The sequence below is a fragment of the Bos indicus x Bos taurus genome, chromosome 25, assembly GCF_003369695.1.
Source record: "Bos indicus x Bos taurus breed Angus x Brahman F1 hybrid chromosome 25, Bos_hybrid_MaternalHap_v2.0, whole genome shotgun sequence".
Taxonomy (NCBI): Eukaryota; Metazoa; Chordata; class Mammalia; order Artiodactyla; family Bovidae; genus Bos; species Bos indicus x Bos taurus.
This window is the reverse complement of record NC_040100.1, coordinates 33,258,074-33,402,252: the sequence shown is the minus strand read 5'-3', so window position 1 is coordinate 33,402,252 and position 144,179 is coordinate 33,258,074. Positions and strand designations below refer to the sequence as shown.

Below are 144,179 nucleotides of genomic sequence, written 5' to 3'. Positions count from 1 at the left end.
AAGCTGAAACTCCAGTACTTTGACCACCTCATGTGAAGAGTTGACTCATTGGAAAAGACTCTGATGCTGGGAGGGATTGGGGGCAGGAGGAGAAGGGGACGACAGAGGATGAGATGGCTGGATGGCATCACTGATTCGATGGACATGAGTCTGAGTGAACTCTGGGAGTTGGTGATAAACAGGGAGGCCTGGCGTGCTGTGATTCATGGGGTCGCAAAGAGTCAGACACGATTGAGCGACTGAACTGAACTGACTGAAGGTAAGGGAACTAGAGAAGGCTTGGTTCGGAGAAAGAACACGACTGATACTGTACAGGAACAGATCAACTTTAATGAGGTGAAAAGAGGGAGCAGTCAGATCAGTGAGCTGCTGCACTAAGTCAAGAAAAGAGTAGGTATATATAGAAAACATATACATGTGGAGATTCATTGTTATTAGGGGGTCTGTTTGTGGACAGCTGGAGAAGGAAATGGCAATCCACTCCAGTATTCTTGCCTGGAGAATCCCATGGACGGAGGAGCCTGGTAGGCTACAGTCCACAGGGTCACGAAGAGTCTGACACAACTGAGCGACTTCACTTTCACTTTATGGACAGAGGTTCATGACATTGTACAGGAGATGGGGAACAAGACCATCCCCACGAAAAAGAAATGCAAAAAAGCAAAATGGCTGTCTGAGGAGGCCTTACAAATAGCTGTGAAAAGAAGAGAAGCAAAAAGCAAAGGAGAAAAGGAAAGATATACCCATTTGAATGCAGAGTTCCAAAGAATAGCAAGGAGAGATAAGAAAGCCTTCCTCAGTGATCAGGGCAAATAAATAGAGGAAAACAACAGAATGGGAAAGACTAGAGATCTCTTCAAGAAATTTAGAGATACCAAGGGAATATTTCATGCGAAGATGGGCTCAATAAGGGACAGAAATGGCATGGACCTAACAGAAGCAGAAGATATGAAGAAGAGGTGGCAAGAATACCCAGAAGAACTATACAAAAAAAGATCTTAATGACCCAGATAATCATGATGGTGTGATCACTCACCTAGAGCCAGACATCTTGGAATGTGAAGTCAAGTGGGCCTTAGAAAGCATCACTACGAACAAAGCTAGTGGAGGTGATGGAATTCCAGTGGAGCTATTTCAAATCCTGAAAGATGATGCTATGAAAGCGCTGCGCTCAATATGCCAGCAAATTTAGAAAACTCAACAGTGGCCACAGGACTGGAAAAGGTCAGTTTTCATTCCAATCCCAAAGAAAGGCAATGCCAAAGAATGCTCAAACTACTGCACAATTGCATTCATCTCACATGCTCAAAATTCTCCAAGCCAGGCTCCAGCAATATGTGAACCATGAATTTCCAGATGTTCAAGCTGGATTTAGAAAAGACAGAGGAGCCAGAGATCAAATTGCCAACATCTGCTGGATCATTGAAAAAGCAAGAGAGTTCCAGAAAAACATCTATTTCTGCTTTATTGACTATGCCAAAGCCTTTGACTGTGTGGATCACAATAAACTGTGGAAAATTCTGAAAGAGATGGGAATACCAGACCACCTGACCTGCCTCTTGAGAAACCTATATGCAGGTCAGGAAGCAACAGTTAGAACTGGACATGGAACAACAGACTGGTTCCAAATAGGAAAAGGAGTACATCGAGGCTGTGTATTGCCATCCTGCTTATTTAACTTCTATGCAGAGTACATCATGAGAAACACTGGGCTGAATGAAGCACAAGCTGGAAATAAGATTGCTGGGAGAAATATCAATAACCTCAGATATGCAGATGACACCACTCTTATTGCAGAAATTGAAGAACTAAAAAACCTCTTGATGAAAGTGAAAGAAGAGAGTGAAAAAGTTGGCTTAAAGCTCAACATTCAGAAAACTAAGATCATGGCATCTGGTCCCATCGTTCATGGCAAATAGATGGGGAAACAGTGGAAATTATGGCTGACTTTATTTTGGGGGGCTCCAAAATCACTGCAAATGGTGACTACAGCCATGAAATTAAAAGATGCTTATTCCTTGAAAGGAAAATTATGACCAACCTAGACAGCATATTCAAAAGCAGAGACATTCCTTTGCCAACAAAGGTCCATCTGGTCAAGGCTATGGCTTTTCCAGTAGTCATATATGGATGTGAGAGTTGAACTACAAAGAAAGATGAGCGCCAAAGAATTGATGCTTTTGAACTGTGGTGTTGGAGAAGACTCTTGAGAGTCCCTTGGACTGCAAGGAGTTCCAAACGGTCCATCCTGGAGGAGATCAATCCTGAGTGTTCATTGGAAGAACTTCTGTTGAAGCTGAAACTCCAATACTTTGGCCACCTGATACAAAGAACTGACTCACTGGAAAAGACCCTGATTCTAGGAAAGATTGAAGGTGGGAGGAGTAGGTTGGATGGCATCACAGACTGAATGGACATGAGTTTGGGTAAACTCCGGGAGTTGATGATGGACAGGGAGTCCTGGTGTGCTGCAGTCTCTGGGGTTGCAAAGAGTCAGACACGACTGAGCCACTGAACTGAACTGTTTTTCCTCAAGGTTATTTTGATTAGTTAGCTTCTAACAACTGGGGCAAGGAATTCCTAAGACCAGCCAGAGACTGGGACCAGCTGGGAGCTGAATGTAATCAATCTTAATGTTCATTCCTTTCTTTGGGGGAGAAAGTTCTTTATTCTTTATAGAATGCGGGGGGGGGGGGGGGGGGGGGGGTGGGGGTGGGGAATCCAGATGCGAGTTTTAACTCCAGGCTATTTTTGAGCCATGTAGCTTTTCTTCAGTCCCAATGGCCAGAAAACCGAACTCTTGATTTTAATACTCTACGGGACCTCAATAACTTCTGCTGGCGCAATGGCAAGTGGTTAGAAATCCCTTACGTTCAGGCTTTCTTTGCTCTCCACTCTCAAGCCTCCCTCTGTGAATCCTGTTCTACTTCTCAAATACTCTTAGCCCACTCTGGGCCGCATCCTCCTAACACAATGTCTCCCAATCCCTGTTCAGACTTTTCTTCTTCTTTGACCCCCTTCGGACCACAACCCATCCCTTACTGCTCCCAATCCCCTTGCAGCCGCTCCAGATCCACATCCACAACCTCCACCTTACACCCCCTCCCTCCCTCCTTCTCACGTGTGGGCAGTCACCACCACCACCACCGCCACCACCTGCAGCTCCCAACCCTCCTCCCCTGCTTGTGCCAGAGGCAAGCTCTGAGACCTCAGCTCCACCCTCTACCCCGAGGGTCCCAGGGCTTTACCCTGACCTCCCTATATCCCCTCCCTGTACCAGGTCAGGAACAACTTTAAAACAGGAAACTTCACAACAGGACCCTACTCCTTTCCCAACTCCACCCCTCCCTTTATGGGAAGTAGCCAGAGCAAAATACATTGTTCAGGTTTATGTCCCATATTCCCTCAACGATCTATGTCAGACTGAACAGCATCTTGGCTCTTTCTCCTCAGACCCAGATAATTATCTAAAAGAATTCAAGTATCTTACCCAGTCTTACGACTTAACCTGGCACGGTATTTACATCATCCTTTCCTCCACTCTTCTCCCAGAAGAGAAGGAAGAGTATGGCAAGTGTCTCAGGCGCATGCTGATGAGATACACAGGACAGAGGGCACTAAGCCTGTAGGGGTGACGGCTGTCCACCGAGATTATCCCAACCGGGATTATCAGGCAGGGAGACCTGGATGAGCAGCCTGTAATCATACGGTTGCTTGCCTTATTGTGGGCCTTCAAAAGGCAGGGCATAAAGCTGTCAATTTTGATAAGCTCCGGGAAATAACAAAGACTAGATGAAAACCCGGCACAATTTCTAGCCAGGTTAACAGAAGCACTACAAAAATATACAAAATTAGACCCCACTTCAGCAGAGGGCACCATTGTCCTTAACACTCATTTTATCTCCCAGTCGTCCTCAGATATCTGAAAGAAACTAAAAAAGGCAGAATAAGGCCCTCAAATCCCTCAACGAGACCTTTTAAATTTAGCCTTCAAGATTTTCAATAACCGGGAAAAACAGGCAAAGCTAGAGAAGGCCCAATGAGATCAGGCCAAAAGCCACCTTTTAGCCACTGCCCAACATGGCTCCAAACCTCCATCAACCAACAAAGAAAGGGAGCCGCCTGGGCCCTGCTTCAAATGTGCAAAGAAGGCCAGTGGGCCCATTCATGCCTAGAGTCAAGGCCCCTTCCAGGTCCAGGTCCCAGCTGAGTCATAAAGGGACACTGGAAGGTCAACTGCCCGAATCGCCCTCCAGGGATCTGGACATCCCCTCCTGGTCCCGAGCAGGAGTCCTCCAACCCAGCTCTGCCCAGGCTCCTTGGACTCACTGCTGAAGACTGAAGGTGCCCAGGGACCCAGGCCCCAACTCTCATCACCTCTACAGGGCCCAGGGTAACTCTTACAGTGGCAGGCAAGCCAATCTCCTGTCTCATTGACACAGGGCCACTGATTCTGCTAATGCCTGCCTACTCCAGAAAAACCAAGGTCTCCCAGGTCTGTTATGTGGGTTGACAGTTTAATATCTACACCACGAAAAACCGAACCTCTACCTTGCACACTTCAAGATACCCCATTTTCCCATTCTTTTCTCATCCCCCCAAAAGGCCCCACTCCTATTCTTGGGAGAGACATTCTCTTAAAATTCAAAGCCTCTATTACTATCCCAAGCCTACCATCTGATCTAGCCTGGTTACAGTTCCTCAACCCCACCTCCTTTCCCCCTGCCCCATTGTCTTCCTGGTCCGTAAATCCCATAGTTTGGGATACAGACAACCCATCTGTTGCCTCTCACCATGCTCCAATTCATATCCATCTCAGTTCAGTTCAGTTCAGTCGCTTAGTCGTGTCCGACTCTTCGCGACCCCATGAATCACAGCATGCCAGGCCTCCCTGTCCATCACCAACTCCCGGAGTTCACTCAGATTCACGTCCATGGAGTCAGTGATGCCATCCAGCCATCTCATCCTCTGTCATCCCCTTCTCCTCCTGCCCCCAATCCCTCCCAGCATCAGAGTCTTTTCCAATGAGTCAACTCTTCGCATGAGGTGGCCAAAGTACTGGAGTTTCAGCTTTAGCATCATTCCCTCCAAAGAAATCCCAGGGCTGATCTCCTTCAGAATGGACTGGTTGGATCTCCTTGCAGTCCAAGGGACTCTCAAGAGTCTTCTCCAACACCACAGTTCAAAAGCATCAATTCTTCGGTGCTCAGCCTTCTTCACAGTCCAACTCTCACATCCATACATGACCACTGGAAAAAACATAGCATTGACTAGACAGACCTTTGTTGGCAAAGTAATGTCTCTGCTTTTCAATATGCTATCTAGATTGGTCATAACTTTCCTTCCAAGGAGTAAGCGTCTTTTAATTTCATGACTACAGTCACCATCTGCAATGATTTTGGAGCCCAGAAAAATAAAGTCTGATACTGTTTCCCCATCTATTTCCCATGAAGTGATGGGACCAGATGCCATGATCTTCGTTTTCTGAATGTTGAGCTTTAAGCCAACTTTTTCACTCTACACTTTCACTTTCATCAAGACGCTTTTGAGTTCCTCTTCACTTTCTGCCATAAGGGTGGTGTCATCTGCATATCTGAGGTTATTGATTTTTCTCTCGGCAATCTTGATTCCAGCTTGTGTTTCTTCTAGTCCAGCATTTCTCATGATGTACTCTGCATAGAAGTTAAATAAGCAGGGTGACAATATACAGCCTTGACGTACTCCTTTTCCTATTTGGAACCAGTCTGTTGTTTCATGTCCAGTTCTAACTGTTGCTTCCTGACCTGCTTATAGATTTCTCAAGAGGCAGGTCAGGTGGTCTGGTATTCCCATTTCTTTCAGAATTTTCCACAGTTTATTGTGATCCACACAGTCAAAGGCTTTGGCATAGTCAATAAAGCAGAAATAGATGTTTTTCTGGAACTCTCTTGCTTTTTCAATGATCCAGCAGATGTTGGCAATTTGATCTCTGGTTCCTCTGCCTTTTCTAAAACCAGCTTGAACATCTGGAAGTTCACGGTTCATGTATTGCTGAAGCCTGGCTTGGAGAATTTTGAGCATTACTTTACTAGTGTGTGAGATGAGTGCAATTGTGCGGTAGTTTGAGCATTCTTTGGCATTGCCTTTCTTTGGGATTGGAATGAAAACTGACCTTTTCCAATCCTGTGGCCACTGGTGAGTTTTCCAAATTTGCTGGCATATTGAGTGTAGCACTTTCACAGCATCATCTTTCAGGATTTGAAATAGCTCCACTGGAATTCCATCACCTCCACTAGCTTTGTTCGTAGTGATGCTTTCTAAGGCCCACTTGACTTCACATTCCAGGATGTCTGGCTCTAGGTGAGTAATCACACCATCATGATTATTTGGGTCTCTTAAAGCTCTTTTTTGTACAGTTCTTCTGCGTGTTCTTGCCACCTCTTCTTAATATCTTCTGCTTCTGTTAGGTCCATACCATTTCTGTCCTTTATTGAGCCCATCTTTGCATGAATTGTTCCCTTGGTATCTCTAATTTTCTTGAAGAGATCTCTAGTCTTTCCCATTCTGTTGTTTTCTTCTATTTCTTTGCACTGATCACTGAGGAAGGCTTTCTTATCTCTTCTTGCTATTCTTTGGAACTCTGCATTCAGATGCTTATATCAGAGACCCCTCTAAATTCCCCAATCAACTACAACACCCCATCTCCCAAAAACATCAACAAGGATTAAAGCCTATCGTCACTAAACTCCTACATCAGGGTCTCTTGCACCCAACTCACTCTCCCTATTAACACCCATATCCTACCTGTCAAAGAGCCAAATGACTTCTATCACCTGGTCCAGGACCTGAGACTTATCAATGCGGCCATTATCCCCATACACTCAGTAGTTCTAAATCCTTATACTCCTCTCTCTCAGTCCCTCTTCCAGCACCCACTTCACTGTTCTAGACTTCAAAGAGGACATCTTTACTATCCCTTTACACTCACTCTCAAGACCTCTGTGTCTTTACCTAGACTGATCCAGACAATCACTGCTCCCAACAGCTGACATGGACAGTCCTCCTACAAGGCTTTCGTGATGGCTCTCATTTCTTTGGCCAAGGTCTCGCATCAGACCTAACCTCTTTTGATCTTACTCCGAGTACTGTCCTCCAATATGTGGATGATTTCCTTTTTTGTAGTCCTTCACTTACACACTCTCAACAACACACTATACAACTTCTCAATTTTCTAGGCGATCGAGGCTATTGAGTGTCTGCCACCAAGGTTCGGCTCTCTCTTCCTAGAGTCACCTATCTCAGAGTCCTTTTAACACCAACAAAAAGATATATTACTACCGATAGAAAGTCCCTTATATCCACCCTACCACTCCCTACATCAAAAACAGAGATCCTGTCCTTCTTGGGGTTAGCTGGATAGCTACACCTCTGGATTCCTAATTTTGCCCTCTTGGCATAACCCCTATATCCAGCCACCCAAGGAGATCTTTCAGAACCCCTAGAGCTAAAATCAAATGTCCCTTAGGCAAGCCATTGTCTCAGCCCCAGATCTAACACTTCCTGACCTTTCTCACCCCTTTATACTCCACACTACTAAGAGACAAAGAATTGCCCTAGGAGTTTGGGGACAAAACCAGGGCCCCTCCTTCACCCCTGTCACTTATCTATCAAAGCAATTAGATTCCACAGTTAGAGGATGGCGGGCCTGCCGACATGCTCTGGCAGCAGCTGTGCGCCTCACTCGGGAAAGTAAAAATCTGACTTTTGGAGCACCCATTGTCATTTGTTCACCACAAGACTTTAAGGACTTACTTTCTCACAAATCCATGACCCTTCCTATCTCCTTCACACATCCAACTAATTCATGTCACCCTTCTCGAATCTCCCGAGTTCTCCTTTGAACACAGTCCTACTCTCAATCCTGCCACCCTTATCCCTACTTCTGAGCCCCACATCCATACTTGCAAAGAGGCATTAGAAGACCTGATGCCCCACTTCTCCCACATTTCCTCAACTCCTTTAAATAACCCTGACTTTACTTGGTATATTGATGGCAGTTCCTCTTCAACATCATAAGGAAAAAACGTAGCTGGATAATGCAATTGTCTCTGACACTGAAATTACTGAATCCCAATCTCTACCCTTGGGAACCTCTTCGCAAAAGGCAGAACTTATTGCACTAACTAGAGCCCTTACCCTCGCAGCTAACAAGAGAGCAAACATATACATTGATTCTAAACATACTTTCCACACCATATACTCACATGCTGCCATCTGGAAGGAACAAGGGCTCCTATCTATTAAAGGCTCTCCTACAACTAATGCCCCACTTGTACTTCGACTTTTAACAGCAGCTAACCCACCAACTGAAGTAGGGATCACTCATTGCCGAGGTCACCAGGTGGCCTCAGACCCCATTTCCTGGGGCAATGATGCCGCAGACAGAGAAGCAAAACAAGACTCACTTTGATCATCAGCTCAACAACATATAATAATTGCCAACATAAAGCCCCTTTACCTCCCTGAGGGAAAAACATGATATGACAAGAGGGACCACAACCACAAGGAGACTGGTTACAAAAACAGGGCCGCTATGTCCTTCCCCAATCTCAGGCCACACAGATTCTTACAGATATTCATCAGGCCCTACAGGTCAGTTCAGTTCAGTCGCTCAGTCACGTCCAACTCTTTGTGACCCCATGAATCGCAGCACGCCAGGCCTCCCTGTCCATCACCAACTCCTGGAGTTCACCCAGACTCACGTCCATCAAGCCGGTGATGCCATCCAGCCATCTCATCCTCTGTCATCCCCTTCTCCTCCTGCCCCCAATCCCTCCCAGCATCAGAGTCTTTTCCAATGAGTCAACTCTTCACATGAGGTGGCCAAAGTATTCGGGTTTCGGCTTCAGCATCAGTCCTTCCAATGAACACCCAGGACTGATCTCCTTTAGAATGGACTGGTTGGATCTCCTTGCAGTCCAAGGGACTCTCAAGAGTCTTCTCCAACACCACAGTTCAAAAGCATCAATTCTTCGGCACTCAGCTTTCTTCACAGTCCAACTCTCACATCCATACATGACCACTGGAAAAACCATAGCCTTGACTAGATGGACCTTTGTTGGCAAAGTAATGTCTCTGCTTTTCAATATGCTATCTAGATTGGTCATAACTTTCCTTCCAAAGAACAAGTGTCTTTTAATTTCATGGCTGCAATCACCATCTGCAGTGATTTTGGAGCCCCCTAAAATAAAGCCTGACACTGTTTCCCCATCTATTTCCCATGAAGTGATGGGACCAGATGCCATGATCTTAGCTTTCTGAATGTTGAGTTTTAAGCCAACTTCTTCACTCTCCTCTTTTACTTTCATCAAGAGGCTTTTGAGTTCCTCTTCACTTTCTGCCATAAGGGTGGTGTCATCTGCATATCTGAGGTTATTGATTTTTCTCCTAGCAATCTTGATTTCAGCTTGTGCGTCTTTCAGCCCAGTGTTTCTCATGATGTACTCTGCATAGAAGTTAAATGATCAGGGTGACAATATACCGCCTTGACGTACTCTTTTTACTATTTGGAACCAGTCTGTTGTTCCATGTCCAGTTTTAACTGTTGCTTCCTGACCTGCATATAGGTTTCTCAAGAGGCAGGTCAGGTCATCTGGTATTCCCATCTCTTTCAGAATTTTCCACAGTTTATTGTCATCCACACAGTCAAAGACTTTGGCATAGTCAATAAAGCAGAAATAGATGTTTTTCTGGAACTCTCTTGCAGTTACAGAAGACTGACCTTCCCCCCTTATCCTAAATCAAAAAAGCTGGGAAGATAGGGCCCCATAGGGGCTCATTGATAAGATGGCTCATTACATTGACCTTGCAAACTAAGAATAAAATCACAGAGATCCTTGAGCCTGACCAAACTGCCCTAAATGACATTCTGTTTTCTCACTGGTGCCTACCTTCTCAAAGCTACAAGACCACCAGATTCCAGACCTCCAGCTACATGACCACAGGACTCAACTACAGGCTAAAAATTAACCACCCCTTCAGAGAATTTTTCATTGGTGGGGTGTAAGAAAGACCCTGTCAGAAAGGGAGGATGCTGGTTCTCCTTAAGGGCCAGTCACCCTCTCTTTTCCCTCTAATAAATTTCCCTTTTCTTGCCTGACCGCCTGGCTTGCTCTCTTTTTCTCTGCACTCGCCTTACTTTATTTCTACACAGCTGATGGGCCAGGGCCTTCTCACTGGCAGCTGTTCCAGGTGGTTGAGTGGCTAGGATCCAGCTCACTCACTGCCATGGCCTGAATTCAATCTTGGGCTGGGAACTGAAACTCTGCTTCAAGATGCCACAGGTGGAGGTCACCTGTGATCTTATTGGTGCCAAAACTGGGAATTCAAAGTAAACCCAGCTTATTCCATCTGTTCCTTTAGGCCTCTAACTTTTACTCTTGCCCTCTTCCCCTTGTTCGCTGCTTTACCTTCTATTGAAGTCCAACCCCGCAGGCCTTGTCCTGCCCTAGGACCCTTGCCAAAATGCCTGCACTCTTTTTTCCCAAGATGGATTCCAGCTCAGAGGACAATGGAGGTGGTGAGGGCTTCGCAGCATTTATTATGGGGTGGTGCCCCTCCTCCTTTTTGACCTCCAAGGAGCCTTTCTGCATATGTGCAATGTCTCCCTTGTCCCAAGGATGGGAAATATGTGACCTCTTGATCTCTTGATCCCTTTTGATCTCTTCCATGGCTGTTATCTTAAAGTGTCCTCAAGAGACAAAGCCTGGCTATTGACCTGTTTCTGTTGTTATTTCAAAGAATAGCAAAGAGAGATAAGAAAGCCTTCCTAAGTGATCAATGCAAAGAAATAGAGGAAAACAACAGAATGGGAAAGACTAGAGATCTCTTCAAGAATATTAGAGATACCAAGGGAACATTTCATGCAAAGATGGGCACAATAAAGGACAGAAATGGTATGGACCTAATAGAAGCGGAAGATATTAAGAAGAGGTGGCAAGAATACACAGAACTGTACAAAAAAGATCTTCATGATCCAGATAATCACGATGGTGTGATTACTCAACTAGAGCCAGACATCCGCGAATGGGAAGTCAAGGGGATCTTAAGAAGCATCTCTACAAACAAAGCTAGTGGAGGTTATGGAATTCCAGTTGAGCTATTTCAAATCCTAAAAGATGATGCTGTCAAAGAGCCATAATCAATATGCCAGCAAATCTGGAAAACTCAGTGATGGCCATAGGACTGGAAAAGGTCAGTTTTCATTCCAATCCCAAAGAAAGTCAATGCCAAAGAATGCTCAAATTACCGCACAACTGCACTCATCTCATATGCTAGCAAAGTGATGCTCAAAATTCTCCAAGCCGGGCTTCAACAGTGCGTGAACCATGAAATTCCAGATGTTCAAGCTGGATTTAGAAAAGACAGAGGAACCAGAGATCAAATTGCCAACATCTGCTGGATCGTTGAAAAAGCAAGAGAGTTCCAGAAAAACATCTACTTCTGCTTTATTGACTATGCCAAAGCCTTTGACTGTGTGGATCACAACACACTATGGGAAATTCTTAAAGTTATGGGAATACCAGACCAACTGACCTGCCTCTGGAGAAACTGGTATGCAGGTCAAGAAGCAACAGAACCGGACATGGAACAACAGACTCATTCGAAATTGGGAGTACGTCAGGGCTGTATGTTGTCACCCTGCTTATTTAACTTCTATGCAGAGTACATCATGAGAAATGCTGGACTGGATGAAGCACAAACTGGAATCAAGACTGCGCCGAAGAATTGATGCTTTTGAACTGTGGTGTTGGAGAAGACTCTTGAGAGTCCCTTGGACTTCAAGGAGATCCAACCAGTCCATTCTAAAGGAAATCAGTCCTGAATATTCATTGAAAGGAATGATGTTGAAGCTGAAACTCTAATACTTTGGCCGCCTGATGTGAAGAACTGACTCCTTGGGAAAGACGGTGATGCTGGGAAAGATTGAAGGCAGGAGAAGGGGAGGACTGAGGATGAGAGGGTTGGATGGTATCACTAGCCCCAATGAACATGAGTCTGAGTAGGCTCTGCGAGTTGGTGATGTTCAAGGAGGCCTGGCATGTTCCAGTCCATGAGGTCACAGAGTCGACACTGCAGAAGACTGAACTGAACTGAACTGTTATTATTTCTATTTTGAAGTGCAGATGAGAGGCTGATTGTAAATTCTTAGCCTGGACCCACCTTCCTCTTTCCTCAGGATATGTAAATAAATGCTATTTGTAAATGCATAGCCTGGAGCCTCAGCCAGGCTATGCTATCTATCTTGCCTCAGCCTCAGATAAGGAAGCAGCTCACAACCCCTGACCAAGTCCCAACCCACCCTACCCCCAACCCCTCAGGGAGTGACCAAGGGAAGCTTTATTTCTTTTTACTCCCTCCTGCATCAGTTGTTGTTGTTCAGTCGCCCAGTCATGTCTGACTCACTGCAACCCCATGGACTGCAGCACCCCAGGCCTCCCTGTCCCTCACCATCTCCTGGAGTTTGCCCAAGTTCATGCTCATCGAAGCTCCAATACTTTGGCCACCTGATGTGAAGAACTGGACTCATTGAAAAATTTGGCCACTTGACTCATTGGAAAAGACCCTGATGCTGGGGAAGACTGAAAGCAGGAGGAGAAGAGGGCGACAGAGGATGAGATGGTTGGATGGCATTACCGACTCGATGGACATGAGTTTGAGCAAGCTACGGTTTTGTGGAATCCAGAGTTGCAAAACACACCTCAGAGGACACTCAAGACAGAGAAGTACAGTTTATTACGCCAGCAGGTCCAAGGGGAATCGGCTCCCAATAAGGACCCTAATGACTTCGGAGGGCTCGGTTTTATATTCACGTTATGTGATTGGTTACATGTACTTAGTTTTACAACATCAAATTGCAGGGAGAATTAACAATTAAAGTTAAAAGGGACTATACATCAAGGGGACATCGCTATCGTTAATCTAATTGAGACAACCAGACCTTCACTTCCAATCTTTGTTTGCCATCTGTAAGGGGGGGGGTTTCCATGGAGACCTGGTTTTTCTTTAACAATGGTTTCCTCATTCCTGAACAAAGTTCAGGCCCAGTTCACATCGTGACTTAAGATGGTTGACAGTCTCCAAGATGGAGTCCCTCTTGTTCTCCTCCCAGTGGCACCCAACACCAGGAACTGGTGAAGGACACGGAAGCTTGGTGTGCTGCAGTCCATGGAGTCACAAAGAGTTGGGCACAACTGAGTGACTGAACTGAACTGAACGTGAAGGAGTCTTTGGCCTGGAAAAGAAAACAAGGGTCTCAAAGGCCCTTGCTGAATCATCTAACTTTGGGGAAAACAAAACTTTAAGTCCCGCCCTGATGCTCCGGGCCAGTTTCATCTACCTGGGACTTATCACGCCCCACTCAAAACCTCCCCCCCCCCCTGTTCAACTACAAACGCCATCTCAACTAAAGATTACTCAAAACGACCCGCCTGACTAACATTTCCCTCATTGCTTCCACAACTTTGCTTTAAACATGAAGCCTCCCTGGTCCCTCTCGTGCTAGGCCGACTGTTGCCCCTCCTTGCCTGAATAAAGGTAACCTACCTCCGCTGAGGTTGTTTCTCCTTTTCTGCCTCAGCCTGAGCTATACCTTTCATTCTTGGTGCCGAAACCGAGGAGAGAGGGCGAGGCAATCCTCTCTCTCTCTCTCTCCCCCCCTCTCATTGTTTTCCCTTTTCCTGGAATCTGGGAACGTGAACACCCACAGAGCTCCCTTTCTGCCAGGGCTCATAAGTCCCCCTCGGGGACGCCTAGTGCCTTTGTGAGCGATGCAAGCCTTGTCCTAAGACTTTATTGGTGCTTTACGTACCTCCAGGCCTCCAGCTCTATCCTCTTTTCTCTCTCTCTCTCTCTCTGAAGACCTCTGGAACAGGGAATTCTTGCCATTCGACTGCTCTATATGCAACACTCCACTCAAGCTGGCCCCTAGATTAAGGTAAGATCTGGATGGTGTTCTAGAGGTGCTCTAGAACCCAGTCCTCTCCAGGTCCCGGGGACTTCCGGCCTAAGGCCACTCTGTAGGCAATGGTGGGGGATGCTCCACCTCGTCACAGAGCTCTCTTTTCATAACTCATTGCGACTACGGGTGACGATTCGAACTCTCAATAGGAGCCTCTGCTTGCCTTTCAATTATAGGGTCTGGCCAATCTGTCCCAAAAGATTTCCCTCTGGCCTGTGTTCTCAAAAATCTCAAACCACTCTTACTCACTGAACTCAAAGCTAACCGCTTAAAACAACTCTGTATACAGATCTGGCCTCAATACCAATTGGACAATTAAGACTGCTGGCCTGAATTCGGCACATTTGACTTTAACATTCTTCAAAATCTCACCGACTTCCTTAAACAGAATGGCAAGTGGTGGGGGGTCCCATATACCCAAGACTTTTGGGTTCTTCAGAGCAGGCCCTCCCTATGCAAGGCCTCCTCCACCCACAAGGTCCTTCTATGCACCTGGCCTCCCAAGCAAAAGGACTCTCCTTCTTCAACTAACCGCCGATCGCAACCTTCTGCACCGCTGGAGTTCAACACCATGGATGAGGCCCCTCCCTACCAGCCACACTGCCAACCCTCTCCATCCAACTCACCTACTGACTCTGAAACCTCTCCTGACCCTCCCTCAACCCCGCTACCCCATCTCCCCAACTCCCCCTCCCCACTTCGCTCCTCCCCCCCCTCACAACAGGGTCACATACCCAACACATGTGTACCCTAAGAGAGGTGGCAGGACCAGAGGGCCCCACTCAAGTCCACGTGCCATTTTCATTGTCAGACGGAGCCAGATAGAAGAAAAGTTAGGATCATTTTCTAAAAATCCTACCAGATACAGAAAAGAATTCCTGAGACTCTCCCAGGCCTATAACCTCACATGGAATAAAATATATATATCCTAAATTCCACTCTCACCCCAGTGAAAAGCAGTGAAAGCCCATGCCAATCACTTACATAACCAAGACCAGGATAGACCAGTTGCTGATGAGGCAGTGCCTCAGTTAGATCCCCACTGGACGTACCAGCCCAGTGACCCAGGTATCAGGAGACTCAATCCTATGATTACCTGCCTTCTAGAAGGAATGCAGAAAAATACTCACATCCAGGTCAATTATGATAAAGTCAGGGAAATCATCCAAGGAGTGGATGAAAATCCAGCCTTATTCTTGGCACGCCTCAGAGAGGCAGTCCAGAAGTATACCAACCTAGATATCACTACCCCTGCTGGGTTATTCTACCTTCATGTTCAATTCATCAGCCAGTCCACCCCTGACATTAGACGCAAGCTTCAACAACTAGAGAAGGGCCCTGAGACCGCCCCCAAAGAGACTTTCTAGAAGTAGCCTTCAAGATGTTCAATAATAGAGAGGAGGAGGCTAAGAGAGAAAAAGACCATGAGAGAAAAGCTAAATATGTCTTTTTGGTGACAGCAATTAAGGGAAGAGATCAGCCCAGCCCAAGTCATCCCAAAGTGGGGCTTAAGATCCCCCAGGACCCTGCTTCCAACGCAACCAGTCAGGACATTGGGCAAAGGCATGCCCGAACTCATGGCCCCCCACAAAAGCATGCCCAATCTGTGGTCAATGGGGACACTGGAAGATGGACTGTTTCCAGGGATGTCCCCACCTCCCAAACCTGGAGAGTGGAATGTCCACAGGGATGCCCCAGCGCCCCTGGCAAGATCCCCACATCTCCCCAGAACCCCAGCCCAACCCTACGAGAGTTGTTTCAATGATGGGACCCGGGTTCCAGCACCCCTGCCCGTGTCCCAGACACGAGCTCGGAACTTTGGGTAGATGGGGTAGTGGCTGGGAAAAAGACCTCCTTTATAGTAGACACTGGAGCTGCTTTCTGGCTCTTAACTTCCTACTTTGGCCCAACTCAAGACTCAGAACTCACAATCAAGGGGGTCTCTGGAGTTCCCTTAAGACCAAAAATCAGCTCTCCATTACTCTGTCAATTTGGAAAATCGACCCTCATACACTCATTCCTCATAATGCCTCAGTGCCCAATGGCACTCCTAGGGAGAGATTTGTTATCAAAATTGGGGGTCTTTATTACCATACCCCTCCTCGATACAGTCTCTATATTCTGCATGCAGATGGCACCTGGACCATCCCTATACCTCACCCCTGACGTTCCCTTGGATCTACCTGCCTTAGACCCCCAAGTCTGGGACACTGATCACCCATCCATAGCCAAACACAATCCCCCAGTCCACATCACCCTAAAAGACCCCTTGACTATAATTACCCAACAACAGTACTTTCTCACCCCGGAGGCCCACAAGGGACTTAAGCCTATCACAGACCATCTTCTTCAAGCTTCCATCTTAATTCCTACCCATTCACTACACAACACCCCTATTCTGGCAGTAAGGAAGGGACCAAACTCTTGGAGACTGGTCCAGGATCTGGGAAAAATCAATGAGGCCATCATGCCAACATTCCCAGTAGTCCCTAACCCTTACACCCTTCTGTCCACCATACCCCCGACTGCAACCCACTTCACGGTATTAGATCTCAAAGACGCCTTTTTCACCATCCCCCTCCACCCGCTCTCCCAAGCCCTTTTCACCTTCACCTGGCAACACTTAAGACTCATGTTTCCTAACAACTAACATGGACAGTTCTCCCCTAGGGGTTCAGAGACAGCCCCCACTTTTTTTTGACAGGCTTTAGAAAAGGACCTATAGACACTCGATCTAGCCCCGAGTCATCTCCTCCAATATGTAGATGACCTCCTCCTTTGTAGCCCAACCCGAAAATTCTGCCTCCAACATACTGTCAAACTCCTTGGGGCCCTGGGATCCTAAGGTTATGAGGTGTCCCGATCCAAGGCCCAAGTAGTACAGACAAATGTCACCTACCTGGGGCTCTCCATATCCCACCAACAGAGAACTATTGCCCCAGATAAAATCCAGGCCTTAATTAACTGTCCACTTCCAAAAACGAAAAGGGACCTCCTGTCTATCCTCGGCCTCCTCAACTTTTTCCGTATCTGGATCCCTAACTTCTCCCTCATTGCAAAGCTGCTCTATGAGGCAACTAAAGGATGTCTGGGTGAGCCCCTCTTTAACCCCTCCTTGCTAGCCAATCCTCTCGCCAGCTTACCCAAAGCCTCCTCTGAGTGCCAACTCTCCACCTGCCAGATCACACCAGACCATTCTTTCTCTTTGCCCATTCCAACCAAGGACAGGCCCTGGGACTTCTATGTCAGCGGGCCAGAGACACTTGGACTCCCATAGCCTATCTATCAAAACAGCTTGACATGGTGACCAAGGGTGGCCTCCTTAGCTCTCATTCTCCCCTGCTCTCCCCTTAACCCCACCAGCTTATTACCCACGTGCTCTAATAACAGACCCTGTCCTACATAGCTGCAGCCTAACAGTAGATCTTACGCAAAACCCCTTCCAACATTTAACAGATCAGCCCATCCTAGACCCAGACACCCCACACTGGTTCACTGATGGCAGCTCTCAAAACTCCCCACCCTTTGCAGCAGGATATGCCATCATCCAGGCATGTCACATTTGTCACAATCACGGGACCCAGACAATTGAAGCTTCACCTCTGCCACCTCACACCACCTCCCAACAGGCAGAACTGATAGCTCTCACCAGAGCTTTGACTCTGGCTAAAAATCGAAGGGTTAACATCCACACAGACTCCAAATATGCCTATAACATACTTCACTCAAACATCCTAATATGGAGAGAAAGAGGTTTCCTAACCCCAAAGGGATCCCCTATTATTAATTGAGACCTGATCCACAAACTTCTAGAGGCAGCACTCTTACCAAAGAAAACCACCATCCTCCACTGTAGGGGACATCAAAAGGGAAGTCTCATATCAACTTACAAGAATGCTGCAGACCAGAAGACAAAGGAGATAGCCCTGCCCCATCCCTCTCTCCAGTCCCCTGTCATCTTAGCCCTGACTCCATCTGACCCTCCCACCACCAGAGAAATCCTGTCTTATCTACACTCACTCTTTCATCCCTCATCCAAGACACTCCAAAACTTCCTCCGTAACCACTTCCCCATATAGACTGCTGACCAACAATATTTAGATAACCTTACCGGCTCCTGTCAGACATGTCAACATACTAATCCCAATTTCAACCTTAAACTGATATCTTTTCCAACCCATCAAATGAGAGGCAACCTCCCAGCACAGGATTGGCACATAGACTTTACTCATATGCCCCTGGTTTGGAGATTCAGATACCTCCCGGTCCTTGTGGACACCTTTTCAGGATGGGTAGAAGAAGAGATAAGGAAGCCTTCCTCAGTGATCAATGCAAAGAAATAGAGGAAAACAACAGAATGGGAAAGACTAGAGATCTCTTCAAGAAAATTAGAGATACCAAGGGAACATTTCATGCAAAGATGGGCTCGATAAAGGACAGAAATGGTATGGACCTCACAGAAGCAGAAGATATTAAGAAGAGGTGGCAAGAATACACAGAAGAACTGTACAAAAAAGATCTTCACGACCCAGATAATCATAATGGTGTGATCACTCACCTAGAGCCAGACATCCTGGAATGTGAAGTTAAATGGGCCTTAGAAAGCATCACTACGAACAAAGCTAGTGGAGGTGATGGAATTCCAGTGGAGCTATTTCAAATCCTGAAAGAAGATGCTGTGAAAGTGCTGCACTCAATATGCCAGCAGATTTGGAAAACTCAGCAGTGGCCACAGGACTGGAAAAGGTCAGTTTTCATTCCAATCCCAAAGAAAGGCAATGCCAAAGAATGCTCAAACTACCGCACAATTGCACTCATCTCACACGCTAGTAAAGTAATGCTCAAAATTCTCCAAGCCAGGCTTCAGCAATACATGAACCGTGAACTTCCAGATGTTCAAGCTGCTTTTAGAAAAGGCAGAGGAACAAGAGATCAAATTGCCAACATCTGCTGGATCATTGAAAAAGCAAGAGAGTTCCAGAAAAACATCTATTTCTGCTTTATTGACTATGCCAAAGCCTTTGACTGTGTGCATCACAATAAACTGTGGAAAATTCTTCAAGAGATAGGAATATCAGACCACCTGATCTGCCTCTTGAGAAATTTGTATGCAGGTCAGGAAGCAACAGTTAGAACTGGACATGGAACAACAGACTGGTTCCAAATACGAAAAGGAGTACGTCAAGGCTGTATATTGTCACCCTGCTTATTTAACTTCTATGCAGAGTACATCATGAGAAGCACTGGGCTGGAAGAAGCACAAGCTGGAATCAAGATTGCCAGGAGAAATATCAGTAACCTCAGATATGCAGATGACACCACCCTTATGGCAGAAAGTGAAGAGGAACTAAAAAGCCTCTTGATGAAAATGAAAGAGGAGAGTGAAAAAGTTGGCTTAAAGCTCAACATTCAGAAGACGAAGATCATGGCATCTGGTCCCATCACTTCATGGGAAATAGATGGAGAAACAGTGTCCAACTTTATTTTTTTGGGCTCCAAAATCACTGCAGATGGTGACTGCAGCCATGAAATCAAAAAGATGCTTACTCCTTGGAAGAAAGTTATGACCAACCAAAATAGCATATTCAAAAGCAGAGATACTACTTTGCCAACTAAGGTCCGTCTAGTCAAGGCTATGTTTTTTCCTGTGGTCATGTATGGATGTGAGAGTTGGACTGTGAAGAAGGCTGAGCGCTGAAGAATTGATGCTTTTGAACTGTGGTGTTGGAGAAGACTCTTGAGAGTCCCTTGGACTGCAAGGAGATCCAACCAGTCCATTCTGAAGATCAGCCCTGAGATTTCTTCGGAAGGAATGATGCTAAAGCTGAAACTCCAGTACTTTGGCCACCTCATGAGAAGAGTTGACTTATTGGAAAAGACTCTGATGCTGGGAGGGATTGGGGGCAGGAGGAGAAGGGGACGACAGAGGATGAGATGGCTGGATGGCATCGCTGACTCGATGGACGTGAGTCTGAGTGAACTCTGGGAGTTGGTGATGGACAGGGAGGCCTGGCATGCTGCGATTCATGGGATCACAAAGAGTCGGACATGACTGAGTGACTGAACTGAACTGAACTGAGCTGAGAAGCATTTCCCACCATACACAAAAGAGCCTACACTGTGGCCCAAATCCTCCTCACTGAAATTAGCCCCAGGTTTGGCCTACCTTCATCCCTACAGTCTGATAATGACCTGGAATTTACATCCAAGGTCACCCAACAACTTGTCCAATCCTCACAGATACCCTGGAAATTTCACATTCCATATCGTCCCCAGTCCTCGGGAAAGGTAGAAAGGAAGAATAGAATAATCAAAGAAACTCTTACCAAACTATCCCTCGAGGTACGTCTGGATTGAACTAAACTTTTGCCGATGTTCTCAAAGTATGGGCTTTGCCCAGAAAGCCCCTGGGGCTGAGCACCTTTGGGGTGATGTAAAGGAGGCCCACGCTCCCTCCTGGACTCCCCCCGAACCTCTTCCCATACCAAGCTTCCTACACTCCCCTCTGATGGAACTCTACAATGCCCTCAGGATATATATCAACCATAACTTGCCTGCCCCTGACCCTCAAGGCCCCTTGCCTTCTTTACAAATTGGGGACATGGTCTACCTGTCTGATAATCCCCAGGGTGACCTAACCCCAAAGTGGCAGGGACCATTCAAAATCATCCTCCTTACCCCGACTGCAGCTTAACTCGAGAAGGTCACCTCCTAGGTATACCTCTCTCGCCTAAAACAGGTCACCTCTGATCCTGCACAGCCGTCCTTAACTGACGCCTTTAAGATCTCCCTCACAGGGCCCACCTCCTTAAAAATCACCTGGCAACAACCCCTGTCAACCATCCGAGAGGACACTGAATGATCTGGACACTCCTTAACCTACAACTGTTCCTGACCCAACTACTACAAGACCTCTGCCCTGACCGGAACCTCCTTTAAAGATCTGACCACACAGTTGTTTCATCCGTGGCTCCAGAGGACGTTCTACAACCTGAGTCCAGACAAAATTGATTTCTTTACTCTCATTCTCTACATAATTCTACATCCTAATGAACACTGTTCCTCCTCAGATTCAAGCAACCACCAACTTGGGGCCTTCCGCCCCTCATCCTGACTGGCCTCTCCCTGTTTCTCTAACCATAACTGCACTCTTAATCTTAGTCCTTGCTATAGGCCTAGTAACTGTTTCCCCTCGGGACTGGTCACCTAGCCTTTGTCTCTTCGTCGGTATTGCCTAGGTTGTTAGCTGTGTTCTACTCCTAGGGTGCTATTTCCTCTGCACTGCCTAACTAACAGACCCATGACTCCCCTGTTCCTTATCCTTGCTGCACTCCCCTGCCTTCTGGCTGGTCCCTGCCCCTGCTCAGACATTTATTCCTATGTTCATTCCTCATGTTATAATATGGCTCCAAGACCATGCACCATGAACCTCAGGGCGGAGGTCCAAATCCCTATTCACTGTTAAAGTACAGAAGAGAGGGAGTTTCGTGAGCACTTGCCATAAGCCAAATGGAAGAAACATATGTTTCTACCCCATTACCCACTGGGGGTACTCAGATGAGGTAGGGTACCAGATCAATATTGGGAAAAGAAAGAAGAACAAGTCATAAAGAACATAATTTCTAAGTTACAGGTGACCCTTGAGGCTTACAAACGCCTAGACCTCCTTTCCCAATTACAGCCTCTCCTAAAACCTCCCTCTGGCAACCAATACCTTACCCACCTTCTCAACTCTTCCTTCCAATTCTTCCAGTACACACAACACACATCCCAGTGTTGGACATGCATGTCACTGTCTCCCTCACCACACATAGCAATTCCCTTACCCTCAACCTGGCTATCATAGGGCAACTATACTTCCCCTCCCCAACAAAAAACTACACAACTCACTCAGCCAGTCTCTGACAATGTCCTTCTCTCAGCCTCTTCAAACCTAACTTGTATCAACTACTCTAGTCCCAACTACGCTGGTCTTACAAACTCCGCTCCCTCCTTCTGCTCCACTTGGGTTCTCTGGAACAGCACAAAAAATTGCACCAACCCAGGAATCTTCATTCTCTGCGGGACCTACGCATATACCTGTCTCCCCCTTGAGTCCCCTGGACCTTGCATCTTGGTCTTCCTGACCCCAGGTCTAACATTCCTCAAAGAAGCAGAGATAGAACAAATAGTCTACCCCCAAGAGGAACTTTCCCACAGAAAAAAAAAAAGAGCCGCTCCTGATTGGGACCAGCACAGCAGTAGCCCTAGGCACCAGGATTGGGGGCATCTCGACCTCAGCCCATTTCTACTACAAGCTGTCCCAAGAACTTAATGAGGATATGGAGCAGGTAGTGGAGTCCTTCGTTTCGGTCCAAAGACAAATTAACTCATTAGCCTCTGTGGCCCTACAAAATAGGCTAGCCCTGGACCTTCTCACCGTGGAAAAGGGAGGGTCCTGCCTTTTCCTAGGAGAGGACTGCTGCTACTTTGTTAATGGAACAGGCATAGTCCAGGGCAGAGTCAAAGAACTTAGAGACAGAATCCAATGCTGCAGAAAAGAGTTACAAAACCTTTACACTCCCCAAAACCTGTTCCAACTGGCCCTGCCTTGGTTGCTCCCTTTCTTGGGACCACTGGTACTTATCATTCTATTTCTCTTATTTGGACCCTGTCTCTTCAATCTCTTTGAAAGGTTTCTCCAAGAACAGATTCGAGCCATCTCTTGAGACCAGGTCAAGACCATTCTTCTTCTTGAGAGCTTCACCCAGGAAAAGGAGAAGGAGACCCTGGGCCCTAGGACAATCCTCTGTTCCAGACCCAGAACCATTGCCCCTATCCAGCAGGAAGTAGCCAGAGAGATACGGCGCCCTTTTTCCCATTTTTTATGATTTCAGGGTCTGGAATGAAGGAGTCCTTGGGCCTAGAAAAGAAAACAACGGTCTCAAAGGCCCTTTCTGAATCATCTAACTTCGGTGAAAACAAAACTAAAATTTAAGTCCCACCCCGATGCTCCAGGCCAGTTGCATGTACCTGGGACTTATCACCCCCTGCCCCAAACCTCCCAACCCCTGTTCAACTACAAATGCCATCTCAACTAAAGATTACCCAAAATGTCCTGCCTGACTAACGTTTCCCTTATCGCTTCCACAAACCTCCCTTTAAATATGAAGCCTCCCTGATCCCTCTCGTACTCAGCCTGATCGTTAGGCCAACTGTCACCCCTCCTTGTCTGAATAAAGGTAACCTACCTACGTTGAGATCGTCTCTCCTTCTTTTCTGCCTCGGCCTGAACTATACCTTACACAGAAAACTAAGATCATGGCATCCGGTCCCGTCACTTCATGGAAAATAGATGGGGAAACAATGAAAACAGTGACAGACTTTATTTGGGGGGGCTCCAAAATCACTGCAGATAGTGACTGTAGCCATGAAATTAAATGATGCTTGCTCCTTGGAAGAAAAGTTATGACCAACCTAGACAGCATATTATAAAGCAGAGACATTACTTTGCCGACAAAAGTCCATCTAGTCAAAGCTATGGTTTTTCCAGGAGTCATGTATGGATGTGAGAGTTGAACTATAAAGAAAGCTGAGTGCCAAAGAATTGATGCTTTTGAACTGTGGTGTTGGAGAAGACTCTTGAGAGTCCCTTGGACTGCAAGGAGATCCAACCAGTCCATTCTAAAGGAAATCAGTCCTGAACATTCAGTGGAAGGACTGATGCTGCATCTGAAACTCCGATACTTTGGCCACCTGATGCGAAGAACTGACTCACTGGAAAAGACTCTGATGCTGGGAAAGGTTGAAGGCAGGCAGAGAAGGGGACAACAGAGGATGAGAGGATTGGATGGCATCACCGACTCAATGGACATGAGTTTGAGCAAGCTCTGGGAGTTGGTGATGGACAGGGAGGCCTGGCGTGCTGCATGGGTCATAAAGAGTGATACATGACTGAGTGACTGAACTGAACTAAACTGTTGTTATTTCTATTTTGAAGTGCAGATGAGAGGCTGATTGTAAATTCTTAGCCTGGACCCCACCTTCCTCTTTCCTCAGGATATGTAAATAAATGCTATTTGTAAATGCATAGCCTGGAGCCTCAGTCAGGCTATGCTATCTATCTTGCCTCAGCCTCAGATAAGGAAGCAGCTCACAACCCCTGACCAAGTCCCAACCCACCCTACCCCCAACCCCTCAGGGAGTGACCAAGGGAAGCTTTATTTCTTTTTACTCCCTCCTGCTTCAGTTGTTGTTGTTCAGTCGCCCAGTCATGTCTGACTCACTGCAACCCCATGGACTGCAGCACCCCAGGCCTCCCTGTCCTTCACCATCTCCTGGAGTTTGCCCAAGTTCATGCTCATCAAAGCTCCAATACTTTGGCCACCTGATGTAAAGAACTGACTCATTGGAAAAGACCCTGATGCTGGGAAAGATTGAAGGCAGGAGGAGAAGGAAGTGACAGAGAATATGATGGTTGGATGACATCACCGACTCAATGGACATGAGTTTGAGCAAGCTACGGTGTTGTGGAATCCAGAGTCTCAAAACACACCTCGGAGCACACTCAAGACAGAGGAGTACAGTTTTTATGCCAGTGGGTCCAAGGGGAATCAGCTCCCAACAAGGACCCCGATGACTTAGGAGGGCTTGGTTTTATACCCCGATTATGTGACTGGTTACATGTACTTCGTTTTACAACATGAAGTTACATGGAGAATTAACAATTACATGGAGAATTAATTAAATTAAAAGGGACTTTACGTCAAAGGGACACTGCTGTCATTAATCTAACAGAGATTAACAATTAATCTAATTAATTAGAGATTAATTAATCTAAGAGATTAAGCAGAGATTAGTCTAATCAGAGATTAATCTAATCAGAGATTAATCTAACTGAGACAACCAGAGCTTTACTTCCAATCTTTGTTTGCCATCTGTGAGGAGGGGGTTTCCATGGAGACCTGGTTTTTTTTAACAATGGTTTCCTCATTCCTGAACAAGGTTCAGGCCCAGTTCACATCCTGCCTTAAGATGGCTGACAGTCTCCAAGATGGAGTCCCTCTTGCTCTCCTCCCAGTGGCCCCCAACACCAGGAATTGGTGATGGACACAGAAGCCTGGTGTGCTGCAGTCCATGGGGTTGCAAAGAGTCGGACACGACTGAGAGACTGAACTGAACAGATGTTCACTGCATCAGTGATGTCAACCAGCCATCTCATCTTCTGATGCCCTCTTCTCCTTCTACCCTCAATCTTTCCCAGCATCAGGGACCTTTCCAGTGAGTTGTCTGTTCATATCAGATAACCAAAATACTGGAACTTCAGCCCCAGCATCAGTCCTTCCAGTGAATATTCAGGGTTGATCTCCCTTAAGATTGACTGGTTTTATCTCCTTGCTGTCCAAGGGACTTTAGGGAGTCTTCTCCAGCACCAAAGTTTGAAAGCATCAATTCTTTGGTGTTTTGTCTTCTTTACAGTCCAACTCTCACAACTGTACATGAACACTGGGAATACTATAGCCTTTGACTATGTGGACCTTTGTTGGCAGAGTAGTGTCTCTGCTTTTCAACACACTATCTAGGTTTGTCATCACTTTTCTGCCAAGAAGTAATCATCTTCTGATTTCATGGCTGCAGTCACCGTCTGTAGTGATTTTAATGCCCAAGAAGAGGATATATGTCACTACATCCACCTTTTCTCCTTTTATTTGCCATGCAGTAATGCGGCCAGATGCCATGATCTTAGTTTTTTTAATATGTAGTCTTAAGCTGGCTTTCACTCTCCTCCTTCACCCTCATCAAGAGGCTCTTTAGTTCCTCTTTGCTTTCTGCCATTAGAGTGGTATCATCTGCATATCTGAGGTTGTTGATGTTTCTCCCACCTATCTTGATTCCAGTTTGTAATTCACCCAGCTGGCATTTCTCATAATGTCCTCACCATATAGGTTAAACAAATAGGGTGACAGTAGACAGCCCTGTCATACTCCTTTCTTGATCTTGAACCAACCAATTGTTCCATACAGGGTTCTAACTGTTGCTTCTTAATCCGTATACAGGTTTCTCAGGAGACAGGGAAGATGGTCTGGTACTCCCATCTCTCTAAGAGCTTTCCACAGTTTGTCGTGATGCACACTGTCAAAGGCTTTAGTGTAGTCGATGAAATAGAGATAGATGTTTTTCTGAAATTCCCTCGCTTTCTCTGTAATCCAGCGGATGCTGGCAATTTGAACTCTAGTTCCTCTTTCTTTTATAAATCCAGCTTGGACATCCAGAAGTTCTTGGTTCACATAATGCTGAAGCCTAGCATGCAAGATTTTAAGCATGAATGCTGCTGCAGTAGCAGCCCCAATATAGCCATGTCTGAATTTCATGTCTGGCCTCTTAAATTTCTATTAACTAAGGAGGCCAAGAACCTTGGTCAGTCACAGACTAGCAGTATCTTTGACATCTAGGAAGCCTAGTTGTTGTAAACCCCGTATTATCTGTTCATTACATGCACTATAACATACACGGCAATACAAATGAAAGGTAGGACCCTAAAGGGCAATAGTTAATCTTGCCTAAGAATAAACACACTTGCTTAGACAACCCTTTGTATTTATATCTCCTTTATCCTCCCCCAAACCAATGCACAAACACATACATATGCTCAAAGGAGTAGTTTGGCCAAATTAATATTTCTTATTAATCTGAACAAAAAGTAATTTACAAAATGTTATTTTACTACCTCTACTTTTAATATATATTAGGCACTTCAGAACATCTAGAAAGACTAGATATTTTTAAAAAGTACTTAGCATTGTCAACTATATATAGTGAGGAATAAAATGGACATATGGAACAGTGGTTTTACTAGGAAAATATCTTCCAAATTTGGCCAGTCTGGCAGAGAAGCTTCTTCTCTTCCTCCTCACACCTTCTGCTCCATGTCCTCTAAACTACAGAAAAAAACGTGGACATTGTGTGCACCTAACGTGGCTTCTAGAGGTCATCTTAACAACACCATTTCAAAAAGCCATTCCAGAAGACAATTTTATTATTTTTTTTAAACAAATGGCTCTGTAATGACTTTCCTTCTTTAAATTTAAAAAAAATTTTTTTATGTAGACCATGTTTAAAGTTTTTATTATATTTGTTACAACGTTGCCTCTGTTTTGGTGTTTTGGCAGTGAGTCATGTGGAATCTTAGCTCTCCATTCAGGGATTGAACCTGCACCCTCCACATTGGAAAGTGAAGTCTCAACTGCTAGACCGCCAGGGAGGGCTCCAAGTCGTGTGATTTTCTAACCCTACTTCACCATATGTTGGGCAACCACTTTACAGCTGGAAGGCCTAGATGTAGCAGAAGTCTTCCTTTGAAAGGCTGGGAGAGAAGTGAAGAGCAGCGTTTCTATAATCTATGTACAGGTCTTTCATAAATGGCCAGCAAATCTCCCTCAAGGATGGCACCTCCTACTGGCCCAATGCAGTCTGTGTGTGTGTGTGTGTGTGTGTGTGTGTGTTAGTCACTCAGTCATGTCCAACTCTTTGCAACACCATGGACTGTAGCCCTCCAGGCTCCTCTGTCCATAGGATTTCCCAGGCAAAAATACTGGAGTGGGTTGCCATTTCCTTCTCCAGAGGATCTTCCCGACCGAGGGATTAAACTCATGTCTCCTGCACTGGCAGGTGGATTCTTTACAGCTAAGCCACCTGGGAAGCCCAGCCCAACACAGTATGCTATTCTATTATCTCTAGCTTCCAGTGTCAAGACCCAAGGGCCACCAGTGCCCCAACTGTAATTGCCACAGTTCACTCCCGGGCCCTGAAAAGCTTCATCCACATTGTTTGGGACCAGTCAGTCACCCCAGGTGCTGGATAGGTGTGATAACTTGGCCTGATACTGAGATGGCCAAGCTTATGCCAGTCTAGACCAGCCTTCTCTGTCCTGGGTGTCCTTCCAGTGGTCACCTTTGTTCTTGCTCCACCAAGCATACCACCCCAAGACCTGTGTCCTCTGCAGACTGGTTGGGGTTCACCTCGGCCCAACCCAGACAGGGCAGCCTCTGCGACTTGATGCCAGGCTCACAGAGGCCTGCAGCCATCAGGGAATAGGGATGGAGGAATCCCTGCTGCCTTGGGACCCAGGGGTGGATGCAAGGGATGGGTGGGGATGGGTGTGGGAGGTGGCAGGGCTGGGGGTGGGGTGGGAGGAGCTAAAGCCCTAGGTCTTGCTGGGCTTCTTATCTTTTGTCTACCAGAAATTGGAGCAAAATTCCCCTTCCCCTTTTTAAACTGCAGCAGAGCTAACAAAGTCGGCCGAAGTTGTTATCATTAAATGATCTTATGCTTACACCTCAAAATTTCAAGTTATTCTGAATCCACAGGATCTTAGTCAGTGTACTAGGGAGATGAAAAGAAACGCTATTTTTCAATTGCTACTTTTTTTCTTAATACTTGGGCTACTTAGGGTTTTCTGTCACTTGCAAAACATCCTAACCAATAAAAGTCTAGTCCTTTCTTTCTGGAACAACTTCCCTTTTAGACCAACGTTCCTGTGAATCCAACATTTGGCAATTATTGTCAAATTTTAATACACAGTTACCATTTATTAAAGCATTTTTGCCCACTTACGGTTCCTTAATTTACAGAACAAGGGAACAAGACAGAAAGGTATTCATTGCATAATGTGTATAAAGGAAAATAGGAGGGAGCATCATACTAGGTCTAAAAGTTGGGAATTAGCTAAATAAGTTACTGTACATCTGTACAACAGAATATGATGCCCTAGTTTTTAAGAAGAATGAGCTACGTTTATGCAAACATGGAAAGAACTTCATGATATTATGTTTTTTAAAAAACCAAACAAATAGCAATTATTTATTTGGCTACGCCAGGTCTCAGTTGCCGTACATGGGATCTTTAGTTGCAGAATACAGATTCGTTTATGTGCAGCATGTGGGATCTATTTTCCTACCAGGGATTGAACCCAGGCCCCCCGGATTGGGAGTATAGAGTCCTAGCCACTGGACCAGGGAAGTCCCAGGGTATTGTGTCTTGAGTGATAAACAGAATGGTAGGATAGGCCCATTCATGTACTAATAAAAGCTCTAAATTTGTACGTGCCCTGTGAACAGATATGTGTATATATGTGTGTAAGTAGGAAAAAAGCTGTAAAGTCATGGTAGGAAGCTTAGAGTGGGATTGTAGGTAAGTTTAATTGCGAACATGCGTGAGTGCATACTAAGTTGCTTCAGCTGTGTCTGACTCTTTGCAACCCTAGAGACTGTAGCCCACCAGGCTCCTCTCCGTGGGATTCATCAGGCAAGAATACTGGAATGGGTTGCCATGCCCTCCTCCAGGGGATCTTCCCGACCCAGGGATCCAACCTGGGTCTCCTGTGGCTCCAGCACTGCAGATAGATTCTTTACCACTGAGCCATCAGGAAAGCCCTTAGATGCAAACAGGGGATTTCAAATTTTACTGTATAGAATACGCTTGTATATGGTTTGTGTTTCATAACAATGCATACAGATAGTCATTGGGTATATTTTAAAAAATCAAAATCATTTAATGGGTTTGTGGTGATGATTTTAAAGTCAGCCCACAATTTCTAGAATACTCCTCCATTTAAAAGGTAAAATTTAATTCCCCTCCCCTCGATGCTCCAGGCTAAGTTGTACTTTCCTGCTGAGAACTGGAATCAACTATTTTTCTCAGAAGCTCAAGCTTCTTGGAGTGGAAAATAACACATAGACTGAACCTTGGGGGAGTTCACTGCCATTAGATTGGTCATTATTTCTTGGATTTTTCAATGGGGAAAGTTAGAAATGCATATTTCTTTTGCTTTCAAAAGAGAAAATAGATTATGAATTCACAGTGTATAAAAAAGTTATTTGGATGACGGTGCTTTCATGGTGTGATGAATATGCAGTTTCCCATTCTTCTTTTTCTTCAGTTGCTTTTTAAAAATTTAGTTGCTAAGGACACATCATCAAATAATTTTTTTCTTTTGGTAATGAATCTTCTATTTTAGTTAGAAAGAAACAATTATCCTCTTTTTCTAATATAGTTACTTGTCTCTGAATCATTCAAATTAAATTGAGTTGTTGCATAACCAAAATTAGTATCTTTTTTTGGTCTAACTAAATATTTTTTAAATAATATTTTTGAGACAGAGAAGTAAAAAGAACAAAAATATTCTATAATCTCAGCCCTCAGAAGATTACCACTAATATTTTTAATAAAAATTATACATATACATGTTAATTGCTCATGAATTGGAAGACTTGATATTGTTAAGATGTCAATTCTCTATACTTGTCTATGTATACAATACACTCAAAATCAATATCACTGCGGTTTTCTTATGTAAAGTGACAAGTGGATTCTATAATTTATATGGAAATGAGAAGGACTTGGAATAGGCAAAACAATTCTGAAAATGAAGAACAAAGTTGGGGGATTTATACTCGCTAAATTAGAGGCCTACTATAAAGCCACAGTAATCAAAACTATGGGATATTGGCATGAGGATAATTATATAAATCAATAGAAACAAACAATGAGTCCAGAAATAGACTTGTACATGGTTAAATTGCTTTTTGGTAAATATGTCAAGCAATTCAAAGAAGGAAAAGAACAGTCTTTTCAAAAATGTTATTGAAATGAGAAAAATAGCATGAACAAAGAAGTGAACCTTGATCCTACCTTATACCATCAACAAAAAGTAACTCAACATTGATTTAGATCTATATATAAAAGCTATAGTTATAAAATGTTTAAAAGAAACATAAATGTGAATCACCGCCATGTTGTTGACTGTTGGGGTTCTGCAAACTATGGATTCCTGACCAAATCAGAGCCACTATCTGTTTTTGTAAATAAAGTTTTATTGAGACACAGACATGCTCATTCAATTAAATATTGCCTATGGTTGCTTTCACACTAGAGGAGCTGACCTGAGTAATTATAACAGAGACCTGGTAGCCCACAAAGCCTAAATTATTACTTGTGTTTTTGTAAAAACTCCTATGTATCTTGGCTCTTCCATTACCTCTTTGGAAAAGTCCCTCAGAGCTATCTGAGAGGCTGTATCCAGGCTTACATGCTCAGTAAAGCCCCAAATAAAACATACTTCTCAACTCTCAGGTTGTACATTTTTTTCAGTTGACATCTATAAGGATGTAATAATGTTACCACAATCATCCCTGATTTCAGTAATGTGACTGAAATCATTCTAAATTCCGTATCCAGTTCTAATTCACTTGTCCCATGCTTCTCTCACACCACCCTTCTCTCTCAGCAACTCTATATGTAGTCTTTAACTATATTCAAAATTGCTATTTTCTCAAGAGATCAAATTTGTGGGTGGGGTGGGGGGGCAAGAAAAGGGGTGGAGAAGCAGCAGGAATAAGATGAACCAAGTCAAAAAGTACAATCTTCCAGTTATAAGAGAAATAAGTATAGGGATGTAACATACAACATGCTAAATACAAACAACACTGCTATATGTTCCAAACCCGGAAAGGAGTACATCAAGGCTTTATACTGTCACCCTGCTTAGTTAACTTACATGCAGAGTACATCATGTGAAATGCCAGACTGCATGAAGCACAAGCTGGAATCAAAATTGCTGGGAGAAATATCAATAACCTCACATATGCAGATGACAACACTCTTATGGCAGAAAGTGAAGAAGAACTAAAGAGCCTCTTGATGAAGGTGAAAGAGAAGAGTGAAAAAGCTGGCTTAAAACTCAACATTCAGAAAGCTAAGATCATGGCATCTGGTTCCATCACTTCATGGCAAATAGATCGGGAAACAATGAAAACAGTGAGAGATTTTATTTTGGGGGGCTTCAAAATCACTGCAGATGGTGACTGCAGCCATGAAAGTAAAAGACGCTTGCCCTTGGAAGAAAAGCTATGACCAACCTGCTGCTGCTACTAAGTCACATCAGTTGAGTCTGACTCTGTGCAACCCCATAGACGGCAGCCCACCAGGCTCCGCTGTCCCTGGGATTCTCCAGGCAAGAACACTGGACAGGGTTGCCATTTCCTTCTCCAGTGCATGAAAGTGAAAAGTGAAAGTGAAGTCGCTCAGTCGTGTCTGACTCCTAGCGACCCCATGGACTTCAGCCTACCAGGCTCCTCCGTCCATGGGATTTTCCAGGCAAGAGTACTGGAGTGGGGTGCCATTGCCTTCTCCCAATGACCAACATAGATAGCGTATTAAAAAGCAAGTTCATTACTTTACTAACAGAGGTCTATCTAATCAAAGCTATGGTTTTTCCTGTAGTCATGTGTAGATGTGACAGTTGGACTATAAAGAAAGATGAACACCGAAAAATTGATGATTTTGAACTGTGGTGTGGAGAAGGCTCTTGAGAGTCCCTTGGACTGTAAGGAGATCCAACCAGTCAATCCTAAAGGAAATCAGCCCTGAATATTCATTGGAAGGACTGATGCTGAAGCTGAAATTCCAGTACTTTGGCCACCTGATCCAAAGAAGCAACTCATTGGAAAAGACCCTGATGCTGAGAAAGATTGAAGGCAGGAGGAGAAGGGGACAACAGAGGATGAGAGGGTTGGATGGCATCACCTTCATGATGGACATGAGTTTGAGTAGGCTCCAGGAGTTGGTGATGGACAGGGAAGCCTGGCGTGCGCCAGTGCATGGGGTTGCAAAGAGTTGGACAGGACTGAGTGACTGAACTGAACTAAACTAAGCTATACATGAAGTTTTTAAAAAGTAAATTCTAAGAGTTCTAATCACACACACAGATAACTTTTTCTATTTCTTTAATTTTGTATTTATATATGACGGATGTCCATTAAATTTATTGTGGTAATCATTTCTCTAGGTAAGTCAAATCGTAATGCTGTACACCTTAAATTTATACAAGGCTGTATGTCAATTATATCTCAGTAAAACGGAAGAAAAATTATTTTATGAAGCAAAAAAAAACTGTGCAAAGGATGGCAATATTTTACATTTTTTCCAGTTTCCCTAGTGTTTGACATAAAACAGCTGGATTCTTATATCCGTTTCTGCATTCAACTTGTAGCAAAAGACTTGTTAATTTTCTAGAAGCTTCTGGAAAATTCGATTTAACTTCTTGAGATTATGTGAATAAAAAAGGCCAATAACATCTTCCTATTGTTAAGAAAATAGCTTTGACCTTATAGACCTCCAGGGATCCCTGGATCACATTTTTGGGAACCAACTGGATTACAGTAGCTATTTCTATGAATAATCTATTTCTAGATCGTCCAATTTTTGCTCTTTTTTCTCGTAGCCAGTAGTTACTAGTACAAATAAGCAGCTCTGTCCTCCGTGATGAGGAGGCCTTAAACTAGATCGAGGGTGCTTAATTAGATAATTCACTTTAATCGCTAAAAACGAGGTTATCGGCAGCGGAGTAGGTCTCTTGACGTTTGACGCGGCCTAGCGTGGCAAATCCGTTTAGGCAACGCAAGAAAATATGACCACTGGCCTGTGTCACAAAATTTAAGTTGTCAAAAAAACCGAAATTGAGATCTACAGAATTTTATTTAAGTATTTTAAAACTTTAAATGCCTGCAGACGAGCCGCCTGTTTTTGTAAAAAGTAATTTTCGGAAAACTTTCAGTCACTCAAATGCAAGGCCTGGCTCAGGAGGCTAGTCGCGGGACTCGCGAGTGACGCAACACGCTGACAGAAAGTCGCTTGCCTGAAGGCGAACTCTCTGCACCCCTCAGCCGACTTCCACTTACCGGCCCCTTCCACCAGGTCGCCTCTGATTGGCTGGGCTGCCGCAAGTTCGCTCCGCCATTGGCCGGAAGTCCGTCGGAGGTGGGCGCAGACAGACTTACCTCGGCCGCTTTCCTGAAGAGCGTCATTGTGCTCGGCGGTTGCAGTCCCCGGAGGTAGAGTTTGTGCAGAAGCGGCCAGCGCGGCGCCGCTCTAGGTACGTTGGAACCGGGCGAGAGCCCCGCGCGAGCGGCGGTTGGCCGGGACGGCAGTTTCTCCGGCGCCGCGTGCCTCCCTGAGGGCCGGTCCCCGGAAGCCTCGGAGCCCCGCGCGAGCTGGGCGGTTGTGGCGGGGTTGACTCCAAGGAGTCTATGGAGTCGCTAGAGCGCCGACCTGGCTGGGTAAACGCCGGCGAAGGGCGAGAGGACGTGTCTCCTCCAGCTGTCGGAGTGGGCGGCTAGCGGAGTGGGCGGCTAGCGAAGCGGGAGTGGCGGGCGGCCGCGTGTGCAAGTCGGGGTCGCAGAGGCACGTCCCCTCAGGGTTTGGTACTCGGCGAGTAAGTACAAGCTTGGGACCTGACGGGACCACTTTTAGAAACTGACGGAGAAAATGTAGTCCCCCTCCCCATCTTTGGGATTCCGTTGCCACATTTCCAGGAGTTGTTTTAGTTATAATTTATCTGAAGAAACCAGGGGCCAGAAGTTGTGTTCTTGTCCTGGCGGCGGGGAGGCTTTCCTTGATGTATGTTGTTCGAAGGCACTAGAACATTTGATGCCCAAATGCCTTTTTAAATTAAAGCACCTGGAGCACAAACGTGTGACGTACACCTGTGGAGCTCATCCATGTAGGGATGCTGTGATTGAAGGATGAAAGCCGTGTACCAGCAGGCGTGGTTCTTTAACACAGTTTATTTTTAAGTAAATTAAAAAAAAAAAAAGACCATATCCTGCTTCTCGCCACCACCCCCCCCCCCCGCCCCCCTACTTACTTTCTCCAAACGCCCCTCTCCCACCTACTTTCTCCTTTTTGGCAAAGTTCAAGAATGTGTTCTGTACAGAGGAAGCAGTTATTTTGCTTTTTCTCTCTAAAACCTCACTGTGCTTGGAAAACTGCTATGTTGAAGATGAAATTTCCAACATTGTAAGCCAGCACGTGTTGCTTCTTTTGTGAAGAGCTAGTATTCACTGCTCTAAAGACTTGAGTATGGTCAAGACCTAGGAAAAGATGATCGTACAGAATAATTCATTAGAAACAAAATGTTAAAAAGTAGAAGAATTATGTGAAATCCATTTAAGCGGGCTGTTATACTACATTGGGATTTAATACTCTCTTCATGATGATTTTGTCATATATTTACTTATAGCCAGTAAAATGATCGACGACATAAGTATTTGCCAAACAAATGGGGAAGAACATTCAAGATAATTTATGTCACAGGAAAGCTATTGAAAAAACAAAAATGAAGCGTCTGACTGAAGGACTAATTACACTGAATTCAGCTCTCGTGAAGTATGTCTTAGTTTGTTCATCTATCAATACATTTTTGGAAATGTTGAGTCTGACCATAAGCAAATTAATCTACTTAACTCTCAGTCTTATCTGCAGATTTTTACAGACTACATCCTAAGATTGACTTCTACCTCAACAGAAATGCATGAACAGTTTGTTATTGGAAATGATTTGCATCCTTTAAGAACTGGTGTATCTAGGTACATCTTGAATTTTCTGCTCTGCTTTCCTTATTGACTCTTGTACTTCACCTCGACCTTCAATTCTACTGTATTTACTTGCTACATAGAATCTTGAATTCTGGTCTGAAAATATTGCATGATCCCTGCATTGTTGCCTGTGCATATCATGTAGTTCTGTTATAGTGGGTGTGTACAGATGTATTTCATTTGATGTAATCAAATTTAAATAACATAGTTGTTAAAAATAAAAATATACTTTGATTTTAAATGCACAAGAGTATTCTCATTAAGTTAAATGAGATTATTACATATAAAATACAAATAACCATATTCTATCTTATTCTGTCTCATATTCTTACATCATTTAAATACTTATTCTATTCTCTGAGGCTTAATTAAACCTCAACCCATACCTTTCAAATGCTTTACTATAGAGTCAAGTAACTTTGTATCCCTTTTTAGCTTTACCGATCTAAGTAGGACAGAAAGCTTGTAGTCAGGCCATATCTAGAGGGAAGTAACCATAACTCTCTCAATTGGGTAGATAATTGAATATAATGTGAAAATTTGAACTTCTCATTAAATTTCTGGAGGTATAAGGGGTTTGTCTATAGAAAACTATGTAGAGGTATTATAGTATCTGTTAAAAGTGGTGCCATTAGTGTCTGTTTGAGGTTCTACGGTGTATAGTGCTGCTTATGGTATAGTTACTGCCAAAGTTACTGAGGTCTGTTCTTGTCCTTTTTATTAAGGAAAAAGTAGCAGCATTAAATAAAGCTTCTACATGAAAAGCATCTCGCTGAGAATTTAAAAATAAGACACATCTCAGCCCACAAAGATCATGACTAAAATATATATTTCTAATGGGAAATTCAGATGAAGAAGTAGTTCTCTTAGGGAAAGATGTTTGCTGAAGAAATGATCTTTAAACATGACCTAAAAGCGAGTGGAGAATAAGGGAGAATGTTGGTATATGGCAGTTTTGATGAGTTCGAAAAAAAGTGAAGGCTAAATTTGTAGGAAATTTGGAGATAAAATTTGATAGCTTTAGGGAAAAGGAAATACAAAGAAGATAATGCAATCATGATTCTCTGGTTACTTGCTTGTAACAACTCAAGTATTGATTTAATTATATGTGATGAAAAAAGTGTATAGGTATAGAAAAGAGGTAAATTCTCATCTGTAAGTATAGGACCATGATAGTGGTCCTATACAAATAAAAATTTGTAACTCAAGTGAAATACAAGTGAGCATATTTTAAAATACTGAGATTAATTTTTAAAAAAAGTTATATTAAAAGTGATTGCCATAGGGAGTGAGTATTGACAACCAGCTGTTTCATTGTGAACATTTTATATACTGCTTAATTTTATGCTATTACATTGATAAAGAAAATTTTTAAGTAAAAGCAAAATTCTCCTAGCACCTATTAGATGTTAATGCTGCTGGTCCGTGGACCACAGTTAGAGTAGTAATAATATTCATGCTCATTGTAAGACCTGACACAAGTTGGTCATGTTTTGTCATTTTCTTGATTACTGTATATCCCTTAACAGTAACCTTGTCACATCATAGTATCTGATTTTTACTTGTGATAGGAGATTTCTTTGAATCTCAAGATCCTTGATTTAAATACTGGCTCCTGAACTGTGTGAGTATGTGTGTGTTTTTAAACTTTTTTAAAGTTATACAACCTATCTTAGATTCATTTTGATAATTTAAATATAATATGTAACAATTGTGCTTTATTTAGTATTGATAATATATTGAGGTAGAATTTCAACAAGAAGCAACCCAAGTGAGAGATATTTTGTAATGAAGAAAACCAATCCACCACCAGAAGTACAGAAAATAAATGCAATCCTTATGTACCCATACCTTTAAACTTTATAAGGTGGAGTGAGTGATTTAACTGAAAGAAATAGACAAATTGACAACAGTAGTAGACCACTCTGAAAACACTCTTAATAGCTGGAAGAATATGGACAACACAGCAAAGAAATTTGAACTGGTTGACATCGACATAGAATAACACTGCACCCAGCAATGTTGGAATACGTGTTCTACTCAGATACAGGTGGACCTTTTGGAAAAATTAGCCATGAAAATAGCCTCAACAAATTTAACAGGATTGAAATTATTCAGAAGATTCTCTAATTACAGTGGAATTAAAAGAAGCTAACCTTCAACAACAAAAATGCAACTTAGAAATCTGCAATTCCCTGGGAATTAATGTATTTCTAAATAATGGACAGATCATTATTTACCTCCACAGAAGGAATTACAATGGAAATTAGAAAGTATTTCAAATGAGAATCAAGAGGGTTTATTGGAATTTATGAGACTCAACTAAGGTAGAGCTTAGGAAATTTTGTAGCTTTAAATGCAAAAGAAAAAAATGAAAAAGGGGAATGTGACTGAAAATTAAAAGATCTAAATTTTCATCTTAATCTAGAAGAAAATCAGACCTGAAGAAAACTGAATCATTGGGCATCCCTGGTGGTCCAGTGGCTTGAAATCCTCCTGCCAGTGCAGGGTACACAGGTTCAATCCCTGGTCCAGAAGATCCACATGCCATGAGGCAACTAGGCCCATGCACCAGAACTACTAGCCTAGATCCCATGAGCTACAACTACTGAGCATACTTGCCACAAATTCTGAAACCCTTGAGCCCTAGAGCCTGTGCTCCACAACAAGACAGCCCACCACAACTAGAGAAAGCCTACGATGCACCAACAAGACTCAGCCCAGAAAAAAGAAAAACTTGAATCATAAAACTAACAGGAAATGATGAAATGTTTAGAGCACTACATGTAATAGAAAACTAGAAGTCAGTGCTATGAGATTATTGATTAAATGGATAAAAGTCTAGTGACCAAGAAAAGGAAAAAAACTCATCCCTTATATCAAGAATAAAAGAGACATCACTACAGATCTTGATTACATTACAAGTGTAATTAGAGGATATTATGAAGAACCTTATAAACCAGGAATTCTGTTAAGTTTTGAAGTATGGAGAAACAAAATTAACAGAGAAAGGCAAAATATGGATGATCCTGTATTTTAAAAAATTCATTCATAATTTAAAACCTTTATCACAAACTTAACTCCAAGCCCAGATGGCATTATGATGAATTATTTCTAAAATTTAAGGAAGGAGTAATACTACTTGCAAAGACAAACTCATCAGAATTTAAAAAAAAAAAAAGACTTTAACAGTTTTTATATGAATCCTGAATAACTTTGATTTTAAAACCTGATGACTCATCATTCTTGTAATATTGATACAAATTCCTAAACAAAATGTTACCAAGTTGAATACAGGAACATGAAGCAATTTTTTTTAAAAAAGGACTTATGACTGACTGAGATTTATTTCAGGAATAATCTAGGTTTAATATTTTGAGAGCTCAACCAATATGATACAAATTGGGAAAATGAGGTTATATGATCATCTAAACATATGAAAAGGATAAAATCAAAAATATATTAATGATAAAATCTTCTGGGAATAGAAGGATATTTTATATTTAATGGTGTTAGTGAAACCACATACCCTCTTCAGGATTGGTGATGAGAGACCGATACCCATTAACAGCATACCTATTCATAGCATACTGTTCAGTTCAGTTCACTCAGTCATGTCTGACTCCTTGCGACCCCATGAATCGCAGCACGCCAGGCCTCCCTGTCCATCACCAACTCCCAGAGTTCACTCAGACTCACGTACATCAAGTCGGTAATGCCATCCAGCCATCTCATCCTCTGTCATCCCCTTCTCCTCCTGCTCCCAATCCCTCCCAGCATCAGAGTCTTTTCCAATGAGTCAACTCTTCACATGAGGTGGCCAAAGTACTGGAGTTTCAGCTTCAGCATCATTCCTTCCAAAGAAAACCCAGGGCTGATTTCCTTCAGAATGGACTGGCAGGATCTCCTTGCAGTCAAAGGGACTCTTAAAGAGTCTTCTCCAACACCACAGTTCAAAAGCATCAATTCTTCGGCACTCAGCTTTCTTCACAGTCCAACTCACATTCATACATGACCACTGTAGGTTTTAACTAATGCAGTAAGAAAATGATAATTAGTAAAAATATAGGAAGTTCAGAGGAGAAGGCAATGGCAACCCACTCCAGTACTCTTGCCTGGAGAATCCCAGGGATGGGGGAGCCTGGTAGCCTGCCGTATATGGGGCCGCACAGAGCCGAACACGACTGGAGCAACTTGGCAGCAGCAGCAGGAAGTTCAAAAGAATTTATTAGGTTTAATAAGTGAGTTCCTTATGATTATACAGTGGAAGTGAGAAATAGATTTAAGGGACTAGATCTGATAGAGTGCCTGATGAACTATGGACGGAGGTTGTGACATTGTACAGGAGATAGGGATCAAGACCATCCCCATGGAAAAGAAATGCAAAAAAGCAAAATGGCTGTCTGGGGAGGCCTTACAAATAGCTGTGAAAAGAAGAGAAGCGAAAAGCAAAGGAGAAAAGGAAAGATATAAGCATCTGAATGCAGAGTTCCAAAGAATAGCAAGAAGAGATAAGAAAGCCTTCCTCAGCGATCAATGCAAAGAAATAGAGGAAAACAACAGAATGGGAAAGACGAGAGATCTCTTCAAGAACATTACAGATACCAAGAGAACATTTCATGCAAAGAGGGACTCGATAAAGGACAGAAATGGTATGGACCTAACAGAAGCAGAAGATATTAAGAAGAGGTGGCAAGAATACACAGAAGAACTACAAAAAAGATCTTCATGACCCAGATAATCACAATGGTGTGATCACTCACCTAGAGCCAGACATCCTGGAACGTGAAGTCAAATGGGCCTTAGAAAGCATCACTACGAACAAAGCTAGTGGAGGTGATGGAATTCCAGTGGAGCTATTTCAAATCCTGAAAGATGATGCTGTGAAAGTGCTGCACTCAATATGCCAGCAAATTTGGAAAACTCACCAGTGGCCACAGGACTGGGAAAGGTCGGTTTTCATTCCAATCCCAAAGAAAGGCAGTGCCAAAGAATGCTCAAGCTACCGCACAATTGCACTCATCTCACATGCTAGTAAAGTAATGCTCAAAATTCTCCAAGCCAGGCTTCAGCAATACGTGAACCATGAACTTCAGATGTTCAAGCTGGTTTTAGGAAAGGCAGAGGAACCAGAGATCAAATTGCCAGCGTCCACTGGATCATCGAAAAAGGAAGAGAGTTCCAGAAAAAAACATCTATTTCTGCTTTATTGACTATGCCAAAGCCTTTGACTGTGTGGATCACAATAAACTGTGGAAAATTCTGAAAGAGATGGGAATACCAGACCACCAGACCTGCCTCTTGAGAAACCTATGAGCAGGTCAGGAAGCAACAGTTAGAACTGGACATGGAACAACAAACTGGTTCCAAATAGGAAAAGGAGTATGTCAAGGCTGTATATTGTCACCCTGCTTATTTAACTTCTGCAGAGTACATCATGAGAAACACTGGGCTGGAAGAAGCACAAGCTGGAATCAAGATTGCCAGGAGAAATAACAACCTCAGATACGCAGATGACACCACCCTCATGGCAGAAAGTGAAGAGGGACTAAAAAGCCTCTTGATGAAAGTGAAAGTGGAGAGTGAAAAAGTTGGCTTAAAGCTCAACATTCAGAAAACGAAGATCATGACATCTGGTCCCATCACTTTATGGGAAATAGATGGAGAAACAGTGGAAACAGTGTCCAACTTTATTTTTTGGGCTCCAAAATCACTGCAGATGGTGATTGCAGCCATGAAATTAAAAGACGCTTACTCCTTGGGAAGTTATGACCAACCTAGATAGCATATTCAAAAGCAGAGACATTACTTTGCCAACAAAGGTCCGTCTAGTTAAGGCTGTGGTTTTTCCAGTGGTCATGTATGGATGTGAGAGTTGAACTGTGAAGACAGCTGAGTCCCGAAGAATTGATGCTTTTGAACTGTGGTGTTGGAGAAGACTCTTGAGAGTCCCTTGGACTGCAAGGAGATCCAACTAGTCCATTCTGAAGGAGATCAGCCCTGGGATTTCTTTGGAAGGAATGATGCTGAAGCTGAAACTCCAGTACTTTGGCCACCTCATGTGAAGAGTTGACTCATTGGAAAAGACTCTGATGCTGGGAGGGATTGGGGGCAGGAGGAGAAGGGGACGACAGAGGATGTGATGGCTGGATGGCATCACTGACTCAATGGACGTGAGTTTGGGTGAACTCCGGGAGTTGGTGATGGACAGGGAGGCCTGGCGTGCTGCAGTTCATGGGGTCACAAAGAGTAGGACGTGTCTGAGTGACTGAACTGAACTGAAGTGAGTTTAATGAATTAGAGATGGCAATTATATTTCTCTGTGATATGAGGCAGAAAAAAATGAAATTTAAAATGATGCCACATACAAAGCATTAAAAAATGAATATGGCAGTAAAGGAATAGAGGAACAACAGATGTGAGACATATAAAACAAAAAGTAAAATGGCAGCCATAAATCCAATTATATCAATATCAGGTGTGAATGGATTAGACAATTCAAATACCAGATTGTCAGACTGAATGAAACATAACATCCAAGTATATGCTATCTATAGGAGACACACTTAGATTGAAAGATACAATTATGTTGAAAGTAAAAGGATTTTAAAAAGCCATGTGAATAGCAATCATAAGGAATCTAGGTATACTAGTTTAAAACAAAATAGTCTTTCAAGATTAGATGTAGAAAGGGACATTTTATAATAAAAGTTGCAGTCTCATAGGTAGTTAAAACAATGAGAAAAATATGCAACTAAGAACAACACTAAAATAGGTGGAGTGAATACTGACAAGAATGGAGAAATAGAAAATTCAACAATAATGGTTAGAGACTAAAACACTTTATAAGTAACAGATCAGTTAGAAAAGACTTGAGTAATTCTGTGGACCAACTAGCCTGAAGAAGCATCTTTTGAACATTCAGCCAAATGAAAGCAGAATATATTCTTCTCAAACGTACATAGAAAAATTTCCAATGTAGATATTATGTTAAGCTGTAAAACAACTTCAGCACATTTTAAAGGACTGAAATCACAACAAAGTATGTTCTCTGATCACAGTGGAATGAAATTAGAATTGAAGAAGCAGAATAAATTTGAGAAATTCACAGCTATGAGGAAATTAAGCAACAGTTTCCTAAATATTAATAACTAGTAGGTCAAAGAAAAAATCATGAGAGAAGTTAGAAAATACTTTGACATTAAAGAGAAGACAACAAAACATTTCAGATGCAAATAGTTTCTCAGGAAATTTGTAGTGATAAATGTCCACATTTTTTTTAAGACTTCAACAAACTAACTTTTAACTTTAATACAAAAAGAAGAAACTAAACCTAAATAGAATGAATTTAGAAAGATGGTTAACAATAACCCTGTGTACGAGACTGCAAAAGAGACACCGATGTATAGATCAGTCTTATGGACTCTGTGGGAGAGGGAGAGGGTGGGGAGATTTGGGAGAATAGCATTGAAACATGTATAATATCATGTATGAAACGAGTCGCCAGTCCAGGTTCGATGCACGGTACTGGATGCTTGGGGCTGGTGCACTGGGACGACCCAGAGGGAGGGGAGGGGAGGGAGGAAGGAGGAGGGTTCAGGATGGGGAACGCGGGTATACCTGTGGCGGATTCATTTCGGTATTTGGCAAAACTAATACAATATTGTAAAGTTTAAAAAAAAAATTAGAGTGGAAATTATTAATAAAATCAAGGAAGAAACAAGTAAAATTAAGAAAATCCAAAAGTTGTTTTCAAAAACATAAACCAAATTGACAAACCTTTACCTAGAGTGACCATGAAAAAGATTCAAATTACTAAAATATGGAATGAAAGGGTGTATTACTACTGATCTTATAGAAGTTAAAAAGATTGTAAGAGACTACTATAGAATGATGCACTTATATACCAATTAATTAATAAATCGGACAAATTCTTAGGAAGACTCAAATGAACAAAACTGATGCAAGAAGAAATAGAAAATCTGAAAAGAGATTGAATTAAAACACAAAAAGCCATTATCAAATGGTTTTACTGTTGAATTCTAACAAACGTTTAAAGATACCAATTTTTTACAAATTTTTCCAACAAATAAAAGAGGAACGCAGGCCAGTATTATCCTGATAACAAAAAGAGATTACAAGAAAACTACAGAGCAATATGGTGCAAAGATTGTCAACAAAATGCTAGCAATTTGAATCCATCAGTGTCATGACCATGTGAGATTTATACCAGGAAAGCATGTTTTTCTTCGGTGCTCAGCCTTCTTTATTGTCATGGTTCAGCTCTCACATCTGTACATGACTACTGCAGAAACCATAGCTTTGACCATATGGATCTTTGTCGGCAAAGTGATGTCTCTACTTTTTAGTACGCTGTCTAGGTTTGTCATAACTTTTCTTCCAAGGAATAAGCATCTTTTAATTTTGTGACTGCAGTCACTGTCAGCAGTGATTTTGGAGCCCAGGAAAAATCTGTCACTTTCTCCTGTATCTATTTGCCATGAAGTGATGGGACCGGATGCCATGATCTTAGTTTTTTGAATGTTGAGTTTTAAACAGCTTCTTCATTCTCCTCTTTTCATCTTCATCAAGAGCCTTTTTAGTTCCTGTTCGCTTTCTGCCATTAGGATGATATCTGCATATCTGAGGTTGTTGATGTTTCTCCTGGCAATCTTGATTTCAGCTTGTGATTCATCTAGCCCTGCATTTTGCATGACATACTCTGCATATAAGTTAAATAAACAGGATGACAATATACAGCATTTTTGTTCTCTTTTGCCAATTTTGAGCTAGTCTGTTGTTCCATATCTGGTTCTAACTATTGCTTTTTGACTTGCATACAGGTTTCTCAAGAGGCAAGTAAGGTGGTCTGGTATTGCCATCTCTCAAAAAGTTTTCCACAGGTTTTGATCCATAGAGTCAAAAGCTTTAGAGTAGTCAGTGAAGCAGAATTAGATATTTTTCTGGAATTCTCTTTTTCTATGATCCAACAGATGTTGGCAATTTGATCTCTGGTTCCTCTGCCTTTTCTAAACCCAGCTTGAACATCTAGGAGTTCTCAGTTCATGTACTGTTGAAGTCTAACTTGAAGGATTTTGAGCTTAAGTATCTTACTATCCTGTGAAATGAGCAAAATTGTATGGTAGTTTGAATATTCTTTGGCATTGCCTTTCTTTAGGATTGGAATGAAAACTGACCTTTTCCAGCCCTGTGGCCGTTGCTAAGTTTTCCAAATTTGCTGGCATATTGAGTGCAGCACTGCAACAGCTTCGTCTTTTAGGGTTAGAAATATCTCAGCAGGAATTCATCACTTCCACTAGCTTTTTTTGTAGTGATGCTTCCTAAGGGCCACTTGACTTCATACTCCAGGATGCCTGGTTCTGGATGAATGAGCCCATCACATGGTTATCTGGGTCATTGTGGGAATTCTCTTCCCGGAACTTGGAAACGGCAAGCCTGAAAGAACAACACTCGGACAGTCTCTGCAAGGACTGACAATTTTATTTCTGCAGTCAAGCCTTTTTATAGGAGCAAGGAACAAAGAGCTCAGAGCATACGGCGAGCAGACCACGTACAAAGTTAAGATATAATCAGTAAAAGATATTTCAAGGACCAGCGCGTTCTTAATGACCCATGTGTTTATCCCATGACCCATTTTTCTCAAGCAACGTCTTTAGTGTATAATCATTAAATCTTGGCGCCGAGCATAGCCAAAGGCAGGAAATGTTTTTCAACTATCAGTACACAATGCCTGGGTACTTCTGGCCCCTCACCATTTTCCCAAGGATCTTCTCCTTCAAGGCTGTTTTGCACTGTGCCTCCCAACAGTCATTAAGACCTTTTTTTAATAGTTCTGTGTATTCTTGCCACTTCTGAATATGTTCTGTTTCTGTTAGTCCCTTGCCCTTTCTGTCCTTTACTGTGTCCATTTTTGCATGAAATGTTCCCTTGCTATCTCCAATTTTCTTGAAGAAATCTCTGTTCTTTCCCATTCTATTATTTTACTCTGTTTCTTTGTGTTGATAACTTAGGAAGGCTTTCTTATCTCTCCTTGCTATTCTCTGGCACTCTGCATTCATTTGAGTATATCTTTCCCTTTCTCCTTTGCTTTTTGCTTCTCTTGTTTTCTCAGCTATTTGTAAGGTCTCCTGAGACAACCGTTTTGCCTTCTTAAATTTCTTTTTTTGGGGGGATGTTTTTGATCCCTGTCTCCTGTACAGTGTTGTGAACCACTATCCATAGTTCTTCAGGCACTCTACCAGATTGAATTCCTTTAATTTATTCGTCATCTCTGCTGCATAAGCATAAGGGATTTGATTTATGTCATACATGAATCATCTTAGTGGTTTTCCCTACTTTCTTCAATTTAAGCCTGAATTTTGCAATAAGGAGTTTATGATTTGAGCCACAAGCAGCTCCGGGTCTTTTCTGCTGATTGTAAGGAGCTTCTCCATCTTCAGCTACAAAAAATATAATCAGTGTGATGTCAATATTGACCATCTGGTGATGTCCATGTGAAGAGTGCTGTCTTGTGTTGGTGGAAGAGGGGGTTTGCTCTGACCATTGTGTTCTCTTGGCAAAACTCTGTTAGCCTTTGCCCTGCTTCCTTTTGTACTCCAAGGCCAAACTTGCCTGTTACTTCAGCTATCTCTTGACTTCCTGCTTTTGCATTCCAGTCCCTTATAAAAAAGACATCTATTTTTGGTGTTACTTCTAGGTCTTGTAGGTATTCATAGAACTGTTTGACTTCCGTTTCTTTGGCATTAGTGGTTGGAGCATAGACTTGGATTACTGTTACATTGAATCGTTTGCCTTGGAAACATAGTGAGATCATTCTGTTGTTTTTGAGATTGCACCCAAGAACTGCATTTTGAAGTCTTTGGTTGACTACGAGGGCTACTTCATTTTTTTCTAAGGGATTCTTGCAGTATCTATCATCTACCACAGTAGTAGATGTAAGTCATCTGAATTGAATTTGCCCATTCCTGTCCATTTTAGTTAACTAATTCCTAAGATGTTGATATTCACTCTTGCCATTTCCTGGTTGACCCCATTTAATTTACCTTGATTCAAGATAATCACAATGGTATGATCACTCACCTAGAGCCAGACATCCTGGAATGTGAAGTCAAGTGGGCCTTAGAAAGCATCACTACAAACAAAGCTAGTGGAGGTGATAGAATTCCAGTGGAGCTATTTCAGATCCTGAAAGATGATGCTGTGAAAGTGCTGCGCTCAATATGCCAGCAAATTTGGAAAACTCACCAGTGGCCACAGGACTGGAAAAGGTCAGTTTTCATTCCAATCCCAAAGAAAGGCAATGTCAAAGAATGCTCAAACTACCGCACAATTGCACTCATCTCACATGCTAGTAAAGTAATGCTCAAAATTCTCCAAGCCAGGCTTTAGCAATACGTGAACCGTGAACTTCCAGATGTTCAAGCTGGTTTTAGAAAAGGCAGAGGAACCACAGATCAAATTGCCAACATCCACTGGATCATCGAAAAAGCAAGAGAGTTCCAGAAAAACATCTATTTCTGCTTTATTGGCTATGCCAAAGCCTTTGACTGTGTGGATCACAATAAACTGTGGAAAATTCTGAAAGAGATGGGAATACCAGACCACCTGACCTGCCTCTTGAGAAACCTATATGCAGGTCAGGAAGCAATAGTTGGAACTGGACATGGAACAACAGACTGGTTCCAAATAGGAAAAAGAGTACATCAAGGCTGTATATTGTCACCCTGCTTATTTAACTTCTATGCAGAGTACATCATGAGAAACACTGGGCTGGAAGAAGCACAAGCTGGAATCAAGATTGCTGGGAGAAATATCAATAACCTCAGACATGTAGATGACACCACCCTTATGGCAGAAAGTGAAGAGGAACTAAAAAGCCTCTTGCTGAAAGTGAAAGTGGAGAGTGAAAAAATTGGCTTAAAGCTCAACATACAGAAAACGAAGATCATGGCATCTGGTCCTATCACTGCATGGGAGATAAATGGGGAAACAGTGGAAACAGTGTCAGACTTTATTTTTCTGGCCTCCAAAATCACTGCAGATGGTGACTGCAGCCATGAAATTAAAAGACTCTTACTCCTTGGAAGGAAAGTTATGACCAACCTAGATAGCATATTCAAAAGCAGAGACATTACTTTGCCAACAAAGGTCCGTCTAGTCAAGGCTATGGTTTTTCCAGTGGTCATGTATGGATGTGAGAGTTGGACTGTGAAGAAAGTTGAGTGCCAAAGAATTGATGCTTTTGAACTGTGGTGTTGGAGAAGACTCTTGAGAGTCCCTTGGACCGCAAGGAGATCCAACCAGTCCATTCTGAAGGAGATCAGCCCTGGGATTTCTTTGGAAGGAATGATGCTAAAGCTGAAACTCCAGTACTTTGGCCACCTCATGTGAAGAGTTGACTCATTGGAAAAGACTCTGATGCTGGGAGGGATTGGGGGCAGGAGGAGAAGGGGACGACAGAGGATGAGATGGCTGGATGGCATCACTGTCTCGATGGGTGTGAGTCTGAGTGAACTCCAGGAGTTGGTGATGGACAGGGAGGCCTGGCATGCTGCGATTCATGGGGTCACAAAGAGTCGGACACGACTGAGCGACTGAACTGAACTGAACTGATGGACCTAACATTCTAGGTTCCTATTCAGTATTGTTCTTTGCAGCATCGAACTTTACTTTCACCACCCAGACCTATCCACAACTGAGCATTTTCTCCTTTGGCCCATTCTCTTAATTCTTTCTGGAGCTATTTCTCTGCTCTCCCCTAGTAGCATATTGGATACCTATTGACTTGGGGGGCTTATCTTCCCATGTCATATCTTTTTGTGTTTCCATACTGTTCATGGTGTTCTCAAGACAAGAATACTGAAGTGGTTTGCCATTGCCTTCTCCAGTGGACTGCGTTTTGTCACAACTCTCCACCATGACCTGTCCATCTTGGGTGACCCTGCACAGCATGGCTCATATCTTTATTAAGCATGTATAAACCTATGGAAAGCAAATGTAGACCTTAAAAAATAGGACGTTTTCACACTAAAATGACATGGAGATAACATAAATAAGAAAATGTAAAACATAACAGCAGCAAGTTATAAAAATCTAAGGGCATAAAACCAAATGTAAAGTATTAATGTGTGATTAATTAATATGATAAATACAAATTGGATTAAATTCTCCTATTAAAAGATTCATTTGTTTAAAATATTCTCAATAAATTTTGTAAGGAACATCTAAAACAATTTGGTGGTATGGAAAGCAATATATTCAGCTGAATTACATCGTCAGATAAAATAGAATAAAAGGGGCAATTAGGTTATGTTTTTAAAGTTTAAAATTAACAGAATATTTTCAAACAGTTATAGGCATACCTTGCTTTATTGCACTTAATCATTGCTTCACAGATACTGTGTTTTCTACAAACTGAAGGGTTGTGGCATCCTTGCTTGAGCAACTCTGTGAGCACCATTTATCTAACAGCCTTTGTCCAATGGTGTCTGTCATATTTTGGTTATTATTATATTTCAAGCCTTTTCATCATTTTATTTGTTATGGTAATCTATGATCATTGACCTTTGATATTCCTATTGGAATTGTTTTGGCATTTTTGGGGAGTAAAGTATTTTAAAATTAAGGTATGTACACTGTTCTTGTAGTCTGTCATACACTAAGCATGCGTACTAAGTTGCTTCAGTCATGTCTGACTCTTTTTGACCCTATGGACTGTAGCCTGCCAGACTCAATTGTCCAGGTGGCACTACTGGTAAAGAACGCACTTGCCAATGCAGGAGACTTAAGAGACTTGCGTTCAATCCTTGGGTTGGGAAGATCCCCTGGAGGCGGGCACAGCAACCCATTCCAGGCTTATTTTCAGCAAAGGATTCAAGGTGGTTGAAAAGTCAGCATGGTGATGTCAGTATTGCCCAATTAGACTGAGTTATGGGCTTCCCAGGTGGCACTAGTGGTAAAGAACCTGCCTGCCTATGCAGGAGACATCAGAGATGCAGATTCGATCCCTGGGTTAGAAAGATCCCCTGGAGAAGGGATGGCAACATAGTATTCTTGCCTGGAGAATACCATGGATAAAGGAACCTGGCAGTTGCAGTCCATAGTGCCACACAGAGTTGAACACAACTAAAGCAACTTAGCACACATGCATTCACGCATTGCTTTTTATGCTCCCAGTAACAAATTTCATTCTCTCAATCTCTCTACAATATGTAAGCCATTTCTTCACGTTGTGGGCAGTTACCAGTACAGATGAGCCTTGACAACTTTGGGTTTAGAGGTACTGACTCTCCACACAGTCAGAAATCACCATATAACTTTATAGTTGGCACTCCATATCCTCAGACTCAACCAACTGTGGATAAATCCAGTAGTACAGTAGTATATATTCAGTGAAAAAAATCTGAGTGTAAGTGAACCCACTTGTTTCAAACACATGTTGTCCAAGTGTCAGCTGTACTTTTCTGAGCCTTTTAAAAGTTTTGTTTGTACCCTTAAGCATTTTGATTCAGAGGTTTTCCTACGTATCTAAAGTTTTATCAACTACACATTTCAGACTGTTATGATGAAGTATTTTTTTGGTAAACTTTATAAGTAATTCACTGTGAAAAATCATACCAATTATATGTTCATTTTGAGTTCTGCATTCCTCTTATATTTTTATCATTGTGCAGCCCATAGTGTAGCTCCATGTTCTCCAATAAATTAAATCAGAAAGCTTCTCTACCACCAATAGGCCTCCCTATTTCACACATATACATGGGGTAGGGAAGAAGTTCTCAAAGAAGAGAGATTACATTTTAGCATGAAAGGAAGTAGTCGATAAATCTTTTCTCTGTTAAAATTAGGAGTAAAGACAAACCACAGAATGAGAGAATATACCCATAACTCATATCAGTTCAGTTCAGTTCAGTTCAGTGGCTCAGTTGTGTCCGACTCTTTGCAACCCCATGAATCACAGCACGTCAGGCCTCCCTGTTCATCACCAACTCCTGGAGTTCACTCAGACTCAACACCCATCGAGTCAGTAATGCCATCCAGCCATCTCGTCCTCGGTCGTCCCCTTCTCCTCCTGCCCCCAATCCCTCCCAGCATCAGAGTCTTTTCCAATGAGTCAACTCTTCGCATGAGATGGCCAAAGTACTGGAGTTTCAGCTTTAGCACTATTCCTTCCAAAGAAATCCCAGGGCTGATCTCCTTCAGAATGGACTGGTTGGATCTCCTTGCAGTCCAAGGGACTCTCAAGGGCCTTCTCCAACACCACAGTTCAAAAGCATCAATTCTTCGGCCCTCAGCCTTCTTCACAGTCCAACTCTCACATCCATACATGACCACAGGAAAAACGATAACCTTGACTAGACGGACCTTTATTGGCAAAGTAATGTGTCTGCTTTTGAATATGCAGTCTAGGTTGGTCATAACTTTCCTTCCAAGGAGTAAGCGTCTTTTAATTTCATGGCTGCAGTCACCATCTGCAGTGATTTTGGAGGCCAGAAAAATAAAGTCTGACACTGTTTCCCCATCTGTTTCCCATGAAGTGATGGGACCGGATGCCATGATCTTCATTTTCTGAATGTTGAGCTTTAAGCCAACTTTTTCACTCTCCTCTTGCACTTTCATCAAGACGCTTTTTAGTTCCTCTTCACTTTCTGCCATAAGTGTGGTGTCATCTGCATATCTGAGGTTATTGATCTTTCTCCCAGCAATCTTGATTCCAGCTTGTGCTTCTTCCAGCCCAGTGTTTCTCATGATGTACTCTGCATGGAAGTTAAATAAACAGGGTGACAATATACAGTTTGACGTACTCCTTTTCCTATTTGGAACCAGTCTGTTGTTCCATGTCCAGTTCTAACTGTTGCTTCCTGACCTGCATACAAATTTCTCAAGAGACAGGTCAGATGGTCTGGTACTCCCATCTCTTTCAGAATTTTCCGCAGTTTATTGTGATCCACACAGTCAAAGGCTTTGGCATAGTCAATAAAGCAGAAATAGATGTTTTTCTGGAACTCTCTTGCTTTTTCGATGATCCAGTGGATGTTGGCAATTTGATCTGTGGTTCCTCTGCCTTTTCTAAAACCAGCTTGAACATCAGGAAGTTCATGGTTCACATATTGCTGAAGCCTGACTTGGAGAATTTTGAGCATTGCATTACTAGTGTGTGAGATATAATGGTCATCTGAGTTAAATTCACCCATTCCAGTCCATTTTAGTTCGCTGATTCCTAGAATGTCGATATTCACTCTTGCCATCTCTTTTGACCACTTCCAATTTGCCTTGATTCATGGACCTGACATTCCAGGTTCCTATGCAATATTGCTCTTTACAGCATTGGACCTTGCTTCTATCACCAGTCACATCCACAGCTGGGTATTGTTTTTGCTTTGGCTCCATCCCTTCATTCTTTCTGGAGTTATTTCTCCACTGATCTCCAGTAGCATATTGGGCACCTACTGACCTGGGGAGTTCCTCTTTCAGTATCCTATCATTTTGCCTTTTCATACTGTTCATGAGGTTCTCAAGGCAGGAATACTGAAGTGGTTTGCCATTCCCTTCTCCAGTGGACCACATTCTGTCAGATCTCTCCACCATGACCCTCCCGTCTTGGGTGGCCCCATGGTCATGGCTCAGTTTCATTGAGTTAGACATGGCTGTGGTCCTAGTGTGATTAGATTGACTATTTTTCTGTGAGTATGGTTTCAGTGTGTCTGCCTTCTGATGCCCTCTTGAAACGCCTACCATCTTACTCGGGTTTCTCTTACATTGGGCGTGGAGTATCTCTTCACAGCTGCTCCAGCAAAGCACAGCCACCGCTCCTTACCTTGGACGAGGGGTGTCTCCTCACCGCTGCCTTCCTGACCTTCAACGTGGGATAGCTCTGCCACCGCTCCTTGGATGTGGGGTTGCTCCTCCCGGCCACCGCCCCTGGCCTCAGGCGTGGGGGTGTGGGGTAGCTCCTCCCGGCCGTCCCCGACCTCGGACGTGGGGTAGCTCCTCCCGGTCGCAGCCCCTGAACTCGGACTTGGGTAGCTCCTCTCAGCCGCCACCCCTGGCCTCGGACACAGGGTAACTCCTCTCGGCTGCTGCCCCTAACCTCGGACGTGGGGTAGCTCTGCCCAGCCGCCACCCCTGACCTCGGACTTGGGTAGCTCCTCTTGGCTGTTCCTGCGCTGTCACAGCCAGGCACTCTCGGCCACTGCCCCTGACCTCAGACGTGGGGTAACTCCTCTTGGCCGCCACCCTTCGGGCGTGGGGTCCTCCCAGCTTCTGCCCCTGACCTTGGATGTGGGGTAGCTCCTCTCATATATATAGTATATTCATAATTTATTGAGTTCTCTTTAAAAATAAGACAACCCAGTAGAAGAAAATGAGCAAAACATAACTAGGAATTTTGCAGACAGGGAAACAGGTATAACCAGTAAACATGAAAAAATACCAGTAATTAGTGAGATGCAAACTAAGGCACTGAGATACGCATCTATATCCAAGTAGATTGATAAAAATTAGGTCTAGCAATACCAGGGGCTCAAGAGGATGTGAATAATGGTTACTTGTACACATCTCCTGCAGGGATGTAAGTTGGTACAACTACTTGGGAAGGTAAGTTGGCTTTCTTGAGAACTTTAAATTTTGTGTAACTTATAGCTACCCAACAAACCCACTCAAGAAATGCTTACAGATATACACCTTGAAGCAAATATGTTCACAGCAACAGTGTTATTAAGAAAAACAAAAAAGATGGAAATGACTCAAATATCCTTCATAGGTAATTGAATAAACAAATTTTGTTTTACTGACCTAGTGCTTTATTATAATATCATGAAAATGTATGAAGTATTGCTGTATATAATCACATGCATAAATTAGGAGAATATGAGTGAAAAAACAAGTATTAGGAAACTATAGTTTGCTCAAAAACAAGTATAATCAAACTTCATTGTTTTTGCATGACATTTGTAATGAAACTATAATTCGTAAGAGACAATAGATATATAAACTCAACAGTCAGGTTACAGATTACCTCAGGATAGAGAAGAGGGAAGGGGCACGGTATGGAAAACATAGGTAAATGCAAGTTGCTAGTTGTATTTGGTTAAATGGTGGATGGATCAGAGATACTCAGTATCTTCAGAATGTTGTTATACATTATATATTACATGTATATATTTTTTTTAATTTGTTTCTTTTTTACCACGCTGGGTCTTCACTGCCGTGTGTAGTCTTTAGTTGCAGCAAGCATTGGCTTTTCATTGCGGTGACTTCTCTTGTGGAACATGGGCTCTAGGTATGTGGGCTTCAGTAACTGTGGTGTGGGCTCAATAGTTATGGCTCACTGGCTCTAGAGCACTGGCTTAGTAGTTCTGGCACAGAGGCTTATTTGCTCCACAGCATGTGGGATCTTCCTGGTGTGCGTGTATGCATGCTCAATCATGTCAGACTCTTTGGGACCTCATGGACTCTAACCTACCAGGTTGCTATGTCCATGGGATTTTTCCAGGCAAGAATATTAGGGTAGGTTGCCATTCCCTTCTCCAGGGTAACTTCCCAATCCAGGGATTGAACCTGTGTCTCCTGCATTGTCAGGTGGATTCTTTACCACTAGACCACCAGGGAAACCATACAATACATGTCTTTATGCATCAAATGTAGAAGCATTTTTATCTCAAAATTTTTCACAGCTTTTCGCTGCTGCTGCTAAGTTGCTTCAGTCGTGTCCGACTCTGTGCGACCCCATAGACGGCAGCCCACCATGTTCCCCCGTCCCTGGGATTCTCCAGGCAAGAACACTGGAGTGGGTTGCCATTTCCTTCTCCAATGCATGAAAGTGAAAAGTGAAAGTGAAGTCGCTCAATCATGTCCGACTCTTAGCGACCCCATGGACTGCAGCCCACCAGGCTCCTCCGTCCATGGGATTTTCCAGGCAAGAAGTTTGGGATTTTTCCAAAGGCCCTGAAAAGGACCACAGGAATGTGTTCCCTTAGTTGGTGTTTGCAAGGTTTACAAAAGTAAGATAGTTTAACTGTAATCATATAAGACTGTTGTCTCTCATTTTAATTTCATCTTACCCTTGCTTCACCCAGCAAAAGAATTGCTTCAGGCATTTTGTGATTGGGGATATACTTAGTGTGTCTTTAATAGGATACATTTGTGGCTCACAGTCACTTTTGAGTGTATTCAGTTACTGCTATCAGCTTTATTGTGGTGGGAATGTGCTCTGTGGTGCCTGGCACCTGGAGTATCTGAGTAATGAAGAAGCTAAAGATTGTAATTTATGAAGTCAGAAGATAAGGAAAATTTTTTCCAATTATTTGATGTTTAAAATTTTAACTAGGGAATTTAATTCTCATAGATTTCCCCTCAAAAGATAACTTTTATTAGAAATATATTCAATAACAGATTCAAGTAGAGAAATTCACTATACATATTTTTCCTTTTGATAGAACCCTACCTTTCAAATAAAAGATTTTTTTTTGTTGTTTGTTTTTAAATGACACAAAGCTGTAGCATTATCAATAAGAATTTATATTTTTAGATGAAGTTGATTGTTGTATACATCCTGATTTTTGGTTTAAAATTAATCAACCCAGAACAGATGGACAAACTGTGGCATATTCAAATGATAGACTACTGTACAGCAATGAGAAAGAATGATCTACAGTTAAACAGAGCATGCATGAATCTCACAAATATAAGCAAGAGTGAAAGAAGCCAGACACTGCTGCTGCTGCTAAGTCCCTTCAGTCGTGTCCGACTCTGTGCAACCCCATAGACCACAGCCCACCAGGCTCCCCCGTCCCTGGGATTCTCCAGGCAAGAAGAATGGCACAGGAGTGGGTTGCCATTTCCTTCTCCAATGCATGAAAGTGAAAAGTGAAAGTGAAGTTGCTCAGTTGTGTCCAACTCTTCGCAACCCCATGGACTGCAGCCCACCAGGCTCCTCCGTCCATGGGATTTTCCAGGCAAGAGTACTGGAGTGGGGTGCCATTGCCTTCTCTGAAGCCAGACACTAAAATGTGCTTATTATGTAATTTCATTTATATAAAATATAAAAAGTGGCTTAAATTCATCTATGCTGTTAGATTGCAGGCTACTGATCATCCCTGGGAGACGGGGAGCCAGTGACTAGAAGGAGAAGTATGAGGGGACTTCCAGGGGACTGGAATTATTTTTTTTATTCTTTTATTTCTATAACCTTTTTAAAGAACAGTTTTAGACTCACAGCACAGTTAAGAGGAAAATAATAGATTTCTCCTAGATGTCTTGCCCCATACATGTATAACCTCCACCATTATGAACATCCCCTACCAGAGTGTGTTGTATTTGTTGTAATTGATGAACCTATGAATCATTCTCTTTTTGATCTAGATTTTAGTTAAAGGGGTGTATTCAGTTTGTGAAAATTCTTTTAATTGTGTACACATGATATGTGCACTTTTCTGTAGTACTATACTCAGTAAAGTTTGAAAAAGAAAAAAACAACAAAAACTCAAAAGAATTAAAAATTAATCAACCTTGCCCTAGGAAAGACTTGGTTTCTCCATTTTTTCTATGGTGAATATTACAAAAACTGTATTCATAAAGAGGCAATCAAATATATAGTCAAATAGGGAAAGTAGAATTCTATCTTGTATCAGGCCCTTAATTAATGAAAGTGTGCTATTTTTCTGGATTTTCTGATTTTTAAGTATGCATGACAGGTTTTTGAAATTTGAATTTATGGGGTTTTTTTTTCCCCCCTTCTTTTAAGTAAGATTCACTTAGCCTTCAGGTCTCAAAAATCCTGGAATTGTTCCTGATCAAATGATATACTGAATGAAAAGAATATATATAGTCAATGAAAGCTTCAAGTAGGAAAATAGATAAGGATAAATCAAAAAATTATTCAGGTAGCTTTGAATGGGTTGCTAAGTTGTGTCCAAGTCTCTGCAATCCCATGGACCTTACCCCACCCCACTGGGTTATTTGTACCTTGAAAGTACAAATGCTTTCTACCTCATAGACTGTGTCTTTGAATTTAGTGTGCGCTATAGTTTGTTAGGTAACTGGTCTTCCATGTATTATATAGTTGTTTGTTTTGCTTATATTTGCCTTGTAATTTGGCAGTTTTCTTCTAAACCATCTACCTATCTATGGTTTAGATTGGACTTAATGTGAATACTTAATGTGAATAATGAGAAATACAAATAAATACTGTTTTTCTCTGCTATGTAGTAGATTTTTATTTAACAGAAATAATTCAGGATTAAGAATGTATTGAAACCTAACTTGGTTTTCTTATTTGAACTAGCATCATGTTGTGTATCTTAGTGCTCATTTCATACTGATAACTGTTGGGAATCAGCTCTTGCAATACCATTAATTTGAAAATTGGAATATTAGGAAAGCTTTAATAAAGGTGCACGTGATACAGAAAATGGAATATTCCATACAAAACATTGTTTATCTGTTTTTATGAAAAAATGTTTTAAGTATGGCCTGCTTAGATTATTTAAATTAGAACTCAATGGTTATAGTAGTGAGGTGTCATAACAAAAAGTGGCCTGATAAATGATCAGACTTAGTATCAAATAAAGGCTTACTGGCAGTATAAATTTTGACTTTATATAGTTAGAGTTATAGAACAACGTTTAATTATCAGTGACACAGATGAAAATGGATATAATTTTCAATAAAAATAATTATCTAAATCTGGCACATAGTCTCAGCATTATTTTAATATTGTAAATAAATGTTAGCTTTTGTCTGTTAGAGAAACGCATTCAAATATGGTATTTTACATTCCAGGATATGAAAGATGGCAAGTCCAGATAGAAGTAAACGAAAGATTTTAAAAGCCAAGAAAACAATGCCTGTAAGTTGCCGGAAGCAAGTAGAGATCCTGAATAAGTCAAGGAATGTTGAAGCACTAAAAACAGCAGCAATTGAGAATAATATATCAAGTGGTAATCAGAAGTCAAGTACTGATGTCATAAGTAGCAAATGTAGACATTCTGAAAACGATGCTTCCTCATTGAACTCCATCAAAAATTCAGTATGTGGACCAAAAAGTAAAGAATTTTCTCAGAATTTAATAAAACCACTAGAAATTACTGATTCGGAAACAAGATTGGAATACACAGAAGAACAAGTTGTGTACCCTTATGAAAAGCCAAGTAAAACAGAATTTCCTGGGAAACTCTTTATACACAAGGCAAAAGCTTCACAAAATACTTCTGAAAATCATTTTGAATGTCAGGCAAGTGTAACAAGATCCTTTTTTGAACATGAAGAAGATTGTAATCTGAAATCCATTTGCCATTTATCCAGTGTATTGAGTGATATAGTTCAAATTCCGAAGTCTACAAAAACAAATACCTTGGATGATAAGAGAATTGACAAGATAGTTTCCTATTTAGAAGCAAATTCCAGTGCTGAGTTATATGATAAAAAGCAAAGTGACATTTTAGTTTTCAGTTCAGATGACCCTTTTGTGCCTGGTGATAAAATACCTAAGTTGGTGAATTCAGTCATTTCAAGTAACTGTGCTGATGACATTTTGAAAAGTGAAGAATCCTATAGAACCTGTCTTTCCAGCATTTTAAGTTGTGAAAATATAGACGCAGAGTGGCTCTCCTCACGTGACACTGATAGTAATAACAGTAAGTGAATACTTATGTATCTCTTGGAGAAATTAAAATAGTTACTTTGCTTGGGGGAATTTCATTATCTCAGATATAGATACAGTAGAATCCTTACAGACAGGAAAACAGTAAATGATGACAATAATTATTTCAGAGTATCTTGTTTCTGAACCATTCTTAGCAGTGATGGGGAATGGTATCCTCTGTCTCCAACGGGAAGTAAGTTCTGGCAAAGAAGGAAACAACCACTTTCCTTTGAAAGTACAACAGGATTAAAAGGTGGTTCATAGAGATTGTTTGCTTCATTGACACCTTTTCTGTTTTGGAGTTTTATTAAGGCTATTTGAGAGAGTGGGTTTTTAAAATAGTTGATGAACCCATTTCTTTCTGTAGAATTGACCTATATATCACAGGCCAAGTATAAGCTGATAGATAATAAGCATACATATACATACAGGTTTGTGTGTGTGTAGTGTAAGAAATACGTCAAATAATTAACCAATGGAGTTTTAGGATTATAAAATTATTAAAATAGCAGAAGTTTATTAAAAGGGTGTTTTATAGTTTAATGAGATATAAGAAAAAAATTATTTCATAGGAAAAATATATTTGTTTTCTTGTCTAGGCTACAGAATAATCATTTAACAAGGTGAATTTTAAATTGCTTAGAAGTAATATAGGGTCACCTATTAAAAATATGTTGGACTGCCTAAAAACTAAAAATAATGTAAGACCACTCAACTGTAAATAGAAGATCTAATGCTATAATTTATTCAGTTACTATTATTATTAAATAAGCATTAAATGTGTATTAAATAAGATGGGAGGAAAGTATATCCCAGACCAGTACTAAGATTTTTTAATTTGTTGGAATTTTTTATACAATTACATTTTCTGAAAAATGGTCCTGTGGTCACATTTTAGTTTTTAAATTTGCTTAGGGGTCCCTAAATTAGAAAATCCCCCTGTTTCTTTCATTAGAAGGAAAATTTTTATCTCTGATCTTTTCATCTTCCCAAGGCCATAATCAAAAGAAGAGGATGTTTTCAGAAAACAAAGAAAATGTTAAGCGTATGAAAACTTCCGAGCAAATTAATGAAAATATTTCTGTAGCTCTGGAAAAGCAAACAGCTTTGCTGGAACAGGTAAAATATTGGGCTTAAATATTTGCTTCAGAAGCTTATTTTTTAAAAGATAGTAAAAGTTAATTGATCTACATGGTGAGTACACATAACTTTCATGATGAAGGACTGGTACATGAAAACTGAATTAGCAGGTGGAGGTATTAGGAAAAAATAATTGTTTACGTCACCTCTCTAGATCCTTGAAAATGGTCCTTTACAGAGAAGCCTACAGAATCATGTGAAGGGAGAGGCTGTGGTATTAATATAGAATAGGCTTTTCAGTCAGTATTTTGCTCAAATCTTTCAAGTCAGATACCACATGACCTTGAGTTTCATTCTGTCTCTTTTGTACTGGTCATGGGATTCTTTGATCTCCAGCTATAGCTGTTTGTTATCACAGTTGATACTTAATAGAGTCAGGCAGCCCAGACATTCATTGTAAAGTCTTTGGGTTCACTTGCTGTCATTTCCAAGTTTGTACAGATAATGTTGCATTATCTGACATTTTGCTTTTCTGGCATCATTAAATGTACTTTTTCTTTTCTTTTTGGCCTATTTCATCTCATTGTATTACAGTTTCTATACATGTCTGATTTACTCTGAGTTTGAGTATCAGTTCAGTTCAGTTCAGTTGCTCAGTCGTGTCCGACTCTTTTCGACCCCATGAATCACAGCACGCCAGGCCTCCCTGTCCATCACCAACTCCTGGAGTTCACCCAGACTCATGTCCATCAAGTCAGTGATGCCATCCAGCCATCTCGTCCTCTGTCATCCCCTTCTCCTCCTGCCCCCAATCCCTCCCAGCATCAGAGTCTTTTCCAATGAGTCAACCCTTCGCAAGAGGTGGCCAAAGTACTGGAGTTTCAGCTTTATCCAAAGAAATCCCAGGGCTGATCTCCTTCAGAATGGACTGGTTGGATCTCCTTGCAGTCCAAGGGACTCTCAAGGGCCTTCTCCAACACCACAGTTCAAAAGCATCAATTCTTCGGCACTCAGCCTTCTTCACAGTCCAACTCTCTCATCCATACATGACCACAGGAAAAACAGCCTTGACTAGATGAACCTTTGTTGGCGAAGTAATGTCTCTGCTTTTGAATATGCTATCTAGGTTGGTCATAACTTTCCTTCCAAGGAGTAAGCATCTTTTAATTTCATGGCTGCAGTCACCATCTGTAATGATTTTGGAGCCCAGAAAAATAAAGTCTGACACTGTTTCCACTGTTTCCCTATCTATTTCCCATGAAGTGATGGAACCGGATGCCATGATCTTTGTTTTCTGAATTTTGAGCTTTAACCCAACTTTTTCACTCTCCTCTTTCACTTTCATCAATAAGCTTTTGAGTTCCTCTTCACTTTCTGCCATAAGGGTGGTGTCATCTGCATATCTGAGGTTATTGATCTTTCCGCCGGCAATCTTGATTCCAGCTTGTGCTTCTTCCAGCCCAGCGTTTCTCATGATGTACTCTGCATAGAAGTTAAATGATCAGGGTGACAATATACAGCCTTGACGTACTCATTTTCCTATTTGGAACCAATCTCTTGTTCCATGTCCAGTTCTAACTGTTGCTTCCTAACCTGCATACAAATTTCTCAAGAGGCAGGTCTGGTGGTCTGATATTCCCATCTCTTTCAGAATTTTCCACAGTTTATTGTGATCCACACAGTCAAAGGCTTTGGCATAGTCAATAAAGCAGAAATAGATGTTTTTCTGGAACTCTCTTGCTTTTTCCATGATCCAGTGGATGTTGGCAATTTGATCTCTGGTTCCTCTGCCTTTTCTAAAACCAGCTTGAACATCAGGAAGTTCACGGTTCTCGTATTGCTGAAGCCTGGCTTGGAGAATTTTGAGCATTACTTTACTAGCATGTGAGATGAGTGCAATTGTGCGGTAGTTTGAGCATTCTTTGGCATTGCCTTTCTTTGGGATTGGAATGAAAACTGACCTTTTCCAGTCCTGTGGCCACTGCTGAGTTTTCCGAATTTGCTGGCATATTGAGTGCAGCACTTTCACAGCGTCATCTTTCAGGATTTGAAATAGCTCCACTGGAATTCCATCACTTCCACTAGCTTTGTTTGTAGTGATGCTTTCTAAGGCCCACTTGACTTCACATTCCAAGATGTCTGGCTCTAGGTGAGTGATCACACCATCATGATTACCTGGGTCATGAAGATCTTTTTTGTACAGTTCTTCTGTGTATTCTTGCCACCTCTTCTTAATATCTTCTGCTTCTGTTAGGTCCATACCATTTCTGTCCTTTATCGAGCCCATCTTTGCATGAAATGTTCCCTTGGTATCTCTGATTTTTTTGAAGAGATCTCTCATCTTTCCCATTCTGTTATTTTCCTCTATTTCTTTGCATTGATCGCTGAGGAAGGCTTTCTTATCTCTTCTTGCTATTCTTTGGAACTCTGCATTCAGATGCTTATATCTTTCCTTTTCTCCTTTGCTTTTGGCTTCTCTTCTTTTCACAGCTATTTGTAAGGCCTCCCCAGACAGCCATTTTGCTTTTTTGCACTTCTTTTCCATGGGGATGGTCTTGATCCCTGTCAGTGAGCTTCAAATTTAGTAGGTCCTGTATCAGGACTTGTATGGTCATGTTTTGCTATTTTATTACCACTGAAATGCCTCAACTAAAAGTCATTATGTGATTAATGTCTGTCATTAGCAATAATGGATCAAAATGTCTCAATCCAAACTATCCTACTGTTTCAGAAACAAAACACTACTGTTTCTAACACAGGCCATTACAATTACATAGTTATGTATTATATGAATATACATTTGCGTAATAAATGGAAACCTTTTGAAAGACTCAAATAGAATCAGCTTAAAAGATGAGGCAACACTTTCACCCTTTCTACCTCTTACTTTCTTCTGCAAGGCAAAGGAGACATTAAAAAAAAACGTAAATATTCTGTTGTTTGCAAGAATGAGGTAGCAGAATTAGGTTAAGCATGCGTGCATGTGTGTGTGCGTGTGTACATGCACATGTGCATGCATGCTCTGTCTTTCAATCGTAAGTAGCTCCATGGATTGTAGCCCACCAGGCTCCTCTGTCCATGGGATTTCCCAGGCAAGAATACTGAAATGAGTTGCCATTTCCTATTCTGGGGATCTTCCTGACCCAGGGATCCAACCCATGTCTTTTGTGTGGATATAGCTTAAGAGGTTGGGGATTGCAGATGTGTTGTTCCCAGTGAGTTAGTGGCTGAATTCAGTAATAAGTTCAGATGTGGACATATAAAGACAAAATTTATTCTTTTAACATTTTAATTTTTCTGGCATGGAAAAATCAGAGTTTCATTCACTGCTGTTATCTGCCTCACAAAATAGTTGGTCCACATTGACGCAGAATACGGTCCTTTCCCTTTGAGGTTTAGACAATGCCGTTTATTTGTTATCCTCCCGAGCCACTACCACCAGAAGTTTCTTGCATTGTCCAGAGACAAAGGTTTTTAGCTAATTCCTTTTATCTGTCTCCCAGTAACTAACTCTCACTCACTTGATATTTTAATTCCTGTCTAAACAGTTGACTCTCTAAACCACATCTTTTTTCCTTGTTTGAGTCCCAGTGGAATAGGGCTTCCCATTCTGACATTGTTCTTTCCTACTGAGAGAGTCCAAAAGCTGTTGACTCATCTTTTGAGGTTTCAAAAGGATCTTGTCCTGGTATATTCCAATTAAATTACTGAAGTAGACGGGGTTTTCTTCTGAAGTCTAAGTTATTCACCCTATGCACCATTGTAGAAAGTTGAGTCAGATACATAATTGCCAGTCTTTCTCTAATATTTAGGCCACTTTGCCTGCCATATGCAAATTGTAGCTAGAACTTCATCTGATTCCATAATTTTAGTCACATTACCATCGGTAGAAGACAGTAATGAGGTATTTGGTGGAGGTTATTGTGCCTGCCTTCTGTATGAAGAATGTCACCACTAAGTGAGAACGAATATCTCTCTACACCATAGGAATCATGCCTTAATGAGCAGTTAGTCCAAAATAACGAAGTTTTAAGGGTCTGCCTTCATCTGAATCATCAAGAGTACTTGTTTAAATTGTGTTTATTTTACACTGAGCTGACTAATAATTGTTTTAAGATTCTTTTTTCTCAAACGTACCTGATGAGAATCAGTAGTGGTGCCTATACAACTTTCCAGGCCCCTTTCCAGGAAATTGTTTGATGAATCCAGGTCAGGGCCTAAGAATTTGTGATTTTTAACAAGTATTCCATGTGATTGATGCTCCTTACCAGGAAAGTTTGATGAACACTGTTCCTTTTGTTTCTAACAAAACAGTATTTCCGTAAACAGAACTGACATGTTTTTCCAAAATTTCATTGGGGTATGAGCTTCACATATTGACCTTAGTAAGTGAACTGGCAAGCATGCAGTAATGCATAAAAACCTTACATGGGTTGATAGGTAATGGCTGTCAGTAAAAATAGTATGGGTTTTTGAGCATTTACTTACATAATTCGTTTATTTTAAGCAGTTAGTTTAATCAGATATTCAAAAATTGTAAGAGTACAAGTGATAATCATGTCTGATAATGTTGAAAAACCACTGAAGAAATGTTAATGAAGCACTACAGAAGAAATAGAGTAGACAGAAATTTTGAGGAGCAAGAACAATTGGGAATGAGAAGGGAAAACCTTGGGAATAATCAAAAGTAAATTTTTGATTAAGACTAGTCATCCAAGTGACATAAATATAAATGAGTTTAACATAGAAACTGTTCTAATTTTGAACCCCAAGTTACAAGATATTAGGGGAAGATATAAATATTGCTAATAAATACCTTAATTATATCATGACAGGTTTTGTACTAAAAGAGACTACTCTGTTGTGAGAGTTGCTTAAAGGAGCATATACATTGAGCAAACACCTGTAGTGAATATTTCTGAACGTATGGCTCAGCAGAGCTGTTCATTTCCTTGGGCATTGAGATTAACTATGCTCCCTGAAAATAGGCCAATCTATTTTCTGAAAACCAGCCAGATAATGAAATTCATTAGTGTTTCATGTGCCAACTACTATAATCTGATAGAATAGCATGCATTATGCCAGATAGCACTAGTCACATAATTGTCACTAGTATCTTACAATTTTAACAATAAGAAGTCCTCCCTACTCCGCATCCCCACCCCCAACATAAAACTATGTATGGAGATTATTTTGCATATTTATGTCCTTTTTTTAAATTCAGTGTTTTCCATTTTATAGAGCTCTTATGCATATTATCTTTTTATGTTCTTATGAAAATCCTACGAGCATCCCTTTTGCAACACTGTATGACATCTGTCCATTTGTGGACAGGGCAAATGAAGCTCAGAGGTGTTGTGACTTCCCAAAGGTGATACAGTTTGTTAATGACAGGGTCAAGGCTCAGATTTTCATAATTTGCTTTATATCTACTACAGATCGACCAGCCATTTGAAATAAATACAGTCTCTTTTCATAGAGTACTAGGTTTCAGTTATGGTCATTAAAAATATATATAAATGGGACTAAATAGGCTTTAATTTGTATTATGGAATTCAACTGAAACTGTAGGAAACTAAAATTAGTATTGGGAGGATAAACTTAATTTCTAACTTATCCATATATTTAAATGTTAGATGTGTTCTGCTGAATTTGATTTTTAACTTTTATAAAACTTACTGATACAGTAATACAAATATATAAATAAAGTACATTTTACTAGTTACAGTAAACCTAGAAAAAAGCAAAGCTGTTTTCAAGAAGTAGAAAATAAATTGCTTTTAAATTTGAAACGTGGTGGTTTGTATTTTTAAATTCTAGGTCAGACATTTGGTTCGACAGGAGATCTATAGTATAAGTTACAAACTATTTGATAACAAACTGAGAGAATTGACTGAACGCATTGGGAAGACACAGTGCAAGAATAAACATGAAGCAATAGCGGATGAACTCTTTGTAAGTTTCTAATTTCATTCGAGTACTTTTAAAAAGTAGAATTTAATGATGTTGTACATGTTAGGAAAAAAAAATAAAGGTATACTGAAATCTGATTCCTGGCCACAACCTGATATATTAATACTATATATAGAATTTATTATACCTCAGCTGTTTGGTCCTTGAAAAATACTTGTAGAGCCATCAGCCATTTGGTGTCAGTTCAAAAACATTTTGTATTAGCATTTGTATAACCCGTTTCAGACTTTCTTTAGGGTTTTTTTTGTTTTGTTTTATTTTACTCTTCTAGGGTTACTTGTGGATTGGCATTTCTATCACCATTAATTTTATGGTGAACTAATTAAAAGTTTCATTTTCTTTTTTAATCTTCCATTCTTGGACATATTATACTAGCATCAAACCTGATTTAAATGTTTGTCTTACGTAAGAATTTCTCATATATTTGATGGATGCCTAAGTCTCACAAAACTACATGGGCAAATAGTTTTCTCGCCGTCTCTATATGATATATATATTTTGGTACTCCGCTTTGTTTGTTTTTTTCCTAGGCAAAAATAGCAAAACTTCAAAGACGTGTTAAAGCGGTGTTATCTCAAAGGCATTTTGTGGAACCAAATGTGGTATCCAACAATACAGTTTGTAAGGTTGGTATAAATGTATAGGAGTTTTAATAACTTACTTGACCCACATTATAAGTAGTTGGATTATAAGAAGAGAATGTACTTCCAGATGAAGACATGGGTTTAAAAGATAATAAATTTATACTTAAGAAATTCCTATGACTCTGGAGAAGTGGCCAAAACTAATGCCACTTGTATTTCTTTTATAAAATGAGTAGAGAGGCGATTTGTGATTGCCTAGACTGCCTCCCTCTCTGTCATTTTATCAGGATGAAAAATTTCAAACATACACAGAAAAGCTAAAAGAATTTTACAGTGAATGCTTGTATAGTCAATGTCTATCTTCTACCTTTATTTTTTTAATATATTTATACTTGTCATGTATCTGTCATTCTACTCATCCCCCAAGCCATCTTTATATTTGGTCCATTCATAAGTACTAATATATTTTATATCAAAATACGCTTTGCAGTGTCCACTTCAAAATATCTTAACATGAGTGTCATTAAATAGAGTTTAGGATCTGTTTATAGTTTTTATATAAAACTTAAAATAATCTTAAGTATACATTCACTGAATTTTTTTCTTCTATCTTTGTTCCCTTCAGTATCATATATGCACTAGCCTCAGTAACTCAATTGCAAAGCATTTTCTTCCCTGTTTTCTGAAAGTTTGTGTAAGATTTTTATTACTTCTTTAAATATTTGATAAAATCCACCTCTGAAAACCATTTGGGCCAAAAGTTTTCTTATAAGAAGACGTTTTCCTGAAAATATAATTCTTTAATAGTATAAAGCAATTAAGATTTTTGGTTCATCTTGTGTATTAGTTTTGTAAGTTATCTTAGCAAGGAATTTGTCCATTTTATCTAAGTTGTTGGTTTTGTTGGCATAAAATTATTGATAAAATTCCCTTGTCATTTTAATACTTGTAAATCTGTAGTGATGTACTCTTTCATTTCTGTTACTTGTATAATCCATGTTTTCTTTTCTTTTTTTTTTTTGATCAATCTTATTTTAGATATTTCTTTTTTCAGCTTCTTAAAAGAGAAAGAGCTTTAATTTTTAACCTTCTTTTCTACTAGAAAATATTTAAAGATACAAGTTTTTTTCTAAGCATTGCTTTTTCTAAGCATCCTCTTAGCACTTATATACTTCTCAGCGTGGAGAGTATAATAATTGTATTATACTGTATTTTTGTTTTCCATTAGTTCAAAATAATTTATTTCTCTTGTGGTATCGTTCTTTGATCTGTGGATTATTTAGAAGTATGTGTTTAATTTTCAGACATTTCTAGCTATCTTAATTTTATTGATATCTGTTTTGGTCAAAGAACATACTATGTAAAATTTGAACCTTGAGTTATTGACACTTAGTTTATGCCCAAGATATGCTTTCCCCTGGTGAATGTTCCATGTACACTTGAAAAGAATATTGGGTGTAATATTCTGTAAGTTTCACATCAGTGCTAATTGTATCAAGATGGTTCATAGTGGTGAATCATGGCTCCCAAAAGATGTCCTGACCTAATTCCCAGAACCTGTGAGTATGTTATTAAAAGAAGCTTATCAATGAGAAGATTATCCTAGTGGGCTCAATATGATCACTGGGGTCCTTATAAAAAGGAGTGAAGGTTAAAGACAGAAAATAGAGATGGGACAATGAAAGCAGAGGTTGGATGATTGCACTGAAGATGGAGGCAAGGGCTACAAGCTAAGGAATGCTGACAGCTCCTAGAAGCTGGAAAAAAGGAAGTGGATTCTCTCCTGAAGCCTCCAGAAGGGGATCCAGCCCTGCTAACAACTTGATCTTAATAAAACCAGTTTCGAACCTCTGGCCTTCAGAAGTGTGATAGAATAAATTTCTGTTGTTTTAAACCACCTAGTTTGTGGTAATTTGTTATCACAGCCTCCAAAAACTAATACAGGATGTGGTACCAGGAAGTATGGTGTGCTGTTGTAACAAATACCTAAAAATGTGGAAGTGGATTTGGAATGGTAGAGGCTGGAGGAATATTGAGGAACATGATTTTTCAAAAGCTTGGATTGCCTTGAACAGACTTAGTAGAAATATAGATGTTAAAGTCTGCAAATAAGGGCTCAGGAGGAAATGAGGAACATCTTAGAGAAACTTTATATATTTTAAGAAAATACCTAAATCTTCATAAACAGACTGTTGGTAGAAATATGGACATTTAAAAGCACTGTCCGTGAACTCAAATAAGGAACATATTATTGGAAATTGGGGAGGAGGGAGTTCTTGTTACATTGTTGGAGAAAGCTTAGCTGAAATGTGACCTACAGTGATATAACATGGAAAGCCTAATTTATAAGTGATAGCTTGTATTTTTATTAGGCTGTTGAGATTTTTGAGCAAAGTGTTGAAAGTTTGGCTTGGTTTCTTGCTTCTTACAGTAAAATGTGAGAGAGAAGAGATAAATTGAAGGAGAAACTGTTTAGCAAAAAGGAACCAGTATTTGATTTGGGAAATTATTAGATATCCCAAACTCATCAATTAGAGAAGAACAAGTTGGAAAATTGATTCATTTCTGGTCTTCACTTTACTACTATAAGTATAAAAAATAAAATTTTCTTTGTTAAAGCCGAATGTTTATTAATTCCTAAAATTCAGTGTAATAGGAATAAAATATATTCTTCATTCTTCTGTGTCTAAGTACTTAGGTATTTGTTTTTCCTTCTTTTAAAGCTAAGAAGTTACTTCATGTTGTCATTATTTTTATTTCTTTTGATGTATTTTTTTAAATTTATTTTGGCAGAGTAACTGCAATCATGATCATCAGCCATTGATTACCATATGTATGCAGAAATAGTTTGAGAACAATTTCCAAGTGAAATTTTAACCTATCAATTTTGTGTAGAAGACCACAGTTGGTAACCCTCCCCTCAGCTGCTTTTTCCTCACCCAATTAACAGGTTGCAAATTCAGAAACAATGAATTTGGATAAGAATCCAGAGTCAGTTAATAGTCCACAGGAAAGGGAAACTGTGAAATCTGAAACTACTAACTATTCAGAAAAAGCAAGTGAAAAGATTAATTGGTCACGGGAACCTAATGAAGCTGTTTCTGAAAGGTAAGCATATCTATAAAAATGCATGAACTTGCTTATCTAAATGTGTTTGTAAACACATGTACTCTTTTTCTCAATGTAAAATAGCTTAAAGCTTCCTATTTATATGAAAACTATTTTTGTCCGTCATGAAAAAATTGGTTCTTCAGAAGTTTAATTGTTGTTTTAACTGTACTAAATAAAACTCTGAATTGGTTAGATGATCAGGTTTTTCACTGTGATGATTTGTACCTTTGATATGGCAACCAGAGTGATAAACTGGATCATTCTAGTAGTTTCCACTTCTACACATAGAAGAATCAAGACCCTATGAAACAGTGATTTCAAAAAAATTACACAAAAGAGTAAGATTAGGAAAATAGTACAAGGGAAAAAGTGACTAAAATTAGTTCCCTGCATGTTGGAAGTATATAGTATCACGATAATGTCAAATTAGAGTGAATAGACTAACTTATTCATCTAATTGATCACAAAGCAACTGAGACACACCTGATCTGCAGTCTAGTTTAATAAAAGATTTGGGACTGCCAGGGAAGAAGTAATTTAGTTTAACAGAGAAGCTTGATTAGTGATCTTGGCCTGGATTGATGTTCAAGGGTAGAGGGGTGGGGACATTTTAATGAATTATTTTCACTGGTGCCTCTAAACAGTTTTTGAGCTTTATAATATTATTTATTTACTTAACATTCACTCCTTAAAATATCCTATGATTTTGCTTTTATATGGTAAATTATACCACAGCTTTTAAAAAGAGGAAACTATATAACCAAAAATAAGTGAGTTAAATAATGGCCGTTGAATAGAGACTATCACTCTTCTCCCCCAAATGACTGTGCATACTCAAGGATGCTGTAAAATTGAAGAGAAGCATTTCAGATCTACGCTATTTACATGCAGTTCTGACTCTTGAGAAGAAATCCTAATGTTCCATGATATTGAGGTCTGCATTCTAGTTTGAGTCAGGAAGCTGCTGTGAAGAAGGCATGTACTTAGTTGGCAAAGAAAAGAGTCACATTTCAATGAGTCTTTATTACTGCCACTTACTGATGCCTGTGCTGAGACTCATAAAGTGACAAAAAAAGAAAAATAAAATGCTATTAATAGAAGAAAAAACGTGAAGACACCATTAAAATAACATTTTATATGCTGATATGCAAAATTTATCAATGGCTTATATCTATGATACAAACAAGTCACCTTTCCATGCTCTATAATGAAAGCAGAATGTACAATGCATGAAACTATATTAGGCAGCACTCTCAGCCCAAGGTGAGTGTGAGAATAGATGTATACAAGAAATGTGCAACTTGACCCTGTAAGTAAGTAGGTGAGGTTCAGTGGTGAGTTTTAGAAAACATTTAAGGAAGAAATAATACCAGTTTTAAACAAACCATACCAAATATAAAAATAAGAGGGACAATTCTCCAGTTCATTTCATGAGACTAGATACTAAAGTGTGTTAACTCTGACACATTGATAATGAAATCAATTGTAGAATTTTACAGAGATGGAAATTACAGTTTATTTTACCCACAGAATGATTCAAATAATCCTAAACAAGAGATCAGTAAACCAAATTCAACAATATATAAAAGTTGAGTTTGTTCCAGGAATGCTGCAATGTTGGTTTAACAATAACAAGTTAAGTAATGTGCTAGGAGAGTCATCATCAGCTCACAATAGATGTAGGATTTGATAAAATATCTGTTTTATGATTAAAAACAAATTCTTAACAAACTTGGAATAAGAGGTAACTTCCTTAATCTAATAAAGAGTATCTATGCTGCTGCTGCTAAGTCACTTCAGTCATGAAGTGCTGTGCGACTCTGTGCAACCCCATAGACTGCAGCCCACCAGGCTCCCTCATCCCTGGGATTCTCCAGGCAAGAATACTGGAGTGGGTTGCCATTTCCTTCTCCAGTGCATGAAAGTGAAGTCACTCAGTTGTGTCCAACTCTTAGTGACCCCATGGACTGCAGCCTACCAGGCTCCTCCATCCGTGGGATTTGCCAGGCAAAGAGTACTGGAGTGGGTTGCCATTGCCTTCTCTGAAAGAGTATCTATAAAAACCCTAAAACTAATCTGATAGTGAAATATGGGAAATATTCCCTTTGAGATAAAAATAGAAGGGTACCTGCTGTTACCACTTTAATGTTATACTGATATCTTGGCTAATGCAAAAAAGAAAGAAAGAAAAATATAAAATATTAAAAAAAACAGTAAATATTATTGCAGAGATGATTGGGGTATTATATATATGTAGAAAATCCAATGGAATTTACAGATAAATTATTAGAATTAATTAGGGTTTAGCACAATTGCTAAACTCAAGTATATAAGAAATCAGTTGTATTCTTATATACCAAATATGGGCTTACTGATGGCCAACACAGTAAAGAATCTGCCTGCAATGCAGGAGAGCCAGGTTCTATCCCTGTGTTGGGAAGATCCCCTGGAGAAAAGAATGGCTAATCCATTCCAGTATTCTTGCCTTGAGAATTTCATAGACAGAGGAGGCTGGTAAGCTACAGTCCGTGGAGTCGTAAAGAGCTGGACACGTGACTGAATGGCTAGCACACATACGAGATATAAAAAATTAGGAAATGAAAAAAATTTTAACATAATAGTATTAAATATATCAAGTACCTAGAAATACAATTATCAGGCATGTAATAACTCTGAAGAGAAGAGAATTTGCTCAGTCGTGTCCGACTCTTTGCAACCCCATGGACCGTAGCCCACCAGGCTCCTCAGTCCATGGGATTTTCCAGGCATGAATACTGGAGTGGGTTGCCATTTCCTTCTCCAAGGGATCTTCCAGACCCAGGGATCGAACCCGGGTCTCCCACATTGTAGGCAGACGCTTTACTGTCCAAGCTACCAGGGAAGCCAATAACTCTGAAGGAAATTACAAAACTTTGAGATATTAAAGAAGAATTCACTAAGAAATGTACCATGTTTATGCTTTGGACAATGCAGTATTTGAAATTGCTGTTACTTTCATTCAAATTAATTTATAGAGTAAAATTTCAATAAGTTTCATAGTGTGCAATTTTATGGAACTTGACAAGTTGATATAATTCTAAAATGGTAAGATAAATGCAGTAGGTTAAGAGGTCAAGATACCTTTTAAACAGAGAAACAAACTAAAAGGAGTTTGGCATCAGACATCAGAACGTTATGAAACTGCAGTAATTAGGATAATGTGATATTGGCAAGTGCTGGAATAGAGCTATGTAACAGTACCTGGAAACCTCTACATCGATATATTTGTGGTTTGTGTTGGAGATTGTACAGCAGATCATTGGGGAAATGATTAACGTTTCAGTTCAGTTCAGTCTTAGTCGTGTCCGACTCTTTGTGACCCCATGCACTGCAGCATGCCAGACTTCCATGTCCATCACCAACTCCCAGAGCTTGCTCAAACTCATGTCCATCAAGTCGGTGATGCCATCCAATCATCTCATCCTCTGTCGTCCACTTCTCCTCACGCCTTCAGTCTTTCCGAGCATCAGGGTCTTTTCCAATGAGTCAGTTCTTTGCATCAGGTGGCCAAAGTATTGTAACTTTAGCATCAGTCCTTCCAATGAATATTCAGGACTGATTTTCTTTAGGATTGACTGGTTTTATCTCCTTGCAGTTCAAAGGACTCTCGAGTCTTCTCTAATACCACAGTTTAAAAGCATCAGTTTTTCAGCACTCACCTTTCTTTATGGTCCAACTCTCACATGCATATAAGACTTCTGGAGAAACCATAGCTTTGATGAGAGCTTTGTTGGCAAAGTAATGTTTCTGCTTTTTAATATGCTGTCTAGGTTGATCATAGCTTTTCTTCCAAGGAGCAAGCATCTTTTAATTTCATGGCTGCAGTCACCATCTGCAGTGATTTTGGAGCCCAAGAAAATAAAGTCTGTCACTGTTTCCATTGTCTTTTTCCACCTATTTGCCATGAAGTGATGGGACCAGATGCCATGATCTTCGTTTTTTGAATGGTGAGGTTTAAGCCAGCTTTTTCACTCTCCTCTTTCACTTTCATCAAGAGGCTCTTCAGTTCCTCTACGCTTTGTGCCATAAGGGTGTGTCATCTGCATATCTGAGGTTATTGATATTTCTCACCCAATCTTGAATCCAGCATGTGCTTCATCCAGCCCAGCATGTCCCATGATGTACTCTGCATATAAATTAAATAAACAGGGTGACAATATATAGCCTTGATGTACTCCTTTCCCAATTTGCAACCAGTCCATTGTTCAATATCTGGTTCTAACTGTTGCTTCTTTTTTTTTTTTTTCTTTTTTTTAAATTTAATTTTATTTTTTTTTAATTTAATTTTATTTTTAAACTTTACATAATTGTATTAGTTTTGCCAAATATCAAAATGAATCCGCCACCGGTATACATGTGTTCCCCATCCTGAACCCTCCTCCCTCCTCCCTCCCCATACCATCCCTCTGGGTCGTCCCAGTGCTCTAGCCCCAAGCATCCAGTATCGTGCATCGAACCTGGACTGGCATCTCGTTTCATACATGATATTTTACATGTTTCAATGCCGTTCTCCCAGATCATCCCACCCTCTCCCTCTCCCAGAGTCCATAAGACTGTTCTATACATCAGTGTCTCTTTTGCTGTCTCGTACCCAGGGTTATTGTTACCATCTTTCTAAATTCCATATATATGCGTTAGTATACTGTATTAGTGTTTTTCCTTCTGGCTTACTTCACTCTGTATAATGGGCTCCAGTTTCATCCACCTCATTAGAACTGATTAAAAATATGGAATGCTTCACGAATTGCATGTCATCCTTGTGCAGGGGCCATGCTAATCTTCTCTGTATCGTTCCAATTTTAGTATATGTGCTGCCGAAGCAAGCACTAACTGTTGCTTCTTGACCTGCATACAGATTTCTCAGGAAGCAAGTAAGGTGGTCTGGTATTCCCATCTCTTTAAGAATTTTCCACAGTATATTATGATCCACACAGTCAAAGGCTTTGGCGTAGTCAATAAAGCAGAAATAGATGTTTTTCTGGAACTCTCTTGCCTTTTCTGTGATCCAACGGATGTTGGCAATTTGATCTATGGCTCCTCTGCCTTTTCTAAATCCAGTGTGAACATCTGGAAGTTCACGATTTATGTACTGTTGAAGCCTGACTTGGAGAATTTTGAGCATTACTTTGCTAGCATGTGAGATGAGCGCAATTGTGTGGTAGTTTGAGCATTCTTTGGCATTGCCTTTCTTTGGGATTGGAATGAAAACTGACCTTTTCCAGTCCTATGGCCACTGTTGAATTTTCCAAATGTGCTGGCATATTGAGTGCAGCACTTTCACAGCATCATCTTTTAGGATTTGAAATAGCACAACTGGAATTCCACTAGCTCTGTTCGTAGTGATGCTTCCTGATTCCCACTTGACTTCACACTCAGAGATGTCTGGCTCTAGGTGAGTGATCCCACCATCATGGTTATCTGGGTCATTAAGATCTTTTTTGTACAGTTCTTCTGAGTATTCTTGCTGCCTCTTTTTACTGTCTTCTGCTTCTGTTAGGTCCATATGATTTCTGTCCTTTATCGAGCCCATCTTTGCATGAAATGTTCCCTTGGTATCTCTAATTTTCTTGAAGAGATCTCTAGTCTTTCCCATTCTATTGTTTTCCTGTTTCTTTGCACTGTTCACTTAGTAAGGCTTTCTTATCTCTCCCTGTTATTCTTTGGAGCTTTGCATTCAGATGGGTATATTTTTCCTTTTCTCCTTTGCCTTTTGCTTCTCTTTTTTTCTCAGCTATTTGTAAGGTCTCTTCAGACAACCATTTTACCTTTTTGCATTTCTTTTTCTTGGAGATGGTTTTGATCACCACCTCCTATAAAATGTTAAGAACCACCACCCATAGTTCTTCAGGCCCTCTGTCTATCAGATCTAATCCCTTGAATCTATTTGTCACTTTCACTGTATATTTGTAAGGGAGTTGATTTAGATCATACCTGAATGACCTGGTAGTTTTCCCTACTTTCTTCACTTAAGGTCTGAATTTTGCAATAAGGAGTTTGTGATCTGAGCCAGTCAACTCCTGGTCTTGTTTTTGCTGACTGTATAGAGCTTCTCCAGTTTCGGCTGCAAAGAATATAATCAGTCTGATTTTGGTATTGACTATCTGGTGATGTCCATGTGTAGAGCTGTCTCTCATGTTGGAAGAGGGGGTCTTCTATAAATGGTCAATAAACATATGACAAGGTGCTCATCTTAACTAAGTAATCAGGGAAATGTGAATCAAAACCACATTGAGATACCATTTCATATTGGTTAAGGAAAAGCTTCCCTCATAGCTCAGTTGGTAAAGAATCCACCTGCTATGCGGGAAACCCTGGTTCGATTCCTGGGTTGGGAAGATCCACTGGAGAAGGGATAGGCTACCCACTCCAGTATTCATGGGCTTCCCTTGTGGCTCAGCTGGTAAAGAATCCACCTGCAATGCAGGAGACCTGGGTTGGAAAGATCCCCTAGAAAAGGGAAAGGCTACCCACTCCAGTGTTCTGTCCTGGAGAATTTTACAGTCTATGTATAGTCCATGGGATCGCAAAGAGTCGGACACGACTGAGTGACTTTTACTTTCAAGAAAAAGTAAAACATTTTAAATTCTGACAGTACCAGGTATTGGTGAGGGTTTGAGATAGAGAATTGGTTTTATTTAATATTTTGTTGTTGGGTGAGTAAATTGGTATGGTTCTTCAGAAAAAATTTGGCATTATCTAGAAATATTGAAGATATGAATGTCCTTTGTCCTAACAGTTTTATCCCTTGATAAATACCCTAGCTAGAAACATGTACACATGTGCAATAGGATATATATATATATATGTAGGAATGTTTATTAGCAGCATTTTCCATAGTAACTAAAAACCAGAAGGAAAAAAGTCCATCTACAGTATAACAGAAGAATAATTGCTGTAAATCTATACAGTGGAATTCTGTACATTAACAAAAATGAACTACAGTCACATGTAACCACATGAATACTTGCACAACAAACATGATTGAAAAGAGTATACAAGGAATAGTGTGATTCCAATTCAAATGAAGTTCATCCAGCAAAAACTATGTTATTTATGGATTCAGAGGTAGATAGTGAATCCAAAGAGTGGATTAGTACCACAAATGCTATTTATGGAGGAGATTTATGATTCAGGATAGAGGCATGTGGATTTCTGCAGTGCTAATAGTTTCAAATATATTTATCTGAGTAGGGGCTATATGAATACTAGCTTTATAATTATTAACCTGAGCATATATTTTTAATCCAACCTGAATATAATTATTAATTAGAAATTTTAGATTATGTTTAATGTAATATTACTGCTTTATGTTAGCTCATAACTGTAATCTTTAATACTTGTTTTCTATTTGTCCATTATTTTTGATACTTTTCCCTTATCTATGTCTTTTCTCTACTTACGTGACTCTTCTTTTAGATTTCTTTTTTTTTCCATTCCACATTTCCTCATTAATTACACATCTTTCAACCTAAAGGATAACCTTTAGAAGTTTTCCTGAAGATCATGATATGTATTCTTGACTCTAACATTAGAGTCTAATATGAATTGCTACTTTTACCATTTTATAGACAGTGCATGACCTTAGAACACATTTTAACTCCATTCACTGCTTCCTTCCCTTGTTTGTTTCATGCATTTGAATTTTACATTATTTTAAATCTCATAAGACAATATCATTACTTTGTACAGTCGTTCAGTTCAGTTCAGTCACTCAGTCGTATCCGACTCTTTACGACCCCATGAATTGCAGCACACCAGGCCTCCCGGTCCATCTCCAACTCCCGTTGTTTACCCAGACTCATGTCCATCGAGTCAGTGATGCCATCCAGCCATCTCATTCTCTGTCATCCACTTCTCCTCCTGGCCCCAATCCCTCCCAGCATCAGGGTCTTTTCCAGTGAGTCAACTCTTCCCATGAGGTGGCCAAAGTACTGGAGTTTCAGCTTTAGCATCATTCCTTCCAAAGAAATCCCAGGGCTGATCTCCTTCAGAATGGACTGGTTGGATCTCCTTGCAGTCCAAGGGACTCTCGAGTCTTCTCCAACACCACAGTTCAAAAGCATCAATTCTTTGGCACTCAACTTCCTTCACAGTCCAACTCTCACATCCATACATGACCACTGGAAAAACCATAGCCTTGACTAGATGGACCTTTGTTGGCAAAGTAATGTCTCTGCTTTTTAATATGCTGTCTAGGTTGGTCATCACTTTTCTTCCAAGGAGTAAGCGTCTTTTCATTTCATGGCTGCAATCACCATCTGCAGTGATCTTTGAGCCCCAAAACATAAAGTCTGACACTGTTTCCACTGTTTCCCCATCTATTTCCCATGAAGTTGTGGGACCAGATGCCATGATCTTCGTTTTCTGAATGTTGAGCTTTAAGCCAACTTTTTCACTCTCCTCTTTCACTTTCATCAAGAGGCTTTTGAGTTCCTCTTCACTTTCTGCCATAAGGGTGGTGTCATCTGCATATCTGAGGTTATTGATATTTCTCCCGGCAATGTTGATTCCAGCTTGTGCTTCTTCCAGCCCAGTGTTTCTCATGATGTACTCTGCATATAAGTTAAATAAGCAGGGTGACAATATACAGCCTTTTCCTATTGGGAACCAGTCTGTTGTTCCATGTCCAGTTTTAACTGTTGCTTCCTGACCTGCATATATGTTTCTCAAGAGGTAGGTCATTCACTTAAAGAGTTCCTCAAATATGACTGACTCTTGAACAATAACGGTTTGAACTGCTCAGTGTTCTTATATACATGGATATAATGGATTTTTTCCCAGTAAAAATTATACCTGTAAGCAAATATGAATCTCTCAGTTTCATTTTTGATGTCTATTGTTAATAATACATATACTATCTATGGTATTTTGTATCTTATAGGACAAATATTGATGTAGGTACTGACAGACAATTCATCTTGTAAACAGACTATGTAAATTTACAGTATCAGTAAATACAGAAGAGTACTATAACTGTATTTTCCTTATGATTTTCTTAATATTTTCTATAACTTGCTTTATTGAAAGAATACAGTATATAATATATATGTTAACTGACTATTTATGTTACCAGTAAGGCTTCTTGTCAATAGTAGTCTATTACTAGCTTTTGTTTTTGTTGTTGTTTAGTCATAAAGTCTGGAGAAGGCAATGGCACCCCACTCCAGTACTCTTGCCTGGAAAATCCCGTGGATGGAGGAGCCTGGTAGGCTGCAGTCCATGGGGTCACTAGGAGTCGGACACAACTGAGCGACTTCACACTCACTTTTCAGTTTCATGCATTAGAGAAGGAAATGGCAACCTGCTCCAGTGTTCTTGCCTGGAGAATCCCAGGGACGGGGGAGCCTGGTGAGCTGCCGTCTCTAGGGTCGCACAGAGTCCGACATGACTGAAGCAACTTAGCAGCAGCAGCAGCAGTCAAAAAGTCATGTCCATGTTTCATCATAAAGTCGAAAGTCAGGTCTTTCAACACCATGGACAGTAGCCCACCAAGCTCCTCTGTCTATGGAATTTCCCAGGCAAGAATACTGGAGTAGGTTGCCATATCCTTCCTCAGAGGATCTTTCCAACCTGGGGCTCGAACGTAGGTCTCCTGCTTGGCAGGCAGATTCTTTACTACTGAGCCACCTACGAGGCCCATTACTAGTTTTGGGGGGAGTCAGAAGTTTATACTTGGATTGCAACTGCAAGGGGGACTGGCACCCCTAACACCCTCATTGTGTAAGAGTGAACTGTATTGACCTTTTCTGTTGCTCTTCATTTCTTCCTGTATTTCCATCAAGGATACTTTTTCTTCTGCGTCAAGAATTCCATTTAATTTAAATTTTAATTTTAAATTCCATTTAAAATTTATTTTTAAAATTCTGCCCAGGACATTTTATTTGTCTGGAGAAAATTTCATATGTCTTTATTTTTAAATGTTTTAACCTGGTATTATTGAATTATAAGTTGGCAGTTATTTTTAGCACTTTCAAGATGTCATTACCTTGTTTTCAGACTTTTATAATTGCTATTGAATAGTTAGATATCCATCTTATTGTTCATTCTTTGAGGATAGTGTGTATTTCTGTAGCTGTTTTCAAGATAGTCTGTATATATCTTTGATTTTCATCAGTCATATTCTGTCATGTGGAGGGAGAATAGTTTATCCTGATTGGAGCTCAAAGTTCTTGAATCTGTAACTTCATGTCTTTTCATTATCTTTGAAAACTTCTTGGCTATTTTCCTTTTAGATACTGGTTTTGCACCATCCTGTCTCTTCTCCCCTTCTGGTATTCCAGTTATATTCTTCTCTGTACACTCCATCTTTTTTGTTCTCTGTGCTAGTTCCACTATTTTCTAATTTATTTATTCTCTCTTCAACTGTATCCAAGTGGCTGTTAAGTACTCATGTATTTAGTTCTTAGTTTCAGTTTAATTTTCCAATCTCCTCTTCCCATTGGATCCATTTTTAATAGATTCAAGTAAGTCCTGTGGTAAAATTCTTCATCTTGTCATCACATGTTGAACATTTAATTGCTATTATTTTCTGATTTATTTTTTATTACTCGTATCTGGGTCACTCTGAGCTCTTTCTGTTTACTGAACGTCGTCTTTGCCTTGTTTCTTTTACGGCTGCACTGGGTCTTCATTGCTTTGCGCACGCTTTCTCTAGTTGTGGCAAGCGGTAGCTGTTCTTTGCTGTGGTCCCCTGGCTTCTCATTGTGATGGCTTCTCTTATGGCTCTAGGCCCACGGACTCCAGTAGTTGCAGCATGGAGGCTCAGTAGTTGTGGCTTGTGGGCTCTACAGCACCGGCTCAGTAGTTGTGGTACACAGGTGTAGTTGTTCTGCAGCATGTAGAATCTTCCTGGACCAGGCAGGGGTCGAACTTTTGTCCCTTGCACTGAGAAGTGGATTCTTATCCACTGTGCCACCAGGGAAGTCCGCTCTATTTCTTATTATACTTACTGATTTTTGTTGTTTGAATCTTGGACATTATGTATTAAAAATTATGGAGGCTCTAAATGATATTATCTTTTATCAGAGTGAATTCACCCTATATTCTGGCAGGAGGCAGAGACAGGGACACAGCCTCTTTTACTGGTTTTAAAATGTACCCATAAATTCTTTGATAGTCCTGGTGGCTCAGACAATAACCCACCACAGTATTCATGCCTGGAGGATCCCATGGACAGAGGAGCCTGGCAGGCTACAGTCCATGGGGTCCAAAAAAGTCAGACATGACTGAGCGTCTAATACTTGAACTTTCCCATTATAAGGTAGAGCCTAATTCCTGGCTTGGGCTGTACTTAGTAGTGACAGCAAGTAGGATACAAAAGTGGCAAAGTGACACTATGTAACTAAATCACTAAAGACATTGTAGGTTTCTCTCTCTTGGATTGCTTGCTCTGGGGCAGGTTAAATACCATAATAATGTGGGGACAAGATAGGTTTCTTGAGGACATCAAGCAGCCTGTGCTGTCACACATGGTGAAGCACCTTGCCAACAACCATGTGAGTAAGCCCTTTGGACGTGCCACCCCAGTCATGTCTTCCAGTGACTGTAGCCCCTGCCAGCATGCTGACTGTGAGCTCGTGAGATATCCTGAGCCTAAACCCCGCAACTATACAGTTCTGTACTTTTCCTGCAGAAACTGTGAGGTAATAAATGTTATTTTTTATAGCCATTATGTTTGGGGATAAATTGTTATATAGCAATAGGTAAATAGTACAACATTTCAATCCAGTTGGGAATTGAGCAGAACTGAGGCTGGTTTCCAGTTTTTGGACTCAACTTATTCTGATTTTCCTCCATTCCTGTGGTCTAGCTGTTGTTTTTTTTTAAGCTGATCTTGGTATTCCAATTTTGTCTCCCCAGTACAGTTCACTTTGATATCAGTCACTTTGTTCTTGGCATCTTTGTATTCCTGTGTGGTTTAGTTGGCAGATAGATGCCTTGAGAAGACATCAGTGGCAAGTGTCTAGCTCACTTCTTTCTGGGATCTTTATAGTTCCTTATATCCTGGCTTTCATCAGAGCTTTCTGATGTCTTCAAACAGATATTTTAATTTTTCTTTCTTAAAAAAATTTTTTTAATATAGCTTCTTAAATTGTTCAAATGTGGGGGCCTCCCTCCATCGTAGCTATTCTACGTAGCAATTTATGTATGTAAATTTTCTATACATAATAATTTATTTAAAAATTTTTAGAATATTTGAGAAATAAAGGAGCTTTTTAAAAAGTAAAGGGAAAATATTGTTCTTTCTTTTTTATAACTCTAGAGAAAGCTATGAGACTTTATATTTGTTTCTTCTGATACCTCAGGTGTTGAAGGAATTAGTGCCACTTCTAACTTTCTGTGTTTATAGTAATGGTTTAAGTATTTTCTTTTTAGAGTGTGAAAAAAAAAAAAAGGCAGTAACAGCTGAGCCAGAAAACTCATAGAAGAGAAGGCTTGTGAACCAGAATATGTATCTGATGCAAAAGGAACTTGTGTAAATGAAAGAAAATGCCTTTATATGCAATCATTTCCAAAGATGAAAAGCATCACGGTCTAAGGCACTCAAAAACAGACCACTTCACCAGTGTTGATGCAATGAAACATTACTATAGTCTAAAAAATAAGCCTTACATTGAACTTCATGTGAAGAAATGTTTGCAGAGATACAAAGGAGAAAATAGTAGTTACCAGCCATAGTATAAAACTTTCCGCTATTTTGCATGTGCTCCTTCCTATTCATGATTAATACTTATTTAATCTTACATATCTCTCTTTAACTAAGTTTCCTGCCCCCAAAACACTCAGCTAGTTAAATAAATGGCAGAGCCAGGATTTAGACCCAATTTTGTCTCCAGATCCCTGCTATTAGGCTACTTTATTGTAACATTACCTGGAGAACTTTAATTACTAATTTTAGACACAGAAGTTTTTCTCCAAGGTAGAGTATAAGTAGAAACATAGGTGCGTCTAGAAGACCATGAAAATCATCAGTGTCCTCAGTTTTCCTCCCAGGTATGGTTTCTTAAAAAAAGAGCCATCACTGGAACCAGTCAGTGGAACAGTTACATATGAAAGTTACATATCATTAAATGCTTGTGGAATTGTAGTCTTTAGTGGAATTCATTTAGATGTATAAATGAATTTCTCAAGATAAGCATTAGCAACTTCACATGTACTCACAAATTTTAAAATAACATTGACATATAATGCCTACTGAAAAGTGCACAAATAGTAAATGTATAGCTTTGACAAAGTAAACACGTTTTGAAAGTATCACCCAGATGAAAAAAACAACAGTGACATCTGTTCTGCCTCATGCCAGTCACCAGCCCCACCCTTACCACACTGACACCAGTAAACACCATCCTAACTTCTGACCCCATGGATTGCTTTTATTTCCTTTTCATCTTTATGTAAATGGAATCATACTTAATGAACTTTGGTTTCTTGCCTCTTTTACCCAGATTTGTGTGTTGAGAGATTCATCCATGCTGTTGCTTAGCAACAATGATTTGATCATTTTTATTGCTGTATAATGTCCATCATATGAATATACCACAACTTACTCCATTCACAACTCTTGATGGACATCTAAGTTATTTGCAGATGGGAAAATTATGATTAGTGCTGCTCTGAACATTCTTTTGCATGTCTGTTGGTGAATGTGTGTATATATATATACACATTTCTGTTGGACGTTTGACTAGAAGTGGAATTGGTAGGTCATAGAATATGTGTATTCTCAGATTTGATACTACTAAACACTTTGCCAAAGAAGTTGTATCAAGTTACTCTCCCAATGAGTATATGAGGTGTTTGTTATTCCATGTCCTTGCCAACACTGGTATTATCTGCCCTTTTCACTTTACCCTCACAGTATGTTTATAGTGTCACTTATGAGCATGCCTTGTTTCATCATGCTTTGCTTTATTTTGCTTCACAGATATTGGTTTTTTTTTTTTACACATTGAAAGTTCATGGCAGCCCTGCATCAGACAAGTCTGTTAGCACTATTTTTCTAATAGCATTTGCTCACTTTGTGTCTGTGTCATATTTTGGCAGTTCTCACAATATTTCATACTTTCCCATTATTATTATATTGTCATCGTGATTTGTAATCAGTGATCTTTGATATTACTATTCTATTTGTTTTCAGTTGCCACAAACCATACTCATATAAGACATCAAACTTAATAAATATGTGCATTCTGACTGCTGCACTGACCCCATCTGTCTCCCTCTCCTTGGGCCTTCCTTCTGCCTGAGATTTAACAATATTGAAATTAGGCTAATGAATAATAACCCTACAATGGCCTTTTAAGTGTTGAAGTGAAAAGAAGACCCACGTATCTCTCACTTGTAAGTCAAAGGCTAGAAATGATTAAGCTTAGTGAGTAGGGCATGTTAGAAACTTTGAGATGGGCAGAAAACTAGGCCTCTTGCACCAAATGGTTGGCCAAGCTGTGAATGATGAGTGCAAAGGAGAAGTTCTCTAAGGAAATTAACCGTGCTACTCCAGAGCATGTGAATGACAAGAAAGAACCGACCTTATTGCTGATATAGAGAAAGTTTTAAAGGCCTGGATAAGATCAACCAGAACATTAGCTTAAGCCAAAGCCTAACCCAGAGCAAGGCTCTTACTTCAGTTCTATGAAGGATTAGAGTGATGATGAGGAAGCTGCAGAAAAAATGTTTCAGAGGTTGGTTCATGAGGTTTAAGGGAAAAAAACCATACATAAAGTGTGAGGTTAAGCAGCAAGTGCTGATGTAGATGTTGCAGTAAACTATCCAGAAGATCTGCCAAAGATAATTAACAAAGATGGTAACATTAAACAAAAGTGTAGATGAAGCAATCTTATTTTGCAAGAAGATGACATCTAGGACTTTCATAACAGAGAAGTTAATGTCTGGCTTCAAAATTTCAAAGGACATTGGGACATCCTTGCTGGTCCAGGGGCTGAAACTCCAACCTCCCAATGCAGGTGGTCCAGGTCTGATCCCTGGTCAGGGAACTAGATCCCACATGCCACAACTAAGTTTGCATGTTGCAACTAAAAGATCCTGCATGCCGCAATGAAGATTGAAGATCCCGAGTTCTGCTATTAAAACCCAGTGCAGCCTAATTAATTAATTTTTAAAAGTCTGACCTCCTTGGGCCCTGACTTTTAAAAGAAAAAAAAAAATTCAAAGAATAAGCTGACTCTCTTTTTGAAGCCTAATGTAGCTGGTGACTTTTAAGTTGAAGCCAGTGCTCATTTACCCTTCCAAAAATCTTAGGGCTCCTAAGAATTAGGCTAAATCTACTTTGCTTGTGCTGTATAAGTAGAGCAACAATGCCTGGCTGACAGCATACCCAGGCTTAAATTACTGAAAGTTTTACTGAACTGCATGTTTGAGATCTACTGCTCAGAAAAAAGTTTCCTCTTGAAATTTACTGCGTATTGACAATGCACCTGGCCACCCAAGAGCTCTGATGGTGATCTACAATGGGATTAATGTTGTTTTCATGCCTGCTAACAGAACATCTTTTCTGCAGCCCATGGATCAAGAAGTAATTTCAACTTTTATTATTTTACATATTTTGTTTAGCTATTGCTGCTATAGATAGTGATTCCTGCAATGGATCTGAGCAAAGTAATTTGAAAACTTTCTGGAAAGGAATTACCATTCTAGATACATTAAGAACATTCATGACTCATGACAAGAAATCAAAAGGTCAGCATTAACAGAAGTTTGGAGGAGGTTGATTTTAAATTTCATGGATGGCTTTGAGGGGTTCAGGACTTCAGTGGAGGAAGTAAGAGTAAATGTGGTGGAATAGCAAGAGAACTAGAAGCAGAGCCTGAATTGCTGCAATCTCATGATAACCTTTGATGGACAAACAAATTGGTTTCTTGAGATGGATCTATTCTTGTTGGAGATCCTGTGAAGACTGTTGAAGGGACAACAAATGATTTAGAATATTACATAAACTTAGTTGATAAAGCAGTGACTAAGTCTGAGAAGTTTGACTCCAATTTTTAAAGAAGTTTTTCTGTGGATAAAATGCTAATAAAATGCTACAGAAACACCAGTTGCTTTGTGATGGGATGAGTTAATTCATGCAGCAGATTTAACTATTAAGAAATTGCCATAGACACCCCAGCCTTCAGCAACCACCACCACCCTGATCGGTCAGCAGCCATCAACATTGACACAAGATCATCCATCAGCAAAAAGATTACAACTTACTGAAGGCTCACATGATGGGTTAGAATCTTTTAGCAATTAAATATTTTTAAATAAAGGCATGTACATTATTTTTTTAGACATAATGCTTTTTCACACTTAATAGACTACTGTGTAGTATACAGCACAGTATAGTATAGTAAACATAGCTTTTATATGCACTGGGAAATCAAAAAAATTCATGTGATCCACTTTATTGAAGTATTTACTTAATATTACTATGATCTGGAATCAGACATGCTATGTCTCTGTGGTATGCCTGTATTTGTTTTAATTGTTTCTTTCTAATAATGAAATTAAATACTTTATGTTTGATAGTAATTTGGGTAACTTCCTTCATTAAGTTTCTCTAAGACTTTTGTGTGTTTTCCTTTTGAGTTGCCTGTCTTAAATTTTTGTCAGATTTATTTACCAAGAATATCTTTTCCCTTTCCAAGTCTTTCCACTTCTCCAGGCAAGAATACTGGAATGGGTAGCCATTCCCTTCTCTAGGCTTAGAGATTTTCCTGGGTTTTCAGCTTTTCAGATTTTCCTGACCCAGAGATCAAACCTGGATCTCCTGTATTGCAGGCAGATTATTATTTTGCTGATAAATTTCCATCTGGTTTTAACTATTTTCTCTATCTTTCCTCAATATTTTAAAAACTAACTTTCATAGTTTGTTTTTTTTTTTTATGTTCTTGTTTTATAACTCCAGTATCACAATCATCTGTGTATATGTTTTTCTCTCAGTTTCCAGTCATTTGATTCTGTCAGTGTACTTGATAATTTCTGAAGAATTGGTGAGGCTCTGGATAATATCTTCCTATAGACAAGATTTATTCTGTCTTCTGGCAGATAGAGTAGGGCCTGGTCACCTAATCTGCTCAGAAAATGGTATAAATTCAGGCCTGTTACTTTGGTTAGTCTGCTTCTACATCTAGTTCACTCTGACTTTGGAGATGTAGCCCTCAGTGGCTTCTCCAGCTGAAAGCTTGTAGTGTTCACCAGGGCCTCTCCTCTTTGGTGGCTTCTAAATCTTTACCTTACCTCCCCAAACCAAAATTTCAATGAGACTGACAAAAATTTTACTCTGCTTTTTAAAGTCTTTCTGCTTAATGTCTTAGACTCTTAAATAACATTATGTTTGATCTACTATAGCAGCAAATATTAAAAACAGTAGAGATATCAAATTAAGCATTTTGAGCTTGAAAAGAGAGTTTTGTCTGTAGTGTAATGAATATCTGAAAAGAGTTGCTTATAGTTTTTTGTAGTTAAGCAACAGAGTTAAATACAGCTATTAGTCTTCCATATACTATATGACTAGTAGAAAAAAATATATACAAAATAAACTTTGTAAGTTTTGTTCGAGGCCAAATGAATAGAAGAGTAAAATATCATTGATAAAAAATTTGGATCTGAACACTTTTTTATTTATTGAACTTAGAAATAATAGCTTTTGTCAGAATATCTTATTGATAATTTTGATATAAAAATTATTCAATTAAATCTGAGTTCAAAAGTGTACTTAAAAAACAGTTGATTTCACAGAAGTGGAAGTCACTGTATGGGGAAATGTCTCCTGTTCATGAAGTATTAACTGCTAAAGGAATTGTTCTTTTGTTGTAAACATCCAGAAGACTAGACCAAATAAAAAAATTGTGTTCAGACATTGTTCAACAAGGAATACAAGACTTGATTCCTGTGAGAAAGGAAACAAATGAAATGCACTAAACAATTATGCCAACTCTGCCTGGAGGGATTTTCCAAGTTGAAAAACAAGGGTGGGAGGAGCCCAAACAGCCTGCCTGGTCTTAGTAAATTTAGATCAGATATTGGAGAATCTGAATTACCTAGAAGTTTTGAAGCAGAATAATGAAGAAGAGGTAATTACATAAAGGCAGAATTCAGTCTCCAAAGGGAACCCATTAAATCATTGACTGATCACAGATCTATACAAGCAAAGAATAGAAAAACGAGAGGGTTAGGTAAGTACTAATGTAAGGAAGAGGGCCAGACATTTTCTGGTGATTGCACAGAGCTGGGAACATTTTTTCTTTCTCACTGGCTATAATGAAGAGACTTAAATGGAACAACAGGTCGAGTTCTTGGACGTGTATAGCTGTAGTGGGCTAAATTAGTCCTAAACTAAAAGACTGCAGTGGACCTATCCCAAGAAGCTAAAAGGCCTCAAAGGAGTGAAACTAATCCTCAGTAATTTAACTTTATGTGAGAATAAAGTCCAATACACTGATGGAATGAAACATCATACAACAGTGTGAATTTTACAGTGTCTGACATCTGCTAGAAAATTACTAGGCATGCAAAATATGAAAAAGATAACCCATAACAAGGAGAAACCAAAATGATAGAAACAAACCTAGAATTAGCATGGTTGACGGGCTTACCAGATAACAACATAAAATAGCAATTATCAATATATATTCTTCATATCCAACAATATGGAGCAAAATGTCACCATGAGAGGAGAAATGGAAGATATAAAAAAAAGCAAATGTACTTCTAGAGATGAAACAGACTAAATTGAAAAATACATTGGATAGGATTAATAACAAAATAGATAACTACTGACTTTTTAAGAATCAGTGAAATATCATCAGAAACTGTTCAAACAAAAGCATGAGGAGAAAAAGCACAGAGCATGAGAAACTTGAAGAATAGTATCAATCAGTCTAATATATATATCATTGTAGTCATCACTAGGTGGGGGGCAGGAAAATATATCTAAAATTTTTCCAAATTTGATGAAAATTCTAAACCCATAAGTAGAAAAGAACAAAGGTTGACAAACCTAAGAAGAAGAAGCAAAAGGAAAGCACATCAAACCAGATTGCTAAAAATCAGTGTTGACAAGGAAATCTTAAAAGCAGCCAGAGAAAAGACACATTACATGGAAAGGAACAAAAATAGAATGTGGATTCTCACTGTAAACTATTCAAACTTTAAAGATGTTGAAAGCAAGACATCTCTAAAGTACTGAAGTGGAGCGACATCTCTAATTGATTAAAAGAGAAACTGTCTCAGTTTCTGCAGTTCTACACTCAGTGAAAATATCTTTCAGACGTGTACAAGAAAAACAGACTTTTTCACACTAAAAAAAAAAGTGAAAATACCTCAGCAGCAGACCTGAACTACAGGAATACAAAGGAGTTTCATCAGGTAGAAGGAAAATAATACCAGATGGAAAATTGGATCTATGCAAAGGTAAAGTAATGAAGAGTGCTAGAAGTTATAACTATGTGGATAAATATAAAATATTTTATTGTGTTTCTATATAGGGTATCTGTGTGTGCTCAGTCATGGACTGTAGCCTGCCAGACTTCTCTGTCCATGAAATTTTCCAGACAAGAATACTGTAGTGGATTGTCGTTTCCTGCTTTAGGGGATCTTCCTGACCCAGGCATCAAACCCACATCTCTTGCATCTCCTGCATTGGTGGACAGATTCTTTACCACTGCTCCATCTGGGAAGACCCGTATAGGGTCTATGTCTGTGTATATATCACACCCTTCCTCTGTACTATGTGCTGTGTGTATATATGTTATATATAATACTGTTTTCTTATAGTATTTCTATATACAGGCAATAAACAATTTAAAATTTTAAATTAATGCCACTTATGAACATAATATCATCAAAGAATGTGGTATTCATAGGAGTAAATTACCAGAATATATATATAAGACCTAATTTCAGAACTACAAAGTAGACTTCAGATTTCTGATCTAGCATGTGAGGTGTCATCACTCCATACTAACAAGTAAAAAGCTGAACAAACTGAAAAAAATCAACCACTCATCTCTGATCCACCATAGAAGTAAGGTCATTGAGCAAACTACTGCCCCTCAAATTGGAGATAGAATCAGGCAAAAACGGAGAATCAAAACATCCTGGAACAGGATCAGAAACCTCCACGGCAACCACTGCTGGGGTAGGGAATCCCAAATTGTAATTGCTGAAGGCTCAGAGTAGATAAATCTCAGAGTTAAAAACTCCAAGGCAGGAGGAAGGCAGAAGGGGGGCAGTGTCCTGGTATTGGAGAAGGCACAGTTTTGTGAGTTTTACCTATACGAGCTCTACTGATCTTCACTGGAAAAAAATTCTTTCATGCTTCCAGCAATGGGCAAGGTAAAAAAGCTTTTGAATAGGCCTACCCTACGACACCACCCTTATGGCAGAAAGTGAAGAGGAACTCAAAAGCCTCTTGATGAAAGTGAAAGTGGAGAGTGAAAAAGTTGGCTTAAAGCTCAACATTCAGAAAAGGAAGATCATGGCATCCGGTCCCACCACTTCATGGGAAATACATGGGGAAACAGTGGAAACAGTGTCAGACTTTATTTTTCTGGGCTCCAAAATCACTACAGATGGTGACTGCAGCCATGAAATTAAAAGATGCTTACCCCTTGGAAGAAAAGTTATGACCAACCTAGATAGCATATTGAAAAGCAGAGACATTACTTTGCCAACAAAGGTTCATCTAGTCAAGGCTATGGTTTTTCCACTGGTCATATATGAACGTGAGAGTTGGACTGTGAAGAAGGCTGAGCGCCAAAGAATTGATGCTTTTGAACTGTGGTGTTGGAGAAGACTCTTGAGAGTCCCTTGGACTGCAAGGAGATCCAACCAGTCCATTCTGAAGGAGATCAGCCCTGAGATTTCTTTGGAAGGAATGATGCTAAAGCTGAAACTCCAGTACTTTGGCCACCTCATGCAAAGAGTTGACTCATTGGAAAAGACTCTGATGCTGGGAGGGATTGGGGGCAGGAGGAGAAGGGGACGACAGAGGATGAGATGGCTGGATGGCATCACTGACTCGATGGACGTGAGTCTCAGTGAACTCCGGGAGTTGGTGATGGACAGGGAGGCCTGGCGTGCTGCGATTCATGGGGTTGCAAAGAGTTGGACACAACTGAGTGACTGAACTGAGCTGAACTGAACCCTCAGGAGAAACTATTACCAGAGATTAACCTACCTGGGGGAAAGAAAACATCCAACATGTGCTCCCTTTAGCATTACACATGGAGGAAGAGAAATAGACAACTCCAGCCCCTTCTCGCCATCCTGTCCCACCTAAGAGGGCTGTGGGGACAGAGATGAACTAGTGAATTTCACATTCTAGGGGCACAGGCTCACTAAAAGGCCTAATCATAAGAAAAGTAGAGTGCCTCCTCCTTCCACACATTTTACCACTGCATTACTGAAGGCCTGTTTACCATAGTTCCTTTTAACCAGTACATCATGTCTACCTTTCAACAAAAAAATGACCCGACTAAAAATCAAAAACAACAATTTGAAGATACCAAACGAGCATCAGAACCAGAGTCAGATATGGCAGGAATGTTGAAATTATCAAACCAGGAATTTTTTAGAAACTATGATTAATGTACTTTAATGGAAAGAGACAAAATCCAAGAACTGGTTGGTAACGTAAACAGAGAGATGGAAATTCTAAGAAAAATGCTTGAGATAAAAACTACTGACAGAATTGAAGAAAGCTGTTTATGGGTTTATTAGTTAGACATTGCTAAGAAAAGCAATGACTGACTTTAATAATATGACTAAGAGGGGGGAAAAAAAATGACAATAACAACCCAGAATATCCAAGAGCTCAGGTCGCCTACTACAAAGGGAATTACATATGCATAATGGGAATTCCAGAAGGAAGAAAGAAAGGAACAAAAGCAATGTTTGAAGTAACAGTGACTAAGAATTTCTCCCAAATAAACATTAGAGACCAAACCACAATCCAGGGAGCTCAGAGAACACCAAGCAGGATAAATACCAAACACATACACCTAAATATAGTTTAAACTTCAGAAAATTGAAGCTATCTTGAAAGCCAAGGAAAAAGCACCTTATCTATGGAGGAGCTAAGGTAAGAGTTACATCAACTTCTTTAAACTATACAAACAATAAGAAAGTAGAGTGAAGTTTTTCAAGTGTTATGAGAACAAAATTTACCAACCTAAAATGCTTTGCACTGTGGACATCCTTCAAAGTTGAAGGAGAAATAGTCTTTCTCAGACAAACAAAAATTTAGGGTATTAGTTGCCAATAGATCTGCTTTACAGGAAATGTTAAAAATTCTTCATAGAGAAGGAAAATGGTATGTCAGAAAATCAGATCTACATAAAGAAAAGGAATGCGTGAACATAAAGTAGAACCTTTTATTTTTCTTCTTAGTTGATTTAACTGATAAGAGTTTGTTCAAATTAATAGCAACAGTGTATTTGATTGTGTATGCATGTGTGTGCTTGTTAACACACTTACTATAAGTGAAATGAATGGCAGCAGTGATTCAAGGAACAGAAAGAGGAATTAGGAATATTTTATTATTATAAGGTACTTGTAGGGGCTTTTATCAGTGACACAACAGAAAAGAATTTGCCTGCCATGCAGGAGACGCAGGTTCAATTTCTGGGTGGGGAAGATCCCCTGGAAGAGGAAATGGCAACTCACTCCAGTATTCTTGGGAAATCCTATGGACAGAGGAGCCTGATGGGCTACAGTTAATGGGATCACAAAGAGTCGGATGTAACTGAGAACGAAGGTACTCCTTTTGAAGCAGTGTAGAATTTATTTGACAACTGACTTGGAGTAGTTGTCAATGTATATTGCAAACTCTAGGGAAGCTACTAATTAAAATAGTATAATATGCTAAAAAAGGAGAGAAAATAGAATAATATAAAATGTGTTTTGTTCATAATTGCCAAAACTTGCCCCAGGATGTCCTTCCGTAAGTGAAGGGATAAACAAATGTGGTACATTCAGACAATAGAATACTATTTAGTGCTTAAAAAAAAAAAAAGAAATGAGCTATCAAGCTATGAAAAGACCTGGAGGAAACTTAAATGTGTATTATTAAGTGAAAAGAAGCCAATATGAGAAAGCCATATACTGATGATTTCAACTACATGACATTCTAGAAAAGGTAAAACTATGGAGACATAAGCATCTGAATGCAGAGTTCCAAAGAATAGCAAGAAGAGATAAGGCCTTCCTCAGTGATCAATGCAAAGAAATAGAGGAAAACAACAGAATGGGAAAGACTAGGGATCTCTTCAAGAAAATTAGAGATACCAAGGGAACAATTCATGCGAAGATGGGCTGGATAAAGGACAGAAATGGTATGGACCTAACAGAAGCAGAAGATATTAAGAAGAGGTGGCAGGAATACACAGAAGAACTGTACAAAAAAGATCTTCACGACTCAGATAATCATGATGGTGTGATCACTCACCTAGACCCAGACATCCTGGAATGTGAAGTCAAGTGGGCCTTAGAAAGTATCACTACAAACAAAGCTAGTAGAGGTGATGAAATTCCAGTGGAGCTATTTCAAATCCTGAAAGATGATGCTGTGAAAGTGCTACACTCAATATGCCAGCACATTTGGAAAACTCAGCAGTGGCCACAGGACTGGAAAAGGTCAGTTTTCATTCCAGTCCCAAAGAAAGGCAATGCCAAAGAATGCTCAAACTACTGCACAATTGCACTCATCTCACATACTAGTAAAGTAATGCTCAAAATTCTCCAAGCCAGGCTTCAGCAATATGTGAACCATGAACTTCCAGATGTTCAAGCAGGTTTTAGGAAAGGCAGAGGAATCAGAGATCAAATTGCCAACATCCGCTAGATCATGGAAAAAGGAAGAGAGTTCCAGAAAAACATCTATTTCTACTTTATTGACTATGCCAAAGCCTTTGACTCTGTGGATCACAATAAACTGTGGAAATTCTTCAAGAGATGGGAATACCAGACCACCTGACCTGCCTCTTGAGAAACCTATATGCAGGTCAGGAAGCAACAGTTAGAACTGGACATGGAACAACAGACTGGTTCCAAATAGGAAAAAGAGTACGTCAAGGCTGTATATTGTCACCCTGCTTATGTAACTTCTATGCAGAGTACATCATGAGAAACGCTGGGCTAGAAGAAGCACAGGCTGGAATCAAGATTGCCGGGAGAAATAACAACAACCTCAGATATGCAGATGACACCACCCTTATGGCAGAAAGTGAAGAGGAACTCAAAAGCCTCTTGATGAAAGTGAAAGAGGAGAGTGAAAAAGTTGGCTTAAAGCTCAACATTCAGAAAATGAAGATCATGGCATCTGGTCCCATCACTTCATGGGAAATAGATGGGGAAACAGTGGAAACAGTGTCAGACTTTATTTTTTGGGGCTCCAAAATCACTACAGATGGTGACTGCAGCCATGAAATTAAAAGGTGCTTATCCTTGGAAGAAAAGTGATGACCAACCTAGATAGCATATTCAAAAGCAGAGACATTACTTTGCCAACAAAGGTCCGTCTAGTCAGGCTATGGTTTTTCCAGTGGTCATGTATGGATGTGAGAGTTGGACTGTGAAGAAAGCTGAGTGCCGAAGAATTGATGCCTTTGAACTGTGGTGTTGGAGAAGACTCTTGAGAGTCCCTTGGACTGCAAGGAGATCCAACCAGTCCAGTCCGAAGGAGATCAGCCCTGAGATTTCTTTGGAAGGAATGATGCTAAAGCTGAAACTCCAGTACTTTGGCCACCTCATGTGAAGAGTTGACTCATTGGAAAAGACTCTGATGCTGGGAGGGATTGGGGGCAGGAGGAGAAGGGGACGACAGAGGATGAGATGGCTGGATGGCATCACTGACTCGATGGGCGTGAGTCTGAGTGAACTCCAGGAGTTGGTGATGGACAGGGAGGCCTGGCATGCTGCGATTCATGGGGTCACAAAGAGTTGGACACAACTGAGCAACTGAACTGAATGGAGATAGTAAGAAATCAAATGTTGTCAGAAGTTAGTAGGGAGAGATGAATAGGCAGGCAAAGCACTGGGGATTTTGGGGCAGTGAAACTATTTTATATTATACTGTAATGGTGGATACTTGTCATTATACATTTGTCAAAATCCATAGAACATCCTAACACTAAGAATAAATGCTACTGTGGGACTTCCCTGGTGGTCCAGTGGCTGACTCTGTGTTCGCAATGCAGGGACCCCGGGTTCAATCCCTGGTCAAGGAACCAGATCCCACAACGAAGAGCGCAGTGCCTATGCCACAGCTGGATATCCTGCCTGCCACAACTAAAGATCCCCGTGCCACAACTAAGACCCCATACAGCCAAATAGTTGTAAAAGAGAGTGAATGCTATTGTAAACTATGAACTTTGGCAATAATGGTAATGTTAGCATAGTTTCATCAGTTGTAACAAGAGTACCACTGTGGTACAGGATTTTGTGGGAGGGTGTGTGGGAGGGGTTAGGAGGTATATGGGAAAACACTGTACATTCTACTCAACTTTACTATAAACGTAAAACTGCTATTGGAAAAGTTATTTAGTAATTTTTAAATGTACAAAATATTACTGAGACGAAGGAGGTATAAATATATAGTGAGATGCCATGTTTACAAATCAGAAAATTCATTGTTGATGTCACTTCACCCGGATTGTTCTATATATTTAGTGCACTCTTAAAATCTTGGCATCCTTTTCTGTAGAAAGTAACAAACGGATCCAAAACTTGTGTGAAGTGTTTCCTTGGTGCCTCAGTGGTAAAGAATCTGCCTGCCAGTGCAGGAGACAATGGTTTCAATCCCTTGTCCAGGAATATCACACATGCCACAGAGCAACTAAGCCCATACATACACCACAAATATTGAGCCTGTGCTCTGGAGCCCAGGACCCACAACTACTATGCCCATGTGCTATAGCTTGTGAAGCCCTCATATCGTAGAGCCTGTGCTCCACAGCAATGAGACGCCCATGCACCACAACTATAGAAAAGCCTGTACAGCACTGAAGACCCAGCACAACCGAAAATAAACTAACAAAAACAACAACAACAACAAAAAACTTGTGTGAAATGCAAAAGACCTAGAAGGTGAAAACAGTGTTATAAAAGAATAACGTTGGAAGACATATACTACCTGAGTTCGACTTAACTGTGAGGCTATAAGAATTAAGAGAATGGTATTGGCACGAGGAAAGAAATATAAATCAGTGGACAAATTAAAGTATACAGAGAGTCCATTGGTTTTCAATGAAGTTGCCAAAATAATTTAATAAGGAAGAGGTAGTCTTTTCAACAAGTGTTGCTAGAGTAACCAGAGAGGGAAAGTGAACCTCTTACAACATATACAAAAATAACTTGAAATGAATCAGACCAAATAGCAAAGCTAAGAATTAAGAGCATCTATAAGAAAATGGCACAACCTTGTGTACCAGTCACGTGAAATTAATGTAGCAAATTAAATTGGCTTACTAAACTTTGTGTTAAGATTTTTCTTAACAAAAATTCCGATTTTAAATGTCAGATTCAAAAAAGTGCAGTCAGAGTAAAATGGAGCAGACGACAGTCTTCTGACTCAGAATATTCTGTAACCATAATCAGCATCATTTATCATCCTTTCCTCAGTTTCTTACCTGTGGTAAATGTTGCTACTATTGTGATACAATGTAAAGTAGTGGCAGAATTAATTTTTAAGTATATTTTTCATACTTCTTCATCTGTAACAAAGAGTTTGTTTCTTTTATACATTGTTTCATTTTCACGAAGGCACATATGTGTGCTAGAGTGACGTTTGTATATTTTGTACACGTATAGATCTTGTATACTTATAGATTGTACATTTGGCTTTATTGTAAATGAATCTCTACTAAATTTTAAGGATCTCTACTGAATTCATTGTGTATCGTGAACTTTTGATTATATAAATAATTGGTTATACGCCAGGGTTTCTTCGGTACTTGGTTAATCATCATTCTGACTCCCCCCACCAGTTGTTAGATTAAAACATATCAGTTATGAAATGGTAAAATAGAATAATTATAACCATTGATTACATGTCTCAACATAATAATACATATTTGTTTCATTTTAGTAATAATGACGTCCTGTTGATTTCTGTGGAAAGTCCTAATTTGACAATTCCAGTTGCATCAAATCCAACAGGTATGTTAAGTTGATTAAAATATGATCTGTCAAATCAGAAAGCCTCAAAACAGTATTTAAAACAGAATTGAAAATTCTACTCTTAAAAATGTTTAATTTATATCTGTGATTAACCTGAATAAATCAGTTGATTGTTTAATAAAGTTGAGGTTCTTTTTAACCTTGTGTTAATCAATCTATGGCCTTTTCTTTCTTTACTTGTTGTTTCTTTGTTTACTTGTGTTGAGTGGCTTTATAAATTATAAAAATACTTTCATATCTGTTATTTGTACTTGTTTGCTCTGGTCTTGGTGGTGGTAGTGATGTACTTTTGGATTTAAAGTTTGGCTAATCTGGGACTTCCCTGGCAGTTAAATGGTCAAGACTGGTCTCCCAATGCAGAGGGAACAGGTTTGATTTCTGGCTGGGGAACTAAGGTCCCACATGCTGCACAGCACAGCCAAAAAAGCAAAAAATAAAGTTTGGCTAATGTTTAGTTAATCTTTGATTTCTTTTAACTTTAAAAAAATAACACCTATGTTACTTTTTAGAGTTTCTCATTATACTTAGGTAAAAATCTTTAACCTTAGATTCCCAGTCAATTTCCTTTCCCTTAAAATAGCTATCTGTTGGCTCATAATTTCTTCTTCAAAATTCCCCATTTCGTTTTCATTTTTAGTATATATTAAGAGAATTTAATTTGCATCTTATTTTCAGAAAACTTTATCTCCACTTACATAACTACTTAATTGCCCTCATGATTTGGGCTGTTAAGATTGTAAATCAGATAGTTAAGGGATATTATGCATTTATCTGATGCCTTTACTGGTTGTATGAAGAATCCTCTTCAGCCATTCCAGGTGGTCTAATCTAAAGATACTATAAATTTTAAAAATGTGTACATTTCCAAGTTTATTTCCTCAAATGCTACAGTAGTTTATAGACAGATACTCAAAAAAGAGTTACTAATACAGTTGTAAAGGTACCAAAACCTTTTGAACCAAAATTAGATTGTGCTTTTTTTGGACTGGTCCATTGGTCTTTGGAATACGTCAGTTGAGTTACAAATTTTTATGATTATATAATGGTTAGTTAGCATCCCCATTATTATTGTTTCAGCATTTGTATCTTATAAAGTCCATAAATGTTGAATAGTTAGTAAACTTGTAAAATGTTCATATTTTAATAATTTTCTTTCAGCTACTGGAAAAATTGCATCAGGAAATTCTAACAATTCAGCTGATGCTGAAAAGAGAGCTATGGTAGGTAGTAAACATTGTCTCTGAATATTATTTATTTGAATATGTTAGTTCTAGGAACTTTAGTGTTGCTATATGTTGGATGACTCATCTATGTCATTCATTCTTTGGGAGAGTCATTCTCTGAGAAATTAATATCTGATTAGTTAGCATGACCAGGTTCCAGTCCAGTTTAAACATTAAAAAGCAAGTAGCTAATGATAAACATGTTTCACAACTGTGTTTATTACCAGATTAATTCATTTAGACTCTCCTGTCATCCTCACAGAAACTGGATAGTATTTTACGAGCTTCTCTTTCATAGTAGAGTTGAACTAAACTGTAAAACTTAAAGAATGTTCAATCTCTAGCTTATAAATGGTAATTTGAAATAACATGTTTTATTTTTAAAAAAACATTTTCTGTTGAGGCAAAATCTTATTTTTTAACAACTTTCCAGGCTATAGAGAAGAAGAAATATGATTCTGTGATTGATCTGACGAAAGACGACCTGTCAAACTGCAGCACAGGTAAAGGATTTTACTTTTTCAAGAAAGTGGGAAAGGGTAACAACTCAAAATACATTTGACCCATTTATGAAGTTTTTTGTGTGTGTTAGTGTACATTAATTTTATCACGTGTAGATTTATGGGGCTGCCACTACAATCAAATTACACAGCTGTTACATTACTCCAAGTTTCCCTCATACTACCCGTAAGGATTTTTTTTGGGTTTTCCCCCAGTCCCTAAACCCTGGCAACCACTAATCTGTTCCTCACTATTATATTATTGTGTGAATGTTTTATAAATATGATATAATATGTATCCTTCTTTCACTCAGCATAATTTCTCCCAAGGGTATTTAAGTTGTTGAGCAAGTATTCCTTTTTATTGCTGAGTAGTATTCCATGGTGTGAATGTACAGTAATTTATCCATTCACTTATCTGGGTTGCCTGGGGCTATTGGAAATCTCTGTTTTACCTGTGAGACACACCTGTTCCTTAAACAATAGTGGCTATGAGGGGATGCTAGGGCATAATATGAAAATGTGACAGCAGTGCCCTCTTTCTCAGATTAAAACAAAAAGAAGTAAAATACAGTGTTCTTGCCTGGAGAATCCCAGGGACGGGGGATCCTGGTGGGCTGCCATCTATGGGGTTGCACAGAGTCGGACAAGACTGAAGCGAGTTAGCAGCAGTAGCAGCAGCAGGGCTGCTAATAAATTACAAGGTTTCATCTCTTAATTGCACTTGTGTGTTTATGGTACTGCTTTAAATATTTAAATTCCACTTATTAGGATTGGGAAATTATGTAATACTTAAAAACAGAGATTACTATAGGAACTATACAGTCCAGTTCATTCTCCCATCACAACTGTGGATCCAGACAAAGGTTGGAACCATTGAAATCTTCAGGAACTTCATGATAGAATCAAAAACCCTTCAGTTTCCAATTTCAAAAAGATTAAAATGAATTGGAGTCCATAATGAATCTGGTTATATTTTTGTCTTTAGAGTAAAATCCAAATTCCTTAACAAGATATACAGAATTCTTTTATTAAATATCTTTAAATATTTTTAAAAAATTTTAAATGGTAGATAATTGCTTTACAGTGCTGTGTTGGTTTCTGCCATACAGCAGCATAAATCAGCCATAAGTATGCATATGTCCCCTCCCTCTTGAAAGTTCCTCTCACCCTATAACAGAATTTTTAATGACTTAAACATTGAAAACTTTTTTAGCTTTATCTTCTACAAATTCCTTCCCTCTGCCTTAATAGCATCTCAATAGGCAGTGCTGCTCCTCTCCTTGCCATCACTGCATATGCTGTTCTCTCTGCCAGGAATGCTCTCTGCTCTGTGCCTCCCCAGGCTTGTCTGATGACCCCACTTATCATACTTTAATATATTCAGTTTAGACACTTGTGCTGAACTGTTCATCCGCTGGATCATAGAAAAAGCAAGAGAGTTCCAGAAAAACATCTATTTCTGCTTTATTGACTATGCCAAAGCCTTTGACTGTGTGCATCACAATAAACTGTGGAAAATTCTGAAAGAGATGGGAATACCAGACCACCTGATCTGCCTCTTGAGAAATTTGTATGCAGGTCAGGAAGCAACAGTTAGAACTGGACATGAAACAACAGACTGGTTCCAAATAGGAAAAGGAGTTTGTCAAGGCTGTATATTGTCACCCTGTTTATTTAACTTATATGCAGAGTACATCATGAGAAATGCTGGACTGGAAGAAACACAAGCTGGAATCAAGATTGCCGGGAGAAATATCAATAACCTCAGATATGCAGATGACACCACCCTTATGGCAGAAAGTGAAGAGGAACTCAAAAGCCTCTTGATGAAAGTGAAAGAGAAAGTGAAAAAGTTGGCTTAAAGCTCAACATTCAGAAAATGAAGATCATGGCATCTGGTCCCACCACTTCATGGGAAATAGATGGGAAAACAGTGGAAACGGTGTCAGACTTCATTTTTCTGGGCTCCAAAATCACTGCAGATGGTGATTGCAGCCATGAAATTAAAAGATGCTTACTCCTTGGAAGAAAAGTTATGACCAACCTAGATAGCATATTGAAAAGCAGAGACATTACTTTGCCAACAAAGGTTCGTCTAGTCAAGGCTATGGTTTTTCCAGTGGTCATGTATGGATGTGAGAGTTGGAGTGTGAAGAAGGCTGAGCACCGAAGAATTGATGCTTTTGAACTGTGGTGTTGGAGAAGACTCTTGAGAGTCCCTTGGACTGCAAGGAGATCCAACCAGTCCATTCTGAAGGAGATCAGCCCTGGGATTTCTTTGGAAGGAATGATGCTAAAGCTGAAACTCCAGTACTTTGGCCATCTCATGCGAAGAGTTGACTCATTGGAAAAGACCCTGATGCTGGGAGGGATTGGGGGCAGGAGGAGAAGGGGATGACAAAGGATGAGATGGCTGGATGGCATCACTGACTCGATGGACGTGAGTCTCAGTGAATTCCAGGAGTTGGTGATGGACAGGGAGGCCTGGCGTGCTGCGATTCATGGGGTCACAAAGAGTCGGACACTACTGAACGACTGATCTGATCTGATCTGATCTAATTCCTTCCAGGCAGAAATTGGCAATATTGGCTCTCCTTACCGTGGTATTTTGTGCATGCCTATATTATACCTTTATTTTTCTGTTCTATAATTGTTTCTGCACATACCTGTCTTCCTAAAAAGACTTAACGTTCTTTGCAGCAACTTTAATGTTTTTATTAATCTATATATTTTCATCTTTTTAGCACAGTGCTTGGCACACAGTGTACTTTTCCCCAAAAAATGTTGAATTAATGCAGATTTTGCATTAAATAGTTTTAAAAGAAATGTAAGTTTATATACTGTGAACAGGATTGTAAATTAATTTTTCTGGAAGACAATTTGTTACATCAAAACTTTACAAAAATGCAAGCCTTATGACTCAATTCTTTGGATAATTATCTGAAAAGCCTAAAGTATAGAGGAAATATGAAAATGTTCATTGCAGTGCTATTCATGAAAAATAAAACTGGAAACCCTTAAATTTCTAGAAATAAGAGATTCATTGCAAAAATTAAATTTATATGGTACAACCATATTCAGCCACTAAAAATAATATCAAAGAAGTATATATATTTACATAAACATGTTAATAATATATCAAGAGAAAAAAGTTATGAAAGTACGTATGTAGACTCAGGGTGGAGTTAATGGGATCAGACTTAAACTAGTAGAAAACTAAACAAGATATAGGAAAATTTTTTTCACATATTACAGTACAGGACTGCAGTCTTGAGAGAAGGAAATGAATGAGATGAGCCCTATGAGTTGCCCCAGCTTTCTTCCTAGATTGCCGTGCTCTGATGGAAATCCCAAGCAGAGAGAGGCTGTCTTGCTCAGGCAGAGGCAGAGATTGACATTCAGAGAGGCTGAGGCAGCTGGAATGAGGTGAAGAATACTATCAGATGAGGAAGCCACTCAGAGAAAGAGTTCCAAGAGGGTAGCATAAGAGTCCTCTTGAGTCTGCTGAAATATCAAGTCACACATGAATGAGTGAAATTGCATGAAACTGGGCAAAGAGAGGCCAACAAGCTTTACACTAAACATTTTCCAGAGCTCAAACAGCAGTGGTTTGAAATGTTTCAGATCTTACACACCACAGTGGCAGATTCTCACTGAATATATGGGTCTAAACTCATCTTAGAGCAAAGGCAACTCTAGCTTTGCCCTAATAAAACCAAAATAAGTGGCTAATCACACAAAGCCTACTTTTTTTCAAAGAAGACAATAGAATTTAACACACAACCATGTAAAATTCATAATATTCATCATCAGATTTTAAAGTCACTTGAGATATGAGGAAGAAAAATGGAATCCAAAACCAGGAGAAAAATTTGTCAAAAGAAAGACTTTTGACAGATAACAGAATTAACAGACTAAGACCTTAAAAGAATTGATAGAAATATACTCAAAGTTTTCAAGGAAAACATGAATAAATAAGAGAAATAAAAGACAGAAAATCAAATGAAGTAAAAAGAAACTACTCAAAGTTCAGTGGATAGAATAAAGAGCATATTAAGCAACCATACTGTTGGACTGGATAACAAAACAAGACCCAACTATGACAGCAAATGATGTGCATTAAATATAAATATATGGTTAGGTTAAAATTAAAAGGCTGTAAGAAGGTAAGCCATGCAGACTCTAATCATAAGAAAGTTAGAGTGGCTATATTATTATCAGACAGACTTAAGAACAAGGAATATTACCAGGGGGAAAAAAGGCTGTTTCATAACAGTGCAACACTCATTTCATCAGAAAGGCACACTAAACCTGTGTTTATGGGACTTCGTTGGTGGTCCAGTGGTTAGAATCTGCCTTCCAATGCAGGGGATATGGGTTCAGTCCTGGGTAGGGGAACTAAAATCCCACATGCTGTGGAGCAACTAAGCCCACATGCCACAATTACGAGCCTGTGCACCACAGCTACTGAGCCCTTGCACTACAACAGGAAAAGTCCATCCACACCACAACTAGAGGAAGCCCACACGCTGCAACCAAAAAACAAAGCAGTTGTTTTGGCTGACCCAGTGCACCCAAAAAACAAATCTACACTTAATGCACATTATGGTAGAACTTCAAGATTCCTAATATAAAAACTAATTGGACTGAAGTTATAAATAGAAAAATAATTATAATTTGAGATTCCAACACTCCCTTCTCAGTAGTTGATACAATATATAGTCAGTGAAGTTATAGAACCCTGAGCAACACTATCAACCAACTTAATAATCTACTTGACATTTATAGAACACTCAAACGCAGTCACAGAAGAAAATGCGTTCTTTTTAAGTGCATATGAAACATACCATAAAACTGGTTCTGGACCATAAAACTAATCTCAGTATATTTAAAAGGATAGAGAACATATTCTATGATTACAGATACGATACAACAAGTAATCAGTAACAGCTATTTGGGTAATACCTGGATATTTGGAAACTAAAGATTACATTTCTAAATAACCCATGAGTCAAAGAAATCAAAAGGGAAGTTCAAAAATATTTTGAACTGAATGAAAAAACAGCATATCAGAATCTGAAGAAATGCAACTAAACAGTGCTTAGAGGAAATTACTAGCATTAAATATTTATATTAGGAAAGGTAGAAAGTAAAATGAAAGTCTAACGTGAATAACATAAGATTCTGCCTTAAAACACTGCTTTGCCAACAAAGGTCTGCTAGTCAAAGCTATGGTTTTTCCAGTAGTCATGTATGGATATGAGAGTTGGACCGTAAAGAAGGCTAAGTGCCAAAGAATTTATGTTTTTGAGCTGTGGTGTTGGAGAAGACTCTTGAGAGAGTCCCATGGACTGCGAGAAGATCAAGCCAGTCAATCCTAAAGGAGATCAACCCTGAATTGGAAGTCATTGGAAGGACTGATGCTGAAACTGTAGCTCTAATACTTTGGCCACCTAATGCAAAGAGCTGACTCATTAGAAAGGACCCTGATGCTGGAAAAGATTGAAGGCAGAAGGAGAAGGGGATGACAGAGGACGAGATGGGTGGATGATATCGATTCAATGGACATGAGTTTGAGCAAGTTCCTGGAGATGGTGATGGACAGGGAAGCCTGGCGTGCTGCAGTCCGTGGTGTTGCAAAGAGTTGAACACAACTGAGCAACTGAACAACAGCAACTGCCTTAAGATGTTAGTACAAAAAGAACAAATTAAACCCAAAGCAAGTAGGTGACCCATCACTAGAGAAGATAAGGGGATGACAAATAAACAGAAGAAGACATTCTCAACATTTTTCATCACTAGGGAAGTTAAGACCATAATGAGATACTACAACACGCCACTAAAATGGCTGAAATGAAAACAACTGAAAATATACAAAGTGCTGATAAGGATGTGGAACAACCTGGAATTCTCTTGTTTTGCTGGTAGGAATGTAAAATGGTAAAACCACTTTGGAAGTGGTTTTGCAGTTTCTAAACACACTAGCAATTGACACTATTATTCCACCTTTAGGTATTTATCAAGAGAGATGAAAACCTACATCTACACAAAATGCTCTGTCGTTCAGACTCTGCAACCCTGTGGACTGTAGCCCATCAGGCTCCTCTGTCCATGGGGTTTTTCAGGCAAGAATATTGCAATAGGTTGCCATTTCCTTGTGCAGGGGATCTTCCAACCCAGGGATCAAACCTGCATCTCACCTGTCTCCTCTACTGCAGGTGGATTCTTTACCACTGAGGCATTGGGGAAGCCCATCTACACAAAGACTTTTACACAAATGTTCATAGCAACTTTGTTCATAATAGTCCCAAACTAGAAACAACCCAAATGTCCATGAATAGATAAGTAGGTTGTGACATAACTGTCTATAGAGCTAAATACTACTCAACAATAAAAATGAATGAAATATATTATTATATACAACAACGTTGATGAATCTCAGAAACAAAATGTTGAACAAAAACCATGTTAATTCGGTTTATTAGAATTAACATGGTTTATTAGAATTAACAAATTCTAGAAAAAGCCATCTAATTGTTAGTGACAACAGACCTGTGGTTTCATGGGGCCAGTGATGAGAGAGGGATTGTGAATATTACTGAGTTTAAGTTTGTACTGCTCACCGCATGACAGGACAGTAAATCGAGAGATGAGTTGTTAGGGCAAGGAGTGGCAACTTCCTTCAGAAAGCCAGGAAACTTAAGAAGATGGTTGACTAGTGTCCCAAAGAACCATCTCCTCTGGGTTAGAATTCAGGCTTCTTTTATACTAAAAGGGGAGGGAATGTGGTTGGTTGCTACAGACTTCTTGGTGTCAGAATCCTTTGTTCTTGGCAGCTATTTGTTCATATAGGTCCCTTCACAGTGTTCCTATAAACCTCCAGCAAGACAAATGTTATCCTCTGTTCTGCAACTTTTTAATCTCTATGTAAATGGAAAGTGTTATATAACTTTAAAGGTCAGCCCTTGAGAATGAGCGCTCCTGTATATTTCAGGCCATCAGCAACATTTTTAACTTATAGCAAAAGCAGTAGCATACAAAGGTTCAAGTAAAATAGATCCAATATGGACTCAGATTCGTTTGTATTATCAAAAGGGACACTATTTGGTGTAATATAAACATTGTATCTTGAATTTGGTGAGGGTTTCACAATAATACATTTGTCAAAACTCAAAAAGAGTTTTTGCACATTTTAAATGGGTACATTGTACTGTATGTAAATTGTATCTGAATAGTTCACTTTTATGGCAAAGCTAGTGGAGGTGATGGAATTCCAGCTGAGCTATTCCAAATCCTGAAAGATGATGCTGTGAAAGTGCTACACTCAATATGCCAGCACATTTGGAAAACTCAGCAGTGGCCACAGGACTCGAAAAGGTCAGTTTTCACTCCAATCCCAAAGAAAGGCAATGCCAAAGAATGCTCAAACTACCGCACAATTGCACTCATCTCACACGCTAGTAAAGTAATGCTCAAAGTTCTCCAAGCCAGGCTTCAGCAATATGTGAACCGTGAACTTCCTGATACTCAAGCTGGTTTCAGAAAAGGCAGAGGAACCAAAGATCAAATTGCCAACATCCGCTGGATCATGGAAAAAGCAAGAGAGTTCCAGAAAAACATCTATTTCTGCTTTATTGACTATGCCAAAGCCTTTGACTGTGTGCATCACAATAAACTGTGGAAAATTCTTCAAGAGATGGGAATACCAGACCACCTGATCTGCCTCTTGACAAATTTGTATGCAGGTCAGGAAGCAACAGTTAGAACTGAACATGGAACAACAGACTAGTTCCAAATAGGAAAAAGAGTACGTCAAGGCTGTATATTGTCACCCTGTTTATTTAACTTATATGCAGAGTACATCATGAGAAATGCTGGACTGGAAGAAACACAAGCTGGAATCAAGACTGCCGGGAGAAATAACAACAACCTCAGATATGCAGATGACACCACCCTTATGGCAGAAAGTGAAGAGGAACTCAAAAGCCTCTTGATGAAAGTGAAAGTGGAGAGTGAAAAAGTTGGCTTAAAGCTCAACATTCAGAAAACGAAGATCATGGCATCCGGTCCCACCACTTCAAGGGAAATAGATGGGAAAACAGTGGAAACAGTGACAGACTTTATTTTTCTGGGCTCCAAAATCACTACAGATGGTGATTGCAGCCATGAAATTAAAAGACGCTTACTCCTTGGAAGGAAAGTTATGACCAACCTAGATAGCATATTGAAAAGTAGAGACATTACTTTGCCAACAAAGGTTTGTCTAGTCAAGGCTATGGTTTTTCCAGTGGTCATGTATGGATGTGAGAGTTGGAGTGTGAAGAAGGCTGAGCACCGAAGAATTGATGCTTTTGAACTGTGGTGTTGGAGAAGACTCTTGAGAGTCCCTTGGACTGCAAGGAGATCCAACCAGTCCATTCTGAAGGAGATCAGCCCTGGGATTTCTTTGGAAGGAATGATGCTAAAGCTGAAACTCCAGTACTTTGGCCACCTCATGTGAAGAGTTGACTCATTGGAAAAGACTCTGATGCTGGGAGGGATTGGGGGCAGGAGGAGAAGGGGACGACAGAGGATGAGATGGCTGGATGGCATCACTGACTTGATGGACCTGAGTCTGAGTGAACTCCAGGAGTTGGTGATGGACAGGGAGGCCTGGCGTGCTGGGATTCATGGGGTCGCAAAGAGTCGGACATGACTGAGTGACTGATCTGATCTGATCTGCTGGGCTTCCCTGGTAGCTCAGATGGTAAAGAATCTGCCTTCAGTGCAGAAGACCCAGGTTTGATCCTTGGGTCAGGAAGATCCCCTGGAGAAGGGAATGGCTACCCACTTCAGTATCCTTTTCTGGAGAATTCCATGGACAGAGTAGCCTGGTGGGGTTATTGTCATGGAGTCAAAAAGAGTCAGACACGACTGAGCGACTTCCACTTTCACTTTTAAATGCAAACTTTAAAAATCATGTCTATAATATAAATATTTACAAGTGAATACATGCAGCAAAGGGTCTGGAAGGTCAAACACCAAAGGATTAAGTTGAAACTGGAAGCCACAATTCTCCCCTAGCAATTTAATGAGAAAGAATGTTAAAATAATGGGGTGCTTGCTACTGTTGTTTTGAGAATACAAAGTTCTAAAGTAACCATTACGCATTTTTATGTAGATAAGGATAAAAGCTGCAGAGTATTCACAAGACATTGACATTGATGGTGCGGAGGATCTAAACATTAACTGATTTGGGATAAAAGTCCTGCTTTGTTTCTAACCTGTTTAAATTTGCTAAGAGCTTTTTGACCTACCACCTTGAAAGAAGGAATGTTAGTTATGGAAAGCTATTATCTGTTGGAATTTTTTTTTTGTATGAAACTGTTCACTTGAAAATATAAAGAAGGTTATTTGTATCAGCTCTTGTGCGTCGATAAACCTGCAGATTATGATTTCACAAGTCTAGTTCTAATTAACAAACCCATTAAAAAGGCTGTGCAGATTATCTTAGAATTAAAAGCATAAAATCATTACCTCTTCTAGAAAGATTTTTTTAATACCAGTAAATAATGTGACTAATAAGGTATCTTTGAAACACTATGTAGAATCTTATTTATCCTTGTCAGTTAAAAGGAAAACACAAATGAAAGAAATTTTATTTGAGGAGATTCATAAAATATATTAAAGTTATTAATATATCACAGCACACACAATGAATCTAAAATGGTTTTTGCTGCTTATTTATGTTCAAATTTCTGAAATTTCTAGCTGTCGGGCCCTGCTTTCCAGCGTGAAGCCCTTTTTCTTACTATCCTCTTAATACTCTCCCTGGTTGTCCTCAAACTATTCTTGTACCTACTAAACTTTCTCTCCCTCACACCCACATTTTCTCTATTTTTCTCCTTTTCTTTCTTCTTCTAACCATCTCTCTTTCTTCCATTCTCTGTTCTGTCTCTTCTTCCTCCCCTCCCTTTCAACAGCACACAGTTTATGTCTTATTCCCCCCTGGGCTACATGGCCCTCAGCAGTAGATATACTTGCAACCCAGGTCTGCGTGAGTTCTAGTCTGAATTCGCAGATCTTGGTTGTATCGCACCTTCATACAGGACTGTGAACCGTTCTGTGTTTACAGACAATCGTGCTGACCTGACGGCAGCATCCGCCCCCTAAGACTGCTAAGCAGGAATCCCTCTTCTGTGGGTAATGTTTCCTAGTTCCCAACTGCACCACGATGTGCATGTTTACCTTAAAGGGGGACTTTTTGTCATATAAAAGAAAAATTATCTATATTTGATACCTTTGGGTCTCGAACTTTTAGCAAAAGTTTATCTTCTTATTTCACAGTTTTATAATTTTAATTTACATTTACTTATTACACAAGATGTAAACTGTTGGCTTTAAAGGTTATGGGATTGATTATTGCAGATAAATTTTACTTTTAAACTTTGTGTTGTTCACAGAAAGCCCAGTATCCACCCTTGAGTCACCTGTGAAAGCTGTTTCAGTCTCAAAAGAGACAACTCCAGTGTCACAAAATGCAGCCCAGGTACTGATACAAAATGTTCTGTAAGGGTTATTTGTTCCAAGTTGAATGAAAGCACCCATTTCACTAATGAAGAAACATTGGGTCACGTTTCAGCTTCGAAAGCACTTTAGTATGCTTTTTAAGTGTGCTGTTATGAATCTACTTACTTACTCAATTAAAATAATGTAGTTGAATTTTCCAGAAGCTACAGAATTAAAACAAGTCCATTTTTTAATCCAACAAATTGGAAAAGATTTTTAAGAGTAGTTGCCATTGTTAATGAGGGTGGAGGGAAATGGGTGTTCTCCTACACTTGTACTTTTCATGTAAATTGGCACAGTGTTTGGGAACACAGTTTGGCAATGAGATGGAATATTTCTCCAGAAGGTCTGGGACCTAACCCATTCTAGATTAGTGATATTCCAAAGTGTACAGATCTTAACTCGAAAAGAAGCTAATGTTTGAAAAATCTGGAACCAGCCTCACAAATCCCTGAAGCATCCTTTTGCTCTTATGATTTTGATAAATGGATTGAGGATTGGGAAACATATTGTAGAACTGTGGTTGACCACTTTAAAAACAATCAGAACCCACCCGCCCCGCTTGCTGAACTTTGTGTGAACGTGTTTCAGGTTTGTGAGTCCTTTGAGCACCTGCCACCTCTCCCGGAGCCGCCGCTACCGCTGTCGGAGCTGGCAGACAAAGTCCGCGACACGCTTCCTCCTCAGAAGCCTGAGCTCAAAGTAAAACGGGTGCTGCGGCCCAGGGGCATCGCCCTGACGTGGAACATCACCAAAATCAACCCCAAGTGTGCCCCCGTGGAAAGCTACCACCTCTTCCTGTGCCATGAGAACCCTAGTAATAAGCTGATCTGGAAGAAAATTGGAGAAATTAAAGCTTTACCACTCCCAATGGCCTGTACTTTATCTAAGTTTTTAGCTTCCAGCAAGTATTATTTTACTGTCCAATCGAAAGACATTTTTGGGCGATATGGACCATTTTGTGATATAAAATCCATTCCTGGGTTTTCTGAAAATCTTACCTAAAAGAAAAAAATGTATTTGCTAATTGTACATTTTGCGTTTTCATATTTGAATTATTTGTTTACAATGTTTCTGTAACACTATTCATTGTCTTAAAGGGCCAGTTCAGATTGTGAACCCTTCATACCGGGACAGTCCTTTTTCCATGTTGTTCTTGTTTAATGAATTCTGATTGGCGTTCAGGAAGTACTTCAGTAGATATCATGGACCCCTGCCACTCAGCCGGAGGTACAACAACTTTGGTACTATGGAGCTGTTGCTTCTATGAGAAACCCTAGGATGCAAGCAGCCCCCATTTTCTCTGTTGACAGTCCACTTTTGGTGACTTTCTGTGTTCCCATACAGGCACAGGGAAATTCAGCTGTTTACTGAGGCCAGATCATCCGCTAGGGTGCATCTCCACCAAGGTTTTATGAGACTAGATGTCTTCCCATTCTGTTCATATTTGAAGGGCTATGAATTTGTACCCCCTCAACTCCCCCCTTTTGTTTTGGGCCATGTCAATCATTTGGGGAAACAGTTTAGAGGTTTTCCCTAAATCAGTTTGTATACTTTAACGTGTAATAAAGCTAGTTAAACGTTGTGTGCTGTGTACACAAAAAATAAAATAGCTTTTCTAAAATAAAAAATCCAACCAGCTATTTGAATTGAGGAAAATGAAGTTGTGTGCCTTAAATTTAAGGCTTTAATTTACTGAACCCCTTTCTTCATTTCCTGGCTGCCATCATTACTCAGAAAAAGAATATAACACAGAGGGCTCCCATAGATGTATCCTGCTTACCTCTGTCTTAGGGATCACTGCTGTGATGTTGCAGCTCCTACAGATAGCCTAAGAAACACAACAGGTGAGCACAGTGGACAAGTGTCAGTCAGGACCCAAGGGGAAAAACTGAATGAGTAACACTAGTATGTTAAGAAAACAGAAAAATAGCTGTTAGAGGGAAACTCTGTTCCCACAAAGAAGCATTCCTGGCTGGTATGTAGTGAAAGTTCAGATGTCAGAGGCTCTGAGACTTAAAAAACTGAACCAGGGAATGGCTTTCCTTGGCATTTTGTGAATGCTGTCACATCTTCAGTCATAAATAAAGATGTTGTTTTTCAGTCTCCTGTGTCTTTACCTTTTCAAACAGTATGACTGGGAGAGCCAGATTCTGAACTGAATTTGAAGAGATGAGCGCCCCCTGTGAGGTCCTGTTTCCGGCCCAGAGCGGTGGAGGGCATGCTGCAGCAGAGGACAAGGACTTCACCTAGGGCACCTTTGGGTTGGCATCAGCTGGAGTTTGACTTCACCAAGCGAGGCCCAGCGCCCTGACCCCATAGCAGGACTTCCGTGTGCATCAGCAGAGTGAAACTGCGCCCCACCCAGCGGATCTTCTGGCCTGCTAATAGGTAAACAAGCCTTCAGGAAGAGAACTGTTCACAATAACAGGAAGAGGAGGCATGCAGATGGCAAGCATCCTCAAACTGCTGGCTCAAAAAGCATTAGTGTTTGTTGCGTTTTTCTGGATCAAGGGCAAGATTCTCAACTGTTATCCAGCAGGGACACCAGAACAGACCCAGCCTGGGGACAAGACCAGGACGTGTACAGTTACACAGTACAAAGTAAACACCCCACCCCCACCCAGGAAAAGTCTCATGTTCTTTTTGTGGGAAATCTTTATGCCTCTTAAGCCACAGAACCAACCAAACTGATTGACAGGCTAAAATTGACTATATTGAGAAAAGGCTGTGGGTAGTTTATGGAATTCCAGGGAGCTGAAAGACTCTGGCTTGGAAAACAGGAAAGGGGAAAAGATAACTTTGCAACAAATTCCCGTGAGGTTTCAGACTTGAGATGGTTTATGCAATTTATATTCTACCACATAATAATATGTTGACTTTTAAAAATGCACAACTGTGATACGTCAACTTCAAAAAAATGCACGATGTGAGAGTTGCGAGTTAAGTCTTATTTGGGGTAAAATGAGAACTGCAGCCCAGGAGACAGCATCTCAGGTAGCTCTGCGAAACTGCCCCAAAGAGGCAGGGGGTGTGATTTGGGTGAAGGGGAAATACATGCAACCAAGCACTACACTTCCAAAAGGTTTCTATAGTCTTATGAAGATTTTGCTAGTTATGAAGAACAGTCACCATGAAAGATTTTAGTGGTTTTCTAGATGCGAGAAGATACAAGAATTGGGCTCATAAAATCACCTGCTGAAAATACCTATGTGAAGGCCTGTTCTGCCAGTTCCCCAACCCCTCAAAGCACAGAGGGACTCATTTCTCATCTCCACCCTGAACTCTCAGGGGGGTTGAAGGTCAGCAGCTGCAGCAGCACATGATTTAATCCTTGTAGGTGACAAGTGCCAATTTGTAGTTGACATGAAGACATTTTCTGCCCATTTTAAAGATGTGGAAACAGCCCCTGGGAGCTACGTTGGCTTGCCCAAGGCATGGAGACCCAGCCCATTTACACGCGGTGCTCTGGTCCTGGGTTCCGCCTATACACACCGGTTGTGCTGCCCAGAGGGGACAACAGGTGAAACGAAACCTTCCACACTGTCCTTGCTGCCTTGTGGCTCCAGAGTCAAAACCCCAGACACACATCTCCTCTGGCATTTGCAGTCCATGAGAGGTGCACTCTGCTGCTCTTAATAGGGTAGATGTGCTGGCTTTGGGTCCTGTCTGCATCTCTAGGCTGGAACTGCCTTCCCGGGATGTCCTTCCCTGGCTGGTCCTGGTTTAGTGTCACGAGACACTGCATGAGACTCAGAGCAGAAGCACAGCATCAGTTCCCTACTGTAAGTTCTAAAAATGGATGCAGGGCATCAGGGTGTGGTGGCTCCCAGGCTCTGCTGGCTACAGACTCTCAGCTCCCGCCACTTCCACCAGCGCCTGTCCAAGTGCAGGGCACGTCTGTGTGCTGCCCTGGGCCCTTCTTACTGGGCGTGTTTCCTGTGGCTTCAAGGCTGGAGGTGGTGACACAGAGACGTGCTTCCAGTTTGTACTTGCTCTTGTCCATGTCCTTCCTTCCTGTCGACCACCTGGCTGACCTCTGGCGACGCCAGACTCGAGTAGACTTGGAGGGAACAGCTTGCATAGACTTCTCCATGAGCTCTCCCAGAGCGGGCCAGGTCTAGCCAGTTGTACAACTTTGACGGCTCCCTCACTGAGACCATGAGGCCCCCACACAGCAGAGGCGCATTCTCACCCCAGGAGCTGAGTAGGGCAGTAGCTTGTCCAACTGTCCTAGAAACGGAGTGTCTTATATGTTGTTCTTGTGGAATTAGGAATTCACAAAAAGACCCTTGAGTCTGAAAGCCAGTTCCAGCCTTCTTCACTGTGAGGTTAGCATCTGAGCCTCCTGTTTCTCAACATGTTGACTCCTTCCTTTCCCTCTTTCTTCCTCTTTCATTATTTAACTGGGGCTCTGCTGCCTGAGCTCAAGAACTGTGAGAGATTCAGGGTCATTGTAAGGAGTTAACAATGTAACATAGAATACCTTGGACAAAGCAAGTCCTTTATTAGCAAATAGTTGAAATCAAAAACATTTAAGTCTATGCTAGGGGCTAGGGAAATTAGAAATACCTTGTTTCTGAGGTAACCACTAATTTACTGGGGTGCAAGGGTCAGCAGTAGATGGCATGTCACTCAGAGGTGGCTGTGGACATAGAAGAAAATCCTTTTAAAGATTTTAAAATCCTTTTAAAGATTCTCAGGAAGACTCTTGAGAGTCCCTTGCACTGCGAGGAGATCAAACCAGTCAATCTTAACAGAAATCAACCCTGAATATTCATTAGGAGGACTGATGCTGAAGCTGAAGCTCTAATACTCTGCCAGTCAATGCAGAGTCAACTCATTGGAAAAGACCCTGATGCTGGGAAAAACTGAAGCCAGGAGGAGAAGAGGACAACAGGACAAGATGGTCAGGTGGCATCACCAAGTCAATGGACATGAGTTTGAGCAAACTTCGGGAGATAGTGGAGGACAGGGAAGCCTGGTGTGCTGTGGTCCATGCGGTTGCAGAGTCAGACACAGCTGAGTGACTGAACAACAACAACAGTGTGAACATGTTTCTAGTATGGAGACAGGAGCGGAGACAGAGGCAGAGCCTGGAGTGAGGCAGTCACAAGCCAAGGAACTGTGGAGCCACCAGAAGCTGGAAGAGGGGAGGAGGGATGGTCCTCCAGAGACTTCAGAGGGAGCATAGCCCTGCCAGCCTCTTGATTTCAGATTTCCAGCCTCTCAAGCTATGAGAAAATCCATTTCTGTTGTTCCAAGCCACCGAGTTTGTGGTAATTTGTTAAGCAGCCTTAGGAAAATTAATCCAGTCACTCATCACTGGGGACCACGATTTGTTTAAAACAATGACGCCTGGCCTTATAATTTGTAGAGCTGGGACTTCCAAGGTGTGTTGCAGGAAGGAGGACCCCTTCCACGGCTCCAAAGGGAGCATTTATCTAAAACTCAGAAATGAATTGTCTAAGTAGACACATGTGTACACAAAGCAAGAGACTTTATAGGGAAGTGGTGCCCAGCTGGAGAGCAGGAGGAGGAGGGAACACAGGAGGCCTGCCCCGCCTCGTGGCTCTAGGGTTTCATGGTGATGGGATTAGTTTCCAGGTTGCCTTAAGCCAATCATTCTAATTCATTCTGATTCAGGGTCCTTCTGGTAGCATACGCATCACTGAGCCAAGATGGATGCCAGTGAGAAGGATTCTGGGAGGTAGCAGGACACGTGGCATCTCCTTTTGACCTTTCCTGAATTTTTCCATTGATGTTGGCTTGTTAGTTGTATGTTCCTTATCTGGAGCTCCTGTTGTGAAATAACTCACCTAAATGGTCACTGTGCAGCCTGGCCAAGGTGAGTGGTCTCAGTCAGTGTTTCCCATAACAAGTGCCCGTAAGACACTCTCATTAGCTGTTGTTCAGTCGCTAAGTCATGTCTGACTCTTTGTGACTCCACGAACTGCAGCATGCCAGGCTTCCATCCTTCACTATTTTCCAGAGTTTGCTCAAATTCATGTCCATTGAGTCAGTGATGCCATCCACCCATCTCATCCTCTGTCACCCCCTTCTCCTCTTGCCCTCAGTCTTTCCCAGCATCAGGATCTGGCTTGATCTGGTTTGATCTCCGTGCCTTCCTCAGCAATCAATCCTAAGAAATAGAGGAAAACAATAGAATGGGAAAGACTAGAGATCTCTTCAAGAAAATTTGAGAGACCAGGGGAACATTTCATGCAAAGATGGGCTCAATAAAGGACAAAAATGGTATGGACCTAGCAGAAGCAGAAGATATTAAGAAGACGTGGCAAGAAGAACTGTACAAAAAAGATTTTCATGACCAAGATAATCACGATGGTGTGATCACTCACCTAGAGCCAGACATCCTGGAATGTGAAGTCAAGTGGGCCTTAGAAAGCATCACTACAAACAAAGCTAGTGGAGGTGATGGAATTCCAGTGGAGCTATTTCAAATCCTGAAAGATGATGCTGTGAAAGAGCTGCACTCAATATGCCAGCAAATTTGGAAAACTCAGCAGTGGCCACAGGACTGGAAAAGGTCAGTTTTCATTCCAATCCCAAAGAAAGGCAATGCCAAAGAATGCTCAAACTACCACACAATTGCACTCATCTCACACGCTAGTAAAGTAATGCTCAAAATTCTCCAAGCCAGGCTTCAGCAATATGTGAACCGTGAACTTCCTGATACTCAAGCTGGTTTCAGAAAAGGCAGAGGAACCAGAGATCAAATTGCCAACATCCTCTGGATCATGGAAAAAGCAAGAGAGTTTCAGAAAAACATCTATTTCTGCTTTATTGACTATGCCAAAGCCTTTGTGTGGATCACAATAAACTGTGGATAATTCTGAAAGAGATGGGAATACCAGGCCACCTGACCTGCCTCTTGAGAAACCTATGTGCAGGTCAGAAGCAACAGTTAGAACTGGACATGGAACAACAGACTGGTTCCAAATAGGAAAAGGAGTACGTCAAGGCTGTATATTGTGCTTATTTAACGTCTATGCAGAGTACATCATGAGAAATGCTGAGCTGGAAGAAGAACAAGCTGGAATCAAGATTGCTGGGAGAAATATCAACAACCTCAGATATGCAGATGACACCACCCTTATGGCAGAAAGTGAAGAGGAACTCAAAAGCCTCCTGATGAAAGTGAAAGAGGAGAGTAAAAAAGTTGGCTTAAAGCTCAACATTCAGAAATGGAAGATCATGGCATCTGGTCCCACCACTTCATAGGAAATAGATGGGGAAACAGTGTCAGACTTTATTTTTTGGGCTCCAAAATCACTGCAGATGGTGATTGCAGCCATGAAATTAAAAGACGCTTACTCCTTGGAAGAAAAGAACCTAGATAGCATATTAAAAAGCAGAAACATTATTTTGCCAATAAAGATCCATCTAGTCAAGGCTATGGTTCTTCCAGTGGTCATATATGGATGTGAGAGTTGGATGGTGAAGACAGCTGAGTGCCAAAGAATTGATGCTTTTGAACTGTGGTGCTGGAGAAGACTCTGGTGAGTCCCTTGGACTGCAAGAAGATCCAACCAGTCCATCCCAAAGGAGACGAGTCCTGGGTATTCATTGGAAGCACTGATGCTGAGGCCAAAACTCCAATACTTTGGCCACCTCATGTGAAGAGTTGACTCATTGGAAAAGACCCTGATGCTGGGAGGGATTGGGGGCAGGAGGAGAAGGGGACGACAGGATGAGATGGCTGGATGGCATCACCGACTCAATGCACGTGAGTTTGGGTGAACTCCGGGAGTTGGTGATGGACAGGGAGGCCTGGCGTGCTGCGATTCATGAGGTCACAAAGAGTTGGAAACGACTGAGCACTGAACTGAACTGAACTGATCTCCCTGCTCTTCAAGGGACTCTCAAGAGTCTTCTGCAGCACCACAGTTTGAAAGCATCAGTTCTTTGGTGCTCAGCCTTCTTTATGGTCCAATTCATACATGACTAATGGAAAAACCATAGGTTTGACTATATGTCTCTGCTTTTTAGTACACTGTCTACATTTGTCATAGCTCTTCTTCCAAGGAGCAAGTGTCTTTTAATTTCATGGCTACAAGTCACCATCCACAGTGATTTTGGAGCCCAAGAAAATGAAATCTGACACTGTTTCCACTTTTTCCCAGCTGTTTGCCATAAAGTGATGGGACTGGATGCCATGATGAATGTTAAGATTTAAGACAGCTTTTTCACTCTCTCCTTCACTCAAGAGGCTCTTTAGTTCCTTTTCAACTTCTGCCATTAGAGCTATATCATCTGCATATCTGAGGTTGTTGATATTTCTCCTGGCAATCTTGATTCCAGCTTGTGAATCATGCAGCCCAGCATTTCTCATGATGTACTCTGCCAATAAGTTAAATAAACAAGGTGACAATATACAGCCTTGATTTACTTCTTTCCCAATTTGGAACCACTGTTGTTCCATGTCCAGTTCTAACTGTTGCTTCATGTCCTACATACAGATTTTTCAGAAAGCAGGTAAGGTGGTCTGGTATTCTCCCCTCTTGAAGAATATCCCCCAGTTTGTTGTGATCCACACAGTCAAAGGCTTTAGCGTAGTCAATGAGGTGGTGTTATGTCCTAAACTTGGAAGACTCAAAGCCCCTGTCAATCATTTCACAATGTCTTCCCATCACTGAGATATGTCTAACACCATGAAGTCAGGTGGTGGTTTTATCTTCAACTAGTAGATGGCAATGTCAACTACAAATTGGCACTTGCCAAGAGCATTGCCAGCAACTGAAAAGCAAGGGCATTTGCTGTCTGCCTCTGGGGAGACTGAGCACTGTGCTACTGTAGCTGTTGACCTTCAGCAGCCCCTGAGGGAGTTCAGGGTGGACTGAGACACTCGGTGCTCCAGGGTATCCAGTGGGACAGGTCTTTAGATAGTCAGATATTTTCAGGAATTGATTTTATGCTCCCAATTCTTGCATCTCCTCATATCTAGAAAAGCGCTATATCCCTTCATGGTGACGTCAGATCCTTGTGACCAGCAGAAAATCTTTCGTAAAATGAGTGCTTAATGGTATTGAACTTCCCCTTCACCAAAACCTTATATATTGACCTTCCCCCACTGCCTTTTTGGAGCCATCTCTCAGAGCTGTCTGAGGTGCTGCCTCCTGGGTGTGGTCCTCGTTTTGCCCCAAATAAAACTTAACTCACAACTCTCACATTGTGCCTCTTTTTTTAGTTGGCAGCAGCTATTGAACAATAATTCCTATCAAGGCTTCAAAGAACAAAGAGCCTTATTTAGGGTCCTAAGAACTGCAATTCAGGAGACACAGATTCAGGTAAAATCAGAAGTGTTCTGGGGAAGAGGGCATCGGGGCCTTAGAAAGACAAAAGTCACAAGGTTATTCCGGCTCCAGGGCTGGCAGTTATCTAGAGTTTCTGGAGCATCGTGCAGATGCCCTGGGTGCCTGCATTAAGAGAGTAAGTGAGCAAAAGGTCAGATTCCAACCAGAATGAGACGTGCATGAGTCCCACTCCCCCGATGGCCTCCCGGCTCCATCAGAGAGCAGTGCTTTCTTAGCAATGCTCAGTCCATCTTTTTTTAAATATGATTTTATTTATTTTTGGTTTTGGCTGTGCAGGGTCTTCGCTGCTGTGCCGGCTTTTCTCTAGTTGCAGCGAGCGGGGGGTTGCTCTCTCGTTGTGGAGCAGGGGGGGACCCAGGCTTCAGTGGCTGCAGCTCCTGGGCTCCCACGCACAGGCTCAATAGCTGTGCTCGTGTCCTTAGTTGCTCTGCGTCATGTAGGATCTTCCCAGATCAGGGATCAAACCCGTGTCTCCTGCATCGGCAGGCAGATTCTTTATCTCTGAGCCGCCTGGGAAGCTCCTCCCTCCATCTTGATGTCCCTTTGACAGAGCTGAAGTGGATAAAGCTTGCTGCTGCTGCTAAGTCACTTCAGTCGTGTCCAACTCTGTGTGACCCCATAGATGGCAGCCCACTAGGCTCCCCCATCCCTGGGATTCTCCAGGCAAGAACACTGGAGTGGGTTGCCATTTCCTTCTCCAATGCATGAAAGTGAAAAGTGAAAGTGAAGTTGCTCGGTTGTGTCTGACCCTCAGCGACCCCATGGACTGCAGCCTTCCAGGCTCCTCTGTCCATGGAATTTTCCAGGCAAGAGTACTGGAGTGGGGTGCCATTGCCTTCTTAGACATACTCTTATGTTAGCTATTACCACAAATCCAGAGGATGGAGTTAAATCATTGAATTTTAAAAAACAGGAGTCCTGTAACGCAGATAAATCTAATTCAGTCACTTCCTACCTTTTAGCCTCCTGAGATTTTTCTCAGGCGGAGGATTGTAGCTACTTGATTTTTTTTTTAATGCTAATCCCATGTTGAAAGGGATCAGCGTTTGCTACAACAAATATGCCACTTCACCATAGAATGGATTATGTTGAGCAGAAGGCATTAGAGAAAACCGAAGACACGGGAAGAACTCACTGCCTTCCCCCATCTGCCTAAAATCAGGGCATAAATTTCCATTTGTAAAGATGGAAATTTCCCTCTCCAGTACCTAGAAGACCTGAGATCAATCTGCATAACAGACCCTACTAAGCAAATCCTTTGTTGTTTTTGTTCAGTCCCTAAATCGCATCTGACTCTTTGCGACCCCATGGACTGCCTTATTTACTATATATTTCCTAGTCTGTGTGTGTTAGTAACTGTCGTGTCCAACTCTTTTGTGCCCCTCCCCGGGCCATAGCCCGCCAGGCTCCTCTATCCTTGGGATTCTCCAGGCAAGAATACTGGAATGGGTTGTCATTCCCTTCTCCAAGGGATCTTCCCAACCCGAGGATTGAACTCACATCTATTATGTCTCCTGCATTGGCAGGCAGGTTCTTTACCACTAACGCCACCTAGGAAGCCCTTAATGTACGTGATTTCTAAGCAATCAGTTTAAAGGCCACCATATCCAGTTTGACATCTTTATGGCTTCTTTTGGTCCCCAGTTCCTAAGTCTCCTCAGACACTGAGTCGCCATCCTGTGACCCTTTCTCATGATCCCAGGCCATTATTTAGGGACCAGATGTAGGGGCTAAGAGTTAATGGTCCACCTGGTATTTTTCTTCCTGATAAGCTGGACAGCAGCTAATAGATGTCCTGTCCTGGTTCTGGATATTTTATGAGCCGCCAGACCAGGGAGGCATTCTTCAGAATGCCAGGAAATTGGAATAAAGGGTATATAGATTTAGGTTAATGGAGCAAGATGTTTATGGAAAAAAAAGACTGAGGTCTCAGTGTCTTATGCTGAGTGCCTAGCAGTTTCTACCTCACTCTGACATCACCTTGCTATCTCACCATTAGCCAGTCAGAGACTTGTGTGTGAGCTAACCACAGACCCTGGGACATCCCATCCCCATCTCCACCACAACCTGGCTATTAAAAGTGCTTTGCTGAAACCCTTCAAGGAGCTTGGGGCTTTTTAGGTCATGCGCCAAACCCCATCTCCTTGCCTGGCCCTGCAATAAATCTTGCTCTGCTCAAATTCCAGTGTTTCAGTTTGGCCTTACTGTGCATCAGATATACACATTTGCAATAACTCACACACCAGAATCTAAGCCTCCAAAGGCACAGGTAAGTTCTAAGACAACAGTGTGTATGTGCTAAGTCATGTCCGACTCTTTGGGCCCCATGGACTGTCGCCTGCCAGGCTCCTCTGTCCATGGGATTCTCCAGGCAAGAATACTAGACTGGGTTGCCATTTCCTCCTCCAGGGGATCCTCTTGACCCAGGGATTGAACCCATGTCTCTTGCATTGGCTGGTGGATTCTTTACCATTCGTGCCACCTGGCGATAGAGACCACAGGAATCATGAGTGGTGGAAGATCTTGACAGGTTGGCTCTTTAGATGGTGGAAAAGGACAAAAATTAGTTAAAACTCAAACCATCACTAGTCAACAAGCAACAGCTCTTACACACAACAAATAATACTCCAGACACTAGGATGTTTTTCTCAAATTTCGTTGAAAGGAATGTTGCAGTGAAAAGGCGAAAAGAGAAATGAGTTTTCTGTCCCTTTCCTGAGAACAAAGAAGATAAAGAGAACAGTGAGCAGGGCTGAGCATTCCTGGTTTTTTTTTTTTTTTTTTTTTTTTACTTTAACTGCTCATGAAGAGGAAAAGTTAAAATTTACAGTAACTTCCTGCTCTTTCTGCTTCTGTAATTTAGTTTGCTCCTTGCAAAGTCTGGACCACGTAGGTCACGTAGTCTCGGGAAAATGGGGACTTATAACAATGCTAGGAACTGAAACTTCTCTCTCACTCACCTTTGCCCCCCTTTTGCAATTACCCAGCCCCTGTAATCCTCCTTAACCATGCTTGGTCTGTGTAAAAGGTCAGGCATTCCACACCCCCACCCTCCCCACCCGCCGCCCCGATCCTAACCGGTGTTCCTGTGCGCAAAACCCCTAGTTCAAACTAGCCTATTAACAGTTAGCATTGCCCACTATAGCCTGATGTCACGCACTGCCTATAAAAACTCTGTAACCCCTTTGTTCGGGGACTCAGAGCTTGGCGTGCTAACTCCTCTGGGCCCGCCGGCGTAATAAACCTGAGTTCTCCAACTCTCCAAGTGTGGTGCTTGGTTTCTCAATGATACGACTTCTGTAACACTCCTAACTCTGCATGTAACTAAGTTTGCTTTTCTGCCCCCTAACTCTGCAGGAGCTACAATTCACATCTTCTCCTTTGACTCAATGCTAGATACATCCCCTATCTGATGTTTACGCCTACAACACTCTTCCCCTTGCAGTTACACATCAGAAGGAAGGCTGTGGAGCCATCAAACCACCAGACTCAATCACTGGGTTACTGGCGCCATTTTATGACTGTCTTTGAAACAATGCAAGAAGAAACCAAGATCCCACCACCTTGTTCCTCATCACCAACTCCTGACGGTGAGCCCTTGCCTTATATAAGCCCCTAGACTCCTTAAGGGTGTTGGGGGGTGCAGTTCTTGAGGCACGAGCCTACTGTCTCCCCCTCTCTGCTGGCTGAGAATTGCAGCCAACTTTCTGTGTCCTCCGAACTCTGTCTCCATATTTTTCATTTGGCTTCAGTGGGCAGAGAAGGCCAATGATTTTGGCCGGCAACAGGAATTTTGAAATTAGGGCCAAAGATTCGTGAGATTGAAACTGAACAGGACCCCGTGGGTACTTCCTGGTGGCAGATTCTTCTATGTCCCATGTTTTTTTTTTTGTTTGTTTGCAGGAGAAAGGTTTTAGCCTCACAGGTCTTCCCAAGAATCCAAAGAGCAGACTCAAGCAGTTGCTAATTAGAGAAGAGAGGGAATGCAAAAACAAGGCAAAGGCAGTCAAGCCAGAAAGCTAGTGATAGCTTGAACAACAGGTCAGCCATAAAACAGTCACAGCACCGCGGTTCATCCTCCAGGGATATAGATAACAATCTGGCATGTATGTCAAGCTGTTCACAGAAACCAGGGCCTCACTGGATAGAAACTGCTGACCACCAGCACGTAGACGCCAGACTGGTTGGAGTCAGAAGATTGATGGCTAAGATTCCCTAAACATCTCCCTGTTACCTCACCAACCACGGCAAGAATGTCCTCAAGCTGATCACATAACTGCAACCCTCACCCCTAATGTTGCCTTTGTTGCTGTTGTTCAGTCACTCAGTTATATCCGACTCTTTTTTAGCCCCATGGGCTATAGCCCCCCTACCCTCCCAGGCTCCTCTGTCCATGGGATGTTCCAGGCAAGAATACTGGAGTGGGTGGGTTGCCATTTCCTTCTCCAGAGGATCTTCCCGAACAGGGATCAAACCTGCATCTCCTACATTGCAGGCGAATGCTTTACTGCTGAGCCACCAGGGAAGCCCTGTTAAGAGGTTTACAACATGGTAGAAGTTTGGTAAAGACATGCAGCCTTGGCAACCCCAAACTCTATTGTCATCCATTGGTGAAATTTTCATAGTGAAATATCCATGCATTCATTCATCAAGAAATCTGCTAGATGTCAGACACCGTGCCAAGTGCTAGTGTGGAGGACATGACTGGTCACTGTCCCTGCCCTCTAGGAGCTGACCTGGCAGGAAACACAGGAGTTAACAAGTAAAAAGTGCACATGTGAGACTTTCAGAGAGTGACGCAATGTGGTCCATGTGAAAATAAGCAGGGAGATAACACGTGGCGTGTTAGCTTCCTCCTGGGGACCTCCCTGGTGGTCCAGGGGCTGACACTCTAAGCTCCCAATGCGAGAGGGCCTGGGTTCAATTCCTGGTCAGGGAACCAGAGTCCGCATGCCGTGACTAAGAATTCATGTCCTTCAGTGACAAGATCCTGCACGCTACAACCAAGAGCCCAGATCCCGCGTGCCACAACTAAGACCCCAAGCAGTCAAGTAAATAAGTATTAATAGAGAAGCAGGAGAACTTCCTGGAAGAGGAGGCACTTAAGCTGAGGGATCCTAAAGAGAAAGACATGAGACTGCCTGGGGGAAGGGCCCCCGAGGGAAGTCCTCTGAAGGAAAAGGATTTGGGTTTAGAGGGGGACCTCATGGGCAATGAAAGGCAATGCATGACCCTCAGCAGATCCTGGATTTAGAGGACATTATTGGGACCTTGAAGAAGTCGGACTCTGGACTCTGCGGATAAGTGTTAAATCACCTGAAAGTGACCATCGTATTGGACTTACGTGGAAAGACACTCTTGTCCTTAGGAGATACTGCCGAAGTCCTTGGAGGCAAAGTGCCTTGGAGGCAAAGCTGACTCACAAAGGGCTCATAAAATATTTACCCACACACACACAAAGAGAATAATAAAAGCAAATGTGACAAAAATGTTAATAGTTGGTGCATCTAAGTGGAAAGTAGGGTTATTCTTACAACATTTCTGCAGGTTGAAAATTTTCATAATGAGCAACTGGAGGGACAAAATAATGGATCGTGGATTCTTAGAGTCTGTGGAGGGTCAGGTGAGACCATCCCCTGGAAATCCCGATTTAGCTGAAATCTACAGGATGAGATGGTTAGACAACATCACTGACTCAGTGGACATGAATTTGAGCAAACTCTGGGAGATACTGGATGACAGAGGAGCCTGGCGTGCTGCAGTCCATGGGGTCAACAAAGAGTCAGACATGACTTAGCGATTGAGCAACAACAATAGTAGGCTGGGTAGAACACACCAGGCGAAGTGCACAGGGAAGAACGTTTGCAAGAGGCAGGTGGTTCACGAGAGTGCAGGGTGGGGGCCAGACCTAGTCCTAGTACCTAGCCTAGTACCTCCCGGGCCACTTGCCCTTCTGCAGTGTGGCCCTGCCTCCCTCCCCGCTCTGGAGGTGGAGTCTCTCTCTACCTCCTGGACTCTGGGGCTTCTAGGATGACTTTGACCAACAGAATACAAGGAAAGCAATGCTTTGCCAGCTCTGGGAGCCAGCCAGGTGGCTTCTACTTCCTGTTTCTCAGATACCAGCTACCATCTAAGAAGTACAACAACCCTGAGATCACCTGTGGCTGGGAAGCCCGGGCCACAAGACCCTGGAGGACAAGATGCCACATGGAGAGAGGAGGTGGAGGGAAGGGAGCCCTGAGGTGGAAGATCTGTGGGTACGGGAGTCATCTTTGGAGCAGATCCTGAGGTGCAAAAGCCCCAGCTGAAGTCACATAGAGCAGATGAACATCCCAACTGAATCCTAGTCATATGTGGACCCACAAAACTGTGGGCAAAAAAAAAATTATTTTAAACCACTAAGTTTGGGGCTCCTTTGTGAGGCAGCAACCAGCACCTGGGATGCTGTTAAACACTGTTGTCCGTGTTAAGAATTTCAGTCATCGTCTTGGGAGCAACAGAGAGCCACTGAAGCTTTCAACCCCGATGGCTGATGGGCCCAGGCTGGAGGTTGTGATCACTCCGGCTGCCACATGGAAAATGGGCTGGGGGCAGGGGGGTGATGAGTAGGGGGAAGCCCGGGGGACAAATTAAAAGGCTACGGTGGACTTCCCTGGTGCAGTGGATACAGTCTTGAGGCACTCTGAGCATGCATTGGAAAAGAATCTCCAGACACAGAGCATTTCAGAAAGGAGTGAGTTTATGAAGAAAAAAGGGCAGAGATAATGTGGGCACTGCAAATGCAGCAGGCTGACTTCCTACTAGACCGAGGAGAGTCAACGCTTTTTGAGGGTTAATAGCCAGTTTTTATAGCCTCAAGACAAAGAAAATTCCTGCTGGAAGGTTGGTATTAGGTGATTGGCTAGGGCGCGATAAGGTGACTACCAAGGTGGGCATTTTTGCCTAATTTGGGATCAGGAAGCTTGTTAATGATGATCACGGGGGCTTTCGGCAACAGTTACAGAGGGCCTCAGTCAGCTTCGGAGTTGACCTTGGTTCTGGACTCTGCTTCTGTGGCCTTGGTGTCAAAGGCCTCACACCCGTGGCTTTGGGGCAGGCCTCAACAGATATAATCCACCTGCCAATGCTGGGAACACAGGTTTGATGCCTGCTCCGTGAAGATTCCACACACTGCAGGGCAACTAAGCCCATGTACCCCAACCACTGAGCCTGAGCTCTAGAGCCCACAAGCTCAACTACTGAGCCCACCGGCTTAGAGCCCATGCTCTGCAACAAGAGAAGCCCCTGCAATGAGAAGCCCGAGCTTTGCAACCAAGAGTAGCCCCGGCTCGCCGCAACTAGCGGAAGTCCACGTGCAGCAACAAAGACCCAGCACAGCCAAAAATAAATAGGTTGATAACTTTTAAGAACTGTACAAAAAAGATCTTCACAACCCAGATAATCACGATGGTGTGATCACTCACCTAGAGCCAGACATCCTGGAAGGTGAAGTCAAGTGGGCCTTAGAAAGCATCACTACGAACAAAGCTAGTGGAGGTGATGGAATTCCAGTGGAGCTATTTCAAATCCTGAAAGATGATGCTGTGAAAGTGCTGCACTCAATATGCCAGCACATTTGGAAAACTCAGCAGTGGCTACAGGACTGGGAAAGGTCAGTTTTCATTCCAATCCCAAAGAAGGGCAATGCCAAAGAATGCTCAAACTACCGCACAATTGCACTCATCTCACACGCTAGTAAAGTAATGCTCAAAATTCTCCAAGCCAGGCTTTAGCAATACGTGAACCATGAACTACCAGATGTTCAAGCTGGTTTCAGAAAAGGCAGAGGAACCAGAGATCAAATTGCCAACATCCACTGGATCATCGGAAAAGCAAGAGAGTTCCAGAAAAACATCTATTTCTGCTTTATTGACTATGCCAAAGCCTTTGACTGTGTGCATCACAATAAACTGTGGAAAATTCTGAAAGATATGGGAATACCAGACCACCTGACCTGCCTCTTGAGAAACCTGTATGCAGGTCAGGAAGCAAAAGTTAGAACTGGACATGGAACAACAGACTGGTTCCAAATACGAAAAGGAGTACATCCAGGCTGCATATTGTCGCCCTGCTTATTTAAATTATATGCAGAGTACATCATGAGAAATGCTGGCCTGGAAGAAGCACAAGCTGGAATCAAGATTGCTGTTAGAAATCAATAACCTCAGATACATAGATGACACCACCCTTATGGCAGAAAGTGAAGAGGAACCAAAAGCTTCCTGATGAAAGTGAAAGAGGAGAGTGAAAAAGTTGGCTTAAAGTTCAACGTTCAGAAAACGAAGATCACGGCATCTGGTCCCATCACTTCATGGGAAACAGATGGGGAAACAGTGTCAGACTTTATTTTGGGGGGCTCCAAAGTCACTGCAGATGGTGATTGCAGCCATGAAATGAAAAGATGCTTACTCCTTGGAAGGAAAGTTATGACCAACCTAAATAGTGTATTCAAAAGCAGAGACATTACTTTGCCAACAAAGGTCCGTATAGTCAAGGCTATGGTTTTTCCGGTGGTCATGTATGGATGTGAGAGTTGGACTGTGAAGAAAGCTGAGTGCCAAAGAATTGATGCTTTTGAACTGCGGTGTTGGAGAAGACTCTTGAGAGTCCCTTGGACTGCAAGGAGATCCAACCAGTCCATCCTAAAGGAGATCAGTCCTGGGATTTCTTTGGAAGGACTGATGCTGAGGCTGAAACTCCAGTACTTTGGCCACCTGATGCGAAGAGTTGACTCATGGGAAAAGACTCTGATGCTGGGAGGGATTGGGGGCAGGAGGAGAAGGGGACGACAGAGGATGAGATGGCTGGATGGCATCACCGACTCAATGGACATGAGTCTGAGTGAACTCCGGGAGTTGGTGATGGACAAGGAGGCCTGGCATGCTGCGATTCATGGGTTTACAAAAAGTCGAACACGACTGAGCGACTGAACTGAACTGAATAACTTTTTTTAAAAGGCTATGGCAGTGGTCAACAGGACAGCAGGGTGAGACTGGGACGTGATCTCCAGAGGCGGAGGAACTGAAGAGTAAATTCTTTCCTGGGAAACATCAGTCCGCATGCCAGCCTCGGGGTTCAGTTACTCTGCCCCACTGCCACTAAGGAGGACAAAATAAACACCCTTCTTCCTCCCGGAGGAAATAGCAAGGCAGAAGGAAATGTAGAATGGCCACAAGAGGAATCCTGTAATGATTTCTCTTCTCTGAGGAATATCCAATTTGGAAAAAAAAAAGAATTTTTATCTGACGGGACCAAACCAAATTGCTGTGGTTTCTGATTGAGATTGTAATTGAATATAGACATGCATAGAGTCCAGGTCAACGGTTAAATGTTGAGATTTTGGAATGTTTGCAGTTTACTGCCCGCCTGGAAAATCCCATGGACGGAGGAGCCTGGTAGGCTGCAGTCCATGGGGTCGCTAAGAGTCCGACACGACTAAGCAGCTTCACTTTCACTTTTCACTTTCATGCATTGGAGAAGGAAATGGCAACCCACTCCAGTGTTCTTGCCTGGAGAATCCCAGGGACGGGGGAGCCTGGTGGGCTGCCATCTCTGGGGTTGCACAGAGTCGGACACGACTGAAGCGACTTACTAGCAGCAGCCCGCATTCAACTTCACAGATTTCATCCCTTTCAAGACCTGTTCGTTCAAGACCTGAACGAACAATTTGGAGCAATGGCCACCAGGGGGCAGTCACGCCCCTTCGCAGTAGTGTTGAAACTGAAACCTGCTTTTTCAGGAGATGGTCTGCAATGCAGGAGACTGCAATTTCAGTCCCTGGATGGGGAAGATCCCCTGGGGAAGGGAATGGCTAACCACACCACTATTCTTACCTGGAGAATTCCATGGACGAGAAGCCTGGCGGGCAACAGTCCACAGGATCGGGAAGAGTCAGACACGACTGAGCAACTAACACTTTGACTTGTGACTTTTGGTGTTGGATGGTCAGAAAACTACCCAACAACGTATTTGAAACATGGTGCCAGCGTAGCGAGAACTCAGCTAATACAGGTACAGCAAGGCCCTTTCCTCTCAGATCTCCACATGGATTCGCAGTTGATTTTGTGTCTGGGGTCAAACATTTCCACTGCAATTGCTTTTCTAAACTTAGAGTCAGAAGCTCTTCCTTGCCCATGCTCTCCACTCTGTAGCTTCAGGTCTACTTAGAAACAAAAGCCCTCGCAGGGGGATTTTATCAATCTCACTTCATTAAATTGGAATTGAATGGCATACAGACAATTAATTTAAGCTGCAAGTCCAATGCAAGTGGAAAAAGACTCAAATCCCAATGAGATTCTGCAAAGCAACTTACCCTTTGCTGTCTGTGATGGAAGTAGCAAAATGAACAGCACACACTTTCTGGTCCCCACCTAGCTCCTCCCCCCACCCCATGACAAACCCAAAGAGGACATAGCCTTCCGGAACTTTCCAGCAGCACATGGACAAAGACGAAGAGGGAAACTTCAGAATTGTCTAGTGCAGCAGTCCCCAACTTTTTGGCATCAGGGGCCTGTTTGGTGGAAGACAATATTTCCATGGACCAGTGGGGCGAGGTGGGGGGTGGTCTGAGGATGATTCAAGCACATTATTTTTATTTTGCACTTGATTTCTATTATTATTACATCAGCTCCACCTCAGATCATCATGCATTAGATTCTGGAGGGTGGAACCCACAGTCTAGTGGACCAGAATTTCAGCAACAAGAGCATTTATGGGAGGAGCCTGGGGTAGCTCACAGAACTGTGCTGTCAGCTAGAGACGGCTCAAAGGGGGCCACAGTGGAGAATCAAAGGCCAGCAGCTAATGGAGACCATAAGATGTAGCTGCTTGAGAGTCATATTTCCCACACTCATGAGCCTAGGAGAGTCTAGGGAAGAAGTGTCCATTGACCTGGCTTGGGTCACGAGATGCCTTGATAGAGTGACATGGCTACCAGATTGCCCCCTGGCAGGTAGAGATGATTCCACAAGGGATTTGGGGGTGTCATTACCAAAGGAAACGGAATGGCCAGAAAGAAAGCAACACATGTCAATATGATGAATGGGGATTTTGTAAACCTCCCAGGTGGCGCTAGTGGTAAAGACGTCACCTGCCAATGCAGGAGACATAAGAGATGCTTTTTCAATCCCTGGGTCAGGAAGATCCCCTGGAGGAGGGTATGGCAAGCCATTCCAGTATTCTTGCCTGGAGAATCCCATGGACAGAATGAGCCTGGCAGACTACAGTCCATAGGGCTGCAGAGTCAGGCAAGACTGAAGCGACTTAGGACACATGGACCATGAAGTGAGACTTCCTTTCTTGTTAAACTTTATCGTTTTGGGGTTGGACTACATTGAAGTCAGGTTATTGCATTTTCAAACCACCCCTTAGGTCTGCTTATCCTGATCAGTGGGACAAAGAAGAGAACCATCAGAGAAAAAAAGACGTTTAGGTGAGATGGACCACAACCAGCTCCTAATTCGGGTCAGCTGGCCTAATTTACAGGGCTAAGCATCCCATGAAATATTCCCAGTTGTGATCCACTGGCATTATTTGGTCCAAATTCCTCGAGAACTCATTAACAGATTCCAGGGCCTCCACCGCTAGAGTGGGACTTTGAGGGCCCAAGTGCGCAAGTCTGGGGCAAGGCCCAAGAATCTGTATTCTCAACATGCTCCCGGGGGAATGCCAAGGCAGCCAGTCCTTGGACTTAGACTTTAAGAACTCCACCCTCCCACGCCCCTGCCACCAAATTGTAAATGCTTTTTCACGTGTATATGTGCTTAGTCGCTCAGTCATAGTCAATTCTTCGCAACCCCATGGACTCCTCTGTCCATGGAATTCTCCAGGCAAGAATGCTGGAGTGGGTTGCCATGTCCTTCTCTAGGGGATCTTCCCAACCCAGGGATTGAACCCAGGTCTCTTGTGTCTCCTGCATTAGCAGGCATATTCTTAACTACTGTGCCACCTGGAAAACCCTTTCAAGTACCAGGAGATGGAAATTTAGGCTAAATTTGAAACCAGTTGAGCTGCTGGCAAAATCTGGCAAATCACACATTTTGCCCACTGGTTCTCTGCTTCCTCTGCCAGAAAACAAACCAAGCAAGACGGAGGCTGGAACTGGAGGCTGAGTCATCAGTCCTTTAAATAAGCACTCCCGTTACAGCATCAACTCATGGGGGTGGGGGGTGGGGGCTGGGAGGCGGGAGTCTGCAGGCCACACCTTGCTAACAAGCGAGGCAACTCTCCAGCGGAGGCTGGCTGTCTGCAGTTCACACTGAAGGCTCCAGATCCTGGCGGGGACCTCCTGGCAGCCCAACTCTCCCATTAATCCCTTGGGGAAGCCTTTCACTCCAGCAGCTGCTCCACATGCCGGGTCCATACTTTGCACCTCCTCCAGGAAGCCCTTCTGATTCAGCCCCTGTTTTCAGCCTCTGCTCACCCTGGAGCCTTCAGCACTCCCCCTGAACTGCCTGTTTGTGTCTGTGTGTGTGTGTTTTAAGTTGTGGTAAAAAAATAAAGCACATATCATGAAATTACCCTCTTCACAAAGAGTTTTGTTTGCTTTTTTAAAAACATCTTTATTCACTTGGCTGCACCGGGTCTTAGTTGCAGCTTCCAGGGTCTTTCGTCTCGGCACAGGCTATGTATTGCAGTGTGTAGGTTTCTCTAGTTGCGGGGCTTAGTTGCTCCAGGGCTATATGGGATCTTAGTTCCCCGATCAAGGATTGAACCCACATCCTCTGCTCTGGAAGGCAGATTCTTAACCACGAGACCACCAGGGAAGTCCAAGCAAAGTTTTAAGTGAACAGAACTGTACAGCTGGGCCTCCCTGGTGGCTCAGACGGTAAAGAACCTACCTGCCAATGGAGGAGACATGGGTTTGATACCTGGGTTGGGAAGACCCCCTGGAGGAGGGCATGGCAACCCACTCCAGTATTCTTGCCTGGGGAATCCCATGGACAGAGGAGCCCGGAAGGCTACAGTCCATGGGGTTGCAAAAGAGTCAGACATGACTTAGAGACTGCTGCTGCTAAGTCACTTCAGTTGTGTCCAACTCTGTGCAACCCCATGGACCACAGCTTATCAGACTCCTCCATCCACGGGATTTTCCAGGCAAGAGTACTGGAGTGGGTGCCATCGCCTTCTCCAGACTTAGAGACTAAACAGCAACAAATGTACCTGTAAGGACCGTGTTGCAAAGCCTCTCTAGACCTCTTCTATCTTGCAGGACTGAAACCATACCCACTGAACAGCAAAGCCCCACATCCCCCTCCAGTTCCCTCCCCAAGTCCTTGGCAACCACCCTTCTACTTGCTGTTCCTATGAATCTGACGACTTTAAAAATACCTCATGTAAGCATCATCAAGAGATGGAAACCATCTAAATGCCTGTCGAAAGATGAGTGGAGAAAGGAGACATGGTGTTTTCCATAGGGTGGAATATTATTCAGGCACGAAGAAGGGAATCTTGTCACAGCCTACAACGTGGACGAACCTGCAGGACATTATGCTCAGTGAGAAAAGCCAACCCTGGGAGGTCAGATTCTGCCCAAGCTTGACTCTCATTTCACTGGGCCTGAGTCATAAGGTGGCATCTTCAAATCCCCTGGAGGTCCTCAACAACCTCCACACCTGGCTGCTCTCCAGACCAAGGAGATGGCGACCTCCGTGGGATCCGGGCTTCAGAAGCTGCCCAAGTGGTTCCAGCACATGGCAAAGTTGAGAACCCAGGATCTGGAGTCGGAAAATCTAATCTCAATCCTCAAGTCTGCTGCTTACTGGGTAAGTGGGCTTGGCCCTGTGAACCGTCATAAGAGACGAATAGTCCTCACGGAGCGCTGGGAGTAGGCCCCCCTGCTGTTGCTGCCATGGCTGCTCCCATTTTACAGACAGCAGAGGCCCAGAGACATCAAGCAGCTTGCCTGAGGTCACACAGCAGGGAAACGCGGGGACCAGGTTTGAATGCAGGCGGCCAGCTCACCAGGAAGCTTTGGCATACAGATCTCATCGGTCCTAGTGAGATACTTCTGGATGTCGCACCTCATTCTAAGAACATCTGGGGGCCTTTCGAGGACCCTTTATTTGGGAACAAAAGACCAGCCATCCCAGGATGACAGAGGATGACAGAGAGGGAAAGCAGCCTTCAGGTGAGACAGCATCACTGACTCAATGGATGTGAATCTGAGCAAACTCTGGGAGATAGAGAAGGACGGGGAGCCTGGCTTGCTGGAGGCCATGAGGTTCCAAAGAGTCAGACATGACTCAGCAACTGAGCACCCCCAACAGGCTTCAGGGAAATGCAAACCGAAGCACAGCTAAGAAGGCAGAGACGTGGCGGCCGCCTCGTTACACCCTGAACTGCATCAGCAACTCAGTGTCGGGGCAGGAATGCGGATGCTGTGCTCGGCTCCAGTGGCATTCCTCTCTGCACGACACGGTGGCACGTCATGGCAACTGAACTTCCCCTCCTGGCCAAAGAAAAGCTGTTACATTTCAGGGAGCCCTGTGCCCAGGTCCAGTCACACGTCTCTTTCCTCTCCGGTGTGCAGTTCACCTCTGGAATTACACTGCTGTCCTTCTACAAACACGGAGAGGCCCTTCTTTCCTGGTTCCTCTGGTCTCTGTTCTAGCTGACGAATAGTGAGCCAATGTGCAGTTTAAGCTTCGGGACCAGGAACATCGCGTACCGCTCGGAGACAGGTCGGGGCCCACGGTGTGGCAGGCTGTCACTGGCTTCAGCCTGTTGCTCCAACGCTGTGACCTGCTGTGGGCCCTGGCAGCTCCTCATGGAGGGCAATTACCGTATTTCCTGGTATATAAAGCCCTAGAGCGGAGGAGGTGGCTCCCAGCTGAGGGCAATTTTGCCTTCCCTCCCCAGGGGACATCTGGCAATGTCTGGAGACAGTTTGTGCATGCGTGCTAAGTTGCTTCAGTCGTGTTCAACTCTTTGTGACCCTATGAACTGTAGCCCGCCAGGCTCTTCTGTCCATGGGGTTCTCCAAGCAAGAATACTGGAGTGGGTTGTCATGCCCTCCTCCAGGGCATCTTCCCACCCCAGGGATCAAACCCAAATCTCCAGTGGCTCCCGTGTTGCACGCGGAGCCACCAGCGAAGCTCCAGAGACAGTTTCAGTCAGTTCAGTTGCTCAGTCGTGTCCAACTCTTTGTGACACCATGGACTGAAGCATGCCAGGCTTCACTGCCCATCACCAACTCCTGGAGCTTGCTCAAACTCATGTCCATTGAGTTGGTGCTATCATCCAAACATCTCATCCTCTGTCGAACCCTTCTCTTCTTGTCTTCAATCTTTCCCAGAATTAGGGTCATTTCTAGTGAGTCAGTTCTTTGCATCAGGTGCCCAAAGTATTGGAGTTTCAGATTCAGCATCAGTTCTTCCAATGAATATTCAGGACTGATTTCCTTTAGGATGGACTGGTTGGATCTCCTTGCAGTCAAAGGGACTCTCAAGAGTCTTCTCCAACACCACAGTTCAAAAGCATCAATACTTCAGCACTCAGCTTTCTTTCAAAGAAGGCAATGGCAACCCACCCCAGTACTCTTGCCTGGAAAATCCCATGGATGGAGGAGCCTGGTAGGCTGCAGTCCATGGGGTCACTAAGAGTTGGACACGACTGAGCGACTTCACTTTCCCTTTTCACTTTCATGCATTGGAGAAGGAATGGCAGCTCACTCCAGTGTTCTTGCCTGGAGAATCCCAGGAGCGGGGGAGCCTGGTGGGCTGCCATCTATGGGGTTGCACAGAGTCAGACATGACTGAAGCGATTTAGCAGCAGCAGCAGCAGCTTTCTTTATAGTCCAACTCTCACATCCATACATGACTACTGGAAAAATCATAGCTTTGATTAGACAGACCTTTGTTGGCAAAGTAATATCTCTGCTTTTTAATATGCTGTCTAAGTTGGTCATAGATTTCCTTCCAAGGAGCAAGTGTCTTTTAATTACATGGCTGCAATCACCATCTGCAGTGATTTTGGAGCACAAGAAAATAAAGTCTGTCACTATTTCCATTGTTTCCCCATCTATTTGCCATGAAGTGATGGGACCGGATGCCATGATCTTAGTTTTTTGAATGTTGAGTTTTAAGCCAACTTTTTCTCTCTCCTCTTTCACTTTCAAGAGGCTCTTTAGTTCTTCTTTGCTTTCTTTCAAAAGGGTGGTGTCATCTGCATATCTGAGATTATTGATTTTTTCATGGCAATCTTGATTCCAGCTTGTGCTTTATCCAGCCCAGCATTTCACATGATGTACTCTGCATATGTTAAATAAGCAGGGTGACAATATACTGCCTTGACGTACTCCTTTCCCAATTTGGAACCAGTCCGTTTTTCCATGTTTGGTTCTAACTGTTGCATTTTTCCATGTTTGGTTCTAAATGTTGCTTCTTGACCTGCATACTGATTTCTCAGGAGGCAGGTCAGGTGGTCTGGTATTCCCATCTCTTGAAGGATTTTCCACAATTTGCTGTGATCCACACAGTCAAGGGCTTTGGCACAGTCAATAAAGCAGAAGTAGATGTTTTTCTGGAACTCTCTTGCTTTTTCAATGATCCAACGGATGTTGGCAATTTGATCTCTGGTTCCTCTGCCTTTTCTAAATCCAGCTTGAACATCTGGAAGTTCATGATTCATGTACTGTTGAAGCCTGGCATGGAGAATTTTGAGCATTACTTTGTTAGCGTGTGAGATGAGTGCAATTGTGCGGTAGTTTGAGTATTCTTTGGCATTGCCTTTCTTTGAGATTGGAATGAAAACTGACCTTTTCCAGTCCTGTGGCCACTGCTGAGTTTTCCGAATTTGCTGGCATATTGAGTGCAGCACTTTCACAGCATCATCTTCCAGGATTTGAAATAGCTCCACTGGAATTCCATCACCTCCTCTAGCTTTGTTTGTAGTGATGCTTCCTAAAGCCCACTTGACTTCACATTCCAGGATGTCTGGCTCTAGGTGAGTGATCACGCCATCATGGTTATCTGGGTCATTAAGATCTTTTTCTGCATTGTTCTTCTGTGTACTCTTGCCACCTCTTCTTAATATCTTCTGCTTCTGTTAGGTCCATACCATTTCTGTCCTTTATTGGGCCCATCTTTGCATGAAAAGTTCCCTTGGTATCTTTAATTTTCTTGAAGAGATCTCTAGTCTTTCCCATTCTGTTGTGTGATACATCACTCAGTTGTGTAGGCTCTCTGCAACTCCATGGACTGTAACCCGCCAGGCTCCTCTGCCCATGGGGATTCTCCAGGCAAGAATGCTGAAGTGGGTTGCATATCCTCCTCCAAGCCCATTCTATTGTTTTCTTCTATTTCTTTGCATGATCGCTGAGGAAGGCTTTCTTATCTCTCCTTGCTATTCTTTGGAATTCTGCATTCAGATGGATATATCTTTTCTTTTCTCTTTGTCTTTCACTTCTCTTCTTTTCACAGCCTCCTAAGACAACTGTTTTGCCTTTTTGTATTTCTTTTTCTTGGGGATGGTCTTGATCACTGCCTCCTGTACAATGTCATGAACCTTCATCCATAGTTCTTCATGTCCTCTGTCTATCAGATCTAATCCCTTGAATCGATTTGTCACTTCCACTGTATAAACCATAAGGGATTTGATTTAGGCCGTACCTGAATGGTCTAGTGGTTTTCCCTACTTTCTTCAATTTAAGTCTGAATTTGGCAATAAGGAGTTCATGATCTGAGCCACAGTCAGGTTCCAGTCTTGTTTTTGCTGACTGTATAGAGCTTCTCCATCTTTGGCTGCAAAGAATATAATCAATCTAATTTTGGTATTGACCATCTGGTGATGTCCATATGTAGAGTCTTCTCTTCTGTTGTTGGAAGAGGGTGTTTGCTGTGACCAGTGCATTCTCTTGGCAAAACTCTGTTAGCCTTTACCCTGCTTCATTCTGTACTCCAAGGCCAAATTTGCATGTTACTCCAGGTATCTCTTGACTTCCTATTTTTGCATTCCAGTCCCCTATAATGAAAAGAACAACTTTTGGGGGTGTTAGTTCTAGAAGGTCTTGTAGATTTTCATAGAACCATTCAACTTCAGCTTCTTCAACATTACTGGTTGGGGCATAGACTTGGATTACTGTGGTATTGAATGGTTTGCCATGGAAATGAACAGAAATCATTCTGTCATTTTTGAGATGGCACCCAAGTACTGCATTTTGGACTCTTTTGTTGATTATGAGGGCTACTCCATTTCTTCTAAGGGATTCCTGCCCACAGTAGTAGATACAATCGTTATCTGAGTTAAATTCACCCATTCCAGTCCACTTTAGTTCACTGATTCCTAAAATGTCAATGTTCACTCTTGCCATCTCCTGTTTGACCACTTCCATTTTACCTTGATTCATGGGCCTAACATTCCAGGTTCCTATGCAATATTGTTCTTTGCAGCATCGGACTTTACTTCCATCACCAGTCACGTCCACAACTGGGTGTTGTTTTTGCTTTGGCTCCGTCTCTTCGTTCTTTCTGGAGTCATTTCTCCCTCTTATCCAGTAGCATATTGGTCACCTACCAACCTGGGGAGTTCATCTTTCAGTGTCATATCTTTTTGCCTTTTCATACTGTTCATGGGGTTCTCAAGGCAGAAATACTGAAGTGGTTTGCCATTCCCTTCTCCAGTGGACCACAATTTGTCAGAACTCTCCACCATGACCCATCCTTCTGGGGTAGCCCTACATGTCATGGCTCATAGTTTCCTTGAGTTAGACAAGGCTGTGGTCCATGTGATCAGTTTGATTAGTTTTCTGTGATTGTGGTTTTCATTCTGTCTGCCCTCTGATAAGGATAAGAGGCTTCTGGAAGCTTCCTGATGGGAGGGACTGACAATGGGGGAAACTAGGCCTTGTTCTGATGGGCGGGGCATGCTCAGTAAATCTTTAATCCAATTTTCTGTTGGTGGGCGGGGCCGTGTTCCCTCCCTGTTATTTGACCTGAGACCAAACCATGGTGGGGGGAAAGAAGATAATGGCCTCCTTCAAAAGGTCCCATGCAAGCACTGCTGCATTCAGTGCCCCTGACCCTGTGGCAGGCCACCGCTGACCCACACCTCTGCCGGAGACTCCTGGACACTCACAGGCAAGTCTGGGTCAGTCTCTTGTGGGGTCCCTGCTCCTTTCTCCTGGGTCCTGGTGCACACAAGGTGGTGTTTGTGCCCTCTGAGAGTCTGTTTCCCCAGTCCTGGGTAAGTTCTGTAATCAGATCCCACTGGCCTCCAAAGTCAAATTCCCTGGGGGTTCTCAGTCCCTTTGCCAGATCCCCAGGTTGGGAAATCTGTTGTGGGTCCTAGAACTTTCCTAACAGTGTGAGAATTTATTTTGTATAACTGTTCTGCAGTTTGTGGGTCTCTGGGGGCTCTGGGTCCTGGTGCACACAAGGTTTTGTTTGAGACCTCTGAGCGTCTCTGGCGGGTATGGGGTTTGATTCTAAATGCGATTTTGCCCCTCCTACCACCTTGCTGGGGCTTAACCTTCGCCCTTGGACATGGAGTGTCTTTTTGCGGTTGCATCCAACATTCTCCTGTCAATGGTTGTTCAGCAGCAAGTTGTAATTTTGGAGTTCTCACAGGAGAAGATGAGCGCATGTACTTCTACTCTGCCGTCTCGTGTGTGCCCTCCATCCTTATAGACAGTTTATTTATTATACACCGTATTTGGATGTGTTTACATTTCAAGAAGTTGGCTCAGAGTTTGGGATTAATATGCAGCCTTATATAATTTTCATAATTTAAAATAATGTGAAGTACATTTCCTATGCATGTTCTTGTATTAATACCATAAAGTCTGATTTTCAGAAATGAAATTATTGGAATTAAGTGGTAAATGCCTAGCGATGTATAGGAAGTAAAATCAGAAAGAGAGCTAAATTAGCACTCCTGCCCAGACAAAGAAGTCCGACCAACTTGAGCTCTCCTCTGAAGCAGTTTAGGTTGTCTCAATTGAGGAGTGTAGCTAGCGTCTAGTGGGTGGAAGCCAAGGATGCTGCTGAAGACCTGATAGGCACGGAACAGCCCTTGCAGCAGAGAATTACCTGGCCCCTGATGTCAATATAATATAGAGCTCTTACAAAGAAAAATTTTTGCAAGAAAACATTCACAAGTCCTTTTCATAATACAATTACTCAAAATGACTTCAAAGTGGCTCTGCACTTAAAATATCTTCTTTTTAAGTGAGAATAGTAAATTCTACCCTGACATCCAGCTGCAAACTCTAAATCTCCTTCAATGTTGTCATATTCTACTGGCTGAAAAGAGTATGGATTTTAAAACTGAGCTGAAAATTAATAACTTGAGCTCAGTGAAAACAGCTACCCAGCCATGCCCTGGTAGTAATAGATTAAACTGTAAAGCTGTGAGAAATAACTCACATTAGCTTTTATCAGCTGTCTTGCATTCAGCTACATTGGACGTGAAAGAAAATATCTTTGCTTTATGGCTTTATATGCTAAGTCGCTAAGTCATGTCCGACTCTTCGAGATCCCATGGATTTGCAGGCCGCCTGGCCCCTCTGTCCGTGAGATTTCCCAGGCAAGAAGACTGGAGTGGGCTGTCACTTTCTCCTCCAGGATTTCTGGACATATTTAGCGCTTTATGGCTCTGTTGTGTTGCCGCAAACCACCACTAGAGGGCGGTAGTATTACCTTCTCTTTCACTCTGGCCACTCGGCCTTTCAGAAGCAGGATAAATTTTGGACACATGTTCTGGACGGAGGAGTAGAGATTCATATTCACGTCTATATGTAAAATACTTCTTGTTCCAGTATTTGCCTCCAAATGTAAAATGAAAACCCATCTGATCTAGGGCCTGATCCCTTAAAATAACAGTTTGCAGACTTTTTACGATTGTCAGAATAAACGGAAGGGCTTATAAAAACCAGATTCTGAGTCTTGATCTTAGAGATTTAACAGGCTTAGTTTAGAATCCGCACTTTCACAAATATTCCATGTGTGCGTTAAACGATTCAACTGTTTCACATACGCATGTGCATGCACACACACACACACACATACACAATTCTCCATTTTGTTAACCTAACAGAAGTCTGCAGTAATACATTACATTAAAGACCCTAATTCTTTGCTTCTGCCCTCACCTCTGGATTCCTTTCCCTGAAGGAGGGAGCTGATTTCACCTCCTATGAACCTGGGTAAGATTTGTAACCTGCTTGGCCAATAGAAGGCAGAGAATAATGGTATCTTAATTGCAAGCTTAAGAGGCTTTATGTGGCCACTTGCTCTCCTGCATCTCTGCCATCACATGAGATGACACCTGAGTCAGTCTGATACAGGACAGGAGACAGGAAGGAGGTTGAGCCGCCCCAGTCACTTCACCCAAGGGCATCACCAGCCAACACCTAGACCTGTGAGCATATCCAGCCAAGGTCAGCATACCCACCCATCCAAACCCTAGCTGGTCCCGGACGTGTGAACAATGAACACTGATTGTCGTATGCATTGTGGCTGTGGTTGCACGGCAGTAGCTAACTCACTCTCTATCTTGCAAGCATCCCCCGTCAATCAAGGGCTTCCCTGGTGTCTCAGATTGTACAGAATCCGCCTGCAAATGCAGGAGACCCGAGTTCGATCCCTGGGTCAGGAAGATCCCCCGAAGAAAGAAATGGCAACCCATTCAAGTATTCTTGCCTGGAGAATCTCATGGACAGAGGAGTCTACAGTCCATGGGGGTCACAAAGAGTCAGATACGACTGAGCGACTAAGCACGCATGGACTGTCAATCAAAGCAGGTGACTTTTGGGGAGATCAGAGACAAAGGGAAAGGCTTTGCCTCCTTGCTGTACTTAACTGCTCTTCCCATCACTTTCCCACCAATCAAATGGGCACACCAGGGTCTGCCCTCTCTATTGGGTGGGTGGTCACAAGAATCAAACGATACAGTTCATATGAAGGCACTTTGTAAGCTGCAGTTCTGGGTTGGTCTGGAAGCACAATGCCTCACATGGTGACAGGTCCGGGGTGAACACTGTTGCACCATCTGTTTCATCCTCGTGCCCCTGTATACAGACTGGCCCTTGCCTTCCCGCCCTCAGCTCTCCTGGTCTTAGCTTCAGAGTCATCTCATCACTGAGTCCTCACCTAGCCCAGGTTGCTCTCTTTATAATACACTGTTTCCCTCACAGATTATATCCCAATGTGTAGCTTTTTCCTGTTTTCAAACTTCTTGAAAATTTATTTCAATTGGAGGATATTTGCTTTATAATGTGGTGTTGGTTTCTGCTGCCGACTTGTAATTTTACTTATCCTTTTTCTCGTTTATTGTCTGCCCCCCTCCCCCACGACCATGTAGGCTCCATGAGTGCATGGGGCTATCCTGTGTGATACAACCTGTCTCGGTGCCTAGCTCAATGTGTGGCACATGGTACCTGCTCCACAAATATTCAGGGGAGGAGAGACCCTGCGACTAAGTATCATTCTGGCTTTGCAGATTAGGACATGAGGTTTAAAGAGTCTAAGTAGCCGACTCAAGCCTCTTGGCTCCTAATTGCCCAGTCGGGTCTGAACTCCGGTTTACACTGCCTCCCAGGGAGGGTTTGGTTGGTCACAGAAGTCCCAGGCCACGGCCTTGGATGGGGGGCAAGGAAAGCAATGATCAGAACAGAAAAAGGCAAATGAAGGCTCCTGCCCCACGGGTGATGAGTCAGAAACCTCAGCTTCCTAAAGCCAGAGAGGCTCTGTAATTAGTGAGCTCCGGACACCTGGCAGGGCTGCCTCTCCCGCAGGCCATCTGTGCAGGGCTGCGCAACGCGGTTCCTCCAGCCCCTTCCACCCGGAGCCCAAGCCCAGAAGCTCGAGGGAGAACTGTGCTCAGAGGAGGGAGAGAGGACGGGCTTTCTTGGAAGCTGGAAGCATCTGATCATACACCCAAGTGTGGCTAAACACTTGCTTCTTTTCTTTTTCTCTTTTTTCGGCCATGCAGTGTGGCAGGTAGGATCTCAGCTCCCTGACCAGGATGGAACCTACTCCCTCTGCAGTGGAAGCGGGAGTCTTAACCACTGGACTGCCAGGAAGTTCCCAAAATATATATTTCTAATTTCCTGTTGGATTGGGAGGTCCTACAAGGTCAGCTTGAGAGAGGAAACCCAGTTCAGACAGAGGAGACGGAGGAAATCCAACAAGGGAGAAACAAATCACACGTGTGAATTCCCTTACACCAGTGAGGACATCAGAGTTCACGCTTTCTTGTATTACACATGTCCTCCCCCAATGCAGGGCCTCCCTGGTGGCTCAGATGTTAAAGAATGCACCTGTAATGTAGGAGACCCAGGTTCAATCCCTGGGTCGGGAAGATCCCCTGGAGAAGGAAATGGCAACCCACTCCAGTATTCTTGCCTGGAGAATCCCATGGACAGAGGAGCCCGGCCGGCTACAGTCCATGGGGTTGCAGACACGACTGAGCAACTAGCACACTCTTCCAATGGATCCATATAAGAAAGACGAGATTGGAGGGGGTTGAGGTAGGTGAATCATGCCCCTCCCAAAAGATGTCCACTTTCTAGTTCCAGAAGCTGTGATGTATTACTTTACATAGCAAAGGGACTTTGAAGATGTGATTAAGTTAAGAATCTTGAGATGGGAAGTTTATCCTGGCTTATCAGGGCGAGCCCAGTGTGATCACAGGGTCCTAGGAGGTCAGAGAGAAGAGACAATGCTTTGAAGATGGAGGGAGGGGCCATACACCAAGGAACGCAGGTGGATTTAGACACAAAGGGAAGATATGAATTCTTCTCCTGGACCTTCTAGAAGAAATCAGCCCTGCCAACACCCAACGAAACTAATTTGAGACTTCTGACCTGCAGTAATGTGAGATAATAAATTTATGTTGTTTTAAAGCCACTAAGGTTGTGGTGATCTCTTAAAGCAACACCAGGAAACTATGACAGGTTTGAAAGTAAACTACCAGGCAAATAATCCCAGTGGCAGCGAACAGATTCACCTGGTACCTGCAGTCACATCACAAAAGAGGAAGTGATCCTTTTCTGTTCACTTACTGAGTAGATCAAGTAGGTATGGTCCTGATCATTTTAACACCTGCGCTTCTGTTACTAACCTCTTTTCTTATATGTGTGTGTGTATATATATATATATATATATTTTTTTTTTTTTTTTCTAATTTGGCATCACTCAGTCTTACTTGTGGCACACAGGACCTTCAATCTTTAGTCGCAGTATGTGAACTCCAAGTTGTGGCATGAAATCTAGTTCCCTGACCAGGAATCGAACCTGGCCCCCCTGCATTGGCAGCACAGTCTCAGCCCCTGGACCACCAGGGAAGTCTCTAACCTCCTTTCTTAGTTAAGTAAGAGCAAGGGGACTTCCCTGGTGGCCCAGGGGCTAAGATTCCACACTGCCAATGCAGGGGGCCCTGGTTTGATCCCTGGTCAGGGAACTAGATCCTCCATGCCACAACTCTGACCTGGTTCAGCCAAATAAATAAATATTAAAACTATATATTCTTTAAGAAAAAGAGAAAGAGTGGTCCTCAGACTCAAAACCTTCTCCTAACAACCACTTGAAATATGCATTTAATAACATTCTTGGTTTTAATTGTATCTCATTTTTATTGTTCAGTTGTGTCCAACCCCTAGGAACCCCATGGACTGTGTAGCAGGCTCCTCTGCCCATGGAATTTTCCAGGCAAGAATACTGGAGTGGGGTGCCATTTCCTACTCCAGAGAATCTTCCCAACCCAGGAATCAAACCCACATCTCTTGCATCTCCTGCATTCGCAGATGGATTCTTTACCACTAGTGCCACCTGGGAAGCCCATCTCATTTCTAACTGGGTGACTAATGACAACTGATGTTGGTCTCCAACTTTATGAATTTGGAATAAATTATAAATTTAGTTTTTCTTCTGAATAAATGCATTTATATAAAAGAGAGTTGATTTAAGGGGGAAAAAACGTCCAGTCAATGATAGCACAGAATGTACATACCTACGAGCAAAGAGCATGCCGATGGCATATGGATTAATAACGTTTGGTAAACACTAGCTTAGCTGTGGGACAATAAGGAACTGAGCTTCTGATGGGGTTTAGCAGGCACCAGCCTTTCTGCCTGCCCAGTGTCTGAGTTTCCCTCTTTTGTTGGGGGCATTCCTTTCTTTCTGAGTCTTTGTGGGCTGCAGAACTTACCTCCCACTGTAGAAACGGAAGATGCTTGATAAGCATTTCCCAGCCTCCCTTGCAGCAAGGCCATGGTCACGTGACCGTCTTCACCAATCAGATGCACCGTGCCCAGCTCTGAATCTAAAGCAGTCAGGGTAGCACAGATGCTTTCCATAAGATCAAGTTCTCGGTGCAAGCAGCATCATGTTGTGATGACAGCAGTGGTTTCCTTAGAAAACTGAGTTCTGTGGAACCATCCAATGTGGTGTGGGGAGTTGGGGGTGGCTACCTGACTTCCTTTTAATAGATTTATGATTTAACTTTTTTTTTTCTATTTATTTTTTAGCCACACGTGCAGCATGTGGGATCTTAGTTACCCAACCAGGGATAGAACCCATCCCCCTCTGCACTGGAAGCATGGAGCCTTAACCACTGAACCACCAGGGAAGTCCTTTCTTTTCTGTTAAGTCAGCCAAAGTCGCTGGTGCTTGCAACTCAGGACCCTGATTAAAACAGAATGTGGGTGGTATAAGCCACAGACACAGTGGTGGAGCAGAGAGCAGCTGGGACCCACTTTCCAGGCTGGGAGGCGGTGGCCCAGGCATTGCTATTGCAAACCATTTGGTTTACACCCAGGTTTGGAAGCTTTCTGTAAAGGGCCAGCTAGTTAGGGTTTCACACTTAGGTCCATATGGTCTCTTCTGCAGTTGCTCAAGTCTGCCTTTGAGAGCAGCCTGGAACCGTATGCAAATTAGTGGGCGTGGCTATGTGCCAATAATACTGTGTTTAGAAAATCAGGTGCTTGCCTGGATTTGGCCCATGAACCATGGTTTAACCCTGGTTTAAACTGTCATCTATTTCACACCAACCATGTACCCGTGATGTTGTGAGCATCAGAAAAACTTGTATAAACACATCAGGATGCTCCTGCAAGAAAAAGTCAATCTTGGGCCAAAGACGGTTCATTTAACGACAAAAATGGAAGAAAATATGGCTTTATTGAGATTCTTTCTGCCTGAGACCAGCAATCTAAATTGGTGGAGAATCCAGTGATTGGGAGATTTACAGGGATAAGCAAGTCAGATTCAAAAGCAGAGGCTGGTAAACTTTATTTGTCAAGGGCCAGATAATAAATATTTTAGGTGTTATAGGTCACATACGGTCTCTTTTTTGCATTTTTTAAATAACTCTTTTTTAAAAATATTTATTTATTTAATTTTGACTGCTCTGGGCATTCGTTGCTGCGCATGGGCTTTCTCTAGCTGCGGCGAGCAGGGGCTCCTCTAGCTGCGGCGAGCAGGGGCTCCTCTGGCTGCGACGCGTGGGCTTCTCATTGCAGGGGCTTCTCTTGCTGTGGAGCACGGGTTCTTGAG

At 41.7% G+C, this 144,179-nt stretch overlaps 1 protein-coding gene and 1 non-coding gene across 5 annotated transcripts; one reads left to right on the top strand and one right to left on the bottom strand.

Annotated features, from left to right (window-relative positions):
• The first annotated feature begins 33,804 nt into the window (after nt 1–33,804).
• On the top strand, nt 33,805–110,419 carry ATF7IP2 (activating transcription factor 7 interacting protein 2). Of its 4 annotated transcripts, XM_027527424.1 has the most exons (12): nt 33,806–33,908; nt 35,055–35,200; nt 57,211–58,064; nt 59,067–59,191; nt 64,973–65,107; nt 65,656–65,751; nt 68,660–68,817; nt 95,948–96,018; nt 97,198–97,259; nt 97,696–97,765; nt 108,208–108,293; nt 108,905–110,419. In XM_027527424.1, exons 3-12 carry the CDS (start codon nt 57,221–57,223, stop codon nt 109,316–109,318), a joined length of 2,061 nt encoding a protein of 686 aa, XP_027383225.1. In that variant the 5' UTR covers nt 33,806–33,908; nt 35,055–35,200; nt 57,211–57,220; the 3' UTR covers nt 109,319–110,419. The 4 variants fall into 4 exon arrangements, with proteins under 4 accessions (XP_027383226.1, XP_027383225.1, XP_027383227.1 ...); XM_027527423.1 differs by lacking the exon at nt 35,055–35,200 and having other exon boundaries at nt 33,807–33,908; XM_027527425.1 differs by lacking the exons at nt 35,055–35,200; nt 65,656–65,751 and having other exon boundaries at nt 33,805–33,908.
• On the bottom strand, nt 73,581–73,686 carry LOC113884032. The gene has a single exon (XR_003508785.1). It is a non-coding gene; the product is annotated as a U6 spliceosomal RNA (small nuclear RNA).
• Nucleotides 110,420–144,179: the final 33,760 nt, after the last annotated feature.

What these genes read in the sequence shown, in the direction of transcription:
- ATF7IP2 (XM_027527424.1), top strand. Translation starts at nt 57,221, where the DNA reads ATGGCAAGTCCAGATAGAAGTAAACGAAAGATTTTAAAAGCCAAGAAA. An exon ending in AAACAGCTTTGCTGGAACAG is followed by an intron (nt 59,192 to 64,972) that starts GTAAAATATTGG and finishes TTTAAATTCTAG; the next exon opens with GTCAGACATTTGGTTCGACA. An exon ending in CAATAGCGGATGAACTCTTT is followed by an intron (nt 65,108 to 65,655) that starts GTAAGTTTCTAA and finishes TTTTTTTCCTAG; the next exon opens with GCAAAAATAGCAAAACTTCA.